Raw genomic sequence first — 144,179 nt, forward strand, 5'->3', positions numbered from 1 at the left:
TACTCTGCCTTGCTGACCCCCTGTACTCTGCCTTGCTGACCCCCTGTACTCTGCCTTGCTGACCCCCTGTACTCTGCCTTGCTGACCCCCTGTACTCTGCCTTGCTGACCCCCTGTACTCTGCCTTGCTGACCCCCTGTACTCTGCCTTGCTGACCCTCGGTTCTCTGCTCTGCTGACCCTCTGTACTCTGCCTTGCTGACCCTCTGTACTCTGCCCTCCTGCCCCCCTGTGGACCTTCTGAGCTCTGCCCTGCTGATTCCTTCTACTTTGCTTATCTCAAGTTAAACCCAGAATAAGGCACCTGTATTGAAAAAAACACATTTTACATTAGGGGGTAACTGTTCAGTGAGCTGTAGATATAAAAACTATAGTTCCTTGTGATCTAAAACTTTTTGCCAAGGGTTCCTGCAAGGTAAAAAAAAGTTGAGAAACCCTGTTTTAGACAATGAAAATAAAAAAAACATAACATGAACAGGTATTGGAAGACCCCCCTCCCCCCCCTCACTTCCTAGCCCTAAACTGAAAACTAAAAGTTTGGATGTCTTGTCCTTATCTGTACCAAAATAAATGATCACTAGAGCAGACAGAAAGGGACAAAGATAATAACAAAAACCCAATTGGATTCTTCATACTTTCTTAGTCTATCCAAAAATTAAGGTAGATCTATTGGTAATTTATTTTTCATTTCGAATAGAGTATGGGAGGGTTAAAATCCTTATCAGTTTTTTTCGTTCGCCATCTGTGCCCCATTGGGGAGATTTCCTTTCATTTTCTGCCCCATAACCAAAACAGGAAGCAAGATGAAATCCGTCTAAAGTAAAGGGATCCCTGGTTTTCACCAAAACTACTATATCCATTGGAAGATTTTTCTGTTCCAGGGACAACTCAAAATTTGAGCTTTCCCTTTACTTTTAGTGGTAATGGTAAACCACAAACCTAATGGGGGCACAGACAGCAACAACAAAAAAAAAACAGACAGGGGTTCTAATCCTTCTCCACTCTATCAGAAACTAAAAAAAAAAAATATGCTTTTAGTTATAATTTAAAAGTGATATTAAACTCAAAAGCAAACATTTATTTTATTGCAGCTCACCAATCCTTAGATGTAAAGGCCGCATTTGTTTTCTTTTTTGGCATCTTTTTCCTTTATTTTCACCCGACAATCTGCCCAGTAGGTCTGTTGTTTTTCAACAGAACAAAGAGTCCTGCAGAAGTAGCAGTTAACGGGTTAATACAAAGCATTCTACACTTACAGAGCTGCTTACAATGATCAGCTTTTATTTATTTATTTATTTATTTATTTATTTATGTAAAACCAGGGCTTTTTTTCTCAGAGAAAAGGTGCAGGAGCTCCCCTTTCTAAGTTACTTTGTGTCTCCTCCCCCTACCCACCTTCGAGCACTAACCCTTGGTTCCACCTCTGAGCACCGACACTTGGATCCACCCCCTACCCAGCTTCCAGTACAGCCCCTTTTAGAGAATATAGAGCCAAGTATAATTTTGTAGTGGAATGTATGGAATTTGGTTATGATAACAAGAAAAGCAATAAAATCGATCCCCCACAGCCAACAGCAATATACCCCCCCAGCAGCAATAGACTCCCAGCAGCAGCAAAAGATCTCCCAGCCGCCAGCATCAATAGACTCTCTAGCAGCCAGCAACAGTAGACCCCCTCCCCAAACAGTAGATCCCTTCCAGCAACAATTAACCCACAGTATCAAAAGATCCTCCACCAGCAACAACAGATTGCCATCCAAAAATAGATCCCCTCCAGCATCAATAGATCCAGCATCAGTAGTCCCTCCAGCATCCCTTGCCATGGCATACATTCAGTGCTAGAGGTGCCGGAACTGCGTTCCCCCGCGTTCCCGCTGAAAAAAAGCCCTGTGTAAAACTCTATCCCAAAATTAACAAAACTGGTGCTGTAACTGCTTATAAAATGTGAACTGGAGTTTGGCTTAAGTTTGTTAGTGTATATAAATCTGCTAGTACATCTATCACTCCCTCCCCCAAGCCTGACAATGCTGCTGTCCAAAGGTGTCTCTTTTGCTCCTCTATTCAGAGTGGGGGTACTCTAATACAGGAGGTGTGTTACAGGCTGGATCACCAGGTGAAAACAGAGGGGGAAAAAGCCTAAAAAAGAAAACTAATACAGCCCTCACATCTAATGATTGGTAGGCTGCAATATATTACATTTTTGGCTTTGGGTTTAATACCGCTTTAACAAAAAAAAAAAAAATTGGCTTTAGATATACTTTAAATATGATCAAAATGGTGAATGAATGGAACAAAGACATTCACAGTTGATATGTGTGTGTGGCCAGCTACTATCAATGTGATTATATTTATCAGGCAGATAGTAAGTGACAAACTGCTTGAGACAGTAAGGATCTGGCTGATTCTCAGTCTGGGCTACCAGCAGCAGATGATGCTCAGACGGAAGATTAACATGTTCATGATGGCAGGGCTTGTGTCCTTGTCACTTACTGTTAGACTGCTCGATGGGTCACTCTTGGGTTCATTAGGGAGCCGGCGGGAAGGTGGCAGACTGGGCATCCTGCCTCATACTCAATATGCTTTACCTGGCCTGGCAGCTGTTGGAACATAAAAACTGCAGCTGGCAAACAGCCCTTGACAGCCAATACATCTTCAGCTCCATTGAGCAGGAGCAACCTGGCTCTGCCAGTCATTAAATGCTGGGTGAAAGCCTTGGCACCGCCAGTCACAACAGCAAGTGGCTTGCCAAGAGCTAAGGTTGGACAGTCGTCATGTAGCTACAGCCAACTGCTGAATACAGAAATCCCTGTCGGTGGGAATATAAAAGCTTTAAATGCAGGCAAGCTTTAATTAGCCAATCATAATAATGCATAAAACATGCCAATCTACAATTCATTAAATCAGGGAGAGGTGGCAGAATTAAAGTGTATCACAAGCCATTTTTTTTTTGGTTTGGTGTGGAAGGGTTAGAACCCTTTTTTATTGTTTGTGGAGCTTTACCCGCTTTATGCACCCTGGTGACCGTTGCCAAAGGGACTAGAAGGGAGCTGAAATCCAAATTTCCAGTCACCAGAATAAGAAAAAGCTGGCCATAGATGATTCGAATCTCGGCCGGTTTAGCAGGAGCTGGCTGAGATTCAAACCCTGTGTGGGCAGGCTGAATGTACCAAGTTGATCAATCAACTTGGGTACAACCAGCCTGCTGGATTTACTTGCAATTATCGCTATCGGCTGCTATAGCCCCTAGCAATAATCCCTGTCTTCTCTCTGTCAGCACAAATCCCTGCAGATTTATTTCCTTCCTCCCGTTGGTTGCAGGAAATAAATTTGCACAGTCAATGGCCATCCTAAGGGGTAATCTTCCAATGGGGACACTAGTTCTTGTGACAATTGTATAAAAGGGGAACTCTCTTATTTTGTAGATACACTATATTACCAAAAGTATTGGGATGCCTGCCTTTACACGCACATGAACTTTTTTTTTCGAAAATTTCTGTTTATTAAGTTTTTCAAACAAACAAAACAGACATACACAACACAATGCCACGCAGGGGCAAACACAGAAAAAAAACAGGTGACCCGGACCACCGGGCACTGCCAGAAGACATGGCTAAAATCCGCCGGAGAATGCGAGCATCGCCAGCACTCCGCAGAGGATGTCAGATAAATACGCGCCAGCCTCGCCGGTGTATAATATATCCTATGTAGGAATTTAAAATGGGTCAGGCGGTCCCTCGCAGAGACCAAGTAAGCGAAAGGGGAGCACCACATATCATCCCAATCGTCGCCATCTAAGTCCGGTACCTCCTCCACCCATCGTTCTCTACACCTACGCACCGCTAACGGAGTGGTAACAAATAGCTCCTTATACAACTCCAAAAGAGGCTTCCGCATATCCGTACCCTGCATAACAGTCTCCAGTGCAGAGGTTTTGACCTCCACACGGGAAGAACAAAACTGTGCCATAAAGGCATGACGGAGCTGAAGATAGCGGAATAGATATTGATTCAGTAGACTAAATCGTACCTTCAGGGCATCGAAGGGACAAAGTTCTCCTCCGGAGGTAACATCACCCAGCGTATTAACTCCCCTAGATGCCCAGATACACGCACATGAACTTTAATGGCATCCCAGTCTTAGTCCGTAGGGTTCAATATTGAGTTGGCCCTTCGCAGCTATAACAGCTTCAACTCTTCTGGGAAGGCTTTCCACAAGGTTTAGGAGTGTGTCTATGGGAATGTTTGACAATTCTTCCAGAAGCACATTTGTGAGGTCAGACACCGATGAGGACAAGAAGGCCTGGCTCGCAGTCTGAGCTCTAATGCATCCCAACAGTGTTCTGTCGGGTTGAGGTCAGGACTGTACAGGCCAGTCAAGTTCCTCCACCCCAAACTCTCTCATCCATGTCTTGAGTAGCCTATAGGTCCTCTCAGCAGCACATGCAGTTCTGCTGGGATTATTCACAAGAATTCAGAGGTGGCTAGAAAAAGGCAAAAGTAAAAAAAGAAAAATTAAACAATGACTGAAAATGTTTAGCATCCATGCCTCTCTCACTTATGCTTCCAACTTATGTACTGGCGGCCAATGAATGCCGTATGGTGAGTAAAGCACTCCTGCAGCCCAGAACATAGTATGGAAATGGAAGAAACTAGCAAGTTGCAGTGAGCAAGAGAACAATTGGTAGACATGGGCTTTATAGGTACTTGGAGAAGGGAGTACATGACCATATTGCTGGCCATAGACACGAGATACCATTTGTTTAAATTGCCCTTATTCGGCCAGGTGACAACTATATGCCTTTGGAAATGACCATCAGTAGACTGTTCTTTGGGTAAACAGCAATGAGAAAGTTTAGTAAACCTGACCCAGTTCTGAAGATAAGTGTCACCAATAGCAGCCTGCACAGCTCTCCTCTTAGTGGACCACACGGGTCATTTAGGTTTATGTACATTCCAGGTGACCATGGTGTCGTAGAATGGTAAGATCATGTCTATACACAGGGCTTTTGTTCTCAGAAAATAGGTGCAGGAACTCCCTTTTTCGGACTTTCACCTTGTCTCCGCCCCTACCTACCTCCGTGAACCGTTCCTTGGTTGCACCCACTACCCACTTCCCAGTATCATCCTTTTTAGAAAATACAGAACCAAGTAACATTTGTGGTACTAAGCCATATGTATGGATTTTTTTATTGATAACAAAAAAGCAGTAAAATAGATCCCCTGCAGCCAACAATAGACCCTCCCCCCCCCAGCAGCAATAGATCCAGCCAGCGACAATGGGTCCCCAGCAGCAACAACAGATCTCCCAGCAGACAGCATCAATAGACCTTCCAGCAGCCAGCTACAATGCAATCTATGCAGTATCACGCTATGGGATTCAATATTTTTTACATGTATATGGTTCGCGATTTCCTTACCATAGTATCCATCTAGAGGGTTGTCCTGCTGTGGATTTGGAGAACATCTATTCTTGAATTTGGCATTTAATTTGCGTCAATCTGGTAAGCAGTTTGTACACCTAGTGGCCTCCTTCCAGTGATAAGAGTGAATTATCGGTCTTGAACTTACAAGGACTTTCTATTGACTCTCAATCACTGTTGAGAAGTTTTTTGCGATTGAGAACATTGATCATCGCCACGTCTTAAAGGACTCTATATTTATATTTTGCATATGGGAATTTATTTATTATATGTTGTATTGGGTGTTTCACAATTAATTGTTGTCTAATATTCATCCAGTTTATTCACATACAGTGATAATTCATTACCCTAATATAATATTAGAGATCTATCATTCACTGCCTTGCGCAGCTTACCTTTTTATTATAGCCAGCTACAAAAGACTGCTCCATAAAGAGTAGATCCCTCTCATCAACAACTGACCCCTCAGCAACATAAGAACCACCCCATTAACAATAGACCCCCCCCCCTGCAAAATGAGATCTCTTCCAGAGACAATATATCCCCCAGCAGCCACACTAGACCTCCCCGGCAGAAATAAACCCTCCTGCAGGAATAGATCCTCACCAGCAACAATAGATCCCTCAGCAGCCAGCATCAATAGACAATGTTGCATTCCTTGCAATTATATACATTCAGTGCTGGAGGTGCCGTAAACGGCGTTCCCCCGCGTTCCCTCTGAAAAAAAGCCCTGTCTCTACATCCATCCACCCTACATAGGTGGACAGCCTAAGCTCTGAATCATGGCCCATGTCAGGTCTTACACCCCAAAAAAATGTTTTCTGTTTCATGGTAGGGTATAAATACCTTATAGAATTCCCTTTTGAGTAAGTGTGGTATGGAAACATCTGCAGCTCTATAGCCAATATATCTAGTTTAATTGAACTCATGGGTGATATATACTACAGTGGACGAATTTCTATTGTTCGTGTACTTTTATAGTCACTTCTGTTACTGCTATTATTGATTTGGTAAATGTTCTTTTGATTACATGCCCTCTTGTTATGTAATTGTGTTTTCTCAGGGGGAATTATACTGTCAGCTGATAACCTAGTTTTCCCTGAGTGCCTGTAATACTTGAATCCATTTCTGAACTTAATTTCCCATTCCACGTTATCACAGTGAGCGCTGCACATCAAGCTGAAAGGGAGCTTATGATTTTAAGATCCAACAAGAAATTACAAGATAGTCTGACGATAGATTGTCAGTATGTATATAATATAGGAATGATCATAACAGACTTTAGCGTTTGTTTGAAGGAAAGATGGTTAACCTTGTGGGATATTCCTCTGCATGTCTGATTGGCAGTATTGTATGTTTACCCCAGAGTTGTATAAAGTACTCGAAACCCATACTTGAGTAAAAGTACAAGTGCTCGATCAAAAGTGACTTGAGTAGAAGTACTAAAGTATTCAACATTTTTTGTACTTAAGTATTGCAAGTAGTTTTTTTTAAATTTTGCTACTGAAGTACTGAAAGTAAAAGTACCAGTAGTTTTGAAAAAAAAGTGCTACTCAAGGACTGAAAGTAAAAGTACAAGTACTGTTATGTAGTTATTAAAGAAAGAAGTCAAAAGTTTGAACATCATATTGTTTTTTATTATTTCAAATGCAGCTTTTATTTATACATACAGTAGCTTTTATTTTCGTATGCGCTGATAATACACATGTTTTGAGCTTCATGAAACCTGCCATCTACTGTTCTGGCAGTGGTAATTTTTATAATTGTAACGAGTAACTATGCAGCACAAAAAAAAAAAAATATCGGAGTAGAAGTATTGAAATCATTGAAAAAATGTAGTGAAGTAAAAGTGGAAATAGGAGAAAAAAGATCTACTCCAGGAAAGTACAGATACTGCCTTTCGGTACTTAAGTACAGTAGTGAAGCAGTTCTACTTAGTTACTATACATCTCTGCCCATGGATGACTTTTGATAAGGCACAATCTTTCTGGTGATATACACATGCAAAAGGATTCTTTTGGTTGGTACACACCTGGGCTCCTGAACCTGCCCCCCCCCCCCACACCTGGCTTTACTAACCAGAACCACTTGAAGAAGCATCTTATCAATCTCCTATCAAGAGCAGAGCTTACGAACTTTTGGTGGAAGATCTTTTGAGCAGAGGAAATACCCCACCTTATGTGAAAAATTATTGAAAAAAAGTACAGTCTGTATTCTCAAATGCAGGTGGCGCTCGATAGCAGCGGCAATGCAGATGGGGGAGGAAGTTGACAGGAACTTGGTTTCTCTATGATTTCCTAGGTCATGGGGGCAGCTATTCGATTGAATACTGGCACCCCATGTGACTTTGGCGGTCATCTTTGGTCAGGCACCCAGACTTGGCGCACTTTATGAGAGTGGCTAACGTAGGGACAGGTACCCCGCCTGTCAGGGATAGCGGTTAGAGATAGGGAAAGGTTCTGGTGGCAGGGCCGCTGATAGGGGGGACCACTAGCCCTCTTGTAGGGGGCCCAAGCACACAGGGGTGGCCCACACAGAGAGGGGGATTAGTGATTGACGACAAATACAGAAATCTTCCTCCAGCACCTGAATCTGATCTCTGTCCCTCTCCCTGCTATCAGCTTTTATCTGCTGAGAAAGAGACAGTTGTCCCTCACTAATCCCCCTCCCTGTGTGGGCCCCCCTCCCAGCACTGGCTCTAATGTTACCTCTGCTCCTGAGTTTATTTGTAACTTTGTTTCTCTCCCTCTGTCTCTCTGATCCCAGAGCTCCAACTGCCCAGCCTGTATATTTTCTTCACATCTCATCTTCATTTTTATTTATTAACATAGTTTTTTCTTTCAAATTTAGCAGAACTTATTTGAGTTTTGTTGAATTTGTGTCTGCTAATAGTGATTTTGTTGTAATTTTAGCTAAATATATCTTTAATATTTTCTGGGGGGGGGGGGGGGGGGCCTGCCAGGTAGTCTGAACGGGGCCCCGTGATTTCTAACAGCAGCCCTGTCTGGAGGAGTAGGGACAGTGCAGGGACTATGTCCAACTCTTCTAGGAAGCTTCCTGTGGACTGGCCAGGCTGCATTCTGCTCCTTATGGCAGACACTGTCTGCATCTTCCAGTCTTCAATCCGCTGGTTTGCCGCTGTTACAGTTGTAGGGGGTTCCAGATGGGTGTACCTCCCTGCTGGGCCTGTTTGTATTTGCTGAACTTTTCTACAATATTTTGCTATTGGCAAACATGGACAAGGACTGTGTTCTCATTGCCTGCCGCATAACACTGCACCTAGCCCACAGGCTACTAGGTCTAAGCTAGCCACAGACAATCCAGTCTCCCATTTTTCACTTATATTCCCTTCTTCTAATGAGACTTATGCTTCTTATAATGACAATAACTTGGGGCTCAAACACTGGAACTGCTTGGATTCTGAACACAGACTTTACTTAGAATCATAATCAAATGTATATTTATTTAGCTTTGTTTCCAGGTTTAAAATGTATTTAGCTTGAGAGCAAAACCTGCTAAAGTGTTTGTACAATTTGTCATCTACATAGCAATTATTCCTCCCTTTAAATCAAATAAAAATGTAAAGGGGGGCACCTAGATCTCACATGGTACTCATGGGTAAGCCATTTGTTATGAATCAAATAGGCTTCCTCTAGCTGTTGTCTATATAGTATTTATCAATGCCTTCACAGAGATCATCAGATCACATGAAAACACATAGGGGACACCTAGAGCTCACATGGTCTTCATAGGTTGTTCAATTGCTTGAATTACCTCCAGAGATGTATAGTAACTAAGTAGAACTACTTCACTACTGTACTTAAGTACCGAAAGGCGGTATCTGTACTTTCCTGGAGTAGAATTTTTTTTTTTTCTCCTTCCACTTTTACTTCACTACATTTATTTCAATGATTTCAATACTTCTACTCCGATATTTTCTTTTTGTGCTGCATAGTTACTCGTTAAATTATAAAAATTACCACTGCCAGAACAGTAGATGGCAGGTTTCATAAAGCTCAAAACGTGTATTATCAGCGCATACGAAAATAAATGCTACTGTATGTATAAATAAAAGCTGCATTTGAAATAATAAAAAACAATATGATTTTCAAACTTTTGACTTCTTTCTTTAATAACTACATACCACAGTACGTGTACTTTTACTTTCAGTACTTGAGTAGCATTTTTTTTCAAAACTACTGGTACTTTTACTTTCAGTACTTGAGTAGCAAAATTAAAAAAAAAAAAACTACTTGTAATAAAAGTACAAAAAATGTTGAATACTTTAGTACTTCTACTCCTACTCAAGTCACTTTTTGATCGAGCACTTCTACTCAAGTCACTTTTTGATCGAGCACTTGTACTTTTACTCAAGTATGGGTTTTGAGTACTTTATACAACTCTGATTACCTGATCTACATGGGTACTGGGGTTAGACTTTACCTTTGGAGAAAAGGCAACTCTTAGCTGAACTACTACACCTTAAGTTTAGTCTCCTTTGTCATCTTCATTTTGCCTGCAAATATCTAAATGGCCAGGAGACATTTAAAGCATCCAGTAGTCTCCTTACAAGCACTCTTACCAATCAGCCTCAGGATGCCCTTAGAGCTCTCTAGATATTTCAAGTTCTAAGCTAAAGTAAGTTAACCCTTCCAACTTCTAGTTACTCATTACTCATACACGAAAATAAAAGAACCGAATTTTACACTCTGTATTTACTTATCTATTATAGCCTTGCCATGTCTGGGTACTGCTGAGTAATTCCAGCACTAGGGTTTTGCAGGGTCTACTGAATGAGTTGCAAGACATTCTGTAGCTGAAATAAGATGTAGCCATCTACTACTTATTCTTTTAAAACACGTAATTGGTTGCCTATTCAGTCTAAAGATAGCTCTGAATAGGCAGCACCTAGAACCTTACACAGCTTACATCTCTGAGGGACTTCAGTAATGAGACATTCCTGCCTGAAAGCCCAGCTCTGCTCCTCCAACTCTTGTATTCTCCATAAATAAAATACAGAGAGAAAAAAAGACCCCCTCCTAATGGCTGGAATAAGCAGGTAGAACAGTGAACCCAACTTCAGAAATTTCATTGCTGGAGGCACATAAAAAACAAGTCAACGATTCCACTCACTGGCAACTTTAAGTTGAAATGAAATCTGTTTATATTTTGCTATTTCTGGTTTCTCTTTTCCTTCTTCATCAACACGGATCAAGCTAATAAATTTTTTTTTTTGTAAGTCCTTTCTTAGGCAGTCAAAAGATATACAGAACATTTGGCAGTGGGTACAAGATAAGCCAGGTTACAATGTGACATCACATGGTGTACATTGATAGGGAGAACAAAAACATATGATTTTTAAACGTCATCTGAGGATGAAGCAGGTATACTGGTACAAACCTGTACCCGTTCCAGGTCATGTAGAAAAGAGGGTAATACCAACATAAAACATAAACGAGTAATAGAGTTCAGAACGACAGACTCTTAAAGTGAACCCAGATATAGGGTGCAATCCATAACGTAGAAGTAACTAGATCCAGGGTTAATCAGAGAAGAAAACAAAATTGAATTTTAAAGGTGCCAAAAACTTATACTTCACACAGTATATAAAATTGAATAAAATAAAATTTTTATTTCATTACTTATTAAAATATATTTATAAAAACCATCACAAAAGTTTCTGCGGTTCTGAGCAACAGCTTCAGCTCTACATGTTTCACTGCATAGGCTTCCTCAGGAGTCCTTTGAATGCTGCATATTGCTGATACTAGAAATAGAAGAACAAACAGGTCTCAAGTAATTGACAGTAACATACAAGTATACATTATTTATATATATATATATATATATATATATATATATATATATATATATATATATATATAATCTATCACATTTCTATTATAACTATCTCATTAGGTCAACCACCAAATCTTACACATTTATTATAGTAATAAGACGGACCTACCCAGATGCTCATGAAGAAAAAAATGTGCTGAATCAATCATGCTTCAGGCTTACACAAGTGGAGGACACAGCTCTTGATGTATTTGTGACCATAGGAGGGACATAAACGTTATATCTATAATACATAAAGTGTAACTCCATTGAGGTATTGTATGTCCCCACATTGGTATATCCCTTCAAGGGGGAAACCACAGCCATTGAGTTACCTGCGAGAAGGCACCCTATATCCAGTCCATACATAACAGAGTACGGCTCTAAACAGTATTAGCAACCAGGTAGACAGTGATAAAATAAACAGCAAATTACATTAAATCGCATCAGCCGTAGTCCCCTCCCCAGGGGATACATCAAGAGTCCAGAAGACTCACAAAACTCCAATAAGACATCAGCCAGCAGAGGGCTCCCCCCCCCCCCAGACACCCCCTATGGGCACAAACTGTGTCCACGAAAGGGCGAAGCCCCCCCCCCCCAGCCTCCCTCCCAAAAAGGGGAGACCAACCGGCTCCCATCAACGGCCCAATAGTAGAAAGCATCCCTGGCCCTCAGCGGAAAACCCCAAACCAGGGTTCCGGAGCCTGAGCCAAGAACGCCATTCCAGCAGCCAGGTCCCCATGAAAGTAGAGAAACGGAAAAGCAAAAGAGCAAAAGGAAAAGGAAGAAAAAATGCAGCCCCCATCTCCATGGGTAGTAGGAGAATTTAACCATGCAGGAAATCAGGAAAACAGAAGAGAGAAGGAAAAAGCCAGAAAGAAAAGAGACCAAGAGAAGAATAGACCGAAGACAAAGGCAAACAGCCACCCGTCCCATGTCCCCCCGCGCCGGACTCCAATTACCCCAGCCGCAACTACGGAGCCTGTAAGTACTCCACCCAGGGGGTCCATACTCGGTCAAATCTACGCTGTCTGTCCATACAGATGCTAGCCAACATTTTGTTAAGCATAATCCGCGACATTTTGGTTTTGACATGTACTATATTCAGCACGGGTGTTTTCCAAGCCCGTGCCACAGTAATCTTCCCTGCCAGGAGAATAAAGAATATCAGAAAAAGGGTATTTCTAGGGATCTCAACCGGCAAGTCCGAGAACAACACCGTCTTGGCGTCTCTGTCGATGATCTGGCCCGTCGCCGAGTGGATCAGGTTAATCACCCGGATCCAAAACCGCCGGACGTTCGGACAACTCCATCACACATGGTACATATCCCCGTGCTGTCCACATTGTCGAAAACACAGGGGGGAGGCTCCTGGAAATAATTTAGCCAACCTCGTTGGCACCAAGTACCACCGAGATAGCACTTTATAGTTTGCCTCCACCAAAGTAGTGTTGAGAATCCCCCTGTGCACCATAATCGACCATCGGTCCCAGTCCTCCTCATCAATAGTTTCCCCCAGGTCAGACTCCCAAGCTAGCTGATAGGAAGGCCTAGCTGTCGTATCGGCAAATAACCGGTACAGTTCCAAGATCCCTCCTCCCGTCCCGGGTGGCCCCATACACCTGTTCTCATATAGAGTTCTAGTCGTAATGTCGTTATGGTCGTCCTTAAGGGTGCGAAAAATGGGTGATCTGGAGGAGGCGATAGGATTCTCCAGGGGGCATCCTCAGTGTCTCTCTGAAATAAGAAGGGGGTCGAACCCCTCTGTGATCTATAAAGTGACCTATTCGATAGAGGCCTTTATCTATCCACCATTAAAATTGAGATGCCTGGAGCCCCGGGGGAAAGTGGGGATTGTGAAAGACGGGAGCCACCGGCACAGGAGGGGACCGAAGAGGGTACAACCTACAGGCCACGTCCCACAGCCTCAAGGAATGAGACAAAGCCGGGCACAGCACCGCCCTCCTCTCTCTGGCTGGCAACCACATCAGAAGGTCCAGAGGCACGGGCCTGCAGGCCTGCTCCTCCAACTCCACCAAGTGTGGCCTACCCACGGTAATAAAAATCTGGTATAGCTGCGTCAACTGGGCTGCCCGGTAGTAACGCACGAAGTGGGGAACTCCCAACCCTCCCTTCCATTTGGTTCTATACATAGTTGAGCGGGCCAATCTACTTCCCCTCTATGCCAAATGAATTTATAGACCAGGGTCTGAAGCTGTTGCAAAAACGACATTAGCAATGGGATTGGAAGAGTCCTAAAAAAAATATAGAACCCTTGGAAGAATTGTCATCTTAACGGCAGCTATCCTGCCCATCCAGGAGAGGTCGTGTGTCTGCCAGTGTTTCAGGTCCTGAGACAGGGCATCAAATAGGGGTGTATAATTCACCCTGAACAATGAAGTGACGTCAGGGGTCAGCCGAACCCCCAAGTATGGAAGTGCCCTCGGACACCACTGGAAAGGAAAGGAAGCCCGCAACGCCTCCACCGTCGCATCCTCCAGGTTAATATTCAACGCTTCCGACTTGAGTTGAATGACCCGGAGGCCCGACACCCCCTCAAATCGCGATAATAGCGCAAACAGGTTGGGCAAGGTGGTGACGGGATCTGTGACAAACAGCAATAAATCATCGGCAAACAGTCCACATTTATGAGGTCGACCGGAACTTTCCACCCCGTGAATATTAGGATTGGATCTGATAGCTATCGCCAACGTCTCAATAGCAACAACAAAGAGAAGAGGTGATAAAGGGCAGCCCTGCCTGGTGCCTCTCTCTATCTTCAACGGACCCGAAAGACCACCCTGCCCAACTATATTAGCCGTCGGACTAGAGTACAACGCCCCCAGAACATTAAGAAAGGTCGGACCGCAATTCCACCGCGACAGGACCTGTTGAGTTACCTTTTTTAGATTTGAGTGTGATATCACTTCCAGTGTGCTGTTTTTTTATTTTTATCCGATTTCCAAAGGCACACTGGGAGCAAAGGAGCCAATCAACAGGAGGAGAAGAAGAGGGCTATCTCATCAATGCTATTCCAAGAGGGGGGCCATCATATATTCTATCAGAATCTGGCTGAAATTTACACCCTGTTTCAATGGGACTAGTATCTTCTCCCTAGAACATAACAAAAGGAAGACAAAGACATCTCAACAATTACCCCAATACAACCTAGTTCAGTTAATGGTAAAGCAGAAAACAATCTGCCATCTCCCCAGGCCATCCTTAGTGCAGTGTCTCCACCAAATAGTGTCAACCACATTAGGGAATCTCACCTGACTCACTCTCTCTCTGGTAACCCACAAGGATTGGAACAAAGTCCCTTCACAACTGCAGACGCCACTTTTATCTCCCTCCTACCCCTCGGGCATTTTGCGTCACTGGGAGGGCTGTGGACACCAATTCCACGCCAATGCTCATGCGCCAACTCAGTCCAATTGAAATTACATCATGCGCAGGTGGGCGAAGACATTGGCACCATTTTTCATCATCCATGCCAGTCGGTCCCCCTGGTGTAGCCACCAGGGGGACCCACAAGCCAAAAAGGCATAGGGCACAGAACAACCATAGGTGGCACCATCCTAAAGGATACAGAATCCCCAGGATCCAGATGGAGACAAGACCTAGGCCACGCACCGACCACGAATTAAAGGAGCGCTACCACCCGGTAGATGCTAAGCATCAACCCCAGGGATGAACACATCCACTTTGGTTGGCCTCCAGAACCCCGCATGATGCTGCACATCTAAAGCCCCCAACAAGGTTTGAGTAAAATATATTGGTACAATAACGAGCATCTCCAATTAAAGGGCCGTCATATAAATTTCCAAAAATACACATTGATTAACAGGCTAAATGTCAGTACATGGAACACAAATGGACAATATAGTATTTAGAGGCAATTAGATCGAGGTTACAACAGCAGGAAGTAAGCAATAACCTCATGTTACCAACTGGACTTAATAGTGCATTAAAGTGATTTAAAGTGAAATTCCTTTCACTGGCAGCCCCTCTCCTTTATCTAGCCATAACACACTGTGTTAGTGTTTTTTTAAATAGATGCCTCTAAATTCCTTTTTCCGGTTATCTTCAGGCCAGACACGAGACGCCGCCCTGCTCTGGTTCTCCGATCCAGGGCTACAGCGGGAGATCTCCCTCTGACATCAGCCAGGAGGTCAGGTGACCGCTGTGCTGGCCACTCAGGACCTCCCACTGTAGCCCTGAATCATAGTAGCAAAACAGCCCAGAGACATGTGCAGGGCCTGAAGATAACTGGAAAAATGTATTTAGAGACATCAATTTAAACAAACACTTATACAGTGAGTTATCACCAGATAAAGGAAAGGGGCTGCCAAGATATTTTGAAAAGGTTTTTTTACTACATATAGTGATAGGAGGGGGGGGGGGCAGCGGAGACAGCTTATGTAGACACGGGAACTGTTAGGCAGAGTGGGAGGGTGTGAGGAGGACAGAAGAGCTGCGGATGACGGAGGCACGCAGGCAGACCACGGTGATCAGGGCACAGCAGAAACGATTATCGTGGTCAGCTCACTGAGTGGGACACAGGAAGTGGCAGTATCAGTCAGGTGTTTTACCGTTTAGAGAGCGGCAGATTAGACAGCACAAGCACTTTTTTTAGGGGTTACAAACACCTTAAAGGTATGATAAGTAGGGAGGGGGAAGGGGGGAGGAAACGTGGGAACAAAAGAAGGTAGAATGGAATGAGAAGGAGAGGGGAGAAGGGGGGGAAGAAAGAGGAGAAAAACTGAAAGAGGGGGAAAAAGAATAAGGAGTAGACGGGGGGGGGGGTCAAGGAAGAGGGGAAAAAACAAAGGGTGGGACTCTACCAGGAAGGGGCATGCCAAAACCATTCACTTAATTGGAAGCTACTCATTGAGATAGGCTTCAGTGGTCCCTGCTAGCCTAGCTAGGAGGAATCGGGAGCTATTGGAGTCGGGTTTTCCCCATGATTCGTAACACAACAGGCATTACAGTTGAACAACAACCTTCTATTGCTCTTCTAAATGATCGCTTAGAGGGTGTTCCGCACAGTGGTGTATTTAGGTTTGTGCTGCCCTAGGCCTGACTAAACTTGTGCAGCCCCTAATTTAAATATGACCCACCTCTTCCTGTAAAGGTCACACCCCTTCCTCTTTAAGACCCACCCTGTCATCTGTAAACCACAGACCACAACCAGTCTATCAGTGCCCATCAGTCCAGCCTCATCAGTGCAGCATATCAGTGCGGCCTCATCAGTGGCCACCAGTGCAGCCTATCAGTGCCCATCAGTGCAGCTTATCAGTGCCGCTTCATCAGTGGCCATTAGTGCAGCCTCATCAGTGGCCATCAGTGAAGCCTATTAGTGCCCATCAGTACCAGCAGGTAGCAGCGTGACCGCTTTATGGGGGTGCCAGACTGATTTGCCCCATAGGACTGACACTATACTAAAAGTGTAGCGCAAGCCGGTGGGGACCCTTTCCGTGCGAGAGCCAGGAGGAGGCTGTTTTTTTTTTTCCATGTGGGGTGCAGCTTTTTTGCCTTGCCTTGTTGGCCTAGGCCAAGATACAGCACTGGTTCCGCACCCTATGAAACGATTAGTATATTTTTAGCTAAGATCACCATTGCCGGAGCGTGGAAATCACCCTCTGTATCTGTTCACCACATGAAGCATAAAATATCCTTGATCATGTTGCATGAGGAGGTGGCTAGCATAATAAATCACAAACAACCCCTCTTTGAACGAACTTGGGAACCATGGGAAAATTATTTGAAGGTACCTCTGTCTCCAACCCTTTCATGATTCAAAGAGATTGGTATCTTCCATGAGTCCTCCTTTTTTTATTTCCCTTTTCTCCCTGTGCTTTCTTAATATTGCTCATTCTTGAGCTTTTTTTTTTTTTTTTTAATTCTTAAAATTTTCTTACAAATTCATAAAGTAAACCAATTCCCTTATGTATACAAGGGAACTCTTGTTATGCTTATTGATGCAATTTGCAGTATTCATAATACGAACGAGATAGGATTTTTATGGATGCTCTGCCATCCAGGTGTAGTTGATGCAACTCTAGTGAGGATGGCTTAGCTTGTTATTTGGTTAATAAGTTCTGTTGGCTGTTGTGAGCTGCTGCTTTATCTACCATGTTCCTTTTCGTGTACCCTGTGAAACACTATGTGAATTAACATAATGTATATTAGCTTACTGGATGTGTATTGAAATTCACAATAAAACTCTTTGAGCAAAATAGGCTTCAGCATATACGAAATGTTGCCAAGGTCTCCAGGTCTCCTGAAAGGCTTCTTCCAAATTCTGCAGGGTAGCTGTAAGGTCATCCATGTCCCTAAGTTCACTTTGGAAAACCAAAGAGACTTCGATGGCGGAGTAGAATTCCACCAGGGCAATGGTATGCAAGCCTTAGCGGCATTCACCAACTGAATGGTAAGGCAGGCCTTGTATTTCTTGATGGGCCTCTATGACAGGTGCAACAGGCAAATGCACAAATCAACCCCTGTCAACTATATAATTGTACTAGTCTCCACCTGCCAAATAGGTTGGATTTTAGGACATTCACAGAAAATGTGGATCATTGTGCCTCCAGCATGAGCTCGGGACCTTAGGGAAGCTAATAACATTAAAAAAAAAAACATTTCTGATTTCATTATCTAACTTATTTTAGACCCAGTGATGCAGTCACTGGGTCTGGGTCTGCGCTTCTCTATGCAATGCAGGCAGATCATGGCTAATGTGAGGTGCTACATAGCTTCCTAAAAAACATCACAGCATCCTGCCTCAGTAATGCTCCCAAAAGCCCTTAGGTAAGGCTGGAGTTTAGCTTTGCCCTGCTAAAACTTTTTTTTTTTTGCTTTGGATAGAGTATGAAGGATTAAATTAATATTTACAACCGTTTTAAATTCTTGAGCATAAAAGTTATAACTAAGATCAGACACAAGGCGCCAGCGATCAGTTTTGCTAGCCAAAAAAAACCTTTTCTGTGTGACCTCCAATCCCTGAGGCTAAGCCCCAAATCCAAGACTTCCATCTGTCAGATAGTTTAGTGCTACCCCTGTAGGGGCCGCTGGCATTAATTGGTTCTTTCTCAACCAGCACTCAACGAAGCAACCATCTATTCACTCCCGCACCAATAGTCTAGGGATTGTCTTTTTTGTGATTTATTGCTGATAAAACTTGTAAAAAGAGAGGTGTTGGGGGCACAGGATACTCGAAAATGGTTAATAGTTAGCAAATTGAGGCCAGCCTTCTCCTTAAGCAACTGTGAGTATTAAACAATATAGGGTCTCACAGCTGGGGACCATGATGCAAGTCTCTTTGGCACCTGCTTAACCTGAAAAATTGCACAGCTGTAGGTGCCCAGTGCAATCTCCAAAACACTACACATTCACCAGGGATCAATTTAGGGTCTTTAGTCACAAGTACCAAGGACAGGTGCCACCTTCCAGCTTCCTCCAGACACCTACCAGTGAGTGAAAAAAATCCTTCTCAAGACCTGATTTCTTAGGTGAAGTCCTGCAGCCAGGTCCGGGTCCCCAGCCCCAAGACCTCGGTGAACAGAAGCCAATCCAAAGCTTGCCTCAGAGAGGCAACGGTGCCCTTGAAGGCAAGGAACTCTCCTTCCTGAGGAAAGATAACCTCTCCAGAGCTTTAGAATCTTTATCAGCTGTCCAGCCACCATCTGGGTGCACCTCCTAAATGATTGTCTAGGCCTTGATTGATATTCAGGCTGGCCATTTGAATTATTCTTTACTAAGCTTAGGAAGCTTCTTATAGAGGCAGGGGGAAGCAATCAATCTCCCAGCCTGTAAAACCCTGACCAGGCCAAAAAAGCTCTCCCTTCCTTGAATACAGAAGAAGCCAAAAACTAAATTTATCTAGCAGCCTAACTAAGAGGGTGCTACATTAGTAAGTTATAGGTTAATTTTTATTTAACAAACAGTGGGTAGACAAGGTATAGCACAGAGGCCATGTGATAATGAAGGCAGAAGACACACTGCTTAGTTGGAGTTACAGCATTAACATATACTGAGTGAATACTAAACGTATGTTGATAAATGCGTCTCCAGAACTCCAATTTTGTCTTCCCAATGTAATAGCAGCGGCACTCACATGAGAGCAGATATATCATGCCAAGAGTTTTGCAATGTACGTAGTGTCTAGGTTTGAAAACACATCCATTAGGCATAAATAATGTGCGTTTGTGTATCCATATATTGAAAATATGCACATTTTCCACAGGAGAAAGTGCTAAGTGTCTTACTTTCCAGAACTCACTATGTACCAATCTGTCCCTTACTGAAGAGGCCTTTCTATAGGTAATGGTTTGTTTCTCAGGCACAAAGGGGGGAAGTGAGGGGTCCATAGTTAGTACATGGCATTACTTCCTAATTTTTTTTTTTTTTTTTTGACCTGTAAGTGTTGTCTAGAATATTTGGTGATAATTCTAGTAGTATCTTTTTTTGGATTCTCTATGGGGAAAAAAGTAAGCCACGGTGTGATTTGTTTTTAGCATGTTTGTAAGCTTTTTTAAGGGAGGTGTTAGAATACCCATGTAGCACTACTCCCTTGGGAGCTGCTGATTACTGGTTCCCCTGGGTTACCATTAGTAACAGCACAACAGTTCAACATTTTCCGAGTGATTTTTGGCTCAGTCAGGAAACAGTCTAGGAGCTTTGGTTTTTGTGTTTTTATTGAGAACTTGGATGGGAGAAGGGAATGAGTGGGATACTCTGAGTGCGGCTAGGCCACTGCTTCACCTTGTCAGTAGCAGTGAAGTAGTAAGAAATGAACTGTGTGAGGTAAACTGTACTGTACTGCAGAACAATCTTCAAGGCCCTTCCTGGCACCCCCTTTGTTCCTATTCTTCAGGGTCAACTACACGGCACCCCCTTTACTGTTAGACTTCCTGTGTGAGCTAGCTCCTTGATCCCCCTGACTTCTCTGGAGTGGTCACCCTTCCTGGGCCAGACCCTTTGGCAGGTCCCTCAGTACTCACGGACAATGTTTTTCCCAAGAGACTCTGCCAACAGCTCCACCATCAGCACTCTGGATCTTCTGCAGCTCAGCTCCACACCTGGTTCACTGGGCTGACTGCCTAAGACCACCTTCCTCACACTCTGCAGGAGGAGAGACAGCTGTCCACCTCCCCCTGGGAATACAAATCGTACATCATCAGAGCAGTTGCGTCTTGCTCTTAAGTACTAACTATACGGCATGGAAGCCAGTATAGTTTAGGATGAGAGCTGGGAGCATATAATATTGTGTTTCCTGCAGTGGGTTTGCAATACAATTTAATGGATAACTGACCATTTTGGTGCCTTTGTATAAGGACATCCAAAAATGTAATTTGAGACTTGCTTAAAGACATTGTGGTGCCCAGTGGGTCCTTATGAATGCATGTTTGGTCGTCCTTGGCGTCCCTCAGATCCCGTTTTGAGTATTGCTACTCAGCTACTCCAATGAGCAGGATGTATGTAGTCTATTGACCCTTCATATATATGGTTGACTTTTGTCAAGTATCAACAGCAGCCTATAACATGTATAGCAAAGTATGTTTTTCTGCACAATTAATGATTGTTATGTATCTATCTATGTTCTAGAAGTACAAAAACCCGCTATCTTCCCTGAGGAAGGACTACAGGTTGAAACATACTGAAACATGTTGGGTTTCATCAATATAACTCACTTGGGCCGACCTTGATCACTCACTTGGGCAGACCTCTGGGCGTATCTGGTGTCTGTAGGGTATATGGAGTACTATTTCATGATGTTATACCAACAGATGTATGTTTACTTGCTGTAATGCTATTTTATTAGGACATATGTCATTTTTACTGGATGTTTCTTAAAATAAAACTTATGCTTTTTAATATAATTTGACATGACATGACTCCTGATGACGTCAGATGTTACTGACGAAACGTGTTGGGTCTGAGATACGCCACTACGTCACTTCCGGTATCTGGAACGCAGGTGGAACACGGAATGGTGTTCCCTGCTATAAGTTGCCTCCATTCGACTGTACATTGCAAACCTAAACTGTAAGTTACTACTTGTTTTAAATAAATGGGTTCATAACATACTACACCATAAAGGCTTCCTATTCTTCCTCTTTCTACCTGCCTGGATTTTTCTTGTATATTGGTGGTTCCACTATGTGGATATCTGAATGAGAACATCATCCTTCAGGGGAGTGGCGTTTACCCTTGATTTCAAGCTTATTTTGACAGCCTGTAATAGGGGGTCAATGATATTCGGTAAGTGGGATGTGGTGTCGGTGAAGGAGAGCACTAACCCACGAACACGAGTGGCTGGTGGTCTGAAGCAAAGGATTCCACTATATATAATATAATTTTTGAGCGCATATATATTTATTGAGCATATTTATTTATCAAGCACAATTATTTGAACACAATATTTACAACGTTTGCTGGACTCTAATGTATATGTATTTTATTAGCGCGGTCCCTCCTTTTTTACATAGCTTTAAGCCAAGTTGCTATTTATTTATTATTTTTTGTCACATTGTATAATTTTTCCTGTGTGCAATTGCATTGCTGTTATTTATACAATTTTTTTCAAATTTGATATGTAGTTCTGCCTTCAAAGTACATGAGGGGTCTCGTTGCACTATGTGCATTTCTTTGTTTCATTGATATACTGTATAGGATGTTGGCAGATTGACCCATACCTCACTCTACCCCCACAGTAGTTATCTTTTTTTTTTTTTTTTTTAACTATTTAGGGGGACAGTTTTTTTGCGGCCCTGTCCGCATATGTTACAGTGAGATACACCCATTGCATACTGTTGTATTGCGCCTTGCAATCACAGTAGTTATCTTTGGTTACCAGGAAGCTCCTTGGATAAATAAACAAGGTAGTACTAGAAAGTGTAGGATAACATACTACTAATGCGAGAAGCTGTTATCTTTTCTTTTTACAAAAGTGTCTGTAATACAAAATCAATTTCATGATTTAGGCGTCTTCTTAGGCAGCACCTCAAAGCTTCATTCTGATCTTCCATCCCAAATACCAGCGTTCCCCAGAGCTCAAACAGACCTGCCATTTCCGCCCACACTGTCAGTGTTGGTCCGTGCGATAGCAGAATGAAAGACACAGACCTAGCTAAGCACAGAAAATTGTTAGCAAGAGAGACAATAAACGCCTTATTAAATTACTGGCTGTGCACTTGCAGCAGGAATGTTGTATAATGACCAAATCCAATTACCCGACTGGATTTTCAATGTGTGCATACATCAGTTTTTGAGGCCGTCACACCAGTCTACCAGAAGATTGAAGAAAACATCATATAACCAAAAAGCAATCTCCCTATTGGTGGCAATCTATCTATGATCTGGGGGAATAGTCATACATCCGTCTCATTCTATAGGCGTGTTTTTATATTTCCATAGAATTGTCTGGAAATGTTGAGGGTTTGTAGCTAAGCAGCTGTAATGAGAATACTGTTATGACAGTTTATCTTCTGCCAAAAAAATTGTTTATGTGAGTCAGTTATTGCTGATTTGCATAGCCACAAAATGTAGCTGATACATTCTGATTGTTGGCTGTCATCTGTAAGGACAATAGTGATCGATGCCCCTTCCCTGTTCTTGTCAGGGTGATATTTAACATAAGTAGGAAGATGCTGGGAAGACAGAAATGGATACATGCACACTTGCATTTGTAGCACTTACCTCCGAAGGAGACACTGTTTTATTGGGTCTCCTGGTCACAGAGCCCACAACTCTGTAAGCAGCTCCACACTCTCCGACATAGCCAGGACACAAGCATTGGCCTGCAGATGGAAGCATATGCCCTGAAACCGTTTCATGGTAGCATAGCAATCACTTTTGGAAAGTCTACTAGGGGGTCAGTCTCCAGTTTAAGTTCAGGATCCTCAGATGGACGGGTAGCTAAATATTTATTGCACCTCCTGCTATGGGCCTGGGATGCTTTATATTATTTGACCGTTGGTGGGAGCCCGTTGGTTTCCTCTTCTGGGGGTGGGGCTTCGCCCTTTCGTGGACACAGTTTGTGCCCATTCGGGGTGTCTGGGGAGGGGGGAGGAGCCCTCTGCTGGCTGGTATCTTAATGGAGCTTGGTGAGTCCTCTGGACTCTTGATGTACCTCCTATTGCGGAGACTAAGTTTTGGGATTTAATGTATTTTGCTGTTTATTTTTATCACTGACTTCCTAGTTGCTAATACTGTTTGGAGTCATGTTTTGATATGCATTGTTCAGGTACAGGATGCCTTTTCGCATGCTACCCCCTTTCTTTTGCTTATGTTTTCTACATTTTCTATTTTATGTTTTACTATTGTAATGTGTTGTTTAAAATCAATAAAAAAACTATTGAATACTAAATATTTATTGCACCCAAATTTTTTGTAGGGCTTTCTTTGCTGGAGGGTTTGACACAAACATAACATCCAGATCTTTATCTAGGGGAATTTCTTCCTATATTATTCCCACCTAGGATGAGCTTGCCTCACTCACTCTCCCCCACCCCCTTGCCTAAGGCAGCCATACATAATTTCAGTGGAGAGACAAAATGTAGCAGCTCTGCATGAGATTGCCCAATAATGCTCATTGAATGAATAGTGCCTCAGCTTAATGGCGGGCCTCCATGCACCTTTTCCTGGGTTCCTCACCTGCCCAGACAGCACCTGATGCTGACCTTTTTCTTTCAAAGCCAACAAACCCAATGACAGAGAAAATTAACCTGTGCCTTCCTAATCATCCGCTTTTATGTTTACTTCCAAGAACTGCCTGGGCCATCTTCCCACAAGCCCAAAAAAAGTAAACTCCTATGCCCACTTATAACATAGTCCTTAAAGAGGAACTGTCTCCCCTCTACACTCATAGCTAAAGCAACTAAAGCTAAAGTGGCCAGCACCAAAGCACAAAATCTAAAAAGTATGTTTATGTGTTATTTGCAGGGTCTGGCAACAGGAGCATCAATGTAGCAATAGCTAAAAATATCATAGCAACTGGGTAATATTTAAGTCATGGGCAACCAGGTCATATTTGTACTTAGCCACAAAATGAAACATTTATAATTCTAATTTATATTAAGTCTAATTGAATACATAAATGTGTCTATAAAGTTCACTGGGCTCTCTTTTAACCTTTAGTCCATTTTCCTTCTTTTGTACCACTGATACAGGGAGGTAGATTTTCATAGGGTCAGTCTCAAGACCATACAGTGTATATAAGAGGGCACTGACCTTTCATAGCCATAAACCCATGGCACGTAACCAGGTTGACCCTATGACGATCGACTATTTCATAGGAAAGCAAAGCTTAGGCCAGAACCAATGCCCCCTATATATGTGCAGCAATTCCACCATTTACAAAGCCATAAGTCCAAAAAAGATGAAGCGGCCATTTAATGCAGAGTAACGCAGCAATATTCTGCTCTTTTCTAAGCTGTTAAACTTTTATTATAAGACTTGTATGAGTGGCATAGATAATATGGAAAATACACAGGGCTATTCATGCCGCTAGCACACACAAACAGCTAAATAGACGCCATTTGCTTCCAGCTTACCTGCTTGCATTATAGAGTAATCTGGTAATGAAAGAAGAGATGCAAAGGCCTTTTGTTGTGCATGCGGGAATATAAACACAGCTGCAGCTTGTGTTCCTTTTTCTAAATACATCTGTGCATTGGGGACACGGTGTGTTATCATTTACCAACCGTCATCCCCTTTATAGGTTTTTATCTTAAGCTGTCTTTTCTGCTTTCAGTTACTGCTTAGGGGCATTTGGGTGCCTTGTGTGAGATGTGGGAGGGAACCCCTGAGATCGGGGATGCCAAAATAACATTAGGATCAGCAGAAAATCACTGTGTAAATTAATGTGCCCAACAGTAATCCCTTTCTGCCCTTTGAACCAGAAGCCCTGACACAGAGAAAAGCACCAAACTGTGATCATAGTACAGTTTTAATAAATCAGTTGTTAACAAAGGCAAATAGCATGGCCAGAGCCGGGCATCCATCTCTGGAGCCCATAGGAACATCATAGGCATTCAAGATCCCTCTGCTGGGATCTCCTCTTTTATACCGTGCGTTTTCTTGTTATATTGGTCCTAACCTGGCTGAGAATAGTGCAACAAATGTGTAAATAATTGCAGCGGTTACCCCCAAAAGAGCCACTGTTCTGCCATGACTCTTTAAACCCAGATACGTAACTAGAACTTTCAGGGTCCTGGTACAAGAAACTATGAAGGGCCCCTCCCACTGATCCCAGGGCCAGTGGGCAGCATGACCTGGACAGGCTGGGCAGTGGGGGCGACACATAGAGGAACAAATCCCCTCCATTTTCCTACTGCAGCCACTGAATGCATATGGAAGGGAGAGGAAGAGAACTTGGCTTTTAGGGGCTGCAGGAGAAAAATGGAGGGGATTTGTTCCTCTATATGCTGTCCCCCCTTTTCAGGTGTACAGGGGCAACACATGGGGCATTGCAATTGCAACCCCCTTTAGTTTGCCTCTGGGTGGTGGGTGATGGAATCAGTGGCAGCAGTGGTGGTTGGGTGGGGATGGGATGAGTGTCAGTGGTGGTGATGGTAGGGGGGTGGGATGATTGGCAGCTGTGGTGAAGGGGGGGATGGAATGGGATGAGTGGCAGTGGTGGTGGGATGGGATGAGTGGTAGCAATTGTGGAGGGGATAGGATGAGTGGCATTGATGGGGGGAGGATGGGATGAGTGGCAGGGGTGGTGGGGGAATGGGAAGGAATTAGATAAGGGGGGGGGTCAGTGGCAGAAGTGGTGCTGGTGTGGGGGGGGGGGAAATCAGTGGCACTAGTGGTGCTGGTGTGGGGGAGATCAGTGGCAGCAGTGGTGCTGATGTGGGGGGATCAGTGGCAGCAGTGGTGGTGTGGTATGGGGAGGATCAGTGACAGCAGAGGTGGTAGTGTGTGTGTGTGGGGGGGGGTCAGTGACAGCAGTGGTGGTGGTATGGGAGAGGAAACAGTGGCAGCAGTGGTAATCATTAAAAGTGCTGCGCAGTAAGTGCTATACCAATTAAAATATCCAGTGATAAAAAAATTTATTCTTAAGATCTATAACAACACACATGATAAATCATCATAAACAAAAATAAAAAATAAAAAGTGTTAGCGATATCAATAAAAATAAATAGGGAATGATTATAAAAATTGATGAGAAGGTGATGTATGATCCCAATCACCAGTGCTGTGAAAATAGTTGAAACAATATGACCGTTGTCAGATGCGTCACCTCCACTCTTGTGACCCCCCCCCCTCTAATGGGTGGGTTCTCACCTCATTGAATGTGACCTCGCAATTAAGCTTGGTCTAAAAGAGCTGGTATACCCTCACAGGGTAATGGTGGATGGTTTCCTTTTATTCCTCTTTTAATCCAAGCTCCCAGTGTTAGATATATAGCTCCAGCAGCTCTCTCACATATGGTGAGAAACATAAAACCATGGTGCAAACAACATATGATAAAATTAGCTTTATTAAAAAACGTAAATTCACTCACAAGCAGTTGGTGCTGGAGCGAACCAATCTATCCCAACAGGAAATATAATGATGGTATATGTGTATATAACGGATGGCCGAGCGCAGACCCTCTTCAGTGGGATCCGTTCTAGCGTACCTGCCACTGTGGAGAACTCCGATCACCGACACTCACCTGGCCCCTCCCCTACGCGTGACGACACAAGGGACTACTTGTCTTCCTCAGGGGGATCTTGGATTAAAAGAGGAATAAAAGAAACCATCCACTATCACCCTGTGAGGCTCTTTTAGACCAAGCTTAAATGTGAGGTCACATTCAATGAGGTGAGAACCCACCCTTTAGGGGGGGTCACAAGAGTGGAGGTGACACATCTGACAAGCTGTCATATTGTTTCAACTATTTTCACTGCACTGGTGATTGGGATCATAAATCACTTTCTCAGCAATTTTTATAATCATTCACTATTTATTTTTATTTTTGTTTGTATCGCTATCACTTTTTATTTTTATATTTGTGATGATTATTCATGTGTGCTGTTATATATCTTATGAATGAATTAATTTATCACTGGATATTTTAATTGGAATAGAACTTACTGTGCAGCACTTTTAATGATTACCATTTTGTTTTTCACACTAATTGTTTGGGGAGCGATTAGTGCAGGCTGCAATTTTAGGACATAGTAGCTCACAGGATAACTCTTATATAGTGGCAGCTCTGGTGGTTTTGTGGGGGGGATCAGTGGCAGCAGTGGTGGTGGTATGGGGGGATCAGTGGTGGTGGTATGGGGATGGATCAGTGGCACCATTGGTGGTGGTATGGGTGGGATCAGTGGCAGCAGTGGTGGTGGTATGGGGGGAATCAGTGACAGCAGTGGTGGTTGTGTGTGTGGGGGGGGGAAACCAGTGGCAGCAGTGGCGGTGATTTGGGGGGAATCAGTGGCAGCAGTGGGGGTGGAATGAGGGGGGGGATCAGTGGCAGCAGTGGTGGTGGTATGGGGTGGATCAGTGGCAGCATTGGTGGTGGTATGGGGGGATCAGTGGCAGCAGTGGTGGTGGTATGGGGGGAGGTCAGTGGCAGCAGTGGTGCTGGTATGGGGGAATCTGTGGCAGCAGTGGTGGTTGTGTGTGGGGGGGGAATCAGTGGCGGTGATATGGGGGGAATCAGTGGCAGCAGTGGGGGTGGAATGAGGGGGGGGGGGGATCAGTGGCAGCAGTGGTGGTGGTATGCGGTGGATCAGTGGCAGCATTGGTGGTGGTATGGGGGGATCAGTGGCAGCAGTGGTGGTGGTATGGGGGGAGGTCAGTGGCAGCAGTGGTGCTGGTATGGGGGAATCTGTGGCAGCAGTGGTGGTTGTGTGTGGGGGGGGAATCAGTGGCGGTGATATGGGGGGAATCAGTGGCAGCAGTGGGGGTGGAATGAGGGGGGGGGGATCAGTGGCAGCAGTGGTGGTGGTATGCGGTGGATCAGTGGCAGCATTGGTGGTGGTATGAGGGGATCAGTGGCAGCAGTGGTGGTGGTATGGGGGGAGGTCAGTGGCAGCAGTGGTGCTGGTATGGGGGGAATCTGTGGCAGCAGTGGTGCTGGTGTGGGGGGATCAGTGGCAGTGCTGATATTGAGGGATTGGATCAGTGTCACTCACTTGCAGATCACTTGGTTCCCCCTCCTTGCTAGGTCTCATTGTATCTTCTTCCTGTGTCTCCACTAACTTCTATCCTGACATGGGGTCTCCTCACACAGTGGAGAGCCCCTCTCCCTTCACTCTACTGGCCCAGGCCCGGGTCAGCTGATTTTCTCTTTCAGTCTCCCAACATGGTATCTCCCTACCCTACTGAACTCAATGATTGGGCAGAGAGGATGGGTGGGCAGAGAGTGTGTGTGGGGAGGGGACTGTGTGCCTGTGAGAGTGAACGTGAATTACCAGTGGTGGCGGCGGGCCCCCCTACATTGGCCCAACTCCAAGGCCCCGTCTTTAGCGCGACTGCTGCAACCTTTGTAGCTCCGCCACTGTTTAAACAGCTGTGTCCCCTCTGACACCCCTTAGAAAAAGGGTCTCAAACTCAATTTCATTGTGGGCCACAACGGCATTATGGCCGCCCTCACAGGGCCGTTTGTATCTGTAAGACTAGATGTTCAGAGCACCCCACCCCCCCTTACATCAGATGTCAAAGCCCCCCCCACCATCAGAAGTCAAGTGTCCCCCACCCTCCCTTAAATCAGAGTCCCCCCCCCTTACCTTGTGCTGATTTCAGAAAGAAGCTGGGGGTGGAGCTGGAAAGCAGAAAGTGCAGGGTCTGGAGGAGGATCAAAGGAGGGCTGAAATCAGGTGCTGGAGCCTGCTGAATGCTAAAACCAAAAAAAGGCAGAGAGGGGTGCTGCGGCTGCACAGAGAAGCACAGGATGTGGCGGACGAAATCTGTCCTCCTCTTTGCATGAAGGGGTCAGAAAAGAGGGGTGTGCTGCAGCTGTAGGAAAGGCTATGAAATGGCCTGGCGGATTGGATTCAGCCCCCAGGCCTTGTGTTTAACACATGTTCCTTAGAATATGGAAAATAGGCCACAAACTTCTTGATGGTGGATAAAGTGTATTATTGCAGGGCAAGCAAAATGTGATGCACAGAACAATAAGCAAGCCAATAAATATGTTTTAATACATTAGAATAACTTACAGGAATACTAGTCCCAAGTATAGCATTTGATTTATATTGCAATAAAGCTGGCCATAGATAATTCAAATCTCAGCCAGCACAGCAGGGATCCATCTATGGCAAGGCTGATCCCTCGATCGACTAGGGTACAACCAGCATGTCAGATTTCTAGCATACAATTATTGCCAGCAGCTAAAGCCGCTAGCAATAATTGTTGTGTTCCCCAGAAGACACAGCCTCCCATGCTCCCTTGCCAGGAGGAAACACTAGCTCTGCAGGAGGGATTCTGCCATCAACACAGTCACAGTCACTGATTGTGTTGATGGGGGAACCAACCAATTTTCTATAATCACATAATCTTTGCCTGCCCCAAGTTAAAACACAATAAACTGGCATACACAGCATTGATAAGAACAACATCAACCATGAAAAGCATGAGTGGCACAAATAAAAGTCTCATTATAATTTTTGGCAATAACTATTCAAAAAGTGTTCTTTAGTGCATACACCTTTAGGAGTAGGTGGGAGTACACATTCCAGGGAGAGGTAACCCCATAGGGATAGCTTTAAATTATCTGGTGCCTGAATAACAAATTTAAACTGACTAACGTTGGGGCCTGCCTGTACAGTGATGCACAAGTTACTGTTTATTTACCTGCAAGCAGTGAGCAGACTTTGCAGAGACTAGACAAATGGGGTAAGCACAATGGGTTATGCTCACCACCCCTGGTAAACAACGGTTGTGGTCCAATACACTTGGCGGTCTGTTGGCTCAGTCCTCACAATCAGGTCCCACAAGGCTATGCTTTCTCTGGTGTAGTTTTGCACACGGCAAAAGGTCTCTCCAGCTCTGGTCCCAGCACAGTAGGAGACCTTTATGTTACTCAGTCCTTGGCACTCGAGCCCTCAGCAGGCTCTCTTCTAGTGTAGACATGCACAGTAACAGGTCCATACACTCTGGTTTCCCTGTACTGGCTGCCTAGACCTCTGCACATTGGTCCAGAAAAACTGTGTCCTCTCCCCCTCTCCCGCAAGGTATCCTGGGAGTTAAAGTTAAAGCCGGTCAACTCCATGGTACAGCCCCCCTCAAAACAACATGTCCCATCACCCACTGTGATTGCATCATCAAAGATGTGGGGAGTAGGAGTGACTGCACAACCAAGTCCTCTTTTCCATCACAAACCTCTTGCTGCTGGCGGGGGGGCAAGCAGGGGATCTTAGACACAGTCCACAGCCCTGCTACTCTGTCCCTATGCAGAGGCAGAATAAAGGAGTGCTCCTCTAGCAGTGGGCACCCAGCTACATTAGCTAATAAAAAATACAGTTTTTCTGCTGATAAGAAAAAATACATGTGGTTTTTCGAGGGAAAGCTGCCTCTTCACCTGTGTGGCCTATAGGCACAAGCCTACTGTGCCTATTTGTAATTTCAGACCTTCAATGCCTGTCCCAGTGACACACTAGGAAGTGAGAGGAAATTTCCAAAGGGGGTGGAGACATTTAGAAATGTAGAAAGTTGTCACTGGAATAGGTTTCCGCTATTGGAAGAGTTACCTTTTAATGGCAAGCCTCCATGCACCTTATTTTGGATTCCTCCCCTGCCCAGACAGCACCTGATGCTGACTCTTTTCTTTCAAAGTCAACAAACCCAACAACTGAGAAAACCAACCTGTGCCTTCCTAAGCATCCTCTTTTATGAGTATTTCCATACTCAGGCCAGACTTTGTACCCTAAGCCAAACACTGCCTGGGCCTCCATCCAACAGGCACAAATATGTTAAACCCCTATGCCCACTGATAACATAGACCTGCCACCCCTATATGTATTCCTGTATGCGTGACCCTGACCGATGCCAGAGCATCTATAAATTAAAATTAAGATATATGGTTTCTATGATTTTAAACTATGAATCCCGGTTTGTAAAAGACTTCAAATAGGCCAAAAACGAATGTGTTACGTGAATGTTCTCCTATCTCAGGGCGGCAGCTTGTTTCACCCTCAAGTTTGTGTACGGAGCAAATTGTTTCAAGGCCACATTTAAAAATGACTCTTCTGTGTTTACGAAGCCTTCAGAAACCAACATGTGTTAATTTACCTAGCTGAATGAGACAAGACCTTCATTTAGTGCATTGTTTCACTTGTAGACAAAACTGGCCACAAAATGAGAAAGTTACACAATAGATGTTTATCAAATAAACATTTTGCAACTGTGCAACAAAATGAATTTATCCAGAAAAGAGCCCACGGGAAGTGAATAATGGGTATTGCAGTATTTTATAAGACAAAACAGTTGATACTTTGGAGACACTTTTAAAAAGACTATAAAATGTTAAATCCCTGTTCAATTCATAGATATATATATTTAAGACCGCATGATATCCAAAGAAATTCAATCATGATTATGATATAATTACTAAGTATGTGTTTTCCCTGTAATCATCGTAACAGGAAATATGTGTTTCATAATCTACACATTCTCAGGGGTAGGATGGGAATAATATAAAATGTGTACAAAATATTTTTAAGGGTATAATTAATATTTTAACATGGATCACTGGATAAATTTCATCTCTTTAGCCAAGGTTTTATGCTTAAGAGGTCATCCTACCAAAAATTTAAAATCATAAATGCCACAAACCACTTGTTTGATATGATTGTATACCCTAAATCCAATAAACCCATTCTCTTCCCAGAAAACTTAATGTAGGTGTTTGAAAGAGTGCCATCTGGTGGATGAGATAAACTACTATCTAGACAAACAGGTAGTTAATCTGTAATCTGTCCCTCCAATCAGAGGTTGGTAAATATTACAAACGAAGCCCTCTGCGATTTTACCTAAATAGGTCAGTTTTTTGGAGAATGGTAAGAGGGCACAAGTAATAGGTGCCCTCGCACATGGGACAGGGGATGTTAAAAAAAAAAAAAAAAAATTTGTGTCAGAATTTAATTTATAGGACACTGGCCCTTTAAATGTAATAAGGTAGCCCCTCACAGTTTTGGCGGGCTTCACAGCAGCGCGCGCCCCTCTAGAACCTTCTGACCCAAGGCTTTATATAGGGGGTCCCTGAGGTAAGCCCCTCAGTTGGGAAGTGACTGCCTGGCGAGCTCCCCTCCCCCCCCCCCCACCCGTCGCTGGCACTTTATGTGGTAGAGTCACCCTTGAATCAAGGGGGGACTTTGGTGGTTTTAAATATGTTTTATTTTCGCTCGAGTTCTGGGACTGAGCGATACAGATGTATGTTTTATAATTTTGTTGGATTTGAAATTTATTTGATGGAATTTTGAATAAATAATTATTTTATTTATAACCAATAGAGTGCCGCGGCCATTTACTTATGCCAAAAAATTAATTTGTGTTGGTTTTTATTTATAGTATTAGTTAAGTTATATTATAAGATGCATCCTCCTGGCCCATAAAAGTGGAAGCTCAGAGAGAGACTAAATGGCCTCCACCTTGAAATTTCAGCTCCATTTTGAATGATCAGCATCTGCCCATCTTTATTTATATTCAACCACCTTGTGGCTCATCCAGATCCTCCATATTGAGCTTGATTCATTTTTTCCCATCAGTAGCCATCTTGAGGGTTTGGTCGGCAGTCATCTTAAGGCCATCTCCATTCATCCAAGCAATCAATCAACATCTTGCTCTGATTGTAACTAACAACGTGCTATTATGTAGATGATTTTTGCCTATTTAATTTAAAATTATGCTTATAATAGTTTTTGCTGGTGAATTTGATATTCCGCTTACAATATTATAACCCCTAGGAATTAGATAATTACATCTTTTTGCCGCATTGCCACAACTTATTGACAAACTTGGTCCTGTAATCCTGCTGCAGGGGAATGAAGGTGATAGTCAGAGAAATGCAGATAATTGTCTGCTAGTTTTAGTTATAGTTGGTTATGGTACCTATGTGAGGAAATTATTTATTTGACTCACTCTAGTTCCCCAATATTCACTATATTGTCAAAAGTATTGGGACGCTTGCCTTTACACTCACAAGAACTTTAATGGCATCCCAGTCTTAGTCCGTAGGGTTCAATATTGAGTTTTCTTTGCAGCTATAACAGCTTCAATTCTTCTGGGAAGTCTTTCTGTGGGAATGTTTGACCATTCTTCCAGAAGTGCATTTGTGATGTCAGGCACTGATGTTGGACAAAAAGGCCTGGCTCACAGTCTCTGCTCTAATTCACCCTAAAGGTGTTCTGTCGGGTTGAGGTCAGAGGCCGACCCGCCTATCCTTTCCAAAGAGAGAGAGAAGCCAATCTATGTACGAAGGCTCAGGTAGACAGAGTGGAAGAGAGTCAGCTGACTGGCTGACACCAATAGAGTGAAAGGGGGAGGAGCTCTCCCCTCTGTGAGAAGACTTGATGACCAGTAAGTGATTAACTTCCAGATGTCAGTGCAACTGGCCCCATCCTCCACCACCTCTGCCTCTTACTGACCACCCCCCCCCCCCCCACCACCACCACCACAGATCTCATCCCCATCACCTAAACAACAGAGGTGATAGGGGGGATAGAAATTAGATCTGTGGTGGTGGAGGGGGCCACTAATCTCACCCCGCCTCACCGCCACTGCTGCCTCTGATCCCACCCCCCTCACCACCACTGCTGCCACTAATTACCACCCTCACTACTGCCACTGATCCCACTCCCTTCACCACCACTACCACTGATCCCACCACCTTCACCACCACCACTGATTCCACTCCCCTCACCACCACCACCACTACTGCCACTAATCACCCCCTTCACCACCACCACCACTGCTTCCACTGATCCCACCCCCTTTACCACCAGTGCTGCCACTGATCCCACCCCCCATCACCACCACTGCTGCCACTGATCCCACCTCCCTTCACCACCACCGCTGCCACTCATTCCACCCCCTTCACCACCACCACCGCTGCCACCCATCCCACCACTGCCACTGATTCCACCCCCTTTATCCCCACTGCTGCCACTGATCCCACCCCCTCACCACCACCACCACCGCTGTCATTGGCCATCCCCCTCTCCACCACCACCACTGCTGCCACTCAACCCACCCCGTTTACTATCACCACCACTGCTACTCATCCCATCCCACCACCACTGCCAGTCATCCCACCCCCTTCACCACCACTGCTATTCATCCCATCCCACCACTGCTGCCACCCATCCCAGCACTACCGCTGCCATTTATCCCATTCCACCACCGCTGCCACTCATCCCATCGTATCACTGCTGCCACTCATCCTATCCCACCACAGCTTCCACTGATCTCATCTCCCCCACCACCACTGCCACTGATCCCATTTCTGCCCCCCCCCCCATCACTATCACCACTGCTGCCACTGATCCCATTCTATTCCCCCATCACTAACCCCACCGCTGCGACTCATTCCAAACCCATGCTCCAGGGGGACCATGCCTTACCGCTGTACAGCTGGATAGGAGGGGCGGCATATAGAGGATCCAATCCCCTCTCTGCTGCAAGAAGAAAATGGAGGGGATCAGTTCCTCTTTATACCGCCCCTCTTATCCAGGTGTACAGGGGTGACGCATGGGGCTGGGTCGCCCCGGGGGTCAGGGGGGCCCTTCATGGTTTCTTGAACCAGGGCCCTAATGGTTCTAGTTACGCCTCTGATCTATATATATATATATATATATATATATATATATATATATATATATATATATATATATATATATATATATATGATTAAATGGAAATAAAAATAGAGTTATGCAGACTGATCAGAACAGAGAAAAATAATAAAATAATATTATGGTGTTTTAAGTCCATGTAGTCCATAAATAGGTGAGAACCAAAGGCTAACAAGGCCAATGGGAAAAGCGGAAGGTGGTGACTGGACAGAATACACACAAGACGGCAGCTCCTTGTTGAGGTATGGGATTCCCTTGAGAACAGAAGTAAAAGGAGAAAACAGGGCGCCAGGTCAGTGCGAGTAAAAACAACACTTAATTCCAATATCCACTTACATCTAAATAACTTGCAGACTGCATGTAGAGGTGCTGTGGTATCCTGGGTAGTAATTCAAGACACCACACATGATACCACAGCATCTCTACATCATGCAATCTGCAAGTTATTCAGATGTACAGTAAGTGGATATTGGAATAAAGTGTTGTTTTTACTCGCACTGACCTGGCACCCTATTTCTCCTTTTATACCAGCCTATCAGAAATTATTCCATTGCATACATTTCAGGAAAATGTTTTTAAGATGTTGGATCTCCCTCCTAATCCCTTTTTTATTATTTTTTTCTTATACTTTTTATTGAGCTATATTTGAAGATATTATTTATCCAGTTTTTTGCTTTATTAAAATTATGTAGCCAAGTAATAATAATAATATAATTTTTCAAATAAACGTTTCTTATGATTTGCAAAGCTTATAACTGTTATTTTGTTTGTAACTCGTGCTTGCAGCTGGATGATACCTTCTTATTATTATGCTTCATCTTCTGTATTTGTTACATTTACAATCTTACTAATAAATACAGATTATTTAAAATTATTGTGCAAAGTAAAAAATATAGCCCATGGGCTGTTGCTGGGAAATTAAGATTGCTCAGACTTCCTTGTGTTGGTGTTATGAAGAAGTTGTATTATCCTCAGGAATAGGGATGAACGAGACTGACAGATTTCAGTTTCCTGGAATTTCTGTAAAAATGTAGGAGGTACTGGTGTAAATGTCCGCGAACCTCAATCAGGTTCAAAATAGATTTCTTGCTGCTGGATCTGATTAGATAGGTAATTAGAGTGCATGCACAAGGATATCACACACTGACACACATTGTTCAAGTAAATGATACTTCCTGTTTATTTGTACAGCGTATTAAATAGTCAGTAGGCGGTGTCATATGTTAGTACGTCATAAGTGTTCGGCCGCAGGCCGGTATTTGTGGGAGGAGCTAGCGGGCTATATAGCGCCGCCCCTCCGCTATGCCGGCCTGCTGCTGCGCTGTACGTCATTCGGCTGGTCAGGTGTGTTTTTGGTGGTCACCTGACGTCGGCCGGATATCGCGGTATCGTGGACCGGACTTCCGGGCAGGACGTGAGCTTAGTCACCGCTGCTGGCACCGAGCCCCGCTGGTCCTGCGGCATCCCAGCTATTCCTCGCCTGTACTGTGGTCAGCCTTCTCGGGCATCCGCCCCATCTCCTCTGCCTCCGGCCGCCGCCTGCTCGTCCAGCTGCCAGCTCTGCGTGGCTGCTTCTCCCCGCTGTTCAGCAGGGGATCAGGTACCTGTAGGGCATGGGGGGGAAAAGGGGGGGGGGGAAGTCTTCTGCACACACTGCCTGCCTCCTGTAGGCCACGGCTAATTCACAGGCTCTCTTGCACACACTGCCTGCCTCCCTGTAGGCCACGGCTAAACCACGCAGACTCTCTTGCACACACTGCCTGCCTCCCTGTAGGCCACGGCTAAACCACACAGGCTCTTTGCACACACTGCCTGCCTCCATGTAGGCCACGGCTATTCCACCTTCTGGCTCACGCACACGCTGCCTGCCTCTCTGTCAGGCCACGGCTACCCCCCTTTTTAAGTATTCATGTTCTGTGCACTCACTGCCTCCTGCCAGCTTCGGTACCTCTTCCCACGTCCTCCTGCATTTTCTGTGCCCACTTTTGTCACTCAGGTACCCTGCGTGGGGGGGGGGGGGGTTGGTGCTCGGGGGTTGGGGGGGGGCCTCATTAGCATGGCAGGGTTGTGTTGTTCCTGGTTCCATGTCATGTTCTGGTGGGGGGTATGGGTGACCCCCCCTTGACCGTTGCCTTTTCTCCTGCAGGTTCTCATCATGTCCTTCAATGCCGGCATCAGGTACTATGTCAGGTCCAGGTTCCTTTGTGTACCACACGGTTCCGGTTATCTAGTCTTCACAGACGCCGCTGGCGTCACCCATAGACACCGTTAGGCTACTTCTTCCCTTTCCTCCACTCACTTAGTCTTCGGTCTGGCTTGCGCTCGGTGGTTAGGCCCCTGCCGGTTGCTCTTCAGGCTCATTCCACACTTCTGTGATCCACCTGGTGATGCATCGGTGCCTGGGCACCGTCACGGCTTCATCACCACTGTGCATACCGCACTTCATGTCGTTGTCCTCTTTGTAAGCACTGTCGTTGTTGCACTCCAACTGTGTTGTTCTTGTCTCGTGTTGTCCCCCCCCCCCTCCCCCGCAGGGCGAGTTCATACTGGCTGTCAGGGTTCAGGTGCTGGCCCCATAGCCCCCCCCTTCATAGCCGGTCCCGCGAGGCCAACTCCCCATCTCGTCGGAGATTCCCCGCCCCTCGGGCCAAATCAAAGCTAGCGCCTCGCTCCACCCTTCTCATGGGTTTATAGCTAGGGCCTCACCTGTCACGGCCACTCGTTTTGATTCTGTACTGTCACCGAGAGGCCAACGTTCCCGCCACCACGTCAGTGGCTCATGCCCCTCGGCCAGAATCATAGGTAGAGCCTCTCATCAGCCGCTTGGCATCTAGCAGGGCCTCACCTGTCACGGGGTAGTTAAGTTCTTCGCCTTTGGGCTTTAGCTAGCCAGCCAGTGATTCTTCCAGCACGTTACGGTATTAATCGGACTTGGGCTTTTTTGTTCTTTGTTTTCTTCAACAGCGGGCCTCAAGGAGCCATCCTGGAAGAAGGATCTTCATCCCCCTTCACGCCAGCCAGGCCCAGCACCCCCGCCAGATCTGGTACCCCCAGGGGTCGTCGGGTTCCATCTTCGCTGGGTTCATATGGGTCTTGGACTATTCCGAGAATTTCGGCGGTGCTACGCCAGAAGGGGATCCCGTTCCCAGCCACGGCAAGGAAAGCGGAACTTTTTAGGTTGATGACGGAACATCCAGAAGATCCGGGATTGGGCACAAGCTCTCAGGGCTGTACGTTAGCTATGCAAGGGACCCTGGACTCTATCCTGTCTTCCCTGCAGTCCATCGGAGACAGGCTGACTAAGCTGGAGGACGCCAGTCCAGCTCAGAGGGGTCCTCCTCCTCCCTTGCCGGTGTTGTCCCCAGTTCCCGCCAGTGATCAGGGTAGGCCCCCAGTTTCCCTTTTCCCCTCTTCTACGGTTTCTCCTATAATCACCCCGGCCCACATGGTCCCCCCAGCTCTCCGCAAGGATATCTTGGAAGGGAAGGATGTAAACTTGGTGGCTCTCCTTATCGCCTCCCAGGATATGGTGGAGAATAAAATCTATAATTACGGGGATTTGTCCGTTGTTATGAAGGCCAGGGACCCCAGGCTCAATAAGAAACTCACGATCCCAGAGTTTGTCCTGGCCTTCGGTATCTACAGGGACGTATTGTGTTCCGTATACCCACATCGGCGGGAGGAGTTAGATCTTTACCTGCATAAAATCGTGGATCTAGGGCACAAATACGGAGGTTTCACCTTCTTTGACTTTCACAAGTCAGTCTCGGCCAAGGCGGCAGCGGCCTTGGCTCAATTTAACGTACGGGTCGATTGGAGTCTTTTGGACACCGAGCTGTTCTGCAGGCACTTTGCAGGCTTGGCACCTCCCTCCTGTGCCACATGCTCCTCCACTTCACACTCTGCCAGCCTGTGTCCCGTGGAGGCGGAATCCTCCCCGGCCGGGGTTCCGGGGGGGGGGGGAGCTGGCAGGTCAGAACAGCGTGGCCTTAGGGATAAGCTGGGTCGTCCTATCGTTTTCTTAGGTAAGGCCCAGGTTTGTAACAATTTTAACGGGGGTGCATGCAGCTTCAGTGCCTGCAGGCTGCTCCATGTTTGTTCCATCTGTTTTAGGGCCCACACTAAATCCATGTGCCCGTCCAGGATCAACCCTAAACAATGACTAGCCGGGGTCAAGGTTGAGGTGTTGGAATTTTACCTGCAGGCTCATCCATCTCCTCACCTGGTGGAGTATCTGGTTCAGGGGTTCTCGGGAGGGTTCCACACGGGGCTGGTGTCTCTTCCTTCTGGGACATTGGAATGTCCCAACTTGCTGTCGGCCAGAGAGGACCCGCAGTCGGTGGACCTTTTGCTCGAGAAGGAAGTGCAGGAGGGGTTCATGTTAGGTCCCTTCCCGGCCCCCCCCTTCTCCTCCTGGCGTACCAACCCCATCGGGATCTCTACGAGCAAATACACTAATAAAAAACGTTTGATAATCGATATGTCGGCTCCTCATTCTTCCGCCAACCCTAGCCTTAATTCCCTTATTCCATCAGCCGAGTTCTCTCTCCACTATACCACCGTGGACAACGCCATCCAGGCCATTCTAGGGGCAGGTAGGGCCGCTTGGCTTAGCAAGACGGATATCGCCAATGCCTTCAAGCTCCTGCCCATTCACCCCTCCTTATGGCATGTCCACGGTGTTAAGTGGAGGGAGAAATATTATTTTGCTATCAGGCTGACTTTTGGGTCCAAAAGCAGCCCGAGGATTTTCGATACATTTGCAGAGGCACTCTGCTGGCTCCTTCTGAACATATCCAGGTGCCCCACGGTGTTGCATTACTTGGACGATTTCCTATTGGTCGAGCGAAGTCAATGCACGCCGGTCAGTTTGAGGAGTACCATGGCCTTGTTTTCCACCTTGGGGGTCCCTCTGTCGCCAGGCAAGACGGTCGGTCCTGTCACCAGGTTGGATTTCTTGGGGATTACCCTGGATTCCGTGTCCATGCAGTCTAGCCTCCCTGAGGACAAACTTAATCGCATTCGTGAGGTAGTTGGCAGGTTTTTGGAACTAGGGTCGTTTTCGAGAAAAGAGTTGCAGTCCTTGATCGGGTCATTGAACTTTGCCATGCGCATCATCCCCCAGGGCAGGTCCTTCATCTCCCGGTTGCTGCGGCTGTTGCCAGGTCTTCCGGAGGGCGTCATTTCCCACTTGGATCCTCCCGCCAGGGCGGACCTGGGTATGTGGGTTGAGTTCCTGGAAAGCTGGAACGGCATCTCCATGTTCATCCCGCCCATCTCCTCCCAGTCCCCCGTGTTTTGGACGGATGCGGCTGCCAATTCCGGGTTCGCGGCCATCTTTGGGGACTCATGGTTCAGGGCTAGTTGGCCGGCTGAATCACTTGCCTTACCAGCTTTCCAGGAAACCTCAGCTTTGTTTGAGTTATACCCTATTGTGGCGGCTGCTGTCACCTGGGGTAGGTGCTGGTCAGGGATGGCAGTCAAATGTTTTAGTGACAACATGGCGGCCTGTGACATTGTCAATAGGGGCCGGTCATCATCCCTGACCATCATGAGGCTGGTTCGCAGGCTGACCTTGATAGCTGCCACTTACCAGTTTTTTCTGTACTGTGAGCATATCCCGGGCCACTCTAACTCAGCCGCTGATGCGCTTTCCCGGTCCAAATTGCAGGTGTTTTTCGCCCTTCACCCGACGGCCGACAGATGCCCCACGCGGACCCCAGAGTTCGAGGAACTGGTCCTGGACTAGCCCGGATCGTGGCGCATGGACGGGAGCTGGCCAACACCAGGAAGGCCTATGACCGGGCCTGGTCAATCTTCCAAAGGTTCTTAGGGGAATTCGGGTTGGACGACCATTCGGTACAGACGATGGTCGCCTTTGCTGCCTTTTGCCACCTCCAGCTCAAATTGTCCGCCAGTACTGTCAAGCTGTATCTGGCGGGTGTCCAACACTATGTCCTGACGCACCAGCCAAACTCCTTACCTTTCCTCAGGGCATATCCCCTAAAGAGCCTCCTGAAGGGTATTGGCAAGGTGGATCGCCATACCTCGGTCAGGCGGTTGCCGATTGATGGGGAGAAATTCCGGGCTCTCTCCAACTTGCTGGACTCGGCCCCTTTTGAGCCATTTACTAATACGGTTGTGAAAGCTGCCATGTACCTAGCCTTCTACGGCTTTCTCAGGCCCGGGGAGTTTACGGTTACTTCCTCAGCAGAGGGGCGCTCTTGTCTCCACAAACGAGATCTGGTCAAGCGGGGGGATCATTATGTTTTGTCGCTCCAGTGCACCAAGACCAGGCAGGTGGGCTGCCCCGTTACCATCCCGCTTTACCCATCAGGGAATCTTTGGTGTCCGGTCAAAGTGTTGGATGAGTTCATGGCCCAGTCCCGGAGCTCTCCCAGCCATGCTCCACTTTTCACGTTACTGGGCGTTCCCCTCACCACGTCCAAGTTCATATTCTACATCCGAACTCTTTGTATCAGACTGGGTTGGGACCCTGCAGCGCACTCTGGTCACTCCTTCCGGATAGGTGCGGCTTCGGCTGCCTCCGGGAATAACACGCCAGGCCATATCATTAAAAGGCTTGGTCGGTGGGAGTCAGACGCCTTCCAGGTCTATATTCCTCACCCAGAGAAGGAGTTGAGACTGGCATTTCATAGGCTTGTGACTTAAGTTGTATTGAATAAAGTGTGTTGTTTGCTTCCTCTTTTGCCCTCTTTATTTACAGGCTACCCCCCTTACGTCGGTTCAGGCACACCACACCGACTTTCCACACTAGGGACTCGACATTAAGTGTTGACCACAAGTGTTCGGCCGCAGGCCGGTATTTGTGGGAGGAGCTAGCGGGCTATATAGCGCCGCCCCTCCGCTATGCCGGCCTGCTGCTGCGCTGTACGTCATCCCACCCACCTTCACCCCTTTTTTCTCAACCTCTTACCTTTGGGGTGCCCTCTTTATTTACAGGCTACCCCCCTTACGTCGGTTCAGGCACACCACACCGACTTTCCACACTAGGGACTCGACATTAAGTGTTGACCACAAGCATAATATTAGCATAATACTGATTATTTGCAGCTTCCTGATTAGTCATGTCCATTATAAGGTAGTTCCCTTCGAGTTCATGAATGTTATCTTCTCTTGAAGGCACTGTGCCAAGGCTCCATCTTTCTTCTAACATTCCATTGTCGTGGTGGGGGGTATCTAGTAACGGCCATTTTGAGTAAGGAAGACAGAGAAAAGATATGTACATGTACAGAAAAACAGACCTAGAAAAGTAGACATTTTGCTTAATTCACAAGTGTTCATCACATTCCTTCACACTGGCTTAAAGTGACCTTAAATAATATCTTTATTCACCAAAATGAATCCATACACATCGACTAATGAATGGCCCTGTAATCTATTTATTCATGGAATTGGTTCTTACTGTGCTTTTCTGCCTCCTTATAATGCCCCATGTGAGCTCCTGAACCTCTCCTTTCTTCCCCACTTCAGAAGGAATTGAGGTACATCCTTTGGGTGTCCAGAGAAGCAACTAATATGCCTCTGAAATCCCATTAGAAGAGGGCTCAGATTCCAGACAAAGATTTTGACAGAAACAAGGTGCTGGAATTTAATGACAACCCGCACCCCCACATAACTCCCCCCCCCCCCCCCCCGCAACAATCCGCAAAGAAAATTAGTCAATTGTTGGGGTCACCGCGAGTCCAACGGTGGGTCAAACATCATCTCTTGTATAGCCGATGTGGTCTTCAGGCCGGATGTAGAGAAAGTCCTGCAGGTTAAACACACCTAGCCAGAGCAGTCGTCAAAACTATCTGTCCATAACACCTGGGGGAAATGCGGGATTACCCAGAATTGGGAATAACCTAGTACACACCTTGCTCAGCTGCAGAAAATATTGCACTACCCTAAGAGACCTTCCTATGAAGGGATGCTGCTTAACTGTACCCTGGAGGTCAAGCTGTATCCATGGCAGACACTGCAACGGTGTATCAGAGCATGACTGTTTTATCGTTAGCCACTGTTTGTGGCCTGTATCTCTGCACCACGACAACACCCTGGCAAGATGGACTGCCTGGTAATAATGGAGCAGGTCCAGAAAGGCCCTTTTCCCATGAACCTTAGGCAAAGCAAAATAGGAGTGAGAGAATCGTGGGTGCGTTTTTGCCCAGACAAATCGTATAAATGCATTACAGATCGACTTTAGAAAACATAAGGGGATAACGATGGGCAAAGTCTGAAAGAGGTTATTTCACTTTTTTAAACAGAAAGAAAACACAGACCGTGAATTTAAAACACAAAATGTATAGTACACAAATAATACAAAAAAGGGGAAAAAACGTGATTCCATAGTTCCCAAATTTTCCCATATTTTTCTTGCCTGTTTTGTGCCGTGGCGATTAATTCTTCCAATCTCCTATTATCCTCTATCCTTTGTATCCAATCGGATACCGAGGGGGGTTGTGTTTTTTTTCCAGAAACCTGGAATGCATGCCTTTGCCGCGTTTATCAAGTGGGGAATTATCGATCTTTCATATTTATTTGCTGACATGTCCGATAAGTTTAACAAAAAGAAGATCGGATTCTCCTCTATTTCATATTCCACGAATTTCTGTACTATAGACTTCACTCCTGCCCAGTATGTTTTTATCTTAGAACAGGTCCAGAAGATATGATACAGTGTGCCCACTTCTTTTTCACATCTCCAACATAAATTAGATTCATTTGGATACCAGCTATGTAGTTTCTTGGGCGTGACGTACCATCTCGATATAAGCTTATAGTTCATCTCTTGTATTCTGTTACATCTAGATGGCCCAAAGGCAAACCTCAATATCTTCTGGATCTGTTCATTTGTCAAGTCACAATTCAAGTCCCTCTCCCACTTTCTCACCCAAGGTAATTCTGGTTGTTCTTCTGGGTTCGTCAGTAGGCCATATGCGATTGATAGGGTACGTAATAGGTTTCCTGGTTTTACGCAAACTTGTTAGAATCTCGTTAGTGTTCTACTAAAGTCCTCTGGTTTCAATATGGAGACTAGGTAATGATGTAATTGGATTGCTTGCCAAAATGGCACATTATATGGTCCTTCCCCATCAATCAATCTGGTCACTGAGGGCCACATTTTTTGTATTAGGAATGATGAAGCCTGTTCCTGTTCTTTTTCCCTTAATATTGTAAACTGTCTATTATCTAGTCCCGGAGGGAACTGGGGATTGCGTAATATTGGGAATAAAGGGGATCTATCCGTTGTCAATTTAGAGTATATGTTTTGTCTTGTACAGATACGTAGTGTGTTTCCAATTATTAAATGATGTTTTAACTTTTTGGGTAGATCCTGGTAACACCATATAGCTCTTTTCAAGTTTACCTCTGTTTGTGCTTGTTCAAGCTTTACCCATAGTTAAGACTCCGAGTGGTGCCACCAGTCCAAGATTCTACTTATGTGGGTAGCTTGATAGTATGCTCGCATATCTGGAAATGCTAAGCCCCCCTTTTTTTTTTTGGTAAAATCAAAATTCCCCATGCTATGCGTGATTTTTTGTGAGACCAGATATACTTTACAAATAGGGAATGTATCGCCTTGAAGAACCTACTTGGTATCTTCACCGGTAACGCTCGAAAGAGATATAGGAATTTTGGCAATACGATCATCTTCAATAAATTACATTTACCGAACCATGACTGCATCCCTCCATGCCATTGTTCTAGAAGTCTCTTGGTCATTGCTATCAGAGGCAAGAAATTGAGATCATAGACCTGTGCTAATTTCGCGGGTATGTAAGTTCCTAAGTATCTCACTGCCGTTTCGTTCGACTTAAGGTTAAAGCTGTTTTTCAGTACTTGTATTTGGGCCGGAGGCATCCCCACTCCCATTGCCTCTGATTTCCCAAAATTGATTTTTAAATTTGATACGGCCCCATATCTTTTAAATTCTTGTATCAGATTCGGCAGTGAGATGCTTGGATTAGTTAGAGAGAATAACATATCGTCCGCGTAAGCGGCTATCTTGTATTGTTTTCCCTTTATTCTTACTCCTTCAATGTCTGGGTTCAAACGGACTCTACAGAGGAAGGGTTCCAATGTCAAAGCAAAAAGGAGGGGTGATAACGGGCACCCTTGCCTTGTGCCATTTTTTATTGGAAATGCCTCTGATGGTATCCCATTAGCTTTCACCCTAGCTATTGGGTTTGTGTAGGCTCTGGTTATCTTGTCTAGCATCGAGTTTCCCAGCCCAATGTATTTGAGCACGGCAAACAGAAAAGACCAACCGACCCAGTCAAATGCCTTTTCTGCGTCCGCGCTCAGCACCACGAACGGGGTCTTCTCTTCAGTTACTATTTGTATCAAGTTAAGTATTCTTGTGGTGTTGTCTTTTGCTTCTCTTGATGTCATAAAGCCCACCTGATCTAGATGTATTAATTTTGGCAATATTCTTGCCAGTCTGTCTGCCAGCACTTTGGTAAATATCTTCAAATCTACGTTTAGTAGGGATATTGGTCTATAACTGCTGCAAGCAGCTGGGTCCTTACCCTCCTTTAATATTAATGAGATGTGTGCCGTTAGTGTATCCCTGTTTAGCGTCCCATCTAATTCTGTTGCGTTGTACAACTTTACCAGGTATGGACCTAAAGTGTGAAACAGTAACTGGTAATATTGCGTTGATAGGCCATCTGGTCCTGGTGCCTGTATGCTCTGAAGAAGGGAAACAATATATTGCAAAATAAAATAAGGGAAAAGTAAGATAGGGAGAGAGAGGTGACCCCCCCATCTCTGGCCGCAAGAGTATAATTTAAAAAAATTTCCTTTTTTTTTTTTTTTTTTTTTTTTTTTTTTCTTCTTATGTTTGTTTTGTTTGGTAGGGGGAGAGAGGGTGGGAAGGGAGGGAGGGAGGGGATAGAAAGGAAAAAAGAAAGAGAAGGGAATTTAAGGAAATGGCAAAAAGAGATGTTATATTATATATTAAGATGGAAATGTATATGATATCAGAAAAGTTTTGTATAATCTTATGAATTACTAAATAAAAAGATAATATTTGAAAAAAAAAGGGGAAAAAACACAATTACAAAGGAGAGTTCCTATTTAGACAAAAAAATCACAAATGTGTTCTCTGGAAGTGTAGGCCACTCTTTCTCAACCCTTTAAATGTGCAGGAACTCTTGAAATAGCTTTCTGGTCTCAGAGAACCCTTGCTAATATTGGCTACAGCTCAGGGTACACACTGCCTCAATAACTGTATATGGTGATAACTAAAAAATAAATAACTAAAAATATATACACATTTCAAATAAATAAATTGCAAGTGCAAACTATATATCAGTGAATACACATAGGAAGAAATAGAAAATGCAATAAAAAGTCCACTTGAAATCGTGCTTAAATGGTAAATCTTATTATTATTGTGCAATTAAGAGAGTCTCTAGTCAATAAAGTGCTTCACAAAAATATACGCTGTGTTTTGCCACTCCCCAATGTGTGCTCCATTTATCAGGTGAAGTGCAAGCTCACCTTCATTTTTGACCCCTGAAGGGTCAACTAAGCATGCAAGCAAACCAATCTGGTGGACCAGATACTGGGGCTCAGGTTCCTTTAAGGACGATAGGGTTCCCTCTCCAAAATGGCTCCCCACGGATCACAAGCAGGTCATAGGCAACAAATAGAAAAAAAGGCTCCAATAGTTCAGTACTTCTTATTAACAACAGGTTTCTGTGGTTGACCCTGGGTTACCTTCACCCAAGATAACACAGTAAAGCACCTGAGGAGACCTCCTATTCCCCCGCACCGACAAACACAGGCACATAAGTGTTTGTCGGTGCGGTGGAGTAGGAGGTCTCCTGAGGTCTACTACTTTATTTACATTAGAGTAACGGTCTTTAGGAAAAAATGCTTCCTAAAGAAGAACTACACTGCATATGAGCACCACAAACTAAAAACGCTTTTTATATACATTATTATTATTCAAAGCAAGTTCCCCCATCCATACATGTCTCAATGCTTTATTTTGCTGGAAAATCACTTTGAAAAACACACCCCTAGAATTTCTGACGATGACCATCTTGAGGATGGCTGATCATACATTATACCATTTTCTTGTTCAAACCTAAACACTTTCAATTTGTATGCAATGTAAATGAAATTGAACAAGGAAATTGTATAATGTATGGCCAGCTTTAGGGCAGATGATTCATGTAAAATTCACTTCCTGGAATCCATCTGCCCTTAGCTCAGGCATGTAGACAGGGGGGTGTGATTAGCTTAGAAAACCCCTCCTCTTCTTCTGAAGACTCCTGGGATGTATGACATAATTCGCCTAGGCCTGGAAAGCAGGAAGTAACTGTTTGAAATGTAAAATAATAAAAGCTTAAAACCAGTAAATATGATATACTGTACATTACTATCACTTACTAATGCTAGCAATATAATTATTAAAAATAGTCAATCTTGATTGAGCGAGTGAAGTTTTGCTTTAAAGTTGTAGCTATTGGGCCCCTTTAAGGTCACTAAGAAGATCACTAGTTATGGCCAATGGGGCTTATCTGAGGGGCAGAAATTGCTCAAGGAACCCTTAAAAAACCTGTGGAGTAGAGGTTTCTCAACCTTTTTACCCCAGAAGAAGCCTTAAAAAAAAGTTCAGGTCTCAGGGAACCCCTGCTAAAACCAATTTATTTGGGTCATTGAGAAGAATGCATTTTATATTGGTGGTCAGCGTGAAGAATGCCCCTTAAATTGGTAATTGGTGGTAAGAATGCCCCTCCTTACATTGGTGATCAGAATGCCACCCTTAGGCTGGCCATACACCTTACCAAACTCCTTTAAATCTACGACAAGTATGTTGGACACAGAATAATTGGCTAGATTATGTAGTTCCTAAATCTAAGGTTGTGTGCACACGTCCAGATTGTAACCTCTATGGTGATCCTTACAGACTGCTAAAAAGATCATTGATGTCGTGCTACTGACTCTGCCAAGTGGCTTGGCCCCAGAATTATGGTAGGTACCATCAAATAGGAGGTCAATCAGCCACAGCTCAAGGAATCCTTAGCAACCTCTAGAGGAACCCGAGTTAAGAATGGCTGTCCTGGATGAACCCTAGTCGACAAAGGCTAGTCTAGACTAAATATCCAATTGGATTGATTTTGATCTCCTTTTCTTTGGTTAAGCTTTGACAAAGCTTCATCCAGACTGTCACAAGTTAGATAAGTAGACCAGCCAAGGTCACTTTATAAACCCAGAAAAGAATGTCATAATTGGGTTCTCCTCTTTCAAGCAAAGCAGAACTTTGAAATAATCCCACCAAATTCATCCTTAGATTACAGAACAATCGTCTGGATCACCTTTTCAACTTTTAGTAATTCTGTTAAGCAGGCAGTTTAAACACATGTCTGGGACTTTCAATTAACGGTAACTACTACCACCCACTCTTTGCTGTGTTTCTAAAAGAATGCCTTTTAAATGCTAATTAACTAATTTAAAAAAAAAGTATAGTGATGTATAAATCTTTGAAAACTAAAATTATTTTGTTTTTTGTAGAGGACCTGTCATTGCGTACCTGCACAGTAAAGACATTTCTTAAAGTCAACTTTACCTGAAAATAACACTGCAGTATTGTGCGTTTGCTATAATGCTATTCTAGCTGCAGTTTCTTGGAGACTCCAGTGGTGTGAAAGCTCCAATAAAATTATTCATTCTACCAATGTATGAGTTCTTCATAAGGCAGGCATCTAGAACCAGTGGAGAATCTGCTTATGACCTTTTGGGAAGAGATGGAGACAAAAATGAATGCAGCGTTATTTTATCGTTGGGGGTCTCCAAAAGTTAACAAGCTGGGATATCCCAACTACTAAAGTCATCCAGCAAATACTGCAAGTTTGGTAAAACAGAAACTGACAGTCAGTCTGAATACTGTGTAATCCTTTGCAGCTAATCTCAGGGAGCTCCCTACAGGTTCTCTGAGAATAAATACATTATAATACCAAAAGTATTGAGACGCCTGCCTTAACACGCACATGAACTTTATTGATATCACAGTCTTAGTCCGTAGGGTTCAATATTGAGTTGGCCCACACTTTGCAGCTATAACAGCTTCAACTATTCTGGGAGGACTGTCCCAAAGGTTTGGGAGTGTGTCTATGGGAATGTTTAACCATTCTTCCAGAAGCGCCTTTGTGAGGTCAGGTACTGTAGCGGAGGAGAAGACTTGGCATGCACTCTCCACTTTATTTCACTCCAAAGGTGTTTTATCGGGTTGAGGCCAGGACTCTGTGCAGGCCAGTTGTTAGCTCAATCTTGTCAGGAGGCAATTACAAGATGATATACAGCCCTTCAGTCCCAACTCCCCCTGTATAGTGAATTCTCTCTCTGCTGTCCAGGAGATGCGACGACACAGAGCACTTAAGCAAAGCGTAGACACATCTAATTTTATTTCAATTTTTGCTCATATTTAAAGGAAGTTTGAGCGGCAAAAACTGCTTTAAACCGGTTACAATTCATGGGTCAACTTAACAATAGAACATATCTCCACAAAACAATACATAAAAAGGTCCTTGTGTTCCCCATCCATCTTTGTGAATGTGAGGTGTCTCCTGTCTGGAATTGTGTTTTGTGGGAGAGCCGATCCGTCTGTGTTCAGCTATCTGATGTGTTAATGTAAGCAATTGTCAATTGTGTTTAGGTGGTGTCAGTAATCTCTATGCGAAGCCTTAACTTGTCAAGTGTCCAAACGAATGAACGGAGAGGTGTTTAAAATGTAAATGTAAATACCTATCAATGTCTTGTCGTCTATTTGCAAAATACAAGTGACCACATTCCATTGGAAAGTGGGCATGAGCTGAAATGTATTATGAAAATATAATATTTCAGTAAGGCACGTTGATACACTCTTTCACCAGTCAAGTTCCCCCACCCCAAAATCGCACATCCATGTCTTTATGGACCTTGCTTTGTGCACTGCTGTGCAGTCATGTTGGAACAGGAAGGGGCGATCCCAAACTGTTCCCAAAAAGTTGGGAGCATGAAATTATGCTAAATGTTTTGGTATGTTGACTCCTTAAAGCGGAATTCCGGACACAAAAACATTTTTTTGCTGGGGAGGAAGGAAGTCGGGTCGGGGGCTTGGCCACAGCGGCTTCCAACTAACGGTAGCCAGAGGCTGCCTTGAAGGGGAGGGGAGCATGTGCAGTGTTTCTGACTCTTACCACCATGACCACTTCAAATCACTGAAGTGGCCATGGTGGTTAGAGTGTTTCTTTATTATCTCTCAAAAGAAGTAAACCTCTGTATACTTATTCCATTTCATTTGATCAACCTCTAGTTGTGTTAAATTAGTGCGAGGGGTGCGGCGGCGTTTTATTACTTATATACCTTAACTATAGTATATATTTTATATGCGGCCCGAGAAAATTTCTCTACACTCAATGTGGCCCAGAGAAGCCAAAAGGTTGGACACCCATGTCCTACAGCTTGTGCTGTGCTACTTCACACAAACACAATATAATACCCAATTTGTTGGTAACATAAAACAGATGATGTTGACCCAAGTAAGTAGATGCTAAACATGTTTAGATTTCAAATTTTGCATGCCGGACAAAGCAACAACCACCTAGCAGAGCTGATTTTGAATAGGCCCGGGAATAGTCTATGGGAAAGTGCGGGTAACCAGCAGGAAAACCACGGGTACACTGTGCTGCACCCCTGCTGTGGGAAAACCGAGGCGGAGCAGTGAGAGAATGGAACCTAACTGCAGCATACCTTTTAATTAGCTGAAATTAGGTCCTTTTTTTGTCCTGGTAAAATAGACTTATTAAAAACAGGTCCTATTTGTTATTTTTATCACACGTTTCTGACTGTTAGATATATTGGATCTCATTTTTTCTTTCTAGAAATGGCTGCTGCTTTTAATAGATTGTGTTTGGATTATGATATGTGGCTGGTTAAGCTGCACATTAAACTTAATTAGTAACACTGGCCATATTTATAATTAGCCACACGCGGGAACAGTCAAGCGTGTCATTACCATAACTGATATAGGATATCACTATCCTCTCTGGTAGGTCTTTATATATGCAGAATATAAATTGAAGTGTGAGTGAACTCCAGCAATGGACTTGTCTTATTTGTTCCCATGTGGTCTATTATAAATACCATTGAAAGCGTTTTGGTATATCTGTTCAATAGGCAGCAAAAAAAAAAAAACCTATTGATCCGGCCAGAAACTTGCTGTGCTCTCTGCCTCTGCTGCATTTGTATTAGTTAGCAGCAGAGTGAAAAAGTGGTTAGCACTTTCCCCTAGCAGCACTTCATCGGTTCAAATCCCAACCAAGGCACTACCTGTCCAGTGTTTGCATGTTCTCCCTGTGCCTGCGTCGGTACTCTGGTTTCCTCCCACATTCCAAAGCCATGCTGGTAGGCTATTTGGATCCTGTCTCAATTCGCCCTAGTACTGAGGTGCCAAACTCCGTTTCATTGAGGGCCGCATCACCATTATGGTTGCGCTCAAACAGCCGGTTGTATCTGTAAGACTAAAAAAATGTGCCTAGGGCTTTTTGTCTGAGAGAATAGGTGCAGGAACTCAACCACGCCCTCCCCTGATGAACTGCATCGAGACGTGGGTGTGGCCAAATTGCATTAACAGTGGGAGTATCTGAAAGGGGCAATAAATTGCAGGAGAGCGTATTGTGCAGGGTTCAGGGGTGCGCTGTGTACAGAGTGCAGGGTTCAGGGGTGCGCTGTGCACAGAGTGCAGGATTCAGGGGTGCGCTGTGCACAGAGTGCAGGGTTTAGGGGTGCACTGTGTACAGAGTGCAGGGTTAAGGAGTGCGCTACCTACAGAGTTCAGGGTATAGGGGTGAGCTGTGTACAGAGTGCAGGGTTAAGGAGTGCCGAGTTCAGGGGTGCATTGTGTACAGAGTGCAGAGCTCAGAAATGTGCTGTGTACAGAGTGCAGAGTTCGGGGTGCGCTGTGTACAGAGTGCAGAGTTCGGGGATGCACTGTATACAGAGTGCAGGGTTTAGGGGTGCGCTATGCACAATGTGCAGGGTTCAGCTCTCTTGGCTGTCCATATCTCACTTTCACCCCTCCTCACCTCTGACTTCTGCACCATGGGAGAATCCAAAATGGCTAATAAATTCCAGGAGAGCGTATTGTGTGGATTTCAGGAGTGCCCTTCATACAGAGTGCAAGGTTCAGGGTGCGCTGTGTACAGAATGCAGAGTTCAGGGGTGCGCTGTGTACAGAGTGCAGGATTCAGGGGTGCGCTGTGTACAGAGTGCAGGATTCAGGGGTGTACTGTGTACAGAGTGCAGGGTTTAGGGGTGCGCTGTGTACAGAGTGCAGGGTTTAGGAGTGTGTTACATATAGAGTGCTCAGTTCAGGGGTGGGCTGTGTACAGAGTGCAGGGTTAAGGAGTGCGTTACATATAGAGTACTGAGTTCAGGGGTGCCCTATATACACAGTGCAGGTTTCAGGGATGCATTGTGTTCAGAGTGCAGAGCTCAGGGATGCGCTGAGTGCAGAGTTCGGGGTGCGCTGTGTACAGAGTGCAGAGTTCGGGGGTGCTCTGTATACAGAGTGCAGAGTTCAGGGGTGCACCGTGTACAGAGTGCAGGGTTTAGGGGTGCGCTATGCACAATGTGCAGGGTTCAGCTCTCTTGTCTGTCCACATCTCACTTCCACCCCTCCTCACCTCTGACTTCCGCACCATTCTCCCACATCCCCTTCCTGTGCCCCCCCCCCCCTTAAAAAAGTTTCTTTGCATCTAGTACCTCCTAGCAGTGTAGGTGTCTCCGCCCCCTCTCTCACTTGCAGGAAGATCATTGGTTGGAATCTGTGCAACTGGGGATCACAGTGCAGCAAACCCCATGATGCCCCATCCCACACTGCACTTGCCATCTGAACCTTCCTTGTCCCCGCCATAAGTGCAGGGCGGGCAGGGATTTGTGAGAGCTTTCACCACGTTTCAGCTGAAAAAAAGACTTGGGTATGAGGGCCACATGAAATGGCCTGGAGGGCCCTGGCTTGTATGAATGTGAGTAAGAGACCTTAGATTGTAAGCTCCTTGAGGGCAGAGATTGATGTGACTGTACAATATATATGTATATGTAAAGCACTGCGTAAATTGATGGTGCTGAGTAATTAACTGTAATAAATAGATTAATTGCTCCCAGATCTCTGTAGACTACAGAATATGACCCCAGTATGTGTTGGGGAGGTGTACTATAGTCTTTTCCTAGGGTGACAACACTGCTCCTCCATAGATACAATGCGGTGAGTGAGCGTTGTCAGGAAGCGTGTTAATGGCAGGATTACCAGGTAAAAATAAAGGGGAAAGATATTGGCAAAAAAAAAGGAAAATGAATGCAGCCCCCTCCTCTAAGGACTGGTAAGCTGCAATATATTACATTTTTGATCTTGGGTTTGGATACACTGTAAATCTGAAGTTAAATTTCCATTTATTTTGCCTTCCCAGGCTCCTCTCTTTCCCACTTTTTAACCACTTCCCACCCGGTCTATAGCAGAATGATGGCCGGGTGGGGGTTTCATTCACTATTGCGGGTGTCCCTCATATACACTGCATCTATGATCCAGGTAAAGAGCCTATGACTCTTTACTATGTAATCAGCTGTGTCCAATCACAACTGATCACAGTGTATATAGGAAGTGCCGGCTATTGGCTTTCCTCTGCTCACTCTGACAGTGTGTGAGGAGAGGAAAGCATGCCAATGCCAACCAGTGCTGCCAATCAGTGCTGCCTTACAGTGCCCATCAATGATGCCTGTCAGTGCCCATCAGTGCCTCCTCATCAGTGCCGCCTATCAGTGCTGTCTATCAGTGCTCATCATTTCCACCTATCTGTGCCCATAAATGTTGCCCATCAGCAGGGCCGTCTTTAGTATTGAGTGGACCCTGGGCAGAAATTTTCTTGGGCCCTACCAAATGCACTTATCAACTATTTGTCCTGTGTTAAAGACAGCCCTGCCCATCAGTGCTGCCTATCAGTGCCCATCATTTTCGACTATCAGTGTCCATAAATGCTGCTCAACAGTGTCCATCAGTGCTGCACATTAGTGCCATCTATCAGTGCTCATCAGTGCTGAATATTAGTGCCTCCTCATCAGTACTCATCAGTGCTGAATATTAGTGCCTCCTCATCAGTGCTAAATATTAGTGCCTCCTCATCAGTACTCATCAGTGCTTAATATTAGTGGCTCCTCATCAGTGCCCATCAGTGCCACCTCATTAGTGCCGCCTCATCAGTGCAGCCTATCAGTGCCCATCAGTGCAGCCTCATCAATGCACATCAGTGAGGGAGAAAAATTACTTATTTACAACATTTTATAACAGAAACTAAGAAAAACTTTTTTTTTTTTTTTTTACATTTGTCTTTTTTTGTTTGCTTAGTAAAAAAATAAAAAACCCCGTGGAGAATAAATACCACAAAAGGAAAGCTCTAGCTGTCTCAAAAAAATGATAAAAATGTCATATGGGTACAGCATTGCATGACCTCGCAATTGTCATTCAAAGTGCGACAGCGCTGAAAGCTGAAAACTGGCCTAGGCAGGAAGAGGGGGAAAGTGCCCGGTATTGGGGTGGGTAAATAACCTTATTGTGGGCCTAGTGATGTTACTACTCTGTGCTTCTCTACGCAATGCAGGCAGATCATGGCTGGTGGGAGGGCTGTACATAGCTTCCTGAAAATATCACAGCTCCCTGGGTCAGTACTTCTCTCAGGAGCCCTTGGCCTGGGATTAGTATGCAGAACACAGGATTGTACATGAAGACAAGTCGCAGGCATTGGTAATGGCAGTAAAACTGCACGAAACATTTATTTTTTTTTTATTTTTTACAAGAGTGGAAAGACTGATGAGAGTACAGTCAGGAAACTCTAGCCTGGGAGAGTCATAACCAGGTCAGTGCTACAGCTTTTGAAAAGAATAAGTAAGACTAAGTAGCTCCTCGGTGGAGTGGAGAGGAACTCTCAAGGTCACATAGAAGTCATCTGTCTTCCCGGTCCCCGGTGTCCACTGCACGCCGCTTCTCCATACCTGATTGACTTCACTGAAAAAAGCAGTTTGATTCATAGAACGCAGATTGAAGGTTGAAGACTTTCCGTGGAATTGGACATTGTATTTGAGCCACGAGATTGATAAATCAATATTTCTGATGAGAGATATTACCATTAACAGTTCTGCGTAATACGTCTGATATATGGTGCCTGCCGCTTGGCCTTGTAGCACAAAGACTCTTTTTTTTCCCCCTTGTTGCTTTTGTGTTTTCTGCTGAAAAATGAGATCACTTGTATCCCTGTTATGTGTTTTATGTTTCTATTTTAAAGTTGGATGATCACTCCTAGAGGACTCCATTAAAATCCTAGCATTCATTCTGCCCAAGGGGGTCTTCTACCAGCAAAATTCTTTGAGCTGCCAAAGTTATTTTTACTGAAAACGCATCTAAAATCGATGCATGCCAGTAGATTCCATGGATCTAAACACAATTCTCTGTACTTGGACCTTTATTTAGGGCTGGGTCACACCAGATGCTGTCCAGTGCGTATTTAACCACTTAAGCCCCGGAAGATTTTACCCCCTTCCTGATCAGGGGGTATTTCGCGATTCGGCACTGCGTGACTTTAATGGACAATTGCGCGGTCGTGCGACGCTGTACCCAAATGAAATTGACGTCCTTTTTTTCCCACAAACAGAGCTTTCTTTTGGTGGTATTTGATCACCTGTTAGATTTTTTGATCATGCGCTATAAACAAAAAAAGAGCGACAATTTTGCAAAAATAACAATATTTTTCACATTTTTTTTATATGAAATTCCCCCCAAAAAAATGTAAAAATCCAAATTTTTTTTAACATTTTAGGCCAATTTGTTTTCTGCTACATATCCCTGGTAGTTCTGCCACGGACTTTACTATTACTAGCGGGCATTTTGGAGGATGTAAAGGAGCAATGGCAATAGTGGTTGTGGGGGGGGGGGGGTGGATGGAATAAGATCAGTGGCAGTGGTGGGATCAGGGGTGGGGGGATCAGTGGCAGAGGGATAGTGGTGGGGGGGGGGTTGCATCAGTGGCAGAGGGATGGTGGGAGGAATGGGATCAGTGGCAGAGGAATGGTGGGGGGATGGTATGAAGGGATGGGAATCAGTGGAAGAGGGATGGTGGGGGGATGGGATGGTGGTGGAGGGATGGGATCAGTGGCAGAGGGATGATGGAGGGGATGGGATCAGTGGCAGAGGGATGGTGGAAGGGATGGGATCAGTGGCAGAGGGATGGTGGAAGGGTTGGGATCAGTGGCAGAGGGATGGTGCGAAGGATGGGATCAGGATCAGGGGCAGAGGGATGGCATGGAGGGATGGGATCAGTAGCAGAGTGATGGTGAGGTAACAAACGCTTTAAGTAAAACATTTGCCTGGAAGGTTTACCCCCCTTCATGGCCAGGCCATTTTTTGCGGTACAGTATTGTTTTATTTTAACTGACAATTGTGCAGTCATGCAAGGCTGTACCCAAATAAAATGTATCCATTTTTTCCCACAAATAGAGCTTTCTTTAGGTGGTATTTGATTACCTCTGCAGTTTTTTTCTTTTTTGCGCTTCAAACAAAAAAAGAGCGACAATTCTGAAAAAAAAAAAAAAAACAATATTTTTTACTTACTGCTATAAAATATATCCAATAAAGAAATGTAAAAAATCACATTTCTTCATCAGTTAAGGCCATTATGTATTCTGCTACATGTTTTTGGTAAAAAAAAATAAAAAATCCCAATAAGCATATATTGATTAGTTTGCGCAAAAGTTATAGCGTCTTCAAACTATGGGATATATTTTTGGAATTTGTATTTATTTATTTGTATTTATTTTATTTTTTTACTAGTAATAGAGGTGATCAGTGACTGCGACATTGTGGCAAACAAATTGGACACCTAACTGACACTTTTGACACTTTTTGGGGACCATTGACACTAATACAGTGATCAGTTCTAAAAAATATGCACTGTTACTGTACTAATGACACTGGCAGGGAAGGGATTAACATCAGGGGCGGTCAAATGGTTAGATGTGTCCCTAGGGAGTGCTTTCTAACTGTGTGGGGCAGATGCTTGTACTGTGGGAAGGCAGAAATCCGTGTTCCTGCTTAGCAGAAACACAGGATCCCAGCCTTCCCTTGTCACAGAACAGCGATCTGCCTTGTTTACATAGGCAAATTGCCATTCTGTCTCCTGAACGATCAGCGGGTCCCGGCAGACATTGCGTGTTCCGGACCCGCTGTGCGCTCCAGAGCCGGATGTGCAGAATCACTTACAGGTATGTGATTCTGCCCAGAGCGGCCACCCTGCTGCAGTAAATGTGCTTGGGTGGTCGGCGTCTGATTAAAGTGCATGGCCAGGGAAAATAAAATACATAGTGCAATACAAGCAAAGTTCATGTTTTACCTCTTTGAAAATGCTTCAAGTAAAAAAAAAAATAGCTGTTGATCTGCCAGAAATCCATTGAGCTCCTAACTTCCTGTTTGAACCGACAACATACTGCCTGAAATCCAAGCCAGCGTTGTCAACCCCTCCAACCTGGACTATTCCTGTTCTGGTGACAACCCAAAAAGATGGGATTTTCTTTCACTCTTGGTGACAAACAGGACAAAAAAGAGGGTGAATCTCCCCAATGGGGGCACAGACAGTGATAAAAACATATGATATTCCACAACAGTATCTCTCCTGTGCTCAAGTGGTATGTGAGAAGGTGAGTGGTCTGAATGGTCTTTTTGCACACCACCTACGGTTATGCTGCACCCTCAGGACCAAGGGCATCCAATTACACTGAAAAACAACCACAAGAGAAGGGTGCACCAACCTCGTGCTTTACCACTAAAAAAGTTTATTAAAATCCAAAAAGGTCCAAAACTTTTGGGTCTGAAGAAGAGGGTACTCCCTTGAAATGCGTCAGCCAGGCATATGCGAATGCCATCACGTCATCCAGCACCATAGGAGTATCCTGTAGGACAGGGATCCTCAAACTATGGCCCTCCAGCTGTTGTGGAACTACGCACCCCATGATGCATTGTAAAAGTCTAACATTCACAGACATGACTAGGCATGATTGGAATTGTAGTTCCTGAACAACTGGAGGACCATAGTTTGAAGACCCCTGCTGCAGGCCATTGGCCCCAATTTCTTACATGCGTGTGTAGCACTGCCCCCTAGAGGGCTGCTGGATATTACACTTTAGTGATTCCCCTGGGTTACCTGTAGCAACTGTTTGCAGAAAATGTAACACTCAGTCAAAGATCAGTCCAGGGGATGTTGTTTTTGTGGTTTTATTTAAATTCGGTTGGTAAAAGGAATGAGTGGGATACTCCAACTGTTAACTATTCACAATGCTGAGGACTTTTAACTTGAGAATGTGGCAAGGCCGCTACTTCATCCTGCCACTTTAAAGAGGAAGTAAACCCTCCTCTACAACTTGTACCTATAGGTAAGCCTATGATAAGGCTTACCTATAGGTACTGTAAATATCTCCTAAACATGTACCGTTTAGGAGATATTTACCTTACATGCATCCAGTGACGTCACTGGCGCATGCGCTCTGATGGAACGGCCGATCGTGCCGTTCCTTCAGAGTCCCGTGCCGTGACTGTCGGCTCTCGTGCGCGTGCGCGGGAGTGACGTCACCGCGGCTCCGGCCAATCAGATGGCCGGATGCCGCGATCCCGGAAGACGGGCGACTGGACATGTCGCCGGTCATATAGGTGAGTGAGCGGCACGGCGGGGGCTCGTTCTAAGGTAAGTATTGCATAATGAGCTAGTATGCGATGCATACTAGCTCATTATGGCTTTCTCTTGCAGGGTGAAAAAAAAAAAATGCACGGGTTTACAACCTCTTTAATGAAGATGATGTAAGTGTTCCTATAGTATTTCTCTTTAGGGTACTCCCCTAGTACCCCCTTTCTCTCTGGGCTAGCTGACACCTGTCCACTAACTCTACACTCTGCAGTGGTCTCCTTCCTGGACAGACCCCTGGGCAAGTTCTTCTGTACTCATGACACTGTTTTCTAGATTCTCCAATGCCCCAACTCCTGTAGTTAGCTCTCCTGGACCTCTGGGTTCAGCCTCACACCACCAGTACACCAGGCCGACTGCCTGTGACCACCCCCAACTGCTGCAGAAGAGGAGGCAGCCACTACCCTCCTTCTGGGACCTGGCTTCCTGCCCAAAGACCTCTACCTTATGTGCCCGTGGCTTTTTATACCCTGTCCCATAATGCACCACTCTCTGTGCCGACACCTGGGAAAGTACCGAAAGCCTGTTTGTCATTGGTCAGGTTTCCTCCAGCATCCAACATGCCTTCCCATTGTATCAGCTGGGGACACTCCCTGAGACCAGATGTATCACACACTGGCCACACTGAGTAGACCTAACTACAAATCCTGCTCCCTGATAAGCAGAGTGCACAAATATTTTGCCTGCTGCTCTTCTGGTAAGCAGAGAGAGCCAAAAACCACACTCTCACAGTTATATGTGCTCTCCTCTCGATTAATCCAAAAAAGGATCATGGGAGGGGAGGGCAGGTCTTTTCTGAGCCTGTGTTTACATTACACAGGCTCAGCATAGAATCTGATTGGGCAGGACCGATCAAAAGGTCCAGACCAAAAATCATTGGTCTGGACCTGATGACTGATCGGTTCTGAACCCAATCAAGTCATCAGCGGCGGCGGGGGCACGAGCGGCGGGAATGAGCGAGGTAGCCCTACGTCGGTTTGCCTGTAGGGGGCTGACTGCCGCAGTAAATAGTCGTGCGGCGGTCGGCAAATGGTTAATGGACAATTGCGCGGTCGTGCGACGCTGTACCCAAATACAATTGACGTCCTTTTTTTCCCCACAAACAGCTTTCTTTTGGTGGTATTAGATCACCTGTGCAATTTTTATTTTTTGCGCAAAAACCAAAAAGATAAACGACAATTTTGAAAAAAACAACCCAATATTTTTCACATTCTGCTATGACATTCTCAAAAAAAAAAAAATTAAAAAATCTAAATTTTTTAACATTTTAGGCCAATTTATTTTCTGCTACATATTTTTTGATAAAAAAAATCGCAATAAGCATATTTTGATTGGTTTGCACAAAAGTTATCGCGTCTACTAACTACGGGAAAGATTTATTTCATTTTTATTTTATCTTTTTTTTCACTAGTAATGGCGGCAATCTGCGATTTTTTGCAGGACTGCGACATTGCGGCAGACAGATCGGACCCCTAACTGACATTTTTGACACTTTTGGGGGGACCAGTGACATTACTACAGTAATCAGTGCTAAAAATATGCACTGTTACTGTAATAATGACACTGGCAGGGAAGGGGTTAACAGTATAGGTAATCAAGGGGTTAAATGTGAGCCTAGGGGAGTGATTCTAACTGTGGGGGGGGCGTGGCTTCTGAGATGACCATACAGACATGTGGTTCCTATATAGAAGGATCACATGAGCTCTATGATCATTTTAGGGAGAAGAACGGTCAGCTGTGTTTACAACAGCCAATAAAAACAAAGAAAAGGGCGCACCAGCCTAGCGCATTATCCTCAGTGGGCTTTTAATGAAACAAGTTTAAAATCAGCTACTCACAAACATGCGAAAAAATCCAGCATATCAATTCCATAAAGCAAAATCCTTGTTAAAGGTCAAATGTCTCGTGAAGATGAAGTGCTGACGCGTTTCGAGGCCGTGCCTCTTCCTCAGAGCCAGAGTTTACAACAGCCGACCGTCCTTCTCTCTCAGCGGGGAGCGATCGCCGGTGTAAGGCGGCAATCGGAGCCGCCTGACCCGTGCATCGGCTCTCCCGCTGCCGAGTGGCCACTCGCACCCAAGGTTCCCGGGCGCGACCGACGTAGGTCTACGTCGGTTTGCGCAGGAGAGCCACCCTGCCGCAGTAAAAAGGTGGCGGGTGTTCGGGAAGTGGTAAACTTAGGGGTGTACTCACTTTTTTTGCCAGCGGTTTAGACATTAATGGTTGTGTGTTGAGTTATTTTGAGGAGACAGCAAAGTTACACTGTTATACAAGCTGTACACTCACTACTTTACATTGTAGCAAAGTGTCATTTCTTCAGTGTTGTCACATGAAAAGATATAATAAAATATTTACAAAAATGTGAGGGGTGTACTCACTTTTGTGAGATACTGTATGTCATACATTTGTGAGTACAATATATGCTTACCTTTTTGGATTTTAATAAACTTTTTTAGTGGTAATGCACGAGGTCGGTGCGCCATTCTCTTGTTGTGGTTTTTCAGTGATAAAAACATGACAAGGGCTCTAATCTCTCTCAATTCCAAAAAAGAAAAAAAAAAAAGTTATACTTTACAAAGGCTTTTATTGTTCGTCTGATATAAAGGCAGTTGTTTTCTAAGATGCTGTGCTCACACTTTTATTTTAACATGTTTTAATGACACTTGTACTTTTTAGCTGCCTTTGACAGCCGCCTTCAGCTTATGCTTGCGTAAAAGCATGTAAATGAGTTTAAACACAGTAAACCTCAATGGAACAGCCAGGCTCCCTAAGGCAGTGGGGGGCTTCTACTCAGCCCCTGCCAGTAAGGATTCACCAACCAGCTCCCCCCTAATCACTAGGAGTAATTATCAGACCTGGACTCAACAGTAGATGTCTGCTGCATGGGGCCTTCCATCAAGCAGGAGCCGGACAGATGACTCACACACAGCAAGCTGGCCAATATGTTTGAAAGGGACGGAATGTCCGCTCCTGTGCCTGACTCAACAGTCTGACAACCAGGCACGATCAAGTTAGCCATGTCTATTTTACATACTGCATTTACACCGGGTGACAGGCTCATGCATATATAATGCTGATTGGGTGGTCTCTAACTGCCAGCAGCTAACATCACCAGAACACTAAAAAGGGTAACTCCACTTTCGTGCGAAAAAAATAGCAAATAAAGAAAAAACAATATAGCGCATAAAATTGCAACACAAGTCATATTGTAATTGAATGTTATTAAAAATGACCTTTCCTTTTTCAATCTGCAGCTGCTTTTATTTTCTGAAAATGCAATGCAATATGGCGACCTGGAGGTGTTCTGTACACAGATGGTATACTGACCACACCCCCAGAAACATCATTCCCTGCTTGTGTGATTGGCTCACTGATTTTCCCAGAAGTCTGCACTAAGATACAAGTCAGATTTCTGGCATCCCCTGCAACAAAAATGTCATTTTTGGTGAGATACTCCAAATAGGAACACGTCTAAAGGGATGCAGGCCCAGCAGCTTTCCTCATTAGAGCCCTGCAGCTGCCACAGCTGATAGATAATTATGAAACCACTCCCATTTGACCCACTCAGGCACAGAGGAACAAACAATGATTTCTTCTGAATAACAAAAGGTAGGAATCTGCAACAAAGTTTATTAAAATCCTTGAAATGTACAGAGATCACCCAAAGGTGAATGTTTTTTTTCTCATCAAAAGTGGAGTTACTCTTTAAGGGTGTAGATTTAAAAAAAAAAATGCATGGAAGTTCACAGTAAAAGTGCATATGCATTCAATTCTTGCAGATGGTGCAAGACAAAAATGGTATTGTGCTGTTCGAATGTTTTTTAATAATATAAAATTGAAAATTACCATATTTGGCCACTAGAGGGTGCTAAGGAATTTCCTGCACTATTTAGCGCCATCTAGTGACCAAATAAAAGAAAAACAATTGACGGCTCGCCGCCGGCTGCCTTTCAAAAGTAGCAAGCGTCAAAGACGAGGGAAGCTTCTCCTAGGCTATTCTTTAACTTTGACATTTGAAGATGAGGAGGAACCTGGGAGGACGGACATTCCGAGTGCTACATCTGAGGTCTGTAAATTTAAGGGGGGGGGGAATTATACTGGGGAGACAATTGGGGGGGGGTTGTGTTCAGGATGAGAGTATTTGTGCTGGGAGGAGGAAGAGGGAAGAGGATTTGTGCTAGGAGGGGGTCAGGGGATTGTTTTTGAAGGGGGATTTGGGGGAGGGAGAGGATTTGTGCCAGGAGGAGACAGAGCAGCAGAGCTCAGACTGGCATAAGGGAAAAAAAACTACAAGGAGTCAGCCGGTGAGGCTGTAGTGCAAGGAGCACACTGACAGAAAGAGAGAGAAAAATGACAGAGAGATGAGCTTATCAGCCTGCTGCTTCTCCTTTCACTGGCCAGCAGTGCCAGGACAAGGTCATCCAGCGCCCAGGGCAAGGATGCCAAACTGCACCCCTCCTTCCCTTAGGGTTAGGGTCAAGGCGCCCCCCCATCCCTGCAAAAAAATATTTCACCCAGGGAAACTGCCCCTCCTACCCACCTGTTGTCCCGGCCCTACTGGCCAGTGACAGGCTGGGGAAGACACAAGACCTGTTAGACCTCATTTACATGGATGGGCTACAGTGGTAAAAACAGATCATTGAGCTGAGATTTTACCACCCCCTAAATATAGTTACATAGTAGTTGAGGTTGAATAAAGACAATAGTCCATCCAGTTCAACCTGTATGGCCATAATCATCTCTCATACCTCTGAATGTTCTGATCCTTGAGATGTATGTCTAAGAGTCTTTTGAAAGCCACCATACTTCCCGCAGAAACCACCTCTTGTGGTAGAGAATTCCACAATCTAGTAGCCCTAACAGTAAAGAACCCCCTGCATTGCCTGAGGTTAAAACGCTTCTCCTCTAATCGCATTGTATGTCCTCGCGTCCTCATGCAAACCTTTCGACTGAATAGCTTTTTTTCTATGCTGAGATCACCATTGAGGTATTTGTAAATTGCTATCATGTCCCCCCTCAGGCGTCTCTTCTCCAGGGAGAATAAATTAGGCGATTGCAGACGCTCTTCATAATTAAGGTCCTCCAATCCCCTAATCAGTTTAGTTGCCCTTCTCTGGACTCTCTCCAGCTCCAACACATCCCTCCTGAGGACTGGTGACCAGAACTGGACAGAATACTCCAGATGCGGTCGGACCAGAGTTTTATAAAGTGGAAGGATTATAGTTTTATCTCTCGAATACATCCCTTTCTTTATGCATGCTAATATTCTGCTGGCTTTGGCAGCTGCCGCTTGACATTGCATGCTTTTGCCTAATCTATCATCAACCAAGACTCCCAGATCCTTCTCCATTTCACCATAAAGTTTTAAACATGGCCACCAGCCATGTTAGTATACACTGATGAGCTTGAGGTGTTGCACAACAAAATTTTTTATCACAGGTTGCAGTGGGCAGGCAGTACTGACCTATTCAAATGAATGGGGGGCACGCCACAACTGCATGTAATGTAAGGTACAGTGAGCTTTCCATAGGTGTGCACAGCCAATTGCATTAGGGTGTGCACCCCAAAGCTCAAACACATATGTGTGTGTGTGCATGTGTCTATATACTGACAGTGTTAGTAGAGCACGGTGTCAGTAGTTTTTAAAATTTTATTTTTTACAATTTTTTAGGAGCCCCATTAGGGGGCTTTGGTGAAATATCAGGGGAGAATCTGTGCCAACAGGATGATTAGGGTGTGCCCAGGCACACCTGGCACACCCTGTGCACACGCCTATGGAGCTTTCAATAGTTATTACAGGAGGCACATACTGTATCACCTCCAAAGTGCCTGTCAAATGCCTCTGAAAAGTGATCCACTGCATATCACTTTGAAAGGGATGATAATAGCAGACGCACATCTAAGAATCCCTTGCGCGCTACTAAAATGCAGCAGAGGAAAATCTGGTCCGCTGTGTGGCAGGGCTGTGTATATCTCCAAACTGGATGGACAGTAATACAAATAGTTTGTCAAGTAAACAGCTCCTACGTAATAAGTGTTTAACCGCTTTCCTGTTTTTAATGAACACATAACCGAGGGGAGATTTTATATATCTGCCTACGCTTTTCATTTAACAAATGTTCATGGGCATGAGTTTGGTTGACAAAACAACAAAAGAATGACAGCGGTAAAAAAAAAATCATTCCTGAGACTTGAAAACCATTGGCGGGGGTGAGGCTGCTTGTAGTGAAGCAGTTAAATATGGATTCCATAATCCGAAATGCTCCTCTGTCTTCCGCCGCCGAGCGTTATCTGCTGTTTGATGGCGTCTGAAATGTGCTGTATGAAAAAAAAGCATGTCTATGATCACAGGTGGAGGAGGGAGTCTTCTTTATTCATTGCCGGAAGACTGATCGCAGGATAAAAACCAAAGTATAATGTAAGAAGTGTTTTTCTTTTCATTTCATATCAGAGTCACCATTCGTCTTGTTAGCGGGATTTCTAAAGTGAGCTCTGCAACTTTTTTTTTTTTTTTTTCCATTTTTGGCAGGATTTTATCCTCGCAATCGCACCAACGCTTTTTAAAGTTCAAGAACAAAAGGTGAGAGGTCCTTTATACCTAAAAAAAGGCATATGACCTATACATCAGAGGGAATAATCGGAGGCGGAATGCAATGAGAACGTTTAAGAATAATACCCGAAACACGGACTTATTATTTTCCGGCTTGGATTTAAGATTAGCTGCAAAAACCCGATGCTTGCGAATATAACATAACAGCCCTGGGCAGGGCTTTTTTTCTCAAAAAATAGGTGCAGGAACTCCTTCTTTCCGAGTCAGCCCTTTTCTCTGCCCCTACCCACCTCCGAGCACCATTCCTTGGTTCCACCCCCTATGCCTCGTTTCCACTGAGTGGTACGGTTCGGTTCAGTACGGTACGGTTCGGAAAGGTACACATTGCGTTTCCACTGCCAATAGTACCCTTTCATGATAGGCGTGGTGTAGCAGGAAAGCTGTGATAGACGATTCTCTGTCAACCAATCAAAGTTCTGCAGAGTGTAGCTCCACCCTGTTGGTACGGTACTAATGTGCTTGGTACCCCAACAAAAGGGTACCAAAAAAGTGGTACAGTACGGTTCGGAATTAGGGTACCATTCATAATGGAAACGGCATAAATAGTGTACAGTACCGAACTGTACCAGAAAGCTCAGTGGAAACAAGCCATTACCCACCTCCCAGAACCCCAGAATCGGTAACCACATATCATTTTATGGTGCTAATTAATTTGTATGGAATTTGGTAATGTTAACAAGAAAATCAGTAAAATAGATCTCCTGCAGCCCCCACCCCCCAACCATAGGGGTGCGCAGCCCATTAAATTAGGGTGTGCACCCCAAAGCTCAAACACACGTGTTTGTGTGTGTCTATGTATATATGACCCCAGCACATTTATCTCCCTTCCGACACATTGAAAGGCAAGTGCCTAAAGACTTCTCTTATGGCAGAGCCAGTAAGAGAGAGATTTTTCCCATCTTCCTACCAGCACAAAAAGTGATAATGGTAATGTACATGGGGTGATTAGGGTGTGCCCAGGCACACCTGGCACACCCTGTGCGCACACCTATGCCCCCAACACAACCACCACCACCAGCAACAATAGATCCCCCTAACAAAAATGGACCACCCGCAACAACATCCCCCTCCTAGCAATAATAGACTTTCAGCGGCAACAACAGATCTCCCCCAAGCCAGCATCAATACACTCTCTGTCAGCCAGCAACAATAGACCCCTCCCTCTCAGTAACTCTCTCCGAGCAACAACTGACTGCCCAGCAATAGAAGACGAACCCACCCCCAGCAACAGTAGGTCCCCCACTAGCAACAATAGACCTCCTCAGTGGCACTGCCAATGAAAAAAGAGATCCCCTCCAGCTAGAATAGATTGCCCAGCAGCTAGTATCATAAGACCCTGCAGCACACCCTAGCACCCCTTGCCATTACATACAGTCAGTGCTGGAGGTGCCGGAACTGCGTTCCCCCCCCCCCCCCGCATTCCCGCTGAAAAAAAGCCCTGGCCCTGGGTTAATAGAAGTGAAGGCAGGAGGGCTGGGCTGAGGGGCGGGCAGATGAGGTAGCTGACCTGAGTGCTTCATCAGGAAGGGGGTGCCAAAAGGGCAGGACCTGCAACCTATACTACCAAAATCGTAGACAGTTCACTTACAAGGGGGCACCCTTTGGTTTTTTCCACCTTGAATGCCAGTCTTTATACTGTAGGACCACTGTTGCTAAGGCCAACCCTGGCAACTGTTTGTAAAATTATGACCAGTTAAAAAAATAAAAATGGCATTAAAAGTGTATGGCAGGCTTCCCTGGGGGGTGCCCTTTTACAGGAATTTTCATTAGAACTATCCATTTATGTTGGCGTTTGGTGGAATCTCACCCATTGCATTATTGCCCCCTTTAGCATTTAGTGGAATCATCAACTTTACGTTACATTTCTGTGGATCGGTTGAATCCAAAGAAGGACATTATTGGGTACGGTTTCTTCCCATTCTCCAAAGGCATGCTGGTAGGTTAATTGACTTCTGTCTAAGTTGGTTCTTGTATATGTATGTATGAATGTGAGATAGAGACCTTAGATTACAAAGCCCCTCAGGGCAGGGACTGATGTGAATCTACAGCATGTAAAGTGACGTATAAATTATTGGTGCTATATACAGTAAATACCTAAGAAATAAATACCCCCCATTCAGTGTCTATATACAGAGCATTTAAGCATACAAAGAGGTAGTTTGAGGAACTCTCCATTCTATGTTCCCTCACCTTTGGTGTCCCCACCATCAAATGTGTCACCTTTTTAGTGTAGGCAGAGAGAAGAAGCATAGAAGCAATTTTCCTATCTGAACTTGCCCTGGTTCTTCCTCTCACCAGGCCTCTTCTCCCAGGCCTCATCACATAATTTACTATGGCAACGGTTGCATCAATAAAGATAATATTTTTTAGGGGTCATCTTTTTATGAGTGGAAAATTTAAACTGGTAAATGGCATGCAATGTTGAGTAAGGGAAAACAAGAACCAACAAAGTTGTTGGATGCTACGATTGGAAATACTACGGGATTACTAGATGTGTAATTTACAGAAACCAGCTAAATCGTCTTTCAATTCTACATCAAGGTGGCTATATACTGTACCAGTAGAATTTTATTCTAATGTTCTCTCAGGCTCTGGTTTGGGTTTCCTGCTGTGGATCTGGGTTGGTATCTATTATTTGGCAATTGGTGGGGGCTGGGGGGGGGGCTTCGCCCTTTTCGTGGACACAGTTTGTGCCCATTTGGGGTGTCTGGGGCGGGACGGGGCCCCCTGCTGGCCGTTCTGTTAATGGGCTTGGTGAGTCCTCTGGACTCTTGATGTGCCTCCTTTAAGGGGGACTCAGTCTTGGGACTTGTTGTATTTGCTGTTTACCTTTTTGTACTTGACTTCCTAGGTGCCAATACTGTTATGAGTCATGCTTTGATATGCACTGTTCTGATACTTGGTACTTTTCTGTATGCCACCCCCCCCCCTTTTTTTTTTTTCTATATTTTCTATATTTACTATATTTTCTATTTTATGTTTTATTTTTGTACTGTTTTGTTCAAACTCAATAAAAAATTATTGAATACTAATGTTCACTCAGGCACTCTAAAAAATTGTTCATCAGAGCATCCATCTTGCCTCTTCCAATTTTGTCCAGACTAGATACCTAAATAAAAAGTCTTCTCATTACATCTTCAGTAGAATGACCTTAAACCACAACGCAGCCAAGATGGCCACCAAGTTCCCTTATCAGCACTGGATGGGGAAACTTGGCGACCATCTTTAACCTTTCACGCAGATGCTCATAAAGTGTTGAGTTTCATGAAGAAACAGGCCTTGACCTGTGAAACATGTTGAATAAACTGGATGACCCTGTTTGGACATTTTGAATGTGTTTTTTTTTTATTTTATATACTGAATGTCTGCAATTTTAAGATGAAGTATGTACAAAGTTCTTGGTGTAAAACATGCAATCACATTATGGGGTTTTAACCTTTATATGATGGGATAAAAAGTTTGCTATTTTTTACATACAAATGGTGTGGAACCTTTAAAGTCCTGTTTAGATATTTGTCCAGCGGTTTCTTTTTTTGATGCATTCTGTGATGGAGGATGTGGTACCTATAAATCTAATATTTTAAGTGAGGGGCTATGATGGCCCCACCCTTCACTTATCTGTAATGTTTGAGCCACTATGGACAACCAGCCTTTGATCTGACTGGGGCACCTAACAAGCACCAATCAGAAAAGGATACCTGTTACTCAAATGTGTGAGAACAGTTCAAACCTAGTAAGCACCCCTTACATGCATAGTCAATGAAAGGACTATATGAATTGTTCCCCTGTCTTCTGGACTGTGGTCCTGGGAGGTCTGTAGCTATAAGCAGAGATGTATAGTAACTAAGTAGAACTACTTCACTACTGTACTTAAGTACCGAAAGGCGGTATCTGTACTTTCCTAGAGTAGAATTTTTTTCTCCTACTTCCACTTTTACTTCACTACATTTTTTGATGATTTCAATACTTCTACTCCAATTTTTTTTTTTTTGTGCTGCATAGTTACTCGTTACATTTATAAAAATTACCACTGCCAGAACAGTAGATGGCAGGTTTCATGAAGCTCAAAAAAATGTGTATAATGTCATGTGGACTTTTGACTTCTTTTGACTTCTTTCTTTAATAACTTTAACTTTAATAACTTTAACTTTAATAAACTTTTGACTTCTTTCTTTAATAACTACATAACACAGTACTTGTACTTTTACTTTCAGTACTTGAGTAGCAAAATTAAAAAAAAAAAACGACTTGCAATATTTAAGTACAAAAAATGTTGAATACTTTAGTACTTCTACTCAAGTCACTTTTTGATCGAGCACTTCCACTTCTACTCAAGTCACTTTTTGATCGAGCACTTGTACTTTTACTCAAGTATGGGTTTCGAGTACTTTATACAACTCTGGCTATAAGTGTTGCCAAAGTGAAATCTCCCTACCTGGGAACTTGTTCACTTTTGGCTGGAGTTGCTGTGTAATCAGAATTATTGCTGGAGCTCCAGCTACTGGACTTAAGAGTAGAAGGCAAGTCACCACAAAGTTTCCTCAACCAATATATTGCTGCAATGGTTTGAGGCCATGGTTTCTTTATGGAAAATGCTTATAAATAACATTTTTCAATCCATTTCTTGGTGATGTGACCACAGACCCCTTTCTCTCTCTTCTTCCTGTTGGGGAGTTGGCAGTATCTTTTGACCCTGAGAGTCTGGAAGGAGCAGCGGAACAGTAACTAAGATGTCTGCTGGCTGACACTGCCTCAGTGAAGATGGATACGGTGACATGATGACGTCTTGAATAGCCTTATGGGAAAAACCAAATTGGAGGGCTGACAATCCTGCAAATTCAGCAGCAGTATTGTAGATTTGTTGGCCTAATGCAGGAAATGGGATCATATATGACAAGGAAAGCTTAATCTTTATTTAAGGAACTTTTGTATCTTTCCTGGAGTTCCACTGTAAATCTCCTACTGCCCGTTCACAGACAGAAGGGATGTCAGCATCATTTTTGTCAATCAGAGCAGGGATATCTATGGCTGCTGGTGGGTGGATTCTTCTCTCTCCTCCCTCCAATAGCAGCTAGTCATTTAGTGCCCATCCCTGCCTTAGAGCACCAAGAGTCCCTTAGTCTACCTCTTTCCCCTAGACTCCCCCTTCCTCTCAGATCTCTTTAATTCCCTTGTTGCAGGCATACAACACTAAAGCCTGGTACACACTAGTAGTTTTTTTTTTCATTCAACCCAGTGACCTGAAGGAAAAAAAAACTGAAGAGCTTAGGAGGAGCCGCTGTACTAAGGACCCGATGTTAGTGCAGTGATCTCCCCTGTTTAGCTATTGTGTTCTGACAGAAGGACAGCCACCCCCCAGAACATTGGCTGAGAGTGCTAATCGGGTGTCGATCGGCAGACCTTTATTCGGTCATGCCCCTTCAACAGAGCTGGCTTCTGTCGAACGGCTGCTGTTAACATTGGCCGAATGTCGGCTGGTTTCTATTGAACCGCCCAATATTCAGCCCGTGTGTATGGCCCTTAAGCCACTGGCTTAAAATTTGAATCCGCATTGTCAGCCTGCCATACCTACCTGGTAGGCAGCACAAGGCCCAACTTAAAGTACATGTAAACTCAAACAATAAAGTTCTCTTATTTCTCCATTGTGATCTATTTAATATTTTATTTGAATTTATATCTGTCTGATAGTTACAGAAGAAAGAAAAAACTGTTGTCATAAATTCAGAGCTGTCCTGTGTTCTCATCACAATCCCTGTCTTATCTCGAAGAGCCCTCTTATCTTGGACTACAGAAGGATTGGCTTTTATGTTGTGAAGATATGAGAGTGGGAGTGGTTGAGTTGTTTAACGAAAGGCAATGGGCAGGGCTTATACCATTCAGTCTACAAACTAATTGGGTGTTGTCAGTCTACAAAAGGACTTAAAAGCTAAGTGCATTTTGGCAGATCAAAAGATACTTTTCTGTCCTTGCAAAGTTTCTAAATGGAGAAAACATGTGGAAATGTGCATGTATAGCAGAGACATACTGTATTTTATTATGTTTCCCTGGCTGAGCACTGTTAGCCCGAAACAGCACGTGCTGTTATTGCAGGATTCCCTGATAAGAAACTTTGCAACAGATTGTCAAAAATGATTTGCTTAAGAAAACTGTATACAGTGAGACATGATGCCAAACGTACCGAAAATAGATTTTAGGCTTACAAACACTTTAAAAACTATCAGGATAAAGTTTTAGCCACCTGGGAAAAGCATTGATCCAAATCATACCCTGTGAGCAAGATTAGTAAAACACAAAGACTAAAATGGTGTATCTCCTTCTGGAAATGCTAGTTACCTGGCCAAGGCCGCTGATAGGGGGGGACCACCAGCCCTCTTGTAGGGGGCCCGAGCACACAGGGGGGCCCACACAGAGAGGGGGATTAGTGATGGACAACAAATACAGAAATCTTCCTCCAGCACCTGAATCTGATCTGTCCCTCTCCCTGCTATCAGCTTTTATCTGCTGAGAAAGAGACAGTCTTCCCTTCACTAATCCCCCTCCCTATGTGGGCCCCCCTTCCAGCACTGGCTCTAATGTTATCTCTGCTCAGGAGTTTAATTGTAACTTTTTCTCTCTCTCTGATCACTGAGCTCCAACTGCCCAGCCTATATATTCTCATCTCATCTTCATTTTTATTTAACATAGTTTTTTTTTTTATATTTAGCAGGAATTATGCGAGTTATGTTATATTTGTGTCTAATAATAGTGATTTTGTTGTATTTTAAGATAAAATATCTTTAATATTTTCTTGGGGGGGTCCTGCCAGATAGTCTGTACGGGGCCCCGCGATTTCTAACAGCAGCCCTGTACCTGGCTATCTCTAGCCACTGACCTGAAACAAGAGAGAGTGCTGGAAGCATAGGGGGAACTGCGTGCTGTCAGTTTAAATTGGTTACTTAGGTGAAGTGTTAGCATGACGGAATTGCTCTTTTGTGTGAGTTAGCGCCCGTCATGACCGGAGGACAAATTACCACCATAAAAGTTTTTAGTTCTTTACACATGTTATACTTTACTCTTCAGCCTGAAGAAAAGCTGCCGTATACTTCAGGAAGCCTCACACACCCGTGGTTCAGGTCCAGTCCATAGGTGGATTTCGTGATGCAGCGAGCTCTAACATAGGTACCCTGCTGCTAAGAAGGGTAGATCATACAGCCACCAACCTACCCCTCCGGCATAACCACCATCACTGGCCACCACCACCACCTGTCTCCTAAACTTGCTGATCCTTCCCTTTACATTTTATTCTTCATCACCCAGAAGATTAACATGAAAATTTACATTTCGTTCTCCATTTCCATCACACTCTCACTCAATGTGCCCAGTAAATCAGACCAGACAATTTACTTAACCAGCAACTTCTTTTACCGAATAAATGGGATAAGCGTGCAATTCTTCATCATCCCCATTTTACAGTTCCTCATGAATTACATGGGAATGGAACAGGTCACAGACATGACGGTGCTCCTCTTTAAATATTATACTTGGCTTTGGACTATGCTGAGGTGTCTTATACCTTTAGCTTGTAATTAAGGATGGGCCGAACAACCCCCTGTTCGGTTCGTACCAGAACATCTCGAACAGGGAAAAAGTTCTAGCGAACATCCAATCTCTAACAAAGTCTATGGGACACGAACATGAAAAATCAAAAGTCCTAATTTTAAAGGCTTATAGGCAAATTATTGCCATAAAAAGTATATGGGAACTTGGGTACTGCCCTGGGGGCCATGTATTAATGCAAACATTTTTTTTTTAAAAGATCGTTTTTAAAGGAGCAGTGATTTTATTGATGCTTAAAGTGAAACAATAAAAATGAAAAACTCCTTTAAATATTGTGCCTGGGAGGTCCCTTAATGTGCCTGTAAAGTGGCGCATCTGTAAGAGGTATGGAGCCTGCTGCAGCAATACTGACATTTCTAAAGGAGAAAATGTCACTTAAACTTGCTCGCGGCTGTAATGTATTGCTGGCTTTCAGAAATACAGATGAAAAAAAATGAAAAAAACAGTGTAGGGTCCCCCGCCCCCCCCCCCCCCCGCTCCAGTCCATACCAGGTCCTTATCCGAGCAAGCAGCCTGGCAGGTCAGGAAAGGGGGGGGACAAGCGACCACTAGACCACATGCCCTCAACATGGGGGGGTGGGTCCTTTTGGGCAGGGAGGCTCTGTCCCCCCCACCCCAAAGCACCTTGTCCCCATGTTGATGGGGACAAGGGCCTCTTCCTCTTCCTAACAGGGGCTGGGGTTGTCGAGGTCTGCGGGTGGGGGGTTTATCGGAATCTGGGAGCCCCCTTTAACAAGGCCCCCAGATCCCGCCCCCCCCTTATAAGAATGGGAATCGGTTACATCTTACCCATACCCATTCACCAGAAAAGTGTAAAAAAGTAATAATCACAGGAATCAGTTTTTGACAAGTCCTTTATTAAAAAGAAAAAAAATTGTGTCCCTCAATGTAAATGTATGTTTTTGCATAGTTGTATTGGCCCACCTTGAACCCTTGTAAGCATACATATGCCATACTTGTGTGAAACCTGTGGAAACAAAAAAATCACCATAGTTGTTGGAGCTACTACTGTGATGGCTGCTGTTACCTAGGTCCTGAGCAGGTAACTTTTTGCTTGTTTGGCACGGGTGCTTTTCACAGAATGCCTTGTATTTTTCCTAATGAATGCAAAGTGTTCTCTGATTGGGCTAGGTAGAGATTGTGATGCCCCACATCTACCACCTCCTCCAATCAGAGAATGTCTTACAATTATTGAAAAAAATACAAGGTGCTTTAGAAAGGAACTGGCAAAAGAGCAACTCCCCGTGTTCACAATTCAGCACAGTATGGGACCCAGAAGACCGTGGCGATAACTGTAGTAGCGGTGACCAACGTAACAATGCAAAAAAATCCATACCTGGAGTTCAGCTTTAAGTTCCTCTAATCTCTTCTTTAAACATAGATATAATAATAATAATAGATTATAGAATAGAATAATAGATAAAAATAGGTAGGCCTGTACATTCCTTTCAGTAAGTACGCTCCAGTTATGTTCCCTTTTATATATAGAAGATATTATCATGCAGGCATCTTTTTCTCACATTGCAGCCTGTATATTAAAAAGAATACAATACTTCAGAGTAAAATAAATTTTACATTATAGCCTTGTTGAGTTTGAGGTTGATATAAAAGCCCTGACCCACTGACCTTTTTTCTGGTATCAGATTGCCTCTCGGTCCTATAACGTATAATTTACAGTGAGTGTCATTCATTTCATATTCTGGGTGACTCTTACATTGTGTGACTTATGACACAAGCCTGAAATGGCGCAGTCTGCGCAGTCACCTGGGTGCTATATGTATACTGTATATGTATTGTACAGGGGGCTGTTACGCTTGCTTTAATAAGCTGCTAAGGACCACTAATTGTGATAAAACTGTATACAATTACCAAGGACTGCAGAGTTCATTTTGTGCAGGAAACCTTTTCCCAGAGTTATGTGTCAAATCTGTGCCATTCAAGTGGTCCTCTGAGAGGAATAAGCCCCATAATCAGACTCTCTGATTTTAATAACACATACGCTGATTTATCTGCTAATAATACATCTCAATTTTTACCTATGAGCCTAATAGAGTGAATTCCATACCGTCATTTACAAATCATACACAATATTAGGTTTAGTAGTTGAGTTTATAAACTAGACTATTTAATACACCATTAAATAAAGCAGAGTTTCTTTTCAGCCATGTAACCCTTTGAGCATTTGCAAAATCTCAAGGCTCCCTAGTCTGAGATGAAAAAAACATATTTAAAACTTATCAAAAAGAAACCTGAACCGGGGATGATGCACAAACCACCTTGATGAAATTAACTTCACATTAGAAGCCCCAATTACATCAAAGGTTTCCCCATCATATCAGATCCCCCTCAAATTAGAGGTTCCTCATCACATCAGAGGTTCCCCCATCATATCAGATCCCCCCTCAAATCAGAGGTTCCCAATCACATCAGAGGTTCCCATATCACATCAGAGAATACCTTTCATATCAGAGGTTCCCCCATCACATCAGAGGTTCCCCATCATATCAGAGGTTCCCCATGGCTAAAGAGGTCCCCTCATCACATGAAATCCCCCCCCCCTTCACATAAGAGATCCACCATCACATCAGATGCCCCCTTCACATCAGAGATCCCCCCCCCCCCATCACATCAGATGCTTCTTCACATTAAAGGTCCCCCCATCACAACAGATGTCCCCTTAACATCAAAGGTTTCCCCATCACATCAGAGTTCCCCATCACATCAGAAGCCCCCTTTCATATCAGAGGTTCCTCCATCACATCAGAGGTCCTTCATCATGCCAGAGGTCCCCCCTTCACATCAGAGGTCCTTCATCATGCCAGAGGTCCCCCCTTCACATCAGAGGTCTTCCATCACATCAGATGTTCCCCATCACATAAGAGGTTCCCCCATCATATCAGATTACCCCTCAAACCAGAGGTTCTCTATCACATCAGAGGTTCCCATATCACATAAGAGATTCCCCATCAGATCAGAGGTTCCCCCATCAGATCAGAGGTCCCCCATCAGATCAGAGGTTCCCCATGGTTTAAGAGGTCCCCTCGTCACATCAGAGTCCCCCCTTCACTTTAGAGGTCCCCCTATCACATCAGATGCCCCCTTTACATCAGAGGTCCCCCCATCACAACAGATGCACCTTCACATCAGAGGTTCCCTCATCACATCAGAGTTCCCCATCATGTCAGAGGTCCCCCCTTCAAATCAAAGATCCCCCATCACATCAGAGGCTCCCTTCACATGAGAGGTCCCCCATTACAGCAGAGGTCCCCCCCATCACATCGGAGGTCCTATATCACACCAGAGGTCCTCTATCATGTAAGAAGTCTCTCCTTTATATCCGAGGTCCCCCTTCACATCAGAGGTCAGCCATCACATCAGTGGCGCCGCTGCTGTGTCTCAGCCAATCAGAAAGGAGACTGGCTGAGACACTCGTGGACATCGCTGGACAGAGAGGGACCTCAGGTAAGTGTTAGGGGGGCCGAGGGGGGCTGCTGCACACATAAGGTTTTTTTATCTTAATGCATGAAATGCATTAGAATAAAATATCTTCTGACTTTACAACTCGTTTAATTAATTTAAATATATTTTTTTGTAATATTCAAAGCAAACTCCCCCATCCATCCACGTCTCCATGCTTTATTTTGCTGAGAAATCAATTTGAAAAACACCCCATAGCATTTTTGGCTATATGGCTATCTTGAATAGGGGTAGTTAATTCATGCAGCATGTAGCATTGACCTCCTGGAATCCATCTACCCTTAGTTCAGGCATACTAGCAGGAGGGCGTGCTTAGATGAGAAAACATCCCCTACCCTCCAGAAGACTCCTGGGATGTATGACATTATTTGTCTAGGCAAGAAACCCGGAAGTAACTGAAGAAACAATAAAAAAATTGAAAAAATAATTTAACCACTTGCCGACCGCTGCAAGTACATTTACTGCGGCGGTAAGCCCCTCCTGGGCAAAGTGATGTAGTATTACGTCGTTTGCCCAGGAGCCTATAGGGGGCGAGCGCACGCCGCCGGAGGCGCGCTCCTTCCCCGGCTTGTTCACTGAGGTCCCCGCGCGAGTGAGCGGCGGCTCCGATGTCCGCCGGTCGCTCGCGATCTCCCGCTGGAGAGGGAGAAAGGCAGGCGGCTGATGTAAACACAGCCACCTGTCATTGTCCCTGGTGTAACAGCAGAGATCATACGATCCTGCTATGTAGGATCGTATGTCTCTGTGGTTACATCAAAAGCCACGCCCCTCTACAGTTAGAAGCACACCCCTAAGGACACACTTAACCCCTTCATCTCTAATAAAGTTAACCCCTTCCCTGCCAGTGTCATTTTTACAGTAACAGTGAATATGTATAGCACTGATTACTGTAGTAATGTCACTGGTACCCCCAAAAGTGTCAAAAATGTTAGTCAGGGGTCCGATCAGTCCGCCGCAATGTCGCAGTCCCGCAAAAAAAATCACAGATCGCTGCCATTACTAGTTAAACAAAAAACAATAAAAATGACATAAATCTTTCCCTTAGTTAGTAAACGCAATAACTTTTGCGCAAACCAATCAAAATACGCCGATTGTGATTTTTTTTACCAAACATATGTAGCAGAAAACAAATTGGCTTAAAATGTTAAAAAAATTAGATTTTTACATTTTTTGGGGGGGGAATTACATATAAAAAAATGTGAAAAATATTGTTATTTTTTCAAAATTGATGCTTTTTTTTTGTTTATAGCGCAAAAAGTAAAAATCGCACAGGTGATCAAATACCACCAAAAGAAAGCTCTGTTTGTGGGAAAAAAGGACGTCAATTTCATTTGGGTACAGCGTCGCACGACCGCGCAATTGTCCGTTAAAATCACGAAGTGCCGAATCGCAAAATAGGCCCTGGTCTTTGAGCAGCCAAATCCTCCGGGGCTTAAGTGGTTAAAACAGGCAAATATTTTATAATTTCCTCTCTATTTACTAATGCTAGCAGCATAAGGAATAAAAATATTCAATGTTGATTGAGAGAGTGAAGTTCCACTTTAAAGCTAATCTCCATAGAGCGAGGACCTCCATTAGTCTTGGGTCTTGGCTAGGCCTTGAGACACATTTATACACGAATAGCCTTGAAAAAGCTCATCCTTGTAATCGTATTTAACGGTGCGGCAGCGCAGATGCCATGCAAGTGTTAATTGACTCTATCCGTATTAATAATGTCATGTATATTTGTATATACAGAACCCAAAGACATGTTGGCGGAGGTGGGGGGGGGGGGGGAGTCAACTCAGTTCTGTTCAACCGTCTGTTGCTGTAGCTTCAGAGCCAGATGTTCCTACTTCAGAATTAGCCTGCCTGTCTGTCAGATGTTCCATGCCTTTCAGTAATTACCCAAACAACGAGAAAAGACAAGTCCGGCTCCCAATGAGCAAAAAGCCTCAATCAAACGCTGAAAAAAAAAAAAGAAAGCTTTTCCCGAAGCCTGCAGCTGTGAGCCGCCTTGTAGCTGAGGTTCAGCACCATGGACAGTGGGATGGGAGGCTATTGACTAGACTGGTACAATTAACAAAGGAGAACGTCCATGCTCCTCTGCCCACTTGTTTGTGACTAATTTACTATGAAAGCCAATGAAGGCTGTGTTATTATAAGGGCACTGCAATGTAAATATTTGCTTTTATGTTCCCATTGTGTAGGGTTTCCATTAAGGAATACAAACACACAAAAAACATTTTTTTTTAGACAAGCAAACAGTTCTTGGCGGGAAGCGGCAATTTGGCGGCAGTAATTTTCATTCCACAAAGGGGAAATGCTTCTGTGAAGACAATCGGAATGAAAATACACATTGTTACTAGCTTGGTGCCAGGCGGTGGTAGACCAAAGCTGAGAGGCAGGATTATCTACGCGATGGAGCTAAATACTGAACTCCAGGAAAATGTAACAAAAAAGAAAAAGAAAACAAAAAAAAAAAGAAAATATATATACTGTATATACACACACACACACACACACACACATATATATATATATATATATATATATATATATATATATATATATATGTAGCACCCTACATTTAGGTGCTAGGTAAATGTATAGTGGGCCTTGTCTGCCTAACAGCAGGGCTGTGATTCATTTAGCTAGGGTGTCATGGCTTCCAGATGTGCCTTCAGAGAGAAGAAGTATCCCCACTGGCTCCTGTGAGAGGATTCTCATAGGGCAGTGTGGGAAGCCCAATCAGGGGACACATCCCAGCTTGTAACTACCCCAGAAAGCAGATTATGCTGCAAAGGATTCTGTGAGTGGGTGTAAGTTTGGGGGGAAGTGCGTGGCACTGTGTCTTTGGCGGGAGCAGAGTCCCAGGAAGGAGAGTGCGGCTGTCTCTCCTCCTGTCTCGGGGTGTCGCCTGAGTGTCCAGAAAGTGCTGAGTTGAGCTGAGAGGATCCGGTGTGCCGTGAGCCTGCGGCGAGAGAGAGAGGGGTCCAGTTCCAGGAAAGCCTACACAGGTCGTGAGTATTGAGGATTGCCCTTGTAGGTCTGCCTGAAGTTAGAGGGGACCACTCCGGAAGAGGTTCTGGGATCCAGTGTCAGCTAGCTACAAAGGGGGTACCTTCGTTGAGGACCCTGAAACTACAGAGGGGGTACATAGTCAGTGGACCCTGAAGAGTTCAAAGTCAAAGGGAGTACCTGCAGTTTGGGCCCTGAATTGCACAGAGCGTGCCAGTTAAAGTGACAGCTATACAGAGTTTACAGAGTTCTACTATATACTACTTCAAGCTGTGCCAGGTGGGGGAACGTATTCAGTGACTTTCATAGTACAACAGTGTCAGGAGTTCTACAGTTCCCAGTCTTGGATCTTCTGGACTATAAGTCGAGGATTCAGCACTTCTTCTGTCAGTGAGCGTTGGCTGGCGCCGGCTGGTGTCAAGGAAGCGCCAACGGGAATTTCAGAAGTAAAGTCCTAATTGCAATTAGTTTAAGCCTCAAGGAGTATCCCACTCATTCCATTCTCCCATCCCCTTTATTCCAAAGAAAAAAAACACAAACAAAGATGCCGGAGTTGTCGCTGCTTCAGTTGTCACACCCAGGGTCGCAGCTCACATGGGCTGGAGAGATCACTGGTACTAATGGCAGACCCACATCAGGCCATAGGCCTGGAAACCTTGCTACATACATATATATATATATATATATATATATATATATATATATATATATATATATATATATATATATATATATATATATATATAATATACTACTATTCAAAATTTTGGGGTCACCCAGACAATTTCAATTTTGGGGTCACCCAGAAAATATAGTCATTGACGAGGTTAGAAATAATAATTATTTGAAATAATAATTTTGTCCTTCAAACTTTGCTTTCATCAAATAATTCTCCATTTGCACCAATTACAGCCTTGCAGACTTTTGGCATTCTAGCTGTCAATTTGTTGAGGTAATCTGAAGAAATTTCACCCCACACTTCCTGAAGCCACTCCCACAAGTTGGATTGGCTTGATGTGCACTTCTTACGTACCAAACGGTCAAGCTGCTCCCACAACAACTCCCATAGGGTTGAGATCTGGTGACTGCACTGGCCACTCCATTATAGACAGAATACCAGCTGACTGCTTCTACCCTAAATAGTTATTGCATAGTTTGTAGGTGTGCTTTGGGTCATTGTCCTGTTGTAGGAGGAAATTGGATACAATCAAGCGATGTCCACAGGGTATGGAATGGCTTTGCAAAATGGAGTGATAGCCTTCCTTATTCAAAATGTATTTTACCTTGTACTAATCTCCTTTATTACCACCACCAAAGCAGCCCCAGACCATCACATTACCTCCACCATGCTTGACAGATGGCATCAGGCACTCCTCCAGCATCTTTTCACTTGTTCTGCATCTCACAAATGTTCTTCTGTGTGATCCAAACACCTCAAACTTAGATTCATCTGTCCATAACACTTTTTTCCGATCTTCCTTTGTCCATTGTCTGTGTTCTTTTTCCCATCTTAATCTTTTCCTTTTAGTGGCCAATCTCAGATATGGCTTTTTCTTTGCCACTCTGCCTAGAAGGCCAGTATCCCGGAGTCGCCTCTTCACTGTGGATGTTGAGACTGGGTACCATTAAATGAAGCTACCAGTTGAGGACCTGTGAGGCATCTATTTCTTAAACTAGAGACTCTGATGTACTTGTCCTCCTGCTTAGTTGTGCACTGGGGCCTCCCACTTCTTTTTCTAATCTGGTTAGAGTTCTATTGTTCTATAGTTCTCGCATGGAATAGCCTTCATTTCTCAGAACAAGAATAGACTGTCGAGTTTCAGAAAGTTCTCTTTTTCTGGCCATTTTGAGAGTATAATCGAACCCACAAACGCTGAAGCACCAGATACTCAACTAGCTCAAAGGAAGGCCAGTTTAAAAGCATCTCTAATCAGCACAACAGTTTTCAGCTGTGCTAACATAATTGCACAAGGGTTTTGTAATCATCAATTAGCCTTTTAACACGATTAGCTAACACAATGTACAATTAGAACACAGGAGTGATGGTTGCTAGAAATGGGCCTCTGTACACCTATGCAGATATTCCATTAAAACTCAGCCATTTCCAGCTAGAATAGTCATTAACCACATTAACAATGTCTAGACTGTATTTCCGATTAATTTAATGTTATCTTCATTGAAAAAAACAGTGCTTTTCTTTAAAAATAAAGGCATTTCTAAGTGACCCCAAACTTTTGAACGGTAGTGTATGTACAACACACACATTTATACAATATGTGAAAATAGTGCAATTAAGTATTTATTCAAACATCATGAAATTTCATTTTAAGGTAGATACCGCAAGTACTGAAAACTGAAACTGTATTGAATTAGCCCCTTGTTATCCCCTCTGCAGCGGCACTCAGACTGGGAGAGGGAGAGAAAGCACTGGGATTCAATTTTGTGTACTACATACATATGCACTTTAAAGGAACATGGTGACAGAAGAAGAGAACAGAGAGTGTACTTATTTGTATTCTGCTGCTTCTTCACAGGCTGGGGGCAGGAAAGTGACCAAGCTGTATTGTTTAACTACAGCAGAGAAAAGTCAGGTCACCAACCTCCTACAGCAGTCTGAGTGAGCTATGAAATTCTCAGAGCTGTCCTATGGCAAATTGACATCTCCTATATATGGAATGTATATCAACTAGCTAGAGTATCTCTGTTTTATCTATGCAATCCTCTAATGGATCAGTCATTCATTGGGTGGATGGGAGATTTGCAAGAGTCAGTCGGGGTTGCCAGCTGTCAGTAAATTTACTGACAATTTGTAAAAATCAGTGGGGGAGATTTAGTAAAACTGGAGCACTCAGAATCTGGAGCAGGACTCTGTGCAGGCCAGTCAAGTTCCTCCACCCCAAACTTGCTCATCCATGTCTTTATGGACCTTGCTGTGGGCACTGATCAAAATTGTTGGGTGGAGGGGGGATTATGGAATGGGGTTGTTTTTTCAGGGGTTGGGCTTGGCCCCTTAGTTCCAGTGAAGGGAACTCTTGCTCATGTATGTGATTGGGCTGTATAGACCTGAGGACTGGATGGACAGAAATAGGGCACTCTTGAACTCTGCACTCTGTATATAATGCACCCCTGAACTCTGCACTCTGTACCTAGCGCACTCCTGAACTCTGCACTCTGTATATAATGCACCCCTGAACTCTGCACTCTGTACCTAGCGCACCTCTGAACTCTGCACTCTGTACTTAGTGCACCCCTGAACTCTGCACATAATGCACTCCTGGTATTTATTGCTCCTTTAAGATCCCCCTAATGCAATTTGGCCACACCCACTGTTTGATGTGGTTTGGTGGGGGAAAGGAGGGGGTGAGTTCCTGCACCTATTCTGTGAGAAAAAAGGCCTGGATAAATTTATATAGCTAGTTACATAGTTACATAGTTACATAGTTGTTGAGGTTGAATAAAGACAATAGTCCATCCAGTTCAACCTGTGTAGGTGTGTGTGGCCGTAATCATCTCTCATACCCCTGAATGTTCTGATCCTTGAGATGTACGTCCAAGAGTCTTTTGAAAGTAGCCATACTCTCCGCAGAAACCACCTCTTGTGGTAGAGAATTCCACAATCGTGTAGCCCTAACAGTAAAGAACCCCCTGCGTTGCCTGAGTTTAAAACGCTTCTCCTCTAATCACATTGTATGCCCTCGAGTCCTCATGCAATCCCTTCGACTGAATAGCTTTTTTTCAATGCTGAGATCACCATTGAGGTATTTATAAATTGCTATCATGTCCCCTCTCTGGCGTCTCTTCTCCAGGGAGAATAAATCAAGCAATTGCAGACGTTCTTCATAATTAAGGTCCTCCAATCCCCTAATTAGTTTATTTGCCTTCTCTGGACTCTCTCCAGCTCCAACACATCCCTCCTGAGGACTGGTGACCAGAACTGGACAGAATACTCCAGATGCGGTCGGACCAGAGTTTTATAAAGTGGAAGGATTATAGTCTTATCTCTGGAATACATCCCTTTCTTTATGCATGCCAATATTCTGCCTGCTTTGGCAGCTGCCACTTGACATTGCATGCTATTGCCTAGTCTATCATCTACCAGGACTCCCAGATCTTTCTCCATTTTTGATTCCCTCAAAGGTTCCCCCCCTAAAGTGTATTGTGCTTTTATGTTTTTAGTCCCCAAGTGCAAAACCTTACACTTCTCCACATTAAACCTCATTTGCCATGTCGTTGCCCACTCTGTTATTTTGTTCAGGTCACTCTGTAGGATATCCTTATAGATACCTTTGAGGGCAACCATAATGCTGATGCGGCCCACGATGAAATGAGTTTGACACCCCTGCTCCAGGGGATTGCATATTATAATAATGACATTTCGGGCTTATGAAGACATTGGGAGACATTTTTTAAAACCTCTTTTTATTTGTGGTTATTAATCTTACACATTTTTTTTTTTTTTTTTACACACAACATAGGGGCACATTTTTATACACTTTTTTTTTTTTAACATTAAATTACCAGCTACAAAATGTAACAAATCTAAGCATATTCTTTATCATTTCTAAATTCAGTGACTGTTCTCAGGTTGAATTTCATCACTAAAATAGGCGCTCTCAGTTGCGGCACAGTAGAGAAAAGAAGCAGACTGTCACTGTTTCGCCATTCGATCGCAAAAAACTATAACTTTCGCTTAGGACAGAAAACAAACCCAAAGATTAATGCTAATATATTTGCACACAATATGTACACGTGAAGCACTGATTTGAGATGCATTGCATTAATAAGTGTTCCCCGCTGTGTCTTCATGTCATAAATGCTCTCATTTGGACCTTACTAAATTCTTTTGACTAAAGTCTTATAATTATATCTACATGATCGCAATTCCCATGCATTTGCTCTGGCCAATGAGAACGCTCATCTGCTAAGAACCGAAAGCTTCAGCTTTCATTAGAGAGGCGCAATGGTTAGCGAGTATTGTGATTACAAAGTGACAATCATTAGTCGCAGCAGGCTCGCTCAGCAGGGAAGCCCCACAGTTTGAAAATTGTTAGTGGTTGTAAAGACCACATCACTTTATGATCTGTAACTAAACAGCAGGTTCTCCTAAGGAAAAAAATAGCTGTAACAAGCTGGTCTGTCAGTCAGCACTGAAAGTGACATAAAGGACTTTCCACCAGGCAGCACAGTGGTTTAGTGGCTAGCATGTCTGCCTTGCAGCACTGGGGATGTTGGTTCTGATCCTGGCCAGGACACTATCACAATTCAGTTTGCATATGTTTCCTCCTACACTGGTAGTGTAATTGGCTCCCTAGTACAAATGTACACTATATTGTCAAAAGTATTGGGACGCCTGCCTTTACATCCCCATGAACTTTAATAGCATTCCAGTCTTAGCCCATAGGGTTCAATATTGAGTTGGCCCACCCTTTGCAGCTATCACAGCTTCAACTCTTCTGGGAAGGCTGTCCACAAGGTTTAGGAGTGTGCCTATGGGAATGTTTGACCATTCTTCCAGAAGCACATTTGTGAGGTTATGCACTGATGTTGAACAAGAAGTCCTGACTTGCAGTCTCCGCTCTTATTCATCACAAAGATGTTCTATCAGGTTGAGGTCAGGACTCTGTGCAGGACAGTCAGGTACCTCCACCCCAAACTCATTCATCCATGTTTTTTTGGACTTTGCTTTGGGCACTGGTCCAAATCATTTGGTGGAGGGGGGGTGGTTATAGTATGGGGTAGTTTTTTCAGGGGTTGGGCTTGGCCCCTTAGTTCCAGTGAAGGGAACTCTTAAGGCATCAGCATACCAAGACATTTTGGACAATTTCATACTTCCAACTTTGTGGGAACAGTTTGGGGATGGCCCCTTCCTGTTCCAAAATGATTGCGCACCAATGCACAAAGCAAGGTCTATAAAGACATGGATGAGTTTGAGGTGGAGAAACTTGACTGGCCTGCACAGAGTCCTGACCTCAACCCAATAGAACACTTTTGGGATAAATTAGAGCGGAGACTGTGAGCCAGGCCTTCTCTCCAACATCAGTGCCTGACCTCACAAATGTGCTTCTGGAAGAATGGTCAAATATTCCCATAGACACACTCCTAAACCTTGTGGACAGCTTCCCAGAAGAGTTGATGCTGTTATACCTGCGAAGGGTGGATTAACTCAATATTGAACCCTACGGACTAAGACTGGGATGCCATTAAAGTTCATGTGCGTGTAAAGGCAGGCGTCCCAATACTTTTAACAATAAAAAGTATATACAATAGAGACATTCGATTTGTAAGTTCCTTTAGGGCAGGGAGTGAATGTACAGAATGTAGAGTGATGCAGAAATTGTTGGCACTATATAAATGCCTGTAATAAATAAACACTACATAGTGCCTACAAGCAAATGGATTGAATATAATGGAAAGGAAGCTGTATTTGTTGATTCTAGAGGTAGGTTTAGCACCTCTTCTTTCTATGCTTGCCCACCTTTGGTGCCCCTACATGTATTTATTTATTATTAAATTCTGTCACATACCTTTTTTTCATGAGTCTTCTGGCTGTTTACATGATGTCCTCATCATTACACAAAACCATAGGTTTTAATTGTGCAGCAACCTTGGGCACCGTGCGGAGCAGCCACAGGCGTCCTAACAACCAATGACATCATCAGTTAAAAAGTAGCATGTTGACACCTGCACAGTGTCCTTGTTTGCTCCTCCACATCAGCACTGGGGTCTCATTTGCTGCCAGAGATTAGAGGATAGAAGGGGAGAGAAGAGGAGTGGAGAGAAGGGAAACAGAGGAGGGGCGAAAGTGAGGGGAGAGGAGGGGAGAGGAGAGGAGAGGGGAGGGGAGGCAAAGAGAGGAGAGGGAAATGAAAGGAGAGGAGAGGGAGAAGGAGAGGAGAGGGAGATGAAAAGAAAGGGGAGACGAGGGGAGGGGTATAAGGAGAAGGCAAAAGGTGAGGAGAGAGGAGAGGAGAAGGAGAGAGGAGAGGAGAAGGAGATTAAAGGAGAGGGAGGAGAGAGAGCATGGGGGAAGAGAGAGGAGAAGGGGAGAGGAGAGAGAGGAGAAGGTGAGAGGAGAGGAGAGGAGAGGAGAGGAGAGGAGAGGAGAGAAGGAGATGAAAGGAGTGGGAGGAGAGAGAGGATGGGGGGGGAGAGAGGATGGGGGGGGGAGAGAAGAGAAGGGGATAGGAGAGGAGAGAGAAGAAGGTGAGAGGTAAGGGAGAGGAGAGGAGAGAGAAGAAGGTGAAAGGTAAGGGAGAGGAGAGGAGAGAGAAGAAGGTGAGAGGTAAGGGAGAGGAGAGGAGAAGGAGATAAAAGCAGAGGGGAGGAGAGAGAGAAGGTGAGAAGTAAAGCAGAGGGGAGGAGAGAGAGAAGGTGAGAAGTAAGGGAGAGGAGAGGAGAGGAGAAGGAGAAGGAGAAAAAAGCAGAGGGGAGGAAAGAGAGGAGAAGGGGAGAAGTAAGGGAGAGGAGAGGGAAGTGGAGGGGAGGGGAGAGTAGAGGGGAGGGGAGGGGAGGAGAGGGGAGGGGGAGAACTGCTGGATTACTAGTTGGTACCAGTGTGCTAAATTATATTTGCTTTGTAAAAACAAATTATGTCTGATGTTGGGTGTAAGTGGACATTGCTGCATTACAGTATGTACAATGATTACCATTGTTTTTTATATTTTATAATAGGGTGCCTGCAGACATTGTGCATCATTTTTAAGGGTGCCTTGACTGAGAATAGGTTGAGGAATACTGCACTACCCAACAATGCTCACACACCCTGGTGTTGTCTGGAGCAATGTGCAAGAGGCATGTCCGACCTCTGAAGATCTTAACCACTGCATTCTTTGTCAAGAATTGGTCTGGACCTCCAGTGGGCTGTCAGAAGCAGGAATTTAAACTAAGGCTAAAACACAATAGTACATAAAAAAACAGACACATCCTTTAATGTTTGTGCAGTCTGATTGCATTACAGTAATAAAATATAAGGGGTTTAATTGGGCTTTAAAAGCTTTAAAGTATAACTAAAGGCAAAACTTCTTTTTTTTAAATTTTGAATAGAGTGGAGAGGGATTCAAAACCCTGTCATTTTTTTATTGCTGTTTTTTTTCTCATCAGAACAAGAAAAAAAGAGGACATCTTCCATTGGGGACACCAGTTCTGGTGACAACCAGGGATTTCCCTACCTCCAAAGGTTTTCCTTTGTCTTATTTTGGTTATGGCACAGGAAATGCAGGAAAATCTCCCCAATGGGACACCAATGGCAGAACAAAAAAACAAACTTTTAAAAGTTAAACCCCCTTACTCTAGTTTTGCCTTTAGTTCAACTTTAAGTCTTTGGAAGTCATGCAGCGGGTATATTCTATCATGAAGAGCACCTGACATCATTTGACACAGGTAGTACCTGGTACATTTTATATAGTTGAGAGGTACAGCTATACTCTGTCAAACCACAGCCTGTTCTTCAGATAAGAAAAAAATGGATAATACGAGGACCCTGCAAATAATAAGGAAATATGGAGTGCTCTGTCGGATAAGTCCGCTCTTTCTTTATAAAGAAAGTAATCATATTTTAGACAATCATGTTCCCGCACACACATTGCAGTTATAACATGGAGAGAGCCGTGATTGGAGACAGGGAAAGTGACTACAATGGGGCCATTTATGCATTTGTGTGGAAAGTCTGCTATAACTATGTTACGGCTCTGTCTCTCTGATGAAATTGCATTTCTTGTGCCTGACAGAACAAATGGTAATGGATTCTATGGCTTGGGGAAGGGGAGAAGTCCCTTTATCTGGCTTTTCTTGCCTTGGGCTCCAGGAAAGCTGAATTGTACGATTCTTCAAATTAGAAATGTCATGAAAAGGATTGCTCAGGTTCTCCCAGAGTGCCCCGTCCACATTATTATATTGACTCTCAATGGTTAAAGAAAAAAGTAGTAAATTTGGCAAAGAGGTACATCTGTTTCTCTGAATATTAAAGCGGTATTAAACCTAAGACCAAAAATATAATATATCACGGCTTACCGATCATTAGAAGTGGTGGCAACATTTGTTTTCTTTTTTTAGTCTTTTTCCCCCTCTGTTTTCACCCGGTGATCTGGCCAGTAACACACCTCCTGTATTACAGTGCCTTCACTCTGGATGAAGGAGCAACAGTGATACCTTTGGACAGCAGCAGCATTGTCAGTCTGGGAGTGGAGTGGGAGCGTTATGCCTCGTACACACGCAACTATTATCGGCCGACCGATCGGCCGACTTTTGTCTAGTGTTGTTGTGTTGGTTGAAATGTGCTCTAGACTGCACACGAATTTTCTTGGCCAACAAAAACCAACTTCAGAAGTGATGTCATGTGCTGGTTTACTTTCCGTGTGTTTTTTCTTCTCTGAGCATGCCCAGTCTTGCTCATCAGATTTTTGTCTGCCGAAATCTGTACTGACTGACGGAAAATCGGCCGTTGTGTTGCCGACCAAAAAAAATTTTATAGCCTGCACACCAGATTTTATTCGGCCGAAACGTCGTTTGTCGAAAGCATCATACTAACAAGCCGAAAATTGGCCGATCGGACGTTGGCTGAAAATCCACGGCCAACTATCGATGCGTGTGTACGAGGCATTAGATGTACAAGTAGATTTAGATACACTAACAAACGGAAGCCAAACCCCAGGTCACACTTTTTAATCACTTATAGAAAATATTTTTTTTCATTTAGGATAAAGATTCAATATAAATAAATAAAAGCTGATCATTGTGAACTTGTTTTGTTGAAAATCATCACACTTCCCTAAGGTGGAAATAAAGAAAAATAATTCAGCCATCACATCTAAGAATTGGTAATCTGCAATAAATGTTTGCTTTTGGAATTAATGGGGTCTTAAAGGATATGTTCAGCTTCTAAATAAAATAATAAATGCACATTTCTGCAGGAAAAAATATGGATTTTTTCCTACAACTTACCTGTAAAATCTTCTTCAAATATATCTTGAATGCACGTACTACATCGAGAGAATGTTACAGCCTTTCCTCTGCTGTTTGAGGATTTGGAAAGAAGGAAGGCAGTATAATGTCCTGATTTAAATGAAAAGCGGACACCACCTTGGGCAAAAAAACCTGGGTGTGGATGTAGAATCACCCTATCGTGATGTAAAATCAGAATGGCTCTTTACAAGAAAGAGCCGCCAATTCTGATACCCTTCTGGCTGAAGTTACTGCAACCAAAAAGACTAACTTTCTGGTCAAAAGAACCAGAGGAATTTGCTGCATGGGCTCAAAAGGCTGTTTCTGTAATACTGCCAGGACAAGGACACAATGGTGGCCTCACTGGCAGAAGCATATGTAGCACCTCTTGAACGAAGATTCGAACCAAGGAATGCAAAGCAATCAGTCTCTGGTAAAAACCGATAAGGCTGAAATCTGACCCGTAATAGTGCCTAAGGCTAGCGTCATATCTACTCCTACTTGCAAGAAGGCTAGAACTCTCCCGATTATATATTTATGGGGATGCCATTTCTTGACCTCACACAAGGAAGTGTAAGACTTCCAGACTCTGTAAAAAATGCCTCTAGAGACTGGTTTTCTAGCGTTTATCAGGGTAGAGACTGCAGAGCCAGCTATACCCCGCTCCTTCAAGATCCAGGCTTCAATAGCCAAGCCTTCAAATTTAGAGACTGTAAAGCAGGGTGGAATATCGGACCCTGAGGGAGCAGGTCCGGATGCAGTGGAAGAACCCAAGGCCTTGCCACTACCAACTTTAGAATTTGTGCATTCCAAATCCTCCTGGGCCATGCTGGAGCCACCAGGATTACTGATTTCCCCTCTACCTGGATCCTGAGTCGAAGACGCGGCAGAAGCTCAACCGAAGGAAAGGCATAGATCAGGGAAAACTCCTCCCAAGGAGTCACCAAGGCATCCACTCTGACTGCAAGTGGATCCCTGGTCCTGGACACAAACTTTTTCAATATGTTGTTGAACCTGCATGCCAACAGATCTACATCCGGGACCTCCCAGCATTGCCAGATCAATGCAAAGATCTTGGGGCATAAGTAAATTCCCCCTGAAACATCTACTGACGACTCAAATAGTCTGCCTGCCAGTTTTCTGTTCCCAGATGAAAACCCCTGACAGGCATGGAACACATTTTTCTGCCCAAGATAGGATGAGATCCACCTCCTTCTGGACTGAGTGACTCTTGGTGCCTCCCTGATGGTTGATATAAGTCACAGCCATGGCATTGTTGGATTGTACTCTGACAATGTAACCCCTGAAGTCTGGATGTCCAGTACTTTAATGCCTGACAAACTGCTCGGATTTCCAGGATATTGACGGGAAGGATCCTTTCTACCCAAGACCATTTTCCTTGGACAGTGGCTTCCTCCAGAACAGCTCCCCTGCCGGAGAGACCACCTTCCAGACTACTGGAAGAAAGGATTTCCCTCTTTCCAAATTCCTGGCTATCAACCACCAACTTAGACTCTGATGTACTCTTGGTACCAGAGACCTGGACCAATCTAAGGCCTGGATCTTTCTGCTTCAGGCTGACAGAATTTTGTTCTGTAAAGGTCTGCATAGAATTGAGCAAAGGGAACTGCTTCGAAAAAGGGCACTACCTTTCCAAAAACCTGATGCAAAGACGTACAGAAGAATACTTTTCCTTCTTACGGACTGAACCAGATCCTTTAGGTCTACGACCTTTCTTGGTGGCAAGAATACTTTTGCCTATACTGTGTACACTAGGAAACCCAGATATTTCAGACGCTGGACCGGTTGCAATGCCGACTTTACTAAGTTCAGAATCCAACCCAGACGTTCTAAGACCTGAACTTTCCGGAACACATTCTGGCCTAAAGCTGAAGCCGATCGGTCTATAAGTAATAGATCGTCTAGATATGCCACCACTGCTATCCCTTGAGACCTTGGAGCAGCCAATACTGGGGCTAGGATCTTTGTGAACACTTGCGGAGCTGTGGCCAGCCCAAAGAACAGAGCTACAAAGTGAAAATTACAGTTTTCTTTTGCAAAACGTAAAAAAACCTTTGATGTGAATGAAGGATAAGCATGTGAAGGTATGCATCCTTGATGTCTATGGATGCGAGAAATTCTCCACCCTGCAGAGAGGCCATGAATGCTCAGAAACTGGTACAGAGCTTTGAGATCCAGAATAGGTCTCCCTTCTCTGTTTGGCTTGGGGACAACGAAAAGGTTTGAGTAAAAACCACTGAATCTTTCGTTGTACGGAACTCCTGTAATCACTCTTTGAGACCTTAAATAGTGCAGAGCCAGAAAGAAGATCTTCTTTTTAGAGGATCTGCAGGTATGTTTGACTTTACAAACTGAGGATGGGGAAACACCCAAAATTCTAGTTTGTACCCCTGCGAGATAGTGGAAATAGTGAAGATCCATCCTTGAGGTGTGCTCTCCATGAAGGAACTCAAAACAAGGAGACCGGGTCTGCACTGAGGGAGGGGGGTCTGCACTGATGGAAGAGGGTTTGCACTAAGGTAGGGGGGGGTTCTGATGGAGAGGGGTCTATACTGATGGAAAGGGGGGATCTATACTGGGGGGGGGGTCTGAACTGAGGGGGTTTGCACTGAGGGGGAGGGTCTGCACTTAGGGGGGGTCTGTATTGAGGGGCGGGGGGTCTGTACTGAGGGTGGAAGGTCTACACTGAGGGGGGGTCTGTACTTATAGTGAGGGGTCTGTACTGATGGAAGGGGGGGTCTGCACTGATGGAGGGGTCTGCACTGATGGAGGGGTCTGCACTGATGGAGGGGGTCTGCACTGATGAAGGGTCTGCACTGAGGAGGGTCTATACTGATGGAGGGGGTTTGCACTGAGGGGAGGGGGGTCTATACTGATGGAGGGGTAATCTGCACTGATGGAGGGGGGGCTCTGCACTGATGTATGGGGGGGCCTTTACTGACTGAAGGGGTCTGTACTGATGGAGGGGGGGTCTGCACTGATGGAGAGGGGTCTGTACTGAAGGAGAGTGGTCTATAGTGTGGGAGGGGGTTCTGTACTTACTGAGGGTGGTCTGTACTGAGGGAGGGGTATCTGTACTGTGGGAGGGGGGGGTCTGCACGTAGTGTGGGGGGTCTATACTGGGGGGTATGTATTGAGGGGGGTCTATACTAATGGAGGGGGGTCTGCACTGAGGGGAGGGGGTATGTACTGATAAAGAGGGGTCAATACTGATGGAGGGGGGTCTGCACTTAATGGGGGGGGGGGTTTATACTGAGGGAAGGCGTCTGTACTTAGTGGAGGGGGGGGTCTGTACTGAGGGGGGACTATAGTTGGTGGAGGGGGGGTGACACAATGTTACCCAGTCCTCTGCACTGCTGTCACCCAGTCCTCTGCCCTACTGTCACCCAGTCCTCTGCTGCCACCCAGTCCACTGCCCTGCTGTTGCCCAGTCCTCTGCTGTCACTCAGTCCCCTGCCCTGCTGTCACCCAGTCCTCTGCTGTCGCCTAGTCCTCTAATTAAGATAATGCCTCGCTTACAGCGGCTTTCTGGAAACACAGAAAAAAAGTGTCCCTAAAATGTTTTTTTTTTAAATGCTGGAAACTATGTTAGCTTTGTCCGGCAGTTCAATGAGGGGGCAACAGGGAATATAGACAGAGCCGGTGCTAGACTATTTTGCGCCCCCAGCACATATCCAAACCCTCACCTCCCTATTAGCACACTATTGCACTGATGGGAAGGGATCTCTACTGATTGAGAGGGGTCTATACTGATGCAAGGGGGGGTCCGATACTGAGGGCAGGGTCTATAGTAATGGACGGGGGTCTGTACAGAGGGGTCCTGCACTAATGAAGGGGGGTCTGTACTGAGGGAGGGGGGTCTGCACTGAAGGGGGTCTGTACTGATGGAGGAGGGCCTGCACTGAGGGGACGGCAGTCTGTACTGATGGAGAAGGGTGTAAACTGATGGAAGGGGGGTCTATACTTAGGGGGGGTCTGCACTGATGGAGGGGGGTCTGTACTGAAGGGGGTCTATACTGATGGAGGGGGGTCTGTACTTAGTGGGGGGTCTAAACTGAGGGAGGTCTGTACTTAGTAGAGGGGGGTCTGTACTTAGTGGGGGGGTCTATACTGAGGGAGGGGGGGTCGATACTGATGGCAGGGGGGTCTGCACTGATGGAAGGTATCTGTACAGAGGGGGGGTCTGCACTGATGGAGGGGGTCTGTACTGAAGGGGGGTCTGTACCGATGGAGGGGGGTCTGCACTGAGGGAGGAGTGTCTGCACTGAGGGAGGGGGGTCTGCACTGATGGATGAGGGTTTGCACTGAGGGAAGGGGGGTGTTTTCTGATAGAGAGGGGTCTATACTGATGGAAACGGGGGATCTATACTGAGGGGGGGGTCTGCACTGAGGGGGGGTTTGCACTGAGGGGGAGGGTCTGTACTTAGGGGGGTCTGTACTGAGGGGAGGGGGGGTTTGTACTGAGGGTGGAAGGTCTGCACTGATGGAGGGGGGTCTGCACTGAGGGGGAATCTGCACAAAGGGGAGGGGGGGTCTGTACTTATAGTGAGGGGTCTGTACTGATGGAAGGGGGAGTCTATACTGAGGGGTTCTGCACTGATGGAGGGGTCTGCACTGATGAAGGGTCTGCACTGAGGAGGGTGTATACTGATGGGGGGGATCAGCACTGATGGAGGGGGGATCTTCACTGCTGGATGGTGGGGTCTTTACTGATGGAGGGGGGTCTGTACTGATGGAGGGGGGTCTGCACTGGTGGAGAGGGGTCTGTACTGAGGGAGAGGGGTCTATATTGTGGGAGGGGGGTTTGTACTGAGGGAGGGGGATCTATACTGTGGGAGGGTGGTCTGTACTTAGTGTGGGGGGTCTATACGGGGGGGGTCTGTATTGCAGGGGGTCTATGCTAATGGAGGGGGGTCTGTACTGAGGGGAGGGGGGTCTGTGCTGATGGAGAGGGGTCAATACTGATGGAGGGGGGTCTGCACTTAATGGGGGGGTCTATACTTAGGGAAGGGGTCTGTACTTAGTGGAGGGGGGGGGTCTGTACTGAGGGGAATATAGTTGGTGGAGGAGGGGTGACGCAATGTTTTTTCCGCATGGGGTGACACCAACCCTAGTGAGGCCACTGAGTCAGATCACAAAAATAGGGGATTTGGAGATTTAGAGGAGGCTGAGAGAATTAGAAGTGACTTTTCTGGGTTAAGAATAGATATTACATAAAACTTTTTTAAAGCAGAATTTAGTGTTACTTTAATTGTCTATTAATACAGAATTGTACAGAAAACTCAATTTACAGGCTTACATATGATTGAATAAAGTCAGTGAAATTTTAGTTTTGATAATTCGATATTTTTTATTATATCTAACCAGATTGGTAAACTGTCCACACAATTACTTTTTATCATCCAATTTTCTTAATTTTTTAAGCAGTACATTTTATAGCGTTTGTGTAGGCAGATACAAAATATCCCAATCCAGCCAAGCTATATATTCACTGAAGAGGTCTTTAAATGTATTTGAAATATTACATTACCAAAGGTATTGGGACGCCTGTCTTTACATGCACATAGTTAGCCCACCCTTTGCAACTATAACAGCTTCAACTCTTCTGGGAAGGCTGTCCACAAGGTTTAGAAGTGTGTCTATGGGAATGTTTGACCATTCTTCCAGAAGCACATTTGTGAGGTCAGGCATTGATGTTCGATGAGAAGGCCTGGCTCGCAGTCTCCACTCTAATTCATCCCATAGGTGTTCTATCGGGTTGAGGCCAGTCAAGTTCCTGCACCACAAATTTGCTCATCCATGTCTTTATGGACTTTGCCTTGTGCACTGGTCCAAATCATTTAGTGGAGGGGAGATTATGGTGTGGGGTTGTTTTTCAGGGGTTGGGCTTGATCCCCCTAATTCTGTCCTTGGGATGAATAAGAGTGCAGACCGCGAGCCAGGTCTTCTTGTCCAACATCAGTGCCTGACTTTACAAATGCGCTTATGGAAGAATGGTCAACATTGGTGTACAACCATGCCCTTACCTTACTTTGGATCCTGCTCTCATCCTTCTTCACCACAACAGTTTCCCACGAGCGTCCTACAGAAAATCCATCCTGCCGCTTCTCTTCACGGCAGCTAAAAGCTGTATCCCTCTTCTTTGGAAGCAGTCACAACCTCCCACAGTGGCTATCTGGCTGCGGAAATTAGCAAGTATTAACGAAATGGAAGATCTTGTGGCTGCTGAACGGGGCACGAGGGAGAAGTTCCTCAAAAGATGGTACTACTGGCATGAGTTCAGCCTTTCCGTTGAGTACAAAGACTTGGTGGTCTAGTTTGATATCTGCGTACTGGGTGGCCATCTCTCTCTTTCCTCCCCCCCCCCCCCAGTCCCCCCTTCTCCCTTTCTTTCTCTATTACTTCCCCCCCTACTGTCCCTACCTTCTTCCTTCTCAACCTGTGGGCTCGTCCCACCTTCTCAGTTAAAAGAATAGGGAGAGGAGGGAGAATATGTATATAACTCACTACACTTTTTCTTCTGTTTCTACTTTCTCTCCCCATGGGCATACTTAGTGGGGTTCCTCCTGGTCGACTGCGGGGGGTTGGGTCTGCTGGGGTGGTTCCTCTCCGCCCCGGTACCCCGGCCATGTGATGGATGCCGGGGGGGGAGGAGGCCGCTCCGGGGGCCTAGCTTCCTGTAGCACCTTTATCTGATGTCTTCTACAACCATCCTCCTGCTCTGACGCTGTATGTAATGCGATTGCTAATCCTCATTTTTTAAATTGAGCTATGTCTAGAACTGTGTTAATGGTCCTGTACTGTTGATCTTGACTCCACTGTATGCCTTTTCCTCTCCTAATAAACATTGAATTTATAAAAAAAAAAAAAACATTGGTGTACATTCTTTTGGTCATAAAAAGGCAGGCGTCCCAACAAAAAAATCCCATGTACATAAGTAATCACAGCCTTAGCTCAATACTTTGTTGAAGCACCTTTGGCACCAATTACAGCCTCTAGTCCTTTTGAGTATGATGCTACAAGCTTTGCACACCTATTTTTGGGCGGTTTCTCCCATTCTTCTTTGTAGGACCTCTCAAGAACCATCAGGTTGGATGGGGAGAGTCGGTGCACAGCCATTTTCAGATCTCTCCAGAGATGTTCAATCGGGTTCAAGTCTGGGCTCTGGCTGGGCAACTCAAGGACAGTCACAGAGTTGTTGTGTAGCCACTCTCTTGTTCTCTTGCCTGTGTGCTTAGGGTCGTTGTCCTGTTGGAAGATTAACATTCGCCCCAGTCAGAGGTCCAGAGTGCTCTGGAGCAGGTTTTCATCAAGGACGTCTATGTACATTGCTGTATTCATCTTTTCCTCATTCCTGACTAGTCTCCCAGTTCCTGCGGCTGAAAAATATCCCCACAGCATGATGCTGCCACCACCATGCTTGGGGGGCTGTGTAATTTAAAGGGGTCCAGAGGTACGAGAACTGTATAATGTAAAGGGGTCCAGAGGTACAGGGTCTGTGTAATGTAAAGGGGTCCAGAGGTACGGGGGCTGTGTAATGTAAAGGGGGTCTTACTACATTTTACCTGCAGTTATAGATGCAGTCCTATAGATTTCTTTTAGGTTGTGCAATTTTTTTCTGCATTTTCTGAAAGCACACCAAAAGTCCCGCATGCTTCATCTTTGGCGCACTTTCAGAAAACAGCAAAATCTTTTTTTTTTTTTGGGGGGGGGGGGACACCATGGTTTACTGCACCAGGTGACACCAACTCTAGTGACGCCACTGGCAGTAGCACACAGTAAGTGTGCCACTGCTAGTCACATGTATTTCTGTCTGGCGCCTCAGGTCAGTCGGCGCCGTTTTTGCAAGGGAGGAGGAGGGGTCTGGTCGCCGAGGGGAGCAGAGGGAGGAGGATTATTTTGGGTTCCAGGCTGCAGTGTGCAGAGGCGCTACACGCGGCGTCACTTAATGTGCGGTGCATCGTCTGCCCACCTGGGGGGTGCCAGATATAGGCCAAATGCTCTAGGTACCCCCCTGCCTAAAAAAATTAGATTAGGACGTGGCCACATTGCCTGAATAACATATTTGGAATAGAAAATGGATAGAACAAAATGACACATTTAAATGAAATAAGCTGTTTGCCTACACTTCCACTTTTTAATTTTTTACCTGTTGTATTGTACAGCTAGATTGTAATGTGCCCAGTGAGCTTGCACTTTTTCCAGTTTCAGGCCTTTCTTTACATGAAGTGGCATCCAGAGTTGTATCAGCTATTTAAGATGAGGTCAGCATTACCTCCTGGTATCTGTAGGCATTTACTGTCACTTTATATCTGGAAGGTCTTAAGAACAGAACTACATCAAACATCGGGGTCTCCTCACTTTTTGCACGTACCTGGATACATCCTGGTTTTGACATATGGCAGAGATAACAGGACATATGCGAGCTCGTCTTCCGCATTGGCACAACTTGGCAACAGAAATGGCAGCCTAAGGCCATCTCAGCCTTTCTTTTTTACAAATGGGGACAGTGAAATATCAAAGCTGGATCTGTCCCTCTGGCGTGTCAATGTCATGTGAAGTGAAGACGGGAGGGGGTCAGGAATTCAGTGATCTGAAGAGTAATATAGACAATGTCTTGCAGAGAGACTTCTAATTATTTATTGGGTACTGTCTTCTGTTGGGATCTAGCACATACACTAATCCATATGGAAATGACCGTTGGAGGAGGACTGAACCCTTTCCCTGCCAGTAAAAACTGTGATCTGTGCATTATATGGAATTCCAATAGACATTCTAGAATGCTGATATTATAAAAAAAAAAGTATTGTGACTGTACCATGATCATATAAATGCAAACAAACAGGACCAAAGGACCAATAGATGCAAATGTCACTGGTAAAAATGTTTACATTTTATTAAATAGCATCATAAATCTTGTAAAGTATTGATATTATTTGTTAGTTTGTTACATAGTTTTAAACCTTATCATCTAACCCACCATATTTAACCACTTCTGGACCCGAAGGATTTGCCCCCTTAATGACCAGGCCATATTTTGCGATCCGGCACTGCGTTATTTTTAATGGACAATTGCGCGGTCGTGCAACACTGTACCTAAATAAAATTGATGTCATTTTTTTCCCACAAATAGAGCTTTCTTTTGGTGCTATTTGATCATCTGTGTGATTTTAATTTTTTGCGCTATAAACAAAAAAAGAGCGACAATTCCGATAAAAAAAAAAAAAAACAATATTTTTCACATTCAGCTATATAACATTCCCAATAAAAACAAAATAAAAAATCCAAATGTTTTTACATTTTAGGCCAATTTGTTTTCTGCTACATATTTTTGGTAAAAAAAAACGCAATAATGATATTTTGATTGGTTTGCGTAAACGATATTGCGTCTACTAACTAGGGGAAAGATTTATGTCGTTTTCTATTGTTTTTTTTTTTTCCACTAGTAATGGCGGCGATCTGTGATTTTTTGAGGGACTGCGACATTGTGGCGTACAGTTCGGACCCCTGACTGACATTTTTGACACTTTGGGGGGGGACCAGTGACATTACTACAGTAATCTGTGCTAAAAATCTGCACTGTTACTGTAATAATGACACTGGCAGGGAAGGGGTTAACAGTGTGGATGATCAAGGGGTTAAATGTGTACCTAGGGGCGTGTTTCTAACTGTGGGGGGGGGCGTGGCTTGTAAAATGATCATAGAGACCTGTGATCCTATATAGAAGGATCACAGGGGCCCTGTGATCATTTCAGGGAGAAGAATGGTCAGCTGTGTTTACAACAGCCGACCGTCCTTCTCTCTCAGCGGGGAACAATCGCGGGTGTCAGGCGGCATTCGGAGCTGCCTGCCCCGTGCATCGGCTTTCCCGCTGGCGAACGGGGGCGGGAGCGCGCCGGCGGCGGCGCACGCTCGCCCCCTAGCAGAAAGCGCGCGACCGACGTAGACCTACGGTGGTTTGCGCAGGAGCGGCTGCCTGCCGCAGTATAACTGCGGCGGGCGGTTGTAAAGTTGTTAATACTATATTATTAGAGAGATACACATATTTTATTACTTTAGATCTTATTGAGGAATGTCTAAAAAGGGATAACAGACAAGAAGATAGTTGATTCCCTACACATTTCATAAACCAATAAAAAGTAGATACACATCGCTCAGGGAGATCTAGTGTTACCCAAATAGTTACTAATAAACAAAGGAGCGCGCATGCTCAGTACGAGCCTCACGCATGCTCAGAAACGCGTCGTGTCCTGGATCCTTGGTGATGTCACACGCTCCTCTTGCACTGCGTTCCACCCTGCGGCTCAACACAGAGCCCAAACGATCAGGATACTGACGGCATCTCTTCCTGTCCTGACCGCGGTCTCTGCATAGTCGGATCAGCGTGGCTGCACTCTTCACCTGTAGGAGATCCTTCCATCCTATCTGATGGGCTTTTTATCTACTCATCTTGTGAGTTGCCAATTGTCACTGCTGTTCTCTCTGTATAATAAAGTAATACACTATGGCTCCTTTCACACGGTCCGCTGTCCGGTGCGGTCCGTTCTCTGCTCAGCGGGGGATCGATCGTGTGTACGGAGAGGCAGGTGTCAAAGCCCCGCTGCTCTCTATGGGGGAATCGGATGAGAACGGACAGCCTGTTCGCTCTCATCCGATCCCATCCAATCTGATCCCCTGGACAGATGGAAAATAGGGTTTCCATCCGTCCAGATTTCACGTACAGGATCGGAATCAGCTAGCAGCGAGTGTCAGCGGACATGTCTCCGCTGACATCCGCTGCCCCATAGGGATGCATGGAGCATCCGATCAGGTCCGCTTGAAAAACTGACGGCGGATCTAATCAAGTCGTTCGTGTGAAAGGGGCCTTAGAGGCGCTTTTCTGTTTTTTGTATTTTCATAAACCAATGGTCCACTTCATCAGGAGACAATTGGAGGTAATTGTACTGTGTGTGTCTCAAAACCATTAGTGTAAAATCCTTGTTACCACTTGTGCAAAAACATCTTATTTATCGGGAAGGGGACGTATTGACTGGCCTGCATGGGCGGCCGTTCCTTCAGAGCGCATGTGCCAGTAATGTCACTGGCTGCATGCAAATTAAATATCTCTTAAATAGTGCACATTTAGGAGATATTTACAGTACCTATAGGTAAGCCTTATCATAAGCTTACCTATAGATACAAGTTACAGAGGAAGCTTTACTTCCTCTTTAGGCTTGCAAATAAGACCATGTTGGGCATTTAACCCCTGAATAGAACCCATCACCCCTCTTCATTTTCTTTGCAAACTCAATAACAGCCATATTAACCTAATTGTGCTCCATACCTCCTGTCTTGGCATGAAGTTATTTAGCAGAAGCCTAAGAGACAGCTATCAGCTGCTGGTAATAATAGCTTGGGATTCAATTATTGGCCTCTATTGGATGACATATTTTATAGTTTGTCTCTTTGGATATATCAGTATAATTTCTGACCCTGCCAGTTTTATGAGATCATTTCGGCTATATTAACTCCCATTTATTGCTGAAGAGACCTGCTGAACACTGCAGGACAATGAACTAATCTGGGCAGAGGCAATGGAAGTGTGTGTGAGCCGGGAGGGTATACTGACAATGCACTGTGGTACTGACACAGATGTTACCAGCAAACACAAACTGCGTTCCTTCAGACACAGTCATAAAGAAACGTCCAGATAGTGTTAGGGCTCATTCATACAGGTAATAGCCCTTATCGCCCCTCTAAAAAGTGATCTGCGGTTAATAGCTTTCCAGAAGGAGTTTAAAAGGTGACCCACCATGCAATTGCAACATGGCCCTATTCACTGGAACTGGGTGGCATTTGGGGGTAACAACACCAACTATAAGTGTTATGCTGTTCAATTATTGTAGATTGTGTCCCAGAGCTGCTGCAGGTCCTAGTTTAGGTAGGCGGTCAGGGGTAAAAGTGCGTCTCAACTGCCTGCTTTTAATCTCCCCCCATGTGAATGAGCCCTAAAAGAGTACAACAATAAGTGTCTCTTGTTTGTTGCCTTTTGGTCTGTTACATACAAAATTGGAAATGTTTTGTTTCATCATATCAATAAGGCCACATGCCCATCAGCATCAAATTCTGGCATTTTTTGGGTGCCCAGGAAGTACAGGTGTAGCGTCCAGCCCTGCAGCTGGCAGCCTGTCATAGTCATCCAGCAGCTGGATGCTGTACGGATCGGTACTCACATATAGGGCTGTATAAGTTCAGAGACATTTGACCCAAATGCAAAAATCAGGGGAAAATCCTGCCTCTGTGCTTCCTGGATGCCCCAAAAAATGCCAATTTAACACTGACAGGTCAAAAATCGCCCATGTACATGAGGCCCTAGTGTAATAGTGCAAAAAAACAATACCTGTTGACCCTGTCAAAAATTCTGAGCTAAGCTGAGCACACTTCCTCTGTTATCTCAAAGAGTCTGTTTAGCCCTCCTTGTTATTTTCTAATGAATGATAATAGACTTTATATTGCAGAGATAGCATAAGGGGAGTGATTGAGTAGATTAGCAAAATTCAGAGGGCAGGGCTGACACCCTTCACTCTATAAAAATACTGTGTGTTGTCAGCTCACAATAGGGCTTAACAGCTGAGTGTATTTCTAGCAGATCAACAGGTAAACATTTTGTACCTTTTGTAAGTGGTTGTAAAGGCAGAGGGTTATTTTATCTTCTTGCATTCAATGCATGAAGGTAAAAATGCATAAAGGTTAAAAAAACCTTCTGAGTGTAGCTCCCCCAACCAGCCCCACCAATTTTACCCAAGTCCGATCTCCATCCAGCAATGTGCACGAAAGCTGAGGCTCTCGTGGTTTTCTCACTCCTTATTGGCTTAAAGACAGCAGCAGGAGCCATTGGCCATTGTCAATCACGGCCAATGAGGAGAGGGGGGGCGGGGCTGAGCCGTTCTCTGTGTGTCATATGGACACACAGGGCTAGCTCAGGAGCGAGCACACATAAGTGCCCCCCATAACAAGCCGCTTGCTATGGGAGTACTTGGCAGGGAGGAGGAGCCAGGAGTGCTGGCGGGAGACTCCAAAAGAGGAGGATAGGGGCTGCTCTGTGCAATACCATTGCACAGAGCAGATTAATATAACGTGTTTATTAAAGAAAAAAATGTTTACTATCGCTTTAACATATGCTTTAATGTACTTAATAATCGCACAGTACTCCCCTTGCTATTTTCTAATTAAAATGTGAGTTACAGCTCTACCTATCATAAATATTGCCATTCCCTTTACAGAACACCAAGATCAACTTCCTGTAATAGAAGCGAGTGGCTGGGGAAGGTTTCAATTGGATCAAAGCTTGTGTTTTATAATTGCTGTGTGTTATTCAAACCCCAAAAGAAATGAGGACCGGCTTTGCTTCTTGTTACAGACCCCAAACAAAAAAAATAATTTTAGATTTTTGGATTTAAAAAAAAACTGTCAAAATAAAATGGCTTTTCATTTTACAAACTTATTATTGAATATTGTGATTTTTCTGGAGTTCTGATTCCTAGCTGTGACGGCTGGTTTCCTGGGACAGTTGCTGTTTTTGAGGATTTGTTCCTGGTAACATTTGTCACTGGAAATGTGCCTGTTTTTCAGTACTGATCAAATGTCACTGACTTTTTTAATTTAGTTAATCTGTATATGATTTCTTGGGATTTTTTTTTTTCATATAAAATGTATTAAAGGTAAATTTCACATTGTATACAATGCCAAATTCCTACATTTAATATATGAAGTCTACATATTGTTGTGATCCTCAAGAGACGCTTTTGAGAAGCTTGGACATATCATCTCTGCAGCAAAGGGCTGTCCTGAAATGAAGACCTGAGCCTGTCTGAACATCTAAATACTCTAAGTGTGCCACATGGCAAAACACGTTAGCCAATTGTGCACAAATGCATTTGATCAAGAGGACATCGGCCTGAGCATCTCGCAGTTCTCAAGATGGACAGTAGGGATCGGCCGAACGACCCCCTGTACAGTTCGCGGCAGAACTTTAAAACATTGTAAAAGTTCGGAACCGAATAATGAACCCCATTGAAGTCTATGGGACCCGAACTGGAAAAAATCAAAAGTACCCATTTTGAAGACTTATATGCAAGTAATTGGGCATACAATGGTTATGAGGGTCCAGGTACTGACCTGGGGGACATGCATCAATAAAAAAAGTTTGTAAAAAATGTCATTTTTAAATGAGCAGTGATTTACTGATTCTTAAAGTGAAAGCATAAAAATGAGAAATAACAATAAAACGGAAAAGTTTATTTTATTATAGTGCCTGGGGGGTCCCTTTTAGTCTGCCTGCAAAGTGGCAGATCTTTACCATGTAAAGAAGCTGCTGCTGCAGCAATAATATTTAAAAAGCCTAGAAGGACACTTTCCCGGCAAGCTTTCCTTATTTTGGAAATAATGGTTTGGAGAGCCAGTCTGTATGATGAGACCACAATGTAGTGCACTGGGAACCAGATTAGAGATTTTTTAGGGATAAATTCTGGTGTCTCTTTTACAGACTTTGGATAGAAGTAACAAGTGCAGAGAAATTGGGCTTTGGGTGACGGTGGTGCCTTCACATCATAACCCTATAGAGGTACTCTTGATGAAAGCAAGATTTGCCCTTGCTGTCAAAAGTTGAAATGATATGCACCTGTCAAACAGGTGCAGAAAAATTGGTCTTTGGGTGTTAATTGTGCCCATGAAACCTACACCAAAAAATCTCTTCCAGATGAAATTACCACCCACAAATCTAGGCAGCCTAGAAGACTTGCAGAGATTTCACATCCCAAAAACACTTTATCAGCGACATCAGCATCAGGGGCTTCATAGCTGCTGCTAATCCAGGACTAATTTGTTTTGAGAAATATCAGCCGGTCCACGGAGTCTGTGGACAGGCACGCTGTATTCTCTGTAACAAAACCTCCGGCAGCACTGGAAAGCACGCCAGATGCAGGGTAGCCCAGCAACTCAATTGCATACTTGGCAAGTTCTGGCCAGTGGTCTAGTCTCATGAACCAGTAACCCAGTGGATCGTCGACTGGAAAGCCCCTCATATGCTGCAGATGCTCCCAAAGGGATGTTAAAGCTGACATCCCTGGGCACTGAGGACTAAAACAATTGTAAAATGCATCACTTAGGCGGCCCCCCTTCTTCACCGCTCCTCTCTTGACCAACAGAAGCCTCAAAACTAAGTTTTCTACCAGACTGTAACCTACCAGAGTCTGAAAAGGCGTTAGATAAACTCCTCTTCAAGATGTCCTCAAACAATTTCATCTTCTGCTCCCTCTGTGGGGACTGGATGAGTTCTGAGACTTTCCCCTTGTAACGATGGTCAAGGAGGGTTGCCAACCAATAGCGATCCTTCTCCTTGATGCCACGTATTGATGGATCCTTTTGCAGGCTTTGAAGCATGAGGGAGCCCATGCACCACAAGTTTTCGGAGGCATGAGAAGCAGACCCCTCGGGGTCACTGAGGATTACAGTATCTGGAATTGCCTCCTCCCAGCCACGTACTACTCCTAAGGGTTCTGGGGATAAAACCCATCAGTTTAAGGGTTGACGTATGTCTTGCTCTGCTTCAATCCCTCCAAAATTGCCAGAATCCTCCTCCTCCCCCTGCTCCTCACCCTCCTCCTCCTCCCTCTCCTCTTGTGTGTTCTGCGGCGTGGCAAAAATGGTGTCTGCATAAAGTGGGCCTTGAGAGGAACGGAAGTCCTCCTCTTCCTCCCCCTGCTCTGCCTCGAGTGCCTGTCCATAATGATAAACAGACTCTGCTCCAGCAGGAACACAACAGGGATTGTGTCACTGATGCATGCATTGTCACGGCTCGCCATCCTTATCGCCTTCTCAAATAGTGACAGTACAGCGCATTCATCCTTTATCAGCAGCCGTTGATATATAACGTATACTGCGTTAATCATGCAGTGAAGCACTGAAATATACTGCGTTAAGTAGCACTAACACACTGAAATAAACTGTGTTAAACATGCAGTAACGCACTGCAATATAATGCGTTGAACGGCACTAACGCACTAAAATATACTGCGTTAAAAATGTGCATCAACGCACTGAAATGAGCTGCGTTAAACATGCAGTAACGCACTGAAATTTACTGCATTAAGGGTGCAGTAGCACACTGAAATATACTGCGCTAAACAGCAGTAACGCACTGAAATATACTGCGTTATACGGCATTAACGCACTGAAATATACCGCGTTAAATGTGTAGTAAAGCACTGAAATATACCACGTTAAATGACACTAACGCACTAAATGATACTGCGTTAAATGTGTAATAATGCACTGAAATATACTGTATTAAACGTGCACCAACACACTCCCATATATTGCGTTAAACGTGCAGTAACGCACTGAAATATACTGCGTTAAATGTGCTGTAATGCACTGAAATATTCTGCATTAAACGCCACGTAACGCACAGAAATATACTTCGGTAAACATGCACTAATGCTCTGAACTATCTTGCGGAAATTTTTATTTTTATTTTTAAAAGCTCTGCAAAGTAAAGGCATAATGTGCTAGTATGCATTGCATACTAGGACATTATGAAATACTTACCTTAAAATGAAGCCCTGCACCGCCGCGCTGTCACTCCCATGCATGCACACAGGAGTCACGGACCGCTGCATGGAGCTCTGAAGGGACTGCACGAGTATACCGTCCTTTCAGAGTGCATGTTCCGGTGACATCACTGGCTGCATGAAGTGTAACTATTGCCTAAACCGTTTAGGGTTTAGTCGATATTCAAAATACCTACAGGTAAGCCCTGTTATAGGCTTACCTGTAGGTAGAAGTCTACAGAATAGATTTATATCCACTTTAAGAGGACAAAGTTCTATAAATATATTTGGTGAGTGATGTTGTGAGACGCCAAAGAGAGCAGGAGGAAAGAGAGCAGAGAGGAGAGACAGCAAGGAGGACAGCAGAGAGGGAGGACAGCAGAGGGGAGGGACAGCATTGAGGAGGGACAGCAGGGAGGACAGTGGAGAGAAGGGAAAGCAGGTAGGACAGCTGAGAGGGAGGACAGCTGAGAGGAGGGACAGCAGGGAGAGAGGACAGCAGGGAGGACAGCAGAGAGGAGGGACAGTAGAGAGGAGCGAAAGCAGGGAGGACAGTAGAGAGAAGGGACAGCAGGGAGAACAGCAGGGAGAACAGCAGGGTTGGAGGACAGTGGAAAGGAGGGAGGACAGTGGAAAGGAGGGACAGCAGGGAGGACAGCAGAGAGGAGGGACAGTAGAGAGGGGAGAAAACAGGGAGGACAGCAGAGGGGACAACAGAGAGGAGGGACAGCAGGGAGAACAACAGGGAGGGAGGAAATTGGAAAGGAGGGACAGCAGGGAGGACAGCAGAGAGGAGGGACAGTAGAGAGGAGGGACAGCAGGAAGAACAGCAGGGAGGGAGGACAGTGGAAAGGAGGGACAGCAGAGAGAAGGGACAGCAGACAGGGGGGACAGAAAAGAGGGGTGACAGCAGAGAGCTGGGACAGCAGAGAGGGAGGATAGCAGAGAGGGGGGGGTAGCAGGGAGGGCAACAGAGAGACAGCAAAGAGGAGATAGCAGAGAGGAGGGACAGCAGAGAGGAGGGACAGCAGAGAGGAGGGACAGCAGAGAGGAGGGACAGCAGAGAGGAGGGACAGCGGAGAGGAGGGACAGCGGAGAGGAACGACAGCGGAGAGGAGGGACAGCAGAGAGGGAGGAGGGATAGCAGAGAGGAGGGATAGCAGAGAGGAGGGATAGCAGAGAGGAGGGACAGCAGAGAGAAGGGATAGCAGAGAGGGGGGGGGGGACAGCAGAGAGGGGGGGACAGCAGAGAGGAGGGACAGCAGAGAGGAGGGACAGGATAGAGGAGGGACAGCGGAGAGGAGAGATAGCAGAGAGGGGGGGACAGCAGAGAGGGGGGGGCAACAGAGAGGGGGGAGAGTGGAGAGGAGGGATAGCCGAGAGGGAGGACAGCAGAGAGGGAGGACAGCGGAGAGGAGGGATAGCAGAGAGGGGGGACAGCAGAGAGGGTGGACAGCGGAGAGGAGGGACAGCGGAGAGGAGGAATAGCAGAGAGGAGGGATAGCAGGGAGGACATCAGGGAGGGCAGAGAGTACAGAGAGACAGCAGAGAGGAGGGATAGCAGGGAGGAGGGATAGCAGGGAGGAGGGATAGCGGGGAGGACATCAGGGAGGACAGAGAGTACAGGGAGACAGCAGAGAGGAGGGATAGCAGGGAGGAGGGATGGCAGGGAGGACATAGAGTACAGAGAGACAGCAGAGAGGAGACAGCAGATATATATATATATACCATGTGATTGCCATAGGTGTGCGCAGCCTATTGCATTAGGATGTGCACCCCAAAGCTCAAATACACATGCCTTTCTCTGCAGCCTCAGCTGCACTGGACAGTAAATGAATGGGAAGTGGTCCGTGCTGAGCAGCTTCCTGTTCATTCACAAACTGAAGCATTGCAAACACAGTTTACTATGCTTCAGTTATGAATGAACACAGTGAGCGAGTGTGTTCACTGTGTTTATTTAGAAAAGGAAGGCACTGGTAAATGACATATTTACTGGCCCCTTACCCCAGTCTCCATTCTGAAACATCCCCTGCAGTAGCTGGAGGGAGAGGATGGAAGCCAGAAGCACTTAGGGGCGGGGGGAAGCCCAGACAGTAGGGGGAATCTGCACTGCAAGTAGTGATTAGAGTGTGCGCAGGCATACCTGGCACACCCCCTGCGCACACCTATGGTGATTAGATAAATGAGGAAATAAATAAAAAGGCAGTTTAGAAATAAGGGAGGTGTGGTCCAGAGAAGTAAAGAAAAGAGAGCTACAGATTTAAAGCTGACATAAACAAGGTAAGTGAGAGGTATTTGGGATAGCTTTAGAAAACACTTCTATTTATTATGAAAAGTGAAATTCTGTCTGAAAAGGTGAACGTATTCTTTAGGTGAATGCTTTGAAATAATAATAAAGAATTCTGAAATAATTAGATGAAGGGATGTTTTTTATTGGTAGAAAGCAAATTCTTAAAGTGATTGTAAAAATTGTAAAAAAAATTGTAAAAAAAAAAAACCTGTTATACCTACCTCCTCTGTGCAGTGGTTTTTGCACAGGGCAGCCCAGATCCTCCTCTTCTCAGGTCCCTGTTCTGTGCTCCTGGCCCCTCCCTCCTGTTGAGTGCCCCCACAGCAAGCAGCTTGCTATGGGGGCACCAGAGCCGAGCTGCAGCTCCGTGTGTCCATTCAGACACAGGGCTGCTTTTCGGCCCCGCCCCCTGTCTCTCCTGATTGGCTAACTGACTTTGATTGACAACAGCGGAAGCCAATGGCGCCGCTGTTGTGTCTCAGCCAATCATGCGGGAGAGTCCCAGACGGCTAAGGGACTCGTGGACTTCGCTGGATAGAGATGGGGCACAGGTAAGTATTTTTTTAGGGGTGCTGGGGCGGCTGCTACACACAGAAGGCTTTTTATCATAATGCGTAGAATGCGTTAAGATACAAAACCTTCTGACTTTACAACTCCTTAAACATTTTTAAGGCCCACATAAGACATTTGAGGTTATTTTCTATTGCAGCTTACTTCTACCTCCAGGTGACAACCCGAAGCTCCGTATAACTGTCTGTCCTGACATGGTCTATATTCATCCCCAAAGGATGGTATTACTCAGTGCATATTATTGTAATAATTTTCTGAGATGACTGAAAGAGACCTTTTTCTCCCCAAGGGTCTTAACATTTCAATGGATGATATAGATGTGTCAGAATTGTACACCTCTATATGGCTCTCAGGATTACAAGTACTGTATGTAGTTGGTTTCCAATGACCCTGTAATGTCAATGTAAATGCATCATCTTCACATTATGTGAAAACGGAAAGAAAATGGCTAAGAACTTAATGCTGGCCATACACTATATGAAAAATCCTTCAAACGAATTTTTGAAAAATGAACACTCGGCCGTGAGAGCAAACGATCATGTAATGACCGAATTTTGATCGATAAATCGTTCAATGGAAATAAATTAATCTGTTTTTCGTTCATTTTGTCACATATGCCTAGTGCAAACAGTTTGGGCAAGAAACACATTAACCTTTCAATTTATCGTTCGTTAGGCAGAATTTTCCAAACTGTTCTCTTTTTGTTTTCTTTTTGTGCCAATTAACTGGGTGAAAAATGAATGAACAGTCCAAATGACAGATTTTCAAATGATTTTTTGGCTAGTTTATGGACAGCATAGTCTGTAATAGGGATCAACAGATATTGTTTTTTCATTGCCGATACCGATATTTTGGTCATCACGTATCGGCCGATATGGGCCGATATTTTCATACATTTTTTTTTTTTATTTGACAGGTACTCTTTTGGAAGGATCTGGGGGTCTAAAAGACCCCAAACCCCTCCTCTGCACTTAAAAACATTCAAAACGCCAAGTTTGGCTGTTTTGAATGCTGTAATTTTTGTAAATATGGCGCCAGTACCCGGGAGTGATGTCATGACATCACTTCCGAGTTTTTACATGGAGACATGATCTGAGCCGAATGCGGCTTTGATCGGGTCTTCAGCTGCTGTGCAGGCTGGTTGCCTGGGTCTCCCGGTGGGACGGGAGACCCGGACGAGCCACGGAAGGTGGCAGGAGGGGGGCGTCCCCTCCCGCTCCTTGTAATGACAGCCGAGCGTCTTTTTAGCCACATCAGTTGTCATTACAAGACAGCCGACCGTCTATGGACACCGGTACCGGGGTGATGCTTCTAGCTGCAGGCATCATTCCGGGAAAAGGACTTTCCCAAAATATCGGTAATATCGGCCACCTTGGCTTTACCTCTAGTCTGTAATGGGCAGGGGTAGCTGGGTTTACTTTGGTTTGTTCTAATGCTTTCTAAAAATAAAGTGGACAAAAGAGTCTTTCCATGAATCATTTTTAATATTTTTTTCCATAAAGATGTAGTTAAAGCCACCTGGTCCTTGGGCTTTTGCCGAACAGTTTCTAATATCATTAATTTAAAGTGTATGTAACCACATTTTTAGTGCCTCCTCTAACCCTTGTTATCTAAAATCCACAGACGCTGTATCATTCAGTGAGGTGATAGGAACAGACTGTTGGAGAAAGATAAAATATGGTATCCGAACAGCTGGAAATCAGATTTATCAGAAGATGTCCAAAAGTCTGACACATGGTGGTCCAGGAAGAGGGACACAGTGGTCACAAGGTTGGTTGACTGAGGCTGGGTCTAAGTATCCTGAGAACTTCGAGTTGACGGAACTTCAATGGCCAGAGAAATCCAAACCTTAGTCAAAAAATCCATACTACAATGACATCACAGTTCCCAAATGCAAGATGACAGTAGCTGTTAATGTGTTTTACGCAGCAAGTGCTTAATCCTAACCCGTTTAGGATTAAGCGCTTGCTACGTGAAACACATTAACAACTGCTGTCATCTTGTATTTGGGAACTGTGATGTCATTGTATTATGGATTTTATTGAAGAAAATGTGGATTTCTCTGGCCATTGGAGTGTGGTGTACCCTCTGTTCTCTAGATGTTTGGACTAACATGATCACAGATTGGACCGATGCCTAATCTCACAGTGGAGGGGCTGATATATGGTGAGTTCAACTTGAGCAGTGCTTGTTTCTCTGTTGCTGACCAAGGCTGGGTGTTCACTTTGCTACCCATGCTCATATAACTAGAAAAACCCGACTGAAGTTGGATGTTCACTTTGCTACCAATGCTTCAATAATTGGAAGAACCTGACTGAAGCTGGATGTTCACTTTGCTGCCCTTGCTCCTATACCTGGAAGAACCTGACTGAAGCTGGATGTTCACTTTAATACCAATGCTTCTATACTTGAAAGAACCTGACTAAAGCTGGATGATCAATTTTCTGCCCTGACTCCAATAGCTGGAAGAACATGACTGAAGCTGGATGTTCACTTGCTACCCTTACTCCTATACCTGGAAGAACCTGACTACAGCTGGATGTTCACTTTGCTGCCCTTGCTCCTAAACCTGGAAGAACCTGACTGAAGCTGGATGGTCACTTTGCTGCCCTTACTTCTATACCTGGAAGAACCTGACTGAAGCTGGATGTTCATTTTGCTACCCATGCTCCTATAACTGAAACAACCCGACCAAAAGCAAGTCTTCCTACCAGAGTTTCTCAGAACTTTACAATTTACCATTCTAAGTTTATAAGATTGGAAGCCAGGTATGAAAAGTTCTTGCCCCCTGCCTTCCCTGCTTCAGAGGTCATAGCTTCATTTGCGGGTAAAAACCTGGCTTCTTTATTCCATTTTTTAGCACATGTGGCACCATATTTTATTCTTATTGTTTCCAGTATTATACATTTTTCATCCGGCACATCTAAAGGATAGAGTCTACATCAAGGAGAATCATTCATTTGACGGTATAAGAAATATACAGTATGTTAAATCTAGTCAAAAGTACAGATTAGATTGATGGCAACTTTGGAAAAATTAAGTTGGGTGGCTTCCTAATGCAGCTAAAAGCCCAACTACACCTCCATGGTAAATCTGATATTTCAAGGATACGGAAACCATTGTTTGTAATTAATACTAATTAACTTTATTGTTCTTTGTGTATTCTTGAAGTATCCATTTTGCTCAGTGGGAGGTTCCATTTTTTTTTTTTTGTGATGTGACAGAAATGTGGGCAGCGCAGTGGCTGAGTGGTTAGCAATTCTGCCCAGCAGCACTAACTAGGGTTGTTGGTTCAAATCGCAACCACGGCACCACCTGCTTGGAGTTTGCATGTTCTCCCTATGCCTGCATATAAAAAGAAGAGGGAAGCGCCTCTTGAGTGTGGTAAAAAGCACAATTTATTACAAAGCAATATAGTAACTTACATATAAGTAAGCTGGTAAGTGCATGGCTCTCCGAGGGTGGCTGCTGGAGATTGCATCCAAGTATCCAGGTGTCCAGGCGTAGGCTTAATGTCCAGGAACTGGTGGAGACTTAGCTCAATCGTTCCGGAAGTCTGGGCTTCACAACTAGTTTCAGAGCATGCGCGAGAGTCCTGTCCTGGACCTGCGCTCTCCTTTTTCAAGTGTCGCTTGAAAAGACACTTGAAAAAGGAGAGCGCAGGTCCAGGACAGGACTCTCGCGCATGCTCTAAAACTAGTTGTGAAGCCCAGACTGCCCACACCTACCTGTGATGTCAGAAGCCTCCGCTGACTCCCGGCCGCCGCACAAGTCTCTATCGCTGCACGGCACTTCCGGAACGATTGAGCTAAGTCTCCACCAGTTCCTGGACATTAAGCCTACGCCTGGACACCTGGATACTTGGATGCAATCTCCAGCAGCTGCCCTCGGAGAGCCATGCACTTACCAGCTTACTTATATGTAAGTTACTATATTGCTTTGTAATAAATTGTGCTTTTTACCACACTCAAGAGGCGCTTCCCTCTTCTTTTTATCTACTGCTCAGAGTCGACTTCACTCTCCCGGACAGCAACCCTGAGTGCCTTGTGACCCATCCATCCTTTGATCCACCCCGTATCTGCTTATTCTATATTGGATTCCAGGCCATTTATTTCTCTCTTATCCTCAGAGACTTGCACAATGGACTTATAATCCCCACCTTGTGCTAATTGTCAGTACAGCCCCTAACAACACGCTGAATATTGTCCTGGCCATTCATTTAAGACATACCACTTCTTACTGTATTGTTATTATATATTCCTCTGCATTATCTATGAGCGCCATACCACCTATATCCCTATGCCTGCATGGGTTTCCTCCCACTCTCCAAAGACATGCTGGTAGGTAAATTGGATTGGTAAATTCGATTGTATGTGTATGTATGAATGTGAGTTAGGGACCTTAGACTGTAAGCTCCTTAAGGGTAGGAACTGATATGAATGTACAATATATGTGTAAATTGACAGCACAATATAAGTACCGGTAATAAATAATAATTATGTGGAATTATGTCTCAAAAGAGATTTGTAAACTGTGTTCCCTTTGCTAAATTCCACCCCATCTCTCAGCCCAAAATTCAGGATTGCCCACTAATTGTGGTCTGTATTTAGTTAAGATAAGCTCACTTCACTAAACCACACCATTTTTGCATTACGGGACCATGCCGCAACTGGGAGCCAAGCATGTGGCTCGCATTTAGGGTGTGACCCTATTCATGGAACAGTTTAACAAGTGGCTCCACCAGTCAAACTCTGCATGTAGCAATGCCATTTCTGCACCACAACACAAAGCATCATGGCAATTTCAATGTGTAACCATCTGACCAGCTCCATGTCCATGTCACATATTTTTACCACCCTCCGGCTGCCTTTTTAAAAAGAGCCTTAGGGCTTATATACACTTGCTTCGACTTTAACACACAATAAAGCTCCTACTGCTTCAACATGCTTTTTTGATGTGTTTTTGATGCATCTATGATGCTTTTTAAATCTTTAATGAAGTTTGACAAATACCCTGTGTATGATTTTTTAGTTGTTTTAAAGGGGCCCTGTAGAAACCCAGATCAGTAGTACCCCCACTCAGCATGTTCCCAGGTCAATAGTACCCCTGTTCAACAGATCCCCCTTATTATTAGTACCCTCATTCAGCAGATCTCAAGCTTTTTAGTACCCTCGTTCAGCAGATTCCCTCCCTTTTAGTACCCTAATTCAGCAGATCTTAAAGTTTGAGCTACTAGCCAGGCCTTAAGAGTTACTCGCCACCAGTTACCTCACCCAACCCCTACCCTGCCCAACCCCTAATTCCACCCCTAAACACTCCCTAAAAAATTATCTCATGAAATGACACTGTTATTGTTTTATGGAGAATTAAGTTACAAAAATAAATATTAACAACAACTTTAACAATATTAACATAAAGCATATCAGTGCTCATCAGTGCAGCATATCAGTACCCATCAGTGCAGCCCCATCAGTGCAGCCTCATCAGTGGCCATCATTGCACCCTATCAGTGCTGCCTTATCAGTGCAGCATATCAATACCCATCAGTGCAGTCCTATCAGTGCCACCTCATCAGTGGCCATCAGTGCAGCCTCATCAGTGGCCATCATTGCACCCTATCAGTGCTGCCCTATCAGTGCAGGCCCATCAGTGCAGCTTGTTAGTGCCGCCTCATCAGTGGCCATCAGTGCAGTCTTATCAGTGGCCATCAGTGCAGCCTTATCAGTGCCCATAGGTGCAGCCTCATCAGTGCCTATCAGTGCCCATCAATGCAGTCTATTAGTGACCATAAGTGCAGCCGCATCAGTGCCCATCAATGCAGCAGGGATCACACACCACTTGTATATGAAACGGCGGCTGGTGTGAAACAAACTTCCGCCTCCTGGACCGGCTCCTATGATAGAGAGCACACTGGTCCAATGCAGCTCCAGAAGGCAGGACTTTGTTTGACAGTGGCTGTTGCTTCATATACAAGCTGTGTCACAGCGGGAGATTCCTGCTCTGTGTGATCCGGCCGGCTCTTCTCCTGACAGTTTCCTGGCTGATCGCTTGCGGCAGAAGTGATCAACCAGGAAACTGTTGGCCCAGTCCGCCCCTGCTCCATACTCACCCTCAAAAAATATTCACTCGCCACATGCTAGCAGGTGAGTGGAAATTGTAAGGGATGTCATATTGTATTTAAATAATTTCTAGCCTATTCCTAATATTCTGAACAATCTTGAAGTTTGTAAATGTACTTTGTGAAATTCCCCACTCATTCTGTCATGTACCTGATAGGAGACTGAATTGACGAGGTCGGCCTCTCTTATATCTCCCGCCCTGGCCCCACTGAGGATGAGACCGAGAGTGCCGAGGGACAGGAGTGACTGCGAGTGTTGATTGCAGAACCTGCAACAGGGAATGTGACTTCAAGGAGGTTGTGAAACCAGAGGAGCAGGAACAGCAGTAGTGTGCAGAGGATTGGTCCAGACTAAAGGGGCACTCCGCTTACACTGATAGTTCAGGATAGGCAGCTTGTCGGGTCTCTGGAGGCTGGAACATACAGCAGTGTACAGAGCTGGTGCAGCCAGGCAAGCACTCGAGTGGTACCAGGAGCCAGGATCAGAGGCAGAAGCAGGGTCTCAGGAATAGCCAGGGTTGTCAACAGGCAGGCAGCGAGGTACCAAGACATGAGCAGAGCCAGAGTTGGGAACGGTGGCGGGTCAAGGGTAAACGACAAGACAGAAGCAGAATCCAGTATCAGGTCAAGAACCAGAGTTGTATAAAGTACTCGAAATCCATACTTCAGTAAAAGTACAAGTGCTCGATCAAAAAGGGACTTGAGTAGAAGTACTAAAGTATTCAACATTTTTTGTACCTAAGTAATGCAAGTAGTTTTTTGATAAAATTTGCTACTCAAGTACTGAAAGTAAAAGTACCAGTAGATTTGAAAAAAAATTGCTACTCAAGTACTGAAAGTAAAAGTACAAGTACTGTGTTATGTAGTTATTAAAGAAAGAAGTCAAAAGTTTGAACATCATATTGTTTTTTTATTATTTCAAATGCAGCTTTTATTTATACATACAGTAGTAATAATTTTCGTATGCGCTGATAATACACATGTTTTGAGCTTCATGAAACCTGCCATCTACTGTTCTGGCAGTGGTCATTTTTATAATTGTAACGAGTAACTATGCAGCACAAAAAAAAATATTGGAGTAGAAGTATTGAAATCATTGAAAAAATGTAGTGAAGTAAAAGTGGAAGTAGGAGAAAAAAATTCTACTCCAGGAAAGTACAGATACCGCCTTTCGGTACTTAAGTACAGTAGTGAAGTAGTTCTACTTAGTTACTATACATCTCTGTCAAGAACACAGGAAGAACATGCAGGATCAATCAGGACACAGGGCATAGCTGAAGATCAGTCAGCAAAGGATAAGGGAATTGGCTCCCTTTAAATAGCCCGTCTGGCGGCAACAGGGATTTTGCTGGTGCACATGCGTGTTCGCGATCACGAATTCCCATGCGCATCCGCGCACCTGTTAGCTGTTCTTCAGGAAATACCATGCGCATGCGCATTTCTATGCACCGGATGTCTCGCAGGAATTCCCTGACACATTTACTTCCTTAAATTCTGTGACTCGTAGTCACAATGCCCAGTGAGAAGGTACTGATGTGTCACACATATCACAGATCCTGCCTTCTCAACTACAGAGGTGCTGAGAGGAGGAGTCACAGGAGGTGGAGTCAGTACAGGAATCAATGCTTGCAGGAAGAAAGGTACCATGGGATATGTAGTCCTTAGAAATTGAATGTAAACAGCAAAGGAGAAGCTGCAAAGCATGCAGGGAATGTAGAGAGTTGTGGTAAGTGATGGCCAGCAGACAGGCAACACGAAGTAAGCTTATAGTGGATTGTCAAAAAATATTGCTTGTATTGCTATTACAGTGCTGATGTTTTTAAATTAATGCGTATCCTGTAATCATATAACTCCTTTTAGCAGTTCTGATCCTGAGGTCCATTATGTTAAGCAAAAGAGTTAAGCTGTTTTCACTAAGCTATAAGATTCATTATTTGCTTCAAGAATTGTTACTTCCAGCAATGAGTGACAATGAGAGCTGAAAATAATGATTACATGTGAAAATAATAATAGCTATGTCAAATACTTGCTTTATTACTGAGTGCAAGGAGCCTATAGATTTAACTGCATCCTTATCAAACACCAGCATCAATGGCATCATTTCCTGTCATTTATCAGCACCAAGGGAACATAATGCTCCTTTCTGTAGTTATGGATGAGCAACAGTGGCAAGGAGGACCCTCTTTCTCCCGTAGCAGCGATGTGAACTTGAGTGCATCCCATTGATGGAACCACCTTGTCTGTCGGGCTTCTGCATATGTAGTATGCCCTATGCTTCCCTTCCCTTTTCTTTAGTAATGTGCGTCTGTATGGGGCTTTTGGTGGACCTTCTTGACGTACAAAAATAAAAAAGTTCTCCACCTTTTATCAAGAAATAGCATATCTGCCTAGGCCACATATGCTAAACACAAGGTCCACAGGCCAAATCTGGCCCACCAGGCCTTGTCACGTGGCCCTTGCAATAAGTTTTGCAGCCAGAAATGTGGCAGAACTCCATTCCTCCAGCTCCAGGTACTAGAGCAAGGCAAGGTAGGAGAGAGAGAGAGAAGTGCCAGGAAGTTTGGGGGGGAGGGGTTGGAATTAAACACTGTGTATAGCCCACCCCTAAACCATGCACTCTGTACACAGCACACCCCTGAACTGTGTACTCTGTACATAGTGCAATGCTAAACCCTGCACTCTGTATGTAGCACACCCCTAAACCCTGCACTCTGTAGATAACATACACCCCTAAACTCTGCACTCTGTGCATAGGGCACCCCTAGAAGTGCACTCTGTACATAGCACACCTTTAAACCCTGCACTCTGTACACAACACACTCTTGATTTCTGCACTTGGACGTGAGGCCAGTCAAGTTCCTCCACCCCAAACTCGCTCATCCATGTCTTTATGGACCTTGCTGTGGGCACTGATCAAAATCTTTTGGTGGAGGGGGATTATGGTGTGGGGTTGTTTTTCAGGGGTTGGGCTTGGCCCCTTAGTTCCAGTGAAGGGAACTCTTGCTCATGTATGTGATTGGGCTGTATAGACCTGAGGACTGGATGGACAGAAATAGCGCACTCCTGAGCTCTGCACTCTGTACGTAACACACTCCTGAGCTCTGCACTCTGTACGTAACACACTCCTGAACTCTGCACTCTGTATGTAGCACACTCCTGAACTCTGCAATCTGTACGCAGCATAATCCTGAACTCTGCACTTTGTACGTGATGCAATTCTGAACTCTGCACTCTGTATGTGCCGCATTCCTGAGCCCTGCACTCTGTATATAGCGCACTCCTGAACTCTGCACTCTGTACGTAGCATAATCCTGAACCATGCACTCTGTACATAATGCACTCCTGAACTCTGCACTCTGTACGTAACACTTCCCTGAACCCTGCACTCTGTAGGTAGCGCACTCCTGAACTCTGCACATTGAACATAGTACACCCCAGATACAACCGGCCCTTTGAGAATAAATATACTGCTAATGTGGCCCACAATGAAATTGGGTTTGACACCCAAAGCCTAGACAAACATGATGTCATCGGTCATCAGTAGCATTTCCTCAGTCTCCTCTTCCCAGTGCAACAGTTTGACTTTGTAGCAAGTCCCACAGTAAGAAGCTGATCTGTGAACTGATTTGTGAACAGAGCCATAGACTGCACAGGCACAAATCAGTTTACAGATCAGCCCCTGCTGATCTGTGAACTGATTTATCATCTCTGATCTGGCATCTCAGTCCAAGAAGAATTTGGTTCTTCACAAGGGGTAGTTATATGGTAAACAGGGAAGCTGCCTCAAAGGATTATTCTAGGAAGAATATGGTGACCCTGAATGATGCCTAAACAAATATGATTAGTTCGTTCTGGATAAAAAGCATATAAAGCCATTGCCAGTGGTACTGTGATTTCCGTGAGAGATAGTTAATACCTGAAAAATGAGCTCCTTCAGGCAGTGCTGTATCCTGGCCTAGGCCAACAAGGCCCAGGCCTAGGGCGGCACTTTGCAGGGGGGCAGCAAAAAAATATTTCATTATTTGTAAAATGACTATGGACTTCCTATTATACAAATAAGTGAAATAATCCTATAATTACAATTAGTGGCAGCAAACACAAGTCCAAATATCTTAAAAGAGTAATCTTACTAAACCCGTGACATAAGGCTGTACTAATGGGCACTGATAAGGCTGCACTGGTGGCCACTGATGAGGCCACACTGATATGCTGCACTGACGGGCAGTAAAGAGGCGGCACTGATAAGGCTGCACTGATGAGGCTGAACGTATGAACTGATGAAGCTATGCTGATGGCACTGATAGACTGTGGTTATGGTCTGTGGTTTACAGATGACAGGGTGGGTCCTAAACAGGAAGGGGTGTGGCCTTTACAGGAAGGGGTGGGTCATATTTAAAATGGGGGGTGCACAAGTTTAGTTAGGCCTAGGGCAGCACAAAACCTAAATACACCACTGCCTTCAGGGGAGAAAATGTATGTGAATGTTTTTTTTTTCCAATTCATTTTCTTATTACAGAAGACTCCAAAGACAATATAGAAGGCTTCTTATGTGTGGAAATTCCGTCAAAGCAGTTCTGAAAATAGTCCTTCCACATTTTAAATAGATGCAACCAGAACCGCCTGATAATCAGATGTGAGTTAGTGACGGTGCTGTACTATTCACACCTTGTAATGGTGAGATGTGCAGCAGGAGGAACCAAAAAAAATCCTAAGGTGTAGTAATGAGGTCCCTATATCAGGGAAAACATCTGTTGTCTCTTTGTGATATGGGAACTTTAATAATCTTTACATTTCATTGCACATAATATTTCCATAGGCATTCACTGAATATACCTTGCCAAGGTGTGATAAGAAGGGCAGACATTATGAGTTCATCCCAAGGGCATGCTAATTTGTAGATGGCAAAAAAGCCCTCTATGAACTTTATTTCAAAGATTGAATTTCCCCCATTGGACTACCTGTGACCTGCCAGCCTGCTAGTACCTGCTGTTTGTCTACCAGCCTGCTGTGCCTGCTGACCTGCGTCACGATTCAGCCTACATCCAAGTATGCACAGACCTCTCAATTGCAGCCATTATTAACTGAACTTCTAGGCACTCGTGCCACTCCAGCAGGGGCTGACTGGCGACTTTTGGCCCAGGGGACAAGTACAAACCAGAGGCCCATGGTGCCGCAACTCGGCCCACCTCCCACACTGACTCTTTCTGTCTCCTCCTGATCCCCATTCCAGGCAGAAGCTCCACTCCAGGTTCTCTCTACTCATTGGCCGAATCCGGGTTCCCGATCTGGCCAGCGGGAAGCAGTTGGGGGGAGCTGGGACAGCTCGGTCATGGCTGCCCAGGGAGGAGATTCTCCAGTGAGGCATAGAACCAGACACTGCTCAGACACAGTTTACACCATCCATTCTGGGGGAGAGGCCTGTGCTCTGTCCTTGTCTTCATCCTGCACTCAGTAGGTCAGCAGTGGGGACTTTTTAGTTATTTTCACGGGAATCCTTTAGGCATGTCTGTGGCAGAAGCGGTGCAGCCTTTTTACAGGGCATCAGAGCGGCATGGGGGGGGCAATTTCCCCCCTGCCCCCTGGCCCAGTCCTCCCCTGCACTACAGGCATTTGTGCCTCCTGTATACTTTACCAGGGGTACTAAGTCAGAGATGTAAGAGATCACCTTCCTCTCCACATCAGGTTCCATTTCTAGGTACGGGACAGTAGAGCCTAAGTAGATATCATAGAGACCATCGGGTAGCTGACACCCCCAACATAGGTGGATATTAGAGCTGTACGATTAATTGTTAAAAAATCACGATCTCATTGCAGGCTCCAGGCAACAAATGTTCCTGCGACACCGGAACTGGCCCTGTTGTCTTTGTTACCCGGCTCCTTCCGGTCGATCAAGAGAGACGTTTTGAGGTTTTTCTTGGCGGCTGTTCGGACGGTGATACCCAGACACTGGAGGTCCAAGCAGGTACCCTCTAAACTTGAGTGGGCTCTGGAACTGGACCGGCTTAGAGACATGGAAAACCTGTTGGCGCGAGAGGGGGGCAGGGAGGACCAATTCTCTGCTGCTTGGAGGTCCTGGGACATGTTTCGGTGTTCGGACGCCTTTCAGTCCTGGCTCGAGACGTCTGTGCTACCTGGTGATGGGGGGCAGTAGTGGGACGTGGGCGGCCCATCCTGATTTCCTCCACCTTCTTTACCCCCTTGACATCCCTCTTTACATTCTCCTGCTTTATCCCATCCTCTTACCTTTATTCCCCTCTCTGGCTGTACCGTTGACACCATAAGGCAACCCTCCTTTACTTATTTGTTGTTTTTAGGCGCTCCTCAATGGAAAGCCGGGATATTTATCAATGCCTAATTTATCAATGCCTACCACACTTCCCACAATCTCCTCAAGTGACGCCAGCCATGAAAGTGTTTATACTGGTGTTGGCCTTTCCTTGACTTTTCTCTTAAATTATGTTACCACCTGACACCCCAAGTTACTGTTTTTTTTTTACCTTGTGCTGCTGCCAGGATCTGATGGACCTGGCGGTTTGAGTTCCTTATTTGCACTTATCGATATTGATTGTTGTATGCATTTTCTCACAGTTTACCATATGTCATACCTGAACAATTTATTTGTTTCATACCCCCTTGCTTCTCCCCTAACTCTGTAAAACCCTTCTCTTTCAATAAACTAAGATTGAACTAAAAAAATCACGATCTCGAATAAACCCCCCTTACCATCTTAATCCGACATTTCTACGATTCAGTGCAGAGCCGTTCTCTGCTCACAGCTGACAGCTGTCAAAGTTAAAAAAAAAAAAGCCAGCAAAGTTTATCACAACATTGCTCAGCGCTGAGAGATACATGTACTGTGGTGGAGGGATCTGGGGGTCTAAAAGACCCCAAACCCCTCCTCTGCACTTAAAAGCATTCAAAACGCCAAGTTTGGCTGTCTTGAATGCTGTAAGTTTTTGAATTCGGTGCCGCCAGTACCTGGGAGTGATGTCATGTCATGTCATCACTTCCGGGTACTCAGCGGCGCCAAATTCTAAGAAATGGAGACCCGGTCAGATGGCGGCGGTGCAGATGGAGACCCGGTTAGACGGCAGCAGTGAAGGTAGGATGCCCGGGTCTCCCGAGGGAACAGGAGACCCGGGCGACCCGCGGAAGGCAGCGGGAGGGGGGGGGGAACGTCTATCAGCAATATCGGTAAATCAAAAGGCCGATTCCGATATATCGGGCAAAGTGCATATTGGCCCTCGATATATCGGCTTTGCCGATAATCGTTCGATCACTAATTGTATCATTTCATTCTCAAAGGGATGAACTTTGGTCTGTAAATTAGGTCAGTTTAAGACTAAGCTTTTTCTGACAATTGTTGCTTACAAGTTAAAATCAGTATTTTTTTGCTAGACTTAGAACCCCCAAACATTATATATACACTGCTCAAAAAAATTAAAGGAACACTTTGAAAACAGAAAATTGGGAAAAATATCATGCTGAATATCTATACTGATATGGACTGGATAATGTGTTAGGAAGGAAAGAATGTCAATTGTTTGATGGAAATGAAAATTATCACCCTACAGAGGGCTGAATTCAAAGACACCCCCAAAAATCAAAGTGAAAAAATGATACAGCAGGCTAGTCCATTTTGCTGAATATTAATTGCAGCAACTCAAAATGGTAGTCAGTAGTTTGTATGGCCTCAACATGATTGTATGCATGCCTGACAATGTCAGGACATGCTCCTACTGAGACGACGGAGGTTGTCCTGGGGTATTCCCTCCCAGATCTGGATCAGGGCATCACTGAGGTCCCGAACAGACTGAGGTGAAACCTGGTGGTGTAAGATGGACCAAAAAAAGGTCCCAGAGGTGTTCTATGGGACTTAGGTCAGGTGAGCATGGGAGCCATTCAAAGGTATGAATTCCTTCATCCTCCAGGAACTGGTTGCACACTCTCCCCACATGAGGCCGGGCATTGTCTTGCACCAGGAGGAACCCAGGACCCACTGCACCAGCGTAGAGTCTGACAATGGGTCCAAGGATTTCATCCTGATACCCAATGGCAGTCAGGGTGCCATTTACTAGCCCAGTCTTTCTCAACTTTTTCAACACAGAGGAACCCTTGTAATAAATTTCAGTCTCAGGGTACCCCTGCTAAAAACTACTATATCTACAACTCATGGTACATTGGTGTGATGGTCAGTGGGAAGAATGCTCCTTACATGTGTGGTCATTGGGAAGAAACCCCTAGCAAGCTCTGGAGGAACCCCAGGGTTCGGTGGAACCCTGGTTGAGAAACCCTGGTCTAGCCTGTAGAGGTCTATGCGCCCATGGATATGCCTCCCCAGACCATCACTGACCCACCAACAAACCGGTCATGCTGAACAATGTTACAAGCAGCATAACGTTCTACACGGCTTCTACACACCCTTTCATGTCTGTCATGTGCTCAGGGTGAACCTGCTCGCATCTGTGAAAAGGACAGGGTGCCAGTGGCGGACCTGCCAATTCTGGTGCTCAATGGTAAATGCTAATCAAGCTCCACTGTTCCAGACAGTGAGCACAGGGCCCACTAGAGGACGTCGGGCCCTCAGGCCATCCTCATGAAGTCTGTTTCTGATTGTTTGATCAGAAACATTCACACCAGTGACCTGCTGGAGGTCATTTTGTAGGGCTCTGGCAGTGTTCATCCTGTTCCTGCTTGCACAGTGAAATAGACCCCGGTCCTACTAATGGGTTAAGGAGCTTCTACTGCCCTGTCCAGCACTCCCAGAGTAACTGCCTGTCTCCTGGAATCTCCTCCATGCTCTTGAGACTGTGCTGGGAGACACAGCAAACCTTCTGGCAATGGCACATACTAATGTGCCATCCTGGAGGAGTTGGAATGCCTGTGCAACCTCTATAGGGTCCAGGTATCACCTCATGCTACCAGTAGTCGCACTGACCCTAGCCAACTTCAAAACTAGTGGAAAACAGTAAGAAAAGATGAGTAGGAAAAAAAATGTCAGTGGCCTCCACCTGTAAAATTCTGTTTTGGAGGTCATCTCATTGTTGCCCATCTAGTGCCCCTGTTGGTTTTTCATTAACAACAAAGCAGCTGAAACTGATTAACAACCCCATCTGCTACTTAACTGACTAGATCAATATCCCAGGACTTTAACTGACTTGATGCTATACTCTGATTAAAAGTGTTCCTTTAATTTTTTTGAGCAGTTAGCAGAAGCCCTAGAGAATAAAATGGCTATCATTGCAATATTTTATGTCACACTATATTTGCACAGCGGTCTTTCAAATACACTTCAATGAATAAAAAAAACAATCTAAAAAGTAAAGTTAGCCCAATTTTTTTGCATAATGTGAAAGATAATGTTACGCCGAGAATCGTGATCTTTATTTTAAGCAAAAAAATTGTGATTCTCCTTTTGGCCAGAATCGTGCAGCTGTAGTGGATATAGGTGGGGTAGGTGGGGACACTTGGCCCAGACGGACTAGCCGGGTGTAACACTGAGACCACCTGCACCAACATGGAAAAGAAAACAGGTGCTATTGCAGGAAATCTAGACATTTTTGCTTAGGTGGTCAATAATATATAATGATAATAAAAATACAAATTGTCTAAATATAAGAGCTGTAAATTCTTCCATTTTATCTTGTATCCAAATCTGTTCAGTAATCCAGTCTGAAACTCTGTCTCTGTGCAGGAGATTCCTGTGATAAAGACCGGTCATTGCTGCTCTCTCTCCTTGTGCAGGGTGACTGGTCATGTCTCCGCCTCCTCCTGTAGTTTTCTGCAGACAGCCTGTAGAGGGTGGAGCCTGATAGGTCCCTCCCACACCCCTACTCTCTACACAGGCTATGTACTAGGGATGGACCGATATGTTTTTTTCAGGGCCAATACCGATATTTTGGTCCCAACGTATCGGCATCGGCCGATACGAGCCAATATTTTGTACATTTAAAGTTTTGAAAAATAAAGTCAATTTTTGACACAAATCTGGTTCTGAACATGTTAATTTTTGTTTAATGCTTAATGGCTGGCTTGCTGGCATCCTGGGGTGGGTGGCTGGCTGGGTGGCACGTTGTGGTGGGTGGGTGGCTGGTACAGGGCCTGTGGGTGGCTGGCTTGCTGATATTTAAAGCGTAGCTCCTCTTTTGTTGAGAAAAAAAACATTCCCCTCTGGGTGATCTCTGTACATTACAAGGATTTTAACAAACTTTGTTGCATATTCCTACCTTTTGTTATTCTGAAGAAATCATCGTTTGTTCCTCTGTGCTGATTGGGTCTAATAGGAGTGGTTTCATAATTATCTTTTAGCTGTGGCAGCTGCAGGGCTCTAATGAGGAAATCTGCCGGGCCTGCATCCCTTTAGACGTGTTCCTATTGGGAGTATCTCACCAAAAATGACATTTTTATTGCAGGGGATGCCAGAAATCTGACTTGTATCTTAAGCAGACTTCTGCGAAAGTTGGTGAGCCAATCACACAAGCAGGAAATTATGTTTGTGGGATGTGGTCAGTATACATTCTGTGTTCAGAACAGCTCCAGGCGGCCATATTGCATTGCATTTTCAGAAATTACAACAGCTGCAGATGGAAAAGGAAATGTGATTTTTAAAAAACATTACGTTTCAATATGATTTGTGTTGTAATTGTATATGCTATATTATTTTTTCTTTATTTGCTATTTTTTTTCCCTATGAATGTGGAGTTACCCTTTAAATGAAAGGGTTTGTGCCCTGAGTTCAGCTTTAGCAATCACTGCAGGGGTATTTTTTTTAATCCTGCCCTGGGCTCAGCTTTTGGTTCAGGGTGCAAATGCAGCCAAATGCAGAATATGTACAAGCTGCTGTGAATTTTCTATTTTTAAATCATTTCTGAGATTGTCAGAGCGACCGGCGGGAGGTCAAACCAGGGCACGTATTCTCTCAAACGCATCAGACCTTCCTGCAGGTTCCAGAGTTGCTGGATTTTTTGGCCTGCTATTGACAGGTATACAATGGTGCTCAGCAGGATAATGATCACAAGCAGGAGGATAATCAAAGAGCCCTCTCAATAGGGGGCGCTGTGGAGCAGGTGGCAAAAGGATTAGATACCTATGAAAAATTCAGCATCCCCCCCGTACGTGTCAGCCTGGTTGATGAAAGGAGAAAGCAACTTCCCACTGACAGGCAAATGACAAAACACATCGCATCTGTCATCGTCTCCCATCGGTGGGATGAGCTGCAGGTGCCGTCTCTTCGCCTCATCTAAGGAATGTCTGTGATTTATTGTCAAGGTTTTATAGCTGTTATAATACCCTCCACTCCCCCCAGATCTGCCTCCCCACACCTCATCTCCATCTCTCGTATCAAAAGAGTTCAACACAAGCATATTCTGCAGCATAAATCTAAGTTTCGGGGTAATGGGAAGAGAATAAAATAAGACAATGATACTGCACATCCGGCAAGTACCAGATCAGGAACAGAAGCATCACCTATGACCCCAGCATAGGAAAATATTCTTTAATGATGGAGCGCTGCAGAGAAATTTCCAGGTGGTGAATGAGCGATTCATAAAGGAAAGCTGTTTTGCACAAAGATAAGTGATGACATACCTGACTGTCTGCGGAAAATGCTGCTTTCCTGGCTGCCTCTGGCTTCGATACCTTTCTAGGTAAAGAGAAATTAATGTGAGCATTCTACTGAGGTGGCTGCTAGCCTTTTTTGGGCCTGCCTGATAAATTCTTCCAAAATCTTCCATGCCCCATCAGTAAAGAATAAAGTTTATATCCACATAAAAAAAAGTATTTTTGGGAATACAAGACGGATATTGAGATGCTGGAAGGCTCTGGATGGGGCTGGATGTCACTGTGGGGGTGATGGGGTTGTGGAGAGGGGTAGGGAACCCTGCAGAAGACTTAGCGTCAATTCACTAAGCTTTACCACATGTGATAGGGCATGTTACTCATTTGCATAAATTATTGTATGTGGTAAATTAAGTACAATCCACAAAAAAAAAAAAAAAAAACGATTATGCGGTATTTACCGGAAAAAAAATTGTGCCGGTAAATATTGCATAAAAATCTCTTAAAGCGCAGTTCCGGCACGAAAATTTTTTTTCCAAAAAAATACCCTCGGGACAGTCAGGGCTAGGACATTCCACAATGGATAGCCTCTGTACTGTCCCGGGTCGCACTTACCTGTAAGAAGAAATACTTACCTTTAAAATTTCTTCTCCAGCGTTGCCATCTCGGATGTGGGCAGCTGAAGCCAGCGCGATCCTCTTCTGCGTCCTCTTCCGTATCCTCTTCTCCCAGAATGCGCCGGCACCGGACCCTCTCGTCACTTCCGGTGCGGCGCCGCATTCCTCCACAGCTTCTGGGCATGCCCAGAAGCCGTTTAGCAGGGAATGCGGCGGCGCACCGGAAGTGACGAGCGGGGCCGGTGTCGGCCCATTGATTCCTGGGAGCGATGACGTTCAGCTCCCAGGAATCATTGCAAACCGGAAGTGACGGCGCGGGCCGTGGCCGCCGAGGGAGGAAGTGGAAGAAAGGTGAGTATATTTTTCTACAATAACAAGGTAAGTAAAAAAAAAAAAAAAATCGTAACTATCCATATCTTTTTCAGGTGACAAATAGGAAGTGGATGGCCACAAAATCGATTATGTCGATTTTGTGGCCGGAACTCCGCTTTAAGTCCTATTCACAAATGGACCAGAGACTAAAAAAGCATGCGATAATTACCACCAGAGTTTTGCTGGCGGTATCACATGCAGTTTTTGTCAAAAAACCGTCTGGGGTTCGGAGGACCCCCAGGCGGTTTTTTGACAAATAGCTGGTTGCTAAGCAGCAGGCCGGGAAGTTGTCTTTAATAACTGATGACTCGTCAGCTGTCAGCATGGTTCCCCGCTAACAGCTGATTGTAAAAAAAAAAAGCCGACATTTAAAAAGTATGAAAAAAAAAACAGCAGGGGGTTCCCCTCCCCAGAAAAATCCCTTATTAAAAAATAAAAAAACGTGTCCCCCGATGTAAATCCATCATCAATCATGACGCCCATGCACCGGCGAAACACACAAAAAAAAAAAAGAGCTCCACTCCACGCCATTTGACAGTTCTTATATACAGTAGGTAAGGGTGGGGCCATCTGGCGAAGTCACCTGGTGGCACTGTCCCCCTCGTGACATCATGGACCAGTGCATGGCAGGCCTGGTACGGACTGGGGGGGACCCCACACTGTTTTTATTCACACTTTTTAATTGTCCGTTTTTTTTTTTTTTTTTTACAATCAGCTGTTAGCGGGGAAGCCCACTGACAGCTGATAAATCATCTGTTGTTAAGGATGCAGTGACCGGCATCCCGCCCTGCTGCTTAGCAACCAGCATTGTCAAAAAACAGCCTGGGAGTCTCCGGACCTCAGGCTGTTTTTTTGACAAATCCCAGTCCGCTTCTTAGCAACCAGCTCAATGCAGTAAACCACTGCATTAAATAATGCAGTAATTACCGCTAATTTGAGCAAATACCGCATTCGGTATTTAATGGTAAATTCTTCGTGACTTGAACTTCCACACTGATTTACCGCAATTTATTAGCGGTTATTTATTGTTATTTATTAAAGTGAATTGACCCCCTTAGTGGCTTAAGTTTCTGGTTGAGAACAGTGTGAAGGGCAGGAGGCTCTGCAGCAGGCTGGGGGCACTGTGGGAGGTTGAGCAATAATGTGGCAGGTTGGGGGGCACTGTGGAAGCTGAGGGCTCTCAGTGGGCCTGGGGGCACTGTGGGAGGTTGAGCAATGTGGCAGGTTGGGGGGCACTGTGGAAGCTGAGGGCTCTCAGTGGGCCTGGGGGCACTGTGGGAGGTTGAGCAATAATGTGACAGGTTGGGGGGGGCACTGTGGAAGCTGAAGGCTCTCAGTGGGCCTGGGGGCACTGTGGGAGGTTGAGCAATGTGGCAGGTTGGGGGGCACTGTGGAAGCTGAGGGCTCTCAGTGGGCCTGGGGGCACTGTGGGAGGTTGAGCAATAATGTGACAGGTTGGGGGGGGCACTGTGGAAGCTGAAGGCTCTCAGTGGGCCTGGGGGCACTGTGGGAGGTTGAGCAATGTTGCAGGTTGGGGGGGCACTGTGGAAGCTGAGGGCTCTCAGTGGGCCTGGGGGCACTGTGGGAGGTTGAGCAATGTTGCAGGTTGGGGGGCACTGTGGAAGCTGAGGGCTCTCACTGGGCCTGGGGGCACTGTGGGAGCTTGAGCAATAATGTGGCAGGTTGGGGGGCACTGTGGAAGCTGAAGGCTCTCAGTAGGCCTGGGGGCACTGTGGGAGGTTGAGCAATGTGGCAGGTTGGGGGGCACTGTGGAAGCTGAAGGCTCTCAGTGGGCCTGGGGGCACTGTGGGAGGTTCAGCAATGTGGCAGGTTGGGGGGCACCGTGGAAGCTGAGGGCTCTCAGTGGGCCTGGGGGCACTGTGGGAGGTTCAGCAATGTGGCAGGTTGGGGGGCACTGTGGAAGCTGAGGGCTCTCAGTGGGCATGGGGGCACTGTGGGAGGTTGAGCATAATGTGGCAGGTTGGGGGGCACTGTTGAAGCTGAGGGCTCTCAGTGGGCCTGGGGGCACTGTGGGCCACAATGTGAAGTTGGGGAAAACTTTGGAAGCTGGGAAGCATTGTGGGAGGTTAATGGATCTGCAGCTGGCTGGAGGGCAAGAAAAGGAGAGGCCACAGCCCAGCAGTAGGCCACAGCCTGGTGGTTGAGAAGCACTGTTTTACTGTATCATCATTAACATCATTTAATTTGTCCAGAAGAATGTTCTGTACTTTGATCATCTTTATAAACAGTAAACTGAATATATATATATAATGGAAGTTAAAGTTAGAACTGTATATAGGACTGATCAATTGGTAACCACAATGCTTGAATGTAATATGTAACAACAAAGTGTACATGTATCAGGACTTTTTATATACCATCAGATTAAACCAGATCATTTGCAATCCTGAAACTTTGTGGCAAAAAAGTAAATTTATTCAAAACCATATTAAAAAGTGAAATGAGTTGTGACATTTAAAAACAAACATACAAAACTCGTTGTTACATCATCCATATTTAGCATTAACAACTGCTAGATCATTTGTCCTTCAACATGTTTTATAGAAATAGAATCTGCTTTATCCAGGTGGAAGCAAGTTTTCCAAAATGTCAATATTTGCATATAATTTAATAGTTTATTATTAACCACTTGTCTACCAGGGCCCCTGTGTGAAAGCATAGTGGAAATGACAGGTCCTCTTAAGGAGATATCAGCGGTCTTTTAGAGCTATAATGTCACCTGTTGAAGCTGGTAACAGTTTACTATGCTTCAGTTATGAATAAAAACAGGGATTGATCAGTACCAATCCCTTTCTGTGTTCATTCAGAAAAGGAAAGGACCAGTAAATTACATATTTACTGACCACTCCCCCCCCCCCTCTCCATCCTTAACCATCCCCTGCAGCAGTTTGCGGGAAAGGAGCGGAGGGGAAGCAGGCAGTGCTGCGGGGTAGGGGTGAGGGGACAGGGGAGCACACAGGGGGGCCCAGGAAGCAAAGATAAGGGGAACCTGGACAGGAGTGGGGGCAGAATTTACTGGAACTGATCCCCTTTCCCTCCTGCAACTGCTGAATGCCGGCTGGAGGGAAAGGGGGAAATCAGGCTTTTAGCATCTGCAAGAGGTAAAAGGGATCAGTTCCAGTAAATGCTGCCCCTGCTCCTGTCCAGGTTCCATAAAACTTATTGTGACAGGGAGGCCGCACTGGCCCCCTGGAGCATGGGCAGGGCTACCTTTGCACCCCTTGAAGCTACGCCCATTGCACACAGGGTGATTGCAGAGTGCCACCCTATGTGCACTCATTACATGAGACGGGTTCACTGTGTGTGTGTGTGTGGTATGGCCTTTATCGAGTCTCCTGGAGCATGTTCATGGTTGCCAACAACTCCTATAGCTTCACAGTGTGGCCATATTGGTGATATCAGGGGCTGCATATGAGGATCCTTCTATAATGAAAGTTGACAACCACTGCTCTATATCGAATGTTTGCACATGGCAACAAATGTATCAACATTACTAAACAACATTACTTCCATGCTGTATGTCACATTTGGACCTTTGAGATCTTCCTCTGTAAGGTCAAGCCCTAAAAGTTCCTTCAGGAATACCCTGCTGGTCACCAGATGGAACCTACCCTGCAGATAAATCAGAACTATGAGTACCAGGACACCCCTACATATATGTGGCAGGGGCCTCCAACACAGCCTTCTCTCCTGCTACAGCCCAGGAGGCAAGGACAAAAGACCATTCTAGAAGGTCAATCAAAATAATTAGATCCTCCCCCAGCATGTACTATTGGCTATAAACATCCCAGTGTTTGGCCAGGCAGACATAAATATTCATAACTTGGAATAAATTTCCTTTTTTTTTCTATGGCCAGGGAAACTCCTCAATAGGGTTGAGCTTGGTTTTTGGCTTGGGATTGGTCCAAAATTAGGATTTGGCCAAACCCAGAAGGAAGATGTCAGTGCTGGGCCTTTGAGCTGTGGGCAGGGGATTCCCCACCCCGCAGCTTCACATTCAAAAAGGGGTGAGGATGAATGTAACATCATTGACCTAATAAGGTCACATGGTCATATTAGGTCTTTGTCATTGACCTATTATGTCCAAGAGGCAGGGATGCTTGTGACATAATTGACCTAAGAAGGTCACATGGTCATATTAGGTCTTTGTCATTGACCTATTATGTCCATAAGGCAGGGATGCTTGTGACATAATTGACCTAAGAAGGTCACATGGTAATTTTAGGTCTTTGTCATTGACCTAATATGGCCAAGTGGCAGGGATGCTTGTGATATCATTGAGCTAAAAAGGCCATATGGTCATATTAGGTCTTTGTCATTGACCTAATAAGTCCAAGAGACAGGGATGCTTGTGACATCATTGACCTAATAAGGTCACATGATCATATTACGCCTTTGTCATTGGCCTAATATGGCCAAGGATGCTTGCAAAATCGTTAACCTAATATGGCCACATGAACTTGGTTTTTGGCATGAGTTTGGTACGAACTTATGATTTGACCAAACATAGAAGGAAGCTGTCAGTGCTGAACCAGTGAGTTATGGGCAGAGGATTCCCAACCTCACAATTTCACATTCAAAAAGGGGTGGGGATGCTCATCACATTGTTGGTATCATTGACCTAATAAGGTCACATGGTCATATTACATCTTTGTCATATGATTAAATGATACTTGCAAAATCATTAACTTAATATAGCCACATGGCCATAATATGTTAATTATATCATTGACCAAATATGGCCAGCGTCTGCGCTGGGGGCGGCAGTCAGGTCCCATAGTGCCCTGTTTCCGGGTCCTGTGTCCTGAGGTTTTGGCAACGTTGTACTGTCCACAGAGTCCTAAGTGAAAAAAGAAATTCAGAAAAATGAATTCCAAGCTTGGGGAAGGATATGGTTGGATACTGATCATTTCCATATGAGCCTGCATCGTGATTTCCATTGGGATATTGTGCATCTATGACCAGGGCCGCCATCAGGGGGGTACAGCCCATACACATGTAGGGGGCCCGGGCGTCCTGAGGGGCCCCAAACAGGGAATGGTTGCCACCTGTCCTCACAATGCCATTCAATTGTATGCTCCGCCGTTCCCTTGCAGACTGGCACTACGTTGTGGGTCCTGTCCCTCACTAGCCCTCACACACAGCTGTAGGCCCTGCCCTCCCCTGTTCTCCAGTTGTTCACCCCTGGACAGGAGGGGCGGCATTTACTAGAACCATTCACCTTTATTTTCCTGGGATGGAGAAGATGGGACTGGAGGAGGAGGAGGACATGGGACTGTAGGAGGACAACGACACGGTAGGTGGGCCCTGTGGAATGTTGGTGGTCAGGCCTGGGGGGGGGAGGCCAAAAACTGTGTAAGGGGTCCCAAAATTTCTGATGGCTGCCCTGTCTATGACCATCTTGCCCAGGTAGAGCTCTGTATTGGGGGTCTACATTCTCTGGTAAGGAGCTGTGTGATCAGGTGTTGGTGAAGGCTAACCTATTCAACTGTTTTCATGATTCGTTCATATGGATGGTTCATCAATCATGGACTTTTCTTGTTTTTTTTTTAGCGCTGCACCTTCTTTTTATATCCTGTATCCTGTTACTGATAGACAATACTGTGCTAGCTGCTATTTCTTCCATTAATTTATAATTCAGTTCTTTGCCAAGAGCAGCAATTATTACAACTATCGAGACATTTTGTATTGACTGATGATTGGTTTGTTTTTTACGATCCCTATTTTCACAAATAAAAACCAACTGAAAAAGTTAACTTTTCTCCACTCCATCCAAAAACAAACTGGCTAGAGTTAAGTTTTATTTATAACTGAGAACAGATTGCACAGCAAACATGGGTAGAAAGGTAATAAGCGAGGTCAATGGGGAAAAATGTAAAAAAGGGATGGATTTTGTCATTAGGCCACTTCACCATTTTTCCAGCTAGAGATGTCACTCACACATGGAAAAAAAATGCGCACACAAAGCAAGCTTGACAAGAAGCATCATGGGTGTTCTGTGATGGCTTCCCGAGCCAGTAAATGGGTCATGCAATGTGGTGATTATCCCAATTTAGAGCGCTGTTGGTGGTAAAGAAAGCCACGCCGGAGCGCAGAGCAGGCTGGAGGAAAGCGGAAGATGGAATCGGCTAGTTAAGGAAGAACAAAGTCTTAGTGAAGCTGACGGTGTAGATTAGACCTCTCCGGGAACAGCAGATTGCAGGCTGATAAAGCAAACATTAGCGCAAAAAGGCTTCACATTGCTGGGAGGAGATTAAAAAGCTCCAACTTACTCCCTTGTTCATTGAGCTGTGGCCCGCACTGTCAGTTCCCTATAATTGAGGGTCTCGGAGAGGGGCAAAGAACACATGGCTTGGCATCATTAGGCCGAATCTGTCACATTAGGGATAGCATTTAGCATTAGGATGAAATTTAGTTCAACATAGCAATAGGATAAAATCGTATTGGCTTCTGTAAATTACTGCGCTGAGTTAGTGCCGATGTTAGACCTGCAATTAACAGGAGCCCATGACTTTCATTACTGGCTTCCTCCTGCAGATGCTTGTCCCTTAATCATCTGGCTTTGATGCTTAAAGACGAACTCCAGGCAAGAGCTGGAAACACCTAATAAAATAATTTATCATTCTGCCCATTGAGTACTGAGATTTACACAGCTCCGCCAGATAGAACAGCGAGCCTGGTGACCAGAAATGTCCCCATTGCACCTAAGCAGTGCCATCTTAAGAGTTTTAAAGGCCCCCAGGCAATGCAGTGCACTGGGGCTCCACCTACCCAATCACCCACGAGAATAAAAATGCATATTATCGATAAGGCGATATTTATTGGTACAGCAGTGCCAGGGTAATGGCAGCTTCCAAGTTGGGCGGCTGGGTCCGGTGAACACACACCGGTCCCCACTGCACCTAAGCAGTGCCATCTTAAGAGTTTTAAAGGCCCCCAGGCAATGCAGTGCACTGGGGCCCTGCCTACCCAATCACCCACGAGAATAAAAATGCAAATTATAGATAAGGCGATATTTATTGGTACAGCAGTGCCAGGGTAATGGCAGCTTCCAAGTTGGGCGGCTGGGTCCGGTGAACACACACACGGACGGGATTCAGATTAACTGTCCTGTGTGTGCCTGTTCCCGTGGAGGTGGACAGGCATTCCTGCAGTATTGGGCTCCCCCTCCATGGCCCAAGTGGCCTGACAGCAGCGCAGGGCCGACAGGTGCTTGCCATCTGCTAAGTTCGGCGGCGGGATGCACACGGGAATTGGGACTAATGCTTGCCTGGGGCTGGGTCGCTGGTAGGGCCCCCCGGGCAAGTGGGGCCCCTGGACAACTAAACAAGCAAAAAATTGGGGGAGCAAACCCTGAACATGTATATCTAAAGCCGGTGCAGCTATGGACCAAGCGACATGTATATTAAAAAAGAATAGCGCACACATGCAAAAGAAATGACTATCAAATATGGAGACAATCCATAAATAAAAAATGGGGATTTAGTCCCACCATATGGCCATATCGTGCTCAAGCCCACCACTGCGTCAAAGTACCCCACTGGATAGTGTAGGACCCACTGATAATGGGGTACTTTGACCCCTGGACAACTGCCCAGTGTGCCCATTCGGTAAGATGGCCCTGCACCTAAGCAATGGAGTTTGGTCACATTCTACCCCCAAGCCTGTGATTGGACAGTGACCACTGATGACCTCACCTCTCTGCTTGCTCTGTTTTCTCTCCCTAACTGCATTCACTGTGTTTTTATATCTGCATGGAGTCTATCTTTAAAGCTGGGCTCTCCCTAACAGGTGAAACAGGTATAAGGAGTCTTGGCTTCATTGGCTGCAAGCATTTTCAGCATCCATGGCTCACCAGACAACTGTCATTTTCACCAGTGCAACCAGGCAACTAGCATTTTCAGAATGAGGTCGGGATGGCAGCTTATGTATTCTGTTAAGAACTAATGACTTGAAACCAGTAAACAATCAGTAGAGCCAAACTCCTGGCCTCATGCTTGTCTGGGGTTAATTGCCCACCACACAGCCAGGAAACTAGCAACTACTGACAATTGGCGCATAAGTATTTTTCAAATGAAAGGTGCCTTTAAAGTCCCCGCTGTCAGTCTGACAGCCAGGTAGTGCTTTTGGAATCAAGAGTGCTGGCAGTGGCTCCTATGTGAATGAAGCCTGCAGTCACTGTTAGTAGGCTTCATTCACAAGTACATTGTTACAATGTTTATTAAAGCTAGAGAGGGCAAAATGAGTCACAATTCTGCAGAGAAACCAATCAGCTTCCAGGTTTTATTGCTAAAGTCTAATTAAACAAGCTGAGGTTAGAAGCTGATTGGATTCTCTGCAGAATTGTGACTAATTTGGCCTTCTCTAGCTTTAGTTAATAAACCCCAATGTTACATTTGTTACAATATTTTGAGTGCTTATATGCAGACCAAAAAAAAAAAAAAAAAATTGTCCTTTGATCTGCATGTAATATGGATTTCCGTAAACAAGTGTATTCTTATGTAATACTGTATTAAATCATTCCTCCCCTTCTCTTACTTTTTATGAAGATATTTGATTTTTTTTTTATTATTGTTCCTGTGTATGTGTGGTTTGGTTTTTGTTGCATTAAAAATGCATTTTTTTAAAACCTCTATTTCATTTGTAAATAACTTTACAATTCTGGTACAGAGTAAGATAATTTTAGTGCTGTAATAAATCAGAAAAATCACAGAATAAAATTAGCAATTTTGCAAGAAAAAGATTTCTAAACTGCCTTAGATCTCAGATGAAAGAAGCCGTTTGTTTATAATGGTGTTAATAATAAAATGCTGTTTTAAAGCGCTATTAAACCCAAAACCAAAGATGTTTTCCAGTGCAGCTTAGCAATCATTAGATGTGGTGGCTGCATCAGTTTCTTGTGTACAACTGTGATTTGCAGCGCTGCTTAAATTGGTTTATAAATATATCAAAAATTCATATAAAATAATAGAATGAATGAAATACTTCATATAAATTAAATAAATAATACAATACATAAAACTCATAAAGTGCTGTAGTATTGGTGAAAATAAATATATGGCTCAATGTCCATTATATCATCGTGTTGCCGTGATGAATCTTTTCACTTGAACTCATGCAGGTGCTAAAGTGCTTGATTTGTGCTTTGTTCGGGGTCTCCCCCTTTGGTTATCTACTCACCGATAGATGGTAGTTTTCAGGCATGTAAGGATAGTTGTGCCCTGCTTCTCCGCTTGATGTATAATTATTTCTGTGAGTATTAATTCCTCCCCGATGTCCTCATGAAAAGAGAGTCATTCATGGTGAAGATCGTTTAAAAAGGGGGGTGTTTATTGAAAAAACAATGGGAATATACTCACAAACATAGTATAATATCATGCAAAAAAATGAATGAATGAAGAGAGCGGCTCGGCGGCTGACTGCTCCCGCAGCATCCACTACACCGGCCAGAGGTCACGTGATACGCTCGACCAATCACTAGACGCGTTTCGATGTGTAGCACATCGTCCTCTGTAGCTGCTACAGAGGACGATGTGCTACACATCGAAACGCGTCTAGTGATTGGTCGAGCGTATCACGTGACCTCCGGCCGGTGTAGTGGATGCTGCGGGAGCAGTCAGCCGCCGAGCCGCTCTCTTCATTCATTCATTTTTTTGCATGATATTATACTATGTTTGTGAGTATATTCCCATTGTTTTTTCAATAAACACCCCCCTTTTTAAACGATCTTCACCATGAATGACTCTCTTTTCATGAGGACATCGGGGAGGAATTAATACTCACAGAAATAATTATACATCAAGCGGAGAAGCAGGGCACAACTATCCTTACATGCCTGAAAACTACCATCTATCGGTGAGTAGATAACCAAAGGGGGAGACCCCGAACAAAGCACAAATCAAGCACTTTAGCACCTGCATGAGTTCAAGTGAAAAGATTCATCACGGCAACACGATGATATAATGGACATTGAGCCATATATTTATTTTCACCAATACTACAGCACTTTATGAGTTTTATGTATTGTATTATTTATTTAATTTATATGAAGTATTTCATTCATTCTATTATTTTATATGAATTTTTGATATATTTATAAACCAATTTAAGCAGCGCTGCAAATCACAGTTGTACACATTTCAAAAGAGCACTCAGCACTTTTACACTGCAGCTAGCAGCTTTTTACACACAATTCACTAGTATATTGTTGCACTCAAGCACTTTTTCCATAAGCGCAGGGTCCTCTCAGTCTCTTGCATCAGTTTCTTGTTCTTTGGCTATCTTCCCTCTGTGTTCACCTAGTGATCTGGCCAGTAACACACCTCCTGTATTAGCGAGACACAACTCTAGATGAATGAGCAGAGGAGGCACAGCATTGTCAGCACTGAATGTACACAATGGCAGAGGGTGCTGGGGTGTGGTGGAGGGCCTACTGATGCTGGCTGCTGGGGTATCTATTGTTGCGGGACTGGATCTATTTTTGCATGGCAATCTATTGTTGTTGAAAGGGATCTACTGTTTAAGTTGAGGTCTACTGTTGCTGGCTGCTGGAGAGTCTATTAATGCTAAATGCAGGGAGATCTGTTGTTTTTGCTCCTGGGGGTCCATTGTTGCTGGGGGGGGGGGGTCCATTGCTGCTGGCTGTGGAGGATCTATTTTATTCCTTTTCTTGTTATTACCAAATTCCATACAAATTACTTAACACTACTAAATTAAACTCAGCTGTATATTCTCTAAAAGGGCCTGTACTGGGAGCTGGGTAGGGGGTGGAACCAAGAGTTGGTGCTCAGAGGTGGGTAGGAGTTGGAAGCAATGGTCAGTGCTCAGAGGTGGGTAGGGGGTGGAACCAAGGATCGGTGCTCAGAGGTGGGTAGCGGTGGAACCAAGGGTAAGTGCTCAGAGGTGGGTGGGGGGTGGAACCAAAGGTCAGTGCTCAGAGATGGGTAGGAGTTGGAACCAAGGGTCAGTGCTCAGAGGTGGGTAGGGGTTGGAACAAAGGGTTGGTGCTCAGAGGTGGGTAGGGGCAGAACCAAGGGTCAGTGCTCGGAGGTGGGTAGGGGCAGAACTAAGGGTCAGTGCTCAGAGGTGGGTAGGGGCAGGACTAAGGGTCAGTGCTCAGAGGTGGGTAGAGGCAGAACTAAGGGTCAATGCTCAGAGGTGGGTAGGGGCAGAACCAAGGGTCAGTGCTCAGAGGTGGGTAGGGGCAGAACTAAGGGTCAGTGCTCAGAGGTGGGTAGAGGCAGAACTAAGGGTCAATGCTCAAAGGTGGGTAGGGGCAGAACTATGGGTCAGTGCTCAGAGGTGGGTAGGGGCAGAACTAAGGGTCAGTGCTCGGAGGTGGGTAGGGGCAGAACTAAGAGTCAATGCTCAGAGGTGGGTAGGGGCAGAACTATGGGTCAGTGCTCAGAGGTGGGTAGGGGGCGGAGACACAAAAAAAGCACTGGTTTCATCCATGTTAACTGAACATTCTGCTGCAGAGCTTGTGCTTTTGAAAAACATCCCCAGATGAAAACAGAAGAAAGAAAGCCTAAAAAAAAAGCTACTGCAGCTATCACAGCTAATACCTGGTAAGCTGCAATATAACTGTTTGTTTTCCTGTTTAATATCAATTTAAATGCTCATTGTGGCTAAACAACTCCAAATAACCTGTTGATTGTGGCATTACAGAAATGGGTCTTCTTCCAACGTTCCACATACAGTATCTCACAAAAGTGAGTACAACCTTCACATTTTTGTAAATATTTTATTTTATCTTTTCATGTGACAACACTGAAGAAATTACACTTTGCTACAATGTAAAATAATGAATGTACAGCGTGTATAACAGTGTAAATTTGCTGTCCCCTCAAAGTAACTGAACAAACAGCCATTATTGTCTAAACCGCTGCCAACAAAACTGAGTACACCCCTAAGTGAAAATGTCCAAATTAGGCCCAATTAGCTATTTTCCCTCCCCGGTGTCATGTGACTCATTAGTGTTACAAGGTCTCAGGTGTGTATGGGGACCAGGTGTGTTAAAATTGGTGTTATCGCTCTCACTCTCTCATACTGGTCCCTGGAAGTTCAACATGGCACCTCATGGCAAAGAACTCTCTGAGGATCTGAAAAAAAGAATTGTTGCTCTACATGAAGTTGGCCTAGGTTCCACTCAGAACAGGCCTTGCCATGGTCGACCAAAGAGGTTAAGTGCATGTGCTCTGCGTCATATCCAGAGGTTGTCTTTGGGAAATAGATGGATGAGTGCTGTCAGTATTGCTGCAGAGGTTGAAGAGGTGGGGGGGGGGGGGTCAGCCTGTCAGTGCTCAGACCATACGTAGCACACTGCATCAAAATAGTCCACACAGCTGTCATCCCTGAAGGAAGCCTCTTCTAAAGATGAAGCACAAGAAAGCCTGGAAACAGTTTGCTGACAACAGGCAGACTGTGGACATGGATTACTGGAATCATATTCTATGGTCTGATGAGACCAAGATAAACTTATTTGGTTCAGATAGTGTTAAGCGTGTGTGGCGGCAACCAGGTGAGGAGTACAAAGACAAGTGTGTCTTGCCTACAGTCAAGCATTGTGGTGGGAGTGTCATGGTCTGGGGCTGCATGTGTGCTGCTGGCACTTGGGAGCTACAGTTCATTGAGGGAACCATGAATACCAACATGTACTGTGACACACTGAAGCAGAGAATGATCCCCTCCCTACAGAGACTGGGCGGCAAGGCAGTATTCCAACATGATAACGACCCCAAAAACACCTCTGCCTTGCTAAAGAAGCTGAGGGTAAAGGTGATGAACTGGCCAAGCATGTCTCCAGACCTAAACCCTATTGAGAATCTGTGGGGCATCCTCAAACAGAAGGTGGAGGAGCGTAAGGTCTCTAACATCCACCAGCTCTGTGATGTCGTCATGGAGGAATGGAAGAGGACTCCAGTGGCAACCTGTGAAGCTCTGGTGAACTCCATGCCTAAGAGGGTTAAGGCAGTTCTGGAAAATAATGGTGGCCACACAAAATATTGACACTTTGGGCCCAATTTGGACATTTCCACTTAGGGGTGTACTCACTTTTGTTGCCAGCGGTTTAGACAATAATGGCTGTGTGTTATTTTGAGGGGACAGAAAATTTACACTGTTATGCAAGCTGTACACTCACTACTTTACATTGTAGCAAAGTGTCATTTCTTCAGTGTTGTCACATGAAAAGGTATAATTAAATATTTACAAAAATGTGAGGGGTGTACTTACTTTTGTGAGATACTGTATATGTGCTCCTGTGTTTGTGTTGGAAGCGCACTCCATAATGCACTCCCAGTATGGAGACTGAGCCAATTCTGTCAGCTCTGGGTCTTATACTGACAATCGGGAGTTGGGGGACCAGCTCCTGATCACTGTGATTGTCTGCAAATGGCTATCACAGTGATCACTCTGCAAAACCTGCCCCCGTACTTTCTTTCTCATCCACACAGAGAAACAGATAGATGAAAAATGTAAAAATAAAAAAAAAAATAAAAAAAGGGTCTGGGAGGAATAAAAGTATAACTATAGGAAAAACCTTTTTTTTTTGGATAGAGCTAGTAAGGGTTATAACCCCTGTCAGATCTTTTTCGCCATTTGTGTTCCATTGCTGATATTTCCCTTCACTTCCTGCCCCATAGCCAAACAGGAAGTGAGAGGAAATCCCTGCAAATTTAAGGAATTCATTAGAGCCCCCCAGGTCACCGGAACTAGTGTCCCCATTGGAAGATTTACTTTTCTGGTGACAACCCAAAATTTGGGATTTTCTTTTGCTTGAACTTTCAATGATAAAGGTAAACAGGACAAATAGAGAGGGTGAATCTCCTTAACAGGGGCACAGACAGCAATAAAAACTGGCAGGTGTTCTAATCCCTCTCCACTCTATCCAAAACTAAAAAAAAGTTTTGCCTTTAGTTATTCTTTAAAAAAGAGTGGTGCAAGCTTTATGTCTGCACCACTCTTCTGACCTGAGAAAACAGAGCAGATCCTGAGCCTAATAATTAACAGGGGGGCAACCCTCTTAAAAAATGTGACCAGTTCTTTATTCTGTGCCATGTGTGAACTGTGGCAGTGTGGGTGTTTTACACTGCATTTTTTATGCCTTTTGGCATGCTTTCCAATGTCATCCCTTGTGAAGTGACACATTCCCAGAAGGGACAAAATGCTAACAACAATTTACTTATTTCTTTACTCTCAGTTGCGCTGCATTGCGTTACATGCATATGTGTATTACATTGTGTTAAAATGCAGGCATGCTGCACTTTAAACCCACGCACATCTACACAGCATTGTGGTGTGAATGAGGCATGGGGAAAAACATTGTTGTTTAATATTATTATACAGGATTTATATAGCGCCAACAATTTGTGCAGTGCTTTACAATATAAAGGGAAAAACTAAGGGTGACCTCTACCCGTGCCACATCCCAAAAGTAGAATCTACAAAAAAATGCAAGAACAAATCTTAAGACTGCTAGACTTTACTGGCAGACCCAGTATTTACAAAAATATCAAAACGTTTATTAGTACATATCTTTAAAAGGCTTTAAAAGCGTTAAAAAAATAATTAAAAACAATGCATGTGACATTGCAGTTAAAAGTGTGACCCCTATATACCACCTCCCAGATAGAAATATAATACAGATTATATGAACCAATGAAGGTATCTGTATTGTATATTGGGTCTCCTACGCTGGTCAACGCGTTTCGCTATAGTGCGTAGCTTCCTCAAGACCATTAGGAGGGTGTCAACTTCTGTTGAATATAACAAGAATTTTTTACACACAAAAATATATATTTATGCACATTTATATGTATGATTAGATATATAAATATATAAAATGCTCCCTGTGGAGAGAGAATGGAGGTCTGCTGTTGTAAACACAGAAGACCGTTGTTCTCTCGGTAATCATCACAGGGCTCCTGTGTTCCTCCTATTTAGGATCACAGGTCTCTGTGATGATTCCATAAGCCCCCCCCCCACAGTTAGAAAACACCCCCTAGGCTCACATTTAACCCTTTGATTCCCCCTGGGTTAACTCCTTCCCTGCCAGTGTCATTATTACAGTAACAGTGCATATTTGTAGCACTGATTACTGTAGCAATGTCACTGGTCCCCCCAAAAGTGTCAAAAATGTCAGTTAGGTGTCCGATCTATCCACCACAATGTCACAGTCCCGCTAAAAATCGCTGATCGCCGTCATTACCAGTAAAAAAATAAATAAATAAAAATGACATAAATCTTTTCCCTAGTTTGCAGACGTGATAACTTTTGCGCAAACCAATCAAAGTACGCTTATCAGGATTTTGTTTACCAAAAATATGTAGCAGAATACAAATTGGCCAATTGGCCTAAAATGATGAGAAAATTTTTCTTTTTTATTGGGAATTTTATATAGCAGAAAGTTAAAAATATAGTTTTTTTTTTTTTTCAGAATTGTCGCTTTTTTTGTTTAAAGCGCAAAAAATAAAAATCGCAGAAGTGATCAAATACCACCAAAAGAAAGCTCTATTTGTGGGAGAAAAAAGGGACATCAATCTTATTAGGGTACAGTGTCGCATGACCCTGCAATTGTCAGTTAAAGTAACGCAATGCTGAATCTCAAAAAATGGCCTGGTCACTAAGGGGGAAAATCCTCCGGTCTAGAAGTGGTTAAAGATATGTACTAATACATTTTTTTTGATATTTTTATAAATACAGTCTCAGTGTCATAAATGTGCCAGTAAAGTCCACCAGTCCTAAGACTTGTTCTTGCATTTTTTTGTAAATATAAAGGGAGGCAATACAGCAACAATACAATTAAATACAAGAGGGTTAGAAGGGCCCTGCTCCTGCGAGTTTACAATCGAATAGGGAGGGGCTGGTGAAACAAAAAATAGTGCCTGTGAGGGATGAACTGATATATAAGTACCTGAAATAATAATAAGGGAAGTAGAAGATTTGGTGTTAGCTGAAGGCCAGGATAGACCTCCTTGAAGAGATGAGTTTTCAGGGATCGCCTAAAACTGGACAGAGTAGGAGATAACCAGACAGATTGGAGCAGTAAGTTCCAGAGGATGGGAGAGGCTTGGGAGAAGCCCTGAAGACGAGCATGGGAGGATGAGAAAAGGGAGCTAGAGAGCAGGAGGTCTTGAGAGAACGGAGAGGACAGTTTGGGTGATATTTGGAGACAAGATTGGTGATGAAGCTCGGGGCAGAGTTGTAAATGGCTTTGTATGTTATTGTTAGTGACAAAGAAAAATTGCAGCGCTAAATAATAATATCAAAATAAACTCAGAACACATAAAGTGTTATACTTGTGTGTCCATAAATTGAGAATATATAAAAATAATCAGCGTAAGAAAAAATTCAAATAAACGTTAATGAAATGAAAAATATCAGGTGATGTACAGTATTTCAAGTGATCTCTCTCCTTCGATGTGACAATTACCCCGTTCGACTTCCACCAATGCCAGAAAAACACACTCACCAGATGGAATTGCTGTCCAGAATTAGAATTGCATGTGATAAGATCCAGGACCTCAGAGGTATGCAGTCAACATCAGCTCCCCCTTTTCTACTCTTATCCAAATGATAGGAC

The sequence above is a fragment of the Pelophylax lessonae genome, assembly GCF_965119305.1.
Source record: "Pelophylax lessonae genome assembly, chromosome: 10".
Lineage (NCBI taxonomy): Eukaryota > Metazoa > Chordata > Amphibia > Anura > Ranidae > Pelophylax > Pelophylax lessonae.